Source organism: Neofelis nebulosa, chromosome X, assembly GCF_028018385.1.
Source record: "Neofelis nebulosa isolate mNeoNeb1 chromosome X, mNeoNeb1.pri, whole genome shotgun sequence".
Classification (NCBI taxonomy): Eukaryota; Metazoa; Chordata; class Mammalia; order Carnivora; family Felidae; genus Neofelis; species Neofelis nebulosa.
In genome coordinates, this window is record NC_080800.1 from 20,092,277 (window position 1) to 20,227,060 (window position 134,784).

The 134,784-nt window shown below is 41.4% G+C and overlaps 2 protein-coding genes across 2 annotated transcripts; one reads left to right on the forward strand and one right to left on the reverse strand.

Moving 5' to 3' along the window:
* Window positions 1-14,335: 14,335 nt before the first annotated feature.
* Window positions 14,336-71,468, reverse strand: APOO (apolipoprotein O). Its single transcript, XM_058712566.1, has 9 exons — window positions 71,269-71,468; window positions 49,493-49,600; window positions 47,972-48,091; window positions 44,697-44,751; window positions 41,640-41,735; window positions 34,728-34,819; window positions 30,553-30,633; window positions 19,299-19,365; window positions 14,336-14,595 (listed from the first exon to the last, which is right to left on the reverse strand). Exons 1-8 carry the CDS (start codon window positions 71,275-71,277, stop codon window positions 19,330-19,332), a joined length of 597 nt encoding a protein of 198 aa, XP_058568549.1. The 5' UTR covers window positions 71,278-71,468; the 3' UTR covers window positions 14,336-14,595; window positions 19,299-19,329.
* Window positions 71,469-71,532: 64 nt separating this feature from the next.
* On the forward strand, window positions 71,533-97,000 carry CXHXorf58 (chromosome X CXorf58 homolog). The gene is made up of 9 exons (XM_058712565.1): window positions 71,533-71,797; window positions 74,704-74,845; window positions 75,888-75,987; window positions 77,785-77,879; window positions 78,240-78,351; window positions 84,978-85,109; window positions 93,623-93,852; window positions 95,995-96,157; window positions 96,691-97,000. Exons 2-9 carry the CDS (start codon window positions 74,721-74,723, stop codon window positions 96,877-96,879), a joined length of 1,146 nt encoding a protein of 381 aa, XP_058568548.1. The 5' UTR covers window positions 71,533-71,797; window positions 74,704-74,720; the 3' UTR covers window positions 96,880-97,000.
* The last annotated feature ends 37,784 nt before the right edge of the window (window positions 97,001-134,784 follow it).

Here is a 134,784-nt window from a genome sequence, read left to right on the forward strand (position 1 = left end):
CCCTCTCGAGGGCAGGACTCTTTTTTTTTTTAATATATTTTTTTAATGTTTATTTATTTTTGAGACAGACAGAGACAGCATGAGAGGGGAGGACAGACAGAGAGAAGACAGAGAATCCGAAGCGGGCTACAGGCTCTGAGCTGTCAACACAGAGCCTGACGTGGGGCTTGAACCCACAAACCGCGAGATTATGACCTGAGCCGAAGTCGGACGCTCAACTGACCGAGCCACCCAGGTGCCCAAGGACAGGACTCTTCTTATCTGGTCTCACCAAAAGACTCAACAAGAAGCTTGGCCTTTGGAATCGCACCTTTGATTTAAATCTCAACTCGGCCACTTCCTAGTTGTGTGGCCTAAAATGTTATTTGATTGTGCGGGACTTGAGTGTCCTCATCTCAGAATTATTAAAAGGATTAAATAAGATTACTATGCCCTGCACCTAGAAGGCATTCAATACACTTCCTTTCTTTTCCACTAAAAATGGTGAATGGCCAGGTACGCTGGGACACCCGACACCCCCCACCCCCGCCCCGCCCCACCCCGCCTGCCCTTCCCCATTCAGCTTTTTAAGTTTCCAGAAGTCCTTCCTCTCTACCCACTCCTCCGATGCCAAAGGTTCCAGGGACTTTCCCTGAGCCCTGCAGGTCTGCTTTTCCCAGGGGCCAGCCCCAGGAGTTTCACTCCTTGCCTGTTCCCACCACAGTAGGAGGAGTTGGGGAGGCAGGAAGGGGTCAGAGACTTCAGGACAAAGACAGAAAGAGGAGTTGGCAAGCCCTGGGGGGCAGGGAGGAGGCCCAGTTACTAGAGCAAATTAAATCCTTTTCCGTCTTTGATGAAATAAATACTGGCTGCATCTCACTAGGACCCACAACTTATGTGAGACTCTCGGGCCAGAGCAGTGAGGAGGAAGGAGGTCTCTAATCTTTGCAGACTTCTGGAATTTGTATTAGTCATTAGTATATTGCACCTGCTGGGCGGGGGGGGGGGGGGGGCGGGAGATGGTGCAGACAAAAGACAGACAAACAAAACATAATATAGTGAGAATGTAACATACAAAAGAAAACTACGCTGGCAGATCAAAACCCACCCGAGCAAAGATGGATTTCCATCGAGACCCGGGTGACGGCTAGTCTTGCAAAGGTCCAAGGTTGCTTGCCTCCAGCACTACTGGATCATTCTGTGGGGGGGGGGGGGGGGGCTGTTCTGTGCTTTGGAGGAAGTTTAGCAGCATTACTGGCCTCTCCCCAGAAGATGCCTCCAGCACTCATGCTCCCAAGTTGAGACAACCAAAAATGCCTCCAGACTTCATCGCTAAGTGTTGCCTGGGGGCAGAACCGCTTGATTTGAGAACCTCTGGGCTAAGGCCTGGGCCTTCCTGGCAGAAGCAACAAGGCCCCCAGGCTGCCTGCCTTTGCCAGTTCTACCTGTCCCTCCCCCTGGGGAGTCTGTCAACTGCAACAAGAGGCAGTATATCTCAGAGGGGAAAGAGATAAACCAAGAAGCGAGGATGCTTTCCGGTCCAACACTTGGGCCGTTGGCTGCTCGCTTCCCCACTCACAGCCTGAACAGGCCAGACAGCCCCAGAATTCAGTTGGGTGGGCACCACTCCACTTCCCTGAAGATCACCCTGCTGTGCACCAAACTTAGACAAGAGCCGGGCAGCCACATTCCTATCATTCAAGACCTGATTTTCAGTTGCTTTTAGTTGTTGCAGTTAATGAGAAAAAATACACGTGAACAGTTCTACCTCAAATTTTTATCCTCTAAACTCACCATCTCTAAATATCATCAGCTTCCTAGAACTAGGTTAATGAGATTAAAATCAGCCACAAAGAGGGGCACATGGGTGGCTTGGTCAGTTGAGCATCCGACTCTTGACTTTGGCTCAGGTCATGATCTCACGGGTTCGTGGGTTCGAGCCCCGGGTCGGGCTCCACCCTGACAGTGTGAAGCCTGGTTGGGATTCTCTCTCTGCCCTCATCTCTCTCTCTCTCTCTCTCTCTCTCTCTCTCTCTCTCTCTCTCTCTCTCTCTCAAAATAAACTTAAAATAAGCCACAAAGAGAAACAACTGTGCCAATATCACGTGAACTCCCTAAGTATATTTTAAAGGCATTTTGAGAAATTCCCTCATCTTTGCAGAGACCATACAGCCCTGTATGGGACAGAACAGGACGTCAGGGCAGACAGAGTTGAGGTAATGGGTGCTGCTCTGCAACACAGGACACAAAGTCTTTTTTTTCCCCAATTTTTAAATTATGACAAATAACATGTAAAATTTACCCTCTTAACCATTTCCAACTGTACAGTTCAGTAGTGTTAAATATATTTACATTGCCATGCAAGAGATCTCCAGGACTTTTTCATTTTGCAAATCTGAAACTATACCCATGAAACAAGAACTCCCTTCCCTCCAGCTCCTGCCAACCATGCTTTCTATTTCGATGAATTTGACTACTTTACATAACCTGGTATCCATGGAAGCACACAGCACTTGTCTTTTCGTGACTGGCTTATTTCCCTGAGCATAATGTCCTCAAGGGGTTCATCCACGTCTCAGCGTGTGATGGGTTTCCTAACTTTTTTTTTTTTTTAAGTTTTGTTTGTTTTGGGTTTCCTTCCTTTCTCAAGCTGACTAATCCACTGTATGGAGATCTCACATTTAGTTTATCCTTTCATCTGTCAATGGACGTTTGGGTTGCTTCTACTTCCTGGCTGCTACGAGCATGGATGTTCCAGTACACATACAGTATTTATACCTTATTTGTTATACTAACATCCTCACTGAGATATAATTCACAAACCAATTCACCCATTTAAAGCATGTAATTCAATTGTTTTCCCTATATTCACAGAGCTGTGCAACCATCACAAGTTTAGAACATTTTCATCAGCCCAAGGAGAAAACCATTAGCAGTCACACTCCCTCCAGGCTCGGCCCCCCGACGGCCGGTGTTATGTATCAACTTGGTTCTGCTGCGAAGATATTTCGTAGATCTGATTCAAGTCCATAATCAGTTGACTTTGATCGAAGTGGGCTCGGTCCAATTCGTTGAAAGGGGTGAGGGCAAGAACTGAGGCTTCCCCTAAGAAATTCCACGTGTGGACTGTGGCTCCAGCTCATGCCCGAGTCCCACCATGCCCTTCCTGATGACTCACCCTATGGATGTGGGACTTGTCTAGCTAACTCGGACAATCCCCTAAGCCAGTTCCTCGCAGGAAACTTTTCAGTATCTATCTCCTACGTGTTCTGCTTCCCTAGGTGAACCCTGATGGATACACTCCACTCCACTCCACTCCTACCCTCCAGAATGCTCAGCAACCACTGATCTACTTGCTCTATGTATTCACCTTTTCTGGACATTTCAAATGTACGGAATCATACAATTTGTGGTCTTACCATACAGTCTGTGACTGGCTTCTTCCACTTCGCATCATGTTTTCAGATGTAGCATATACTAGTACTTCATACCTTTTTATGGCTGAGTAATATTCCACTGTATGAAAATACATTTTGTTTATCCATTCATCTCTTGATAAGACGTTTAGTTGTTTCTCCTGTTGGGCAGATATAAATCATGATGTTATGAACATTTGTGTACAAGTTTTTATGTGGACCGTATTTTCATTTCTCTTGGGTATATACTGAGGAGTGGAATTTCTGAGTCATAGGAGAACTCTATGTTTAACATTGTGAAGAACCGCGGGACCATTTCCTCCACATCCTCATCAACACTTGTTATTGTCTTTCCTATTATCGCCATCCCAGTAGACGTGAAGCGGTATCTCATTGTGGTTTTCGTTTGTACTGCTGTAATGCTAATGACATTGAAAATCTTTTCACGTTCTTTTATTGGCCACTTGCACATCTTCTTTGGGAAAATGTCTGTTCAAATCCTTTGCCTACTTTTAATTGGGGTGGCTTTGTATTGTTGAGTTGTAAAGGTTCTTTCTATATATGTCTGGATAGAGTCTCTTATCAGATATATGACTTGCAATTATTTCCTGCACTCAAAGGGTTGTCTCTTAATTTTCTTGATATTACTATTTATATATAGCACAAGAGTTTTTAAATTTTGAGGTAGTCTAATTGATCTGTTCTGCCCCTTTGTGCTTTTGGTGTTGTAACTAACAAACCATTGCCAAACTCAACGTCACGATTTACTCTTTTACCGAGATTTGCTGCTCTGTCGTCTTCTGAGAGTTCCAGTTTTAGTTCTTACATTCAGGTCCGTGATCCCACACAGTTTCCTAAAAGTCTTACCTATTTGGTAGTGCTTTCCCAGGAAAATATTTATGGCACCGTCAAAAGACAATTACACTGTTGTGTTTAAAACCAAATGTGCAATGTGTACTCCTCAGCATTCTAATCTAGGCTGAGAACAATATTTGAGATGAGCCAGTACTCTCTCTGTAGGACAAAGAAATGCTTTCATAAGTACGTCACTTTTCACTGGAGTGCAGTTTATGACCTATTTACTTATGAACCAGCCCAAACAGCCTGCCTCCATAGCGTGAGCGAAGGAAGAAAGACTCTATTGTAAGAATCAGAAAAAATCCAATCACTAATTTGGTCTAAACAAGGGAGCTTAGAGCTTTCTGTGGCTTTCAAAAGCTACTTTCTCTTTGCTTGAAAAAGATGAATAAAAACTGTTTTTTAATGTCTTGTGACCTGGAAATATTTAATATAAATATAATAGTCCTTTTATTTATATTTTTCCTCTAAAGCTGAGGGGAAGATAGCATAACAGAGATGAAACAAATACCATCTCAACATGCTGTTTCAGGGGGTACCCAAGATTACCTTTGGAGGTAATCACTACATTTGGAGTATGTACAAATTACTACATTTGGAGGTTCACTAAAATGACTCACGGGACTCAGCATATAGTTGGGATTAGGCTTACGTTTATTACAGCAAAGAGTACACGACAAGACCGGCAAGGGAAAAAGACACAGGCAGAGGTGGAGGACACCCATGCACAGGCTTCACGGGCTCTCTCCTTCCCTGCCTGGGAGGGGATACATTGAACATGTTCCTTTTCCCAGCAGAAAAAATGCAGCCACACCTGTGTAAGTAATGCTTCTACCTAAGGAAGCCCATTAGACTCAGGACCCAACCTTTTTATTGGGGGCTGGTCATACAGACAGCCCTGGCCCAGCAACTACCAAAATTCCCAAGTCCTAGAAGGACATCAGGTGTTTGTCATAAATCACATCATTTGCACAAACAATGTATGTGTCAGGTCTGGTGCCCAGCTTTTTACCAGCCTTGGGAACTTATGAGAAACTGAGTTTCCTAAGTGCTAAGCATGTAAGCAGGCCTTTCTAAAGATGGCAGTCTTGTGCTTGCTATGTTAACTCTCTTCTTCACAGAGGCCGGGGCACTCATTCAAGCTCTAATTTAAAGTTTACTTAAGGAACATTCGAATTGGTGTCTACTAATATTCAGGATTTATTATCATTTCAGTGAGTTGAAGTTTATCCTAAACATGAATTTTATTAAAAAAAATTTTTTTAATGTTTATTTATTTTTTGAGAGAGAGAGAGAGGCAGATTGTAAGTGGGGGAGGGGCAGAGAGAGAGGGAGAGACAGAATCGGAAGCAGGCTCCAGGCTTTAAGCTGTCAGCACAGAGTCTGACACGGGGCTTGAACTCACGAACTGTGAGATTTTGACCTGAGCCGAAGTCGGACGCTCAGCTGATTGAGCCACCCAGGTGCTCCCTTTGTTTTTTTTAATTTTTTTATCTTATCCATGAATTAAAAAAAAAAAAAAAAAAGTAAGGATATGACTATAGTAAATACTGTATAGTGGCATGTTTAAGCTACTAACAGATTTTTAAAGGTCAGTAGCACACCTTATTATGCAGATAGGTATTAATTTTAAATAAAACATATCTATTCATTAAAGCAGGGCCTGAAGGATCTCATCTGGTACTACTCTAAGGCAGATGTTTAAATTCCTATTTTTACTTTAAAGTAATAGGATATTAAATCTGCAAAAACATTAAGAATGAGCTGGGGGGAGGTGCCTGGGTGGCTCAGGCCATGATCTCACCACGGTTCACATACTTCTGCATGGAGCCTGCTTGGGATTCTCTCTCTCTCTCTCTCTCTCTCTCTCTCTCTCTCAATCTGCTCCCTGCCTCTCTGTCAAAATAAATAAACTTAAAAAAAAATAAAAGTAAAACCATCCATCCAAAACCAATGTCCCGTTTTAAGAAGCTTGTTTCCTCTGATTACTCTTCTTCCTTCTCTAAAAATGTTCGTGTACACAAAAAATGTAAAACCACTGCCTAGGTACAGTATGTTCACATTTTAGACAAAAATCCTTGGGTGCTTTTTTGCATAAGATCAATATACGGAATTACTATCAGATAATCTGTACTTTATTGTTTTTTAATTTTTTTTTAACATTTATTTATTTTTGAGACAGAGAGAGACAGAGCATGAACGGGGGAGGGTCAGAGAGAGGGAGACACAGAATCCGAAACAGGCTCCAGGCTCTGAGCTGTCAGCACAGAGCCCGATGCGGGGCTCGAACCCATGGACTGTGAGATCATGACCTGAGCCGAAGTCGGCCGCCTAACCGACTGAGCCACCCAGGAGCCCCAGTTAATCTGTACTTTAAAATGAGGCTGCCCTGGGGCACCTGGGTGGCTCAGTCGGTTGAGCATCTGATTTTGGCTCTGGTCATGATCTCGCAGTTTATGAGGGTTTGTGAGTTCGAGCCCCGTGTCGGGCTCTGTGCTGATAGCTCGGAGCCTGGAGCCTGCTTCGGATTCTGTGTCTCCTTCTTTCTCTGCCCCTCCTCCGCTTGTGCTGTCTCTCAAAAATGAATAATTGTAAAAAAAAAAATTTTTTTTTAATGAGGCTGCCCTATAATTATTCTGATTGTTTAGTGTGCTTGTTTTGTCTTCGTAAACTGTATTACTTCTCCCTACACACTATAACACAATACCTAGACCATGCACTCAATGGCTGCTTAATTTATCCAAAAGGGAAGAGTCACAGAGACTGAAGCCTTTAGAGAGTACAGAGCTCAACCTCCTCTGTTTTTAGATCTGGAAGTCAGAAACAGAGGGACACACACTCTCGGACAAATCCAGTGCTTATGGGTTCCCTCAAAGGCTTAAATAAAACCAAATCATAATGCAATTTTGAACTTTAAAGAATACACTCAGCACACATTTTGCTATGATATGTCAGTACCTTAGGTCAGCACTGTGGGAACATGAAGAAAAGATACTTGTCTTGACCTCAGGGAGAGTAGTCTACTAGAGATCTAGTAGAACTGGTGTGAACTAACAAGGGCACAACATGCACGAGGACATATGAAATCTAGAAGGCGATCTGGGAGTTCAGAGAGAAAAGGTTTTCATGTCTGGGAATTTAGTTCTTTAGAAATGTAAGAGTGACGGTGAATTCAATAGGAATAGAAACAACTTCAAAAGGTTTTGTCAATCTCAGAGCCTGCCTAGAAAGGAGTAACAAAACCAGAAGGTGTCCCAAAGGAAACACAGCAATCACACAAAGCCATCTATTACTAGTAGGTTAAGCATCTTTAGGTCAGTGGGGTCCACAGAGAGCCAGGAACACAAAGTGAGGAGCAGACATCACATTTGCCTGATAGGATAGAAAGGGGATGTAGAAAGGAGGACACATCCGTCACCACCCTCACCAACATGAGGCAAGCGGGGTACACAAAACAGGGAAGGCCCCGGAGGCACTATGACCACCTCTGGTTCGAAAGAGCAGGAGGAAGTTTCACAGTACACTAAGTAGTCTGCTTTTCTTCACGGAAACAACATGACTTTGAATCCCAGGGAATATGCCCCCAAACATTCTTGAGTAGTGTTGTAATGGAGGGTTGCATGCCTGAAGAAGGATTCAGAAAATAAATCAGAGAGATATGACCCACAAAATGCCATAGATGAAAGTGACACCATAACCTTCTAAAAATTTTGAAAATGGAGAGAAGTGTATCATACTGCGTTCATTACAGGAAGGGCCCCACTGAACACGCAGAACCAAAGTTTACAAAGTAAATATGAGATCCTAATGTTAACTTCCTTGCTTTTCTTGGAATTCTTTTTAAAATATTTTTGTTGGGGTGCCTGGATGGCTCAGTTGGTTAAGCGTCCAACTTCAGCTCAGGTCATGATCTCACAGTTTGTGAGTTCAAGCCCCACGTCGGGCTCTGTGCTGACAGCTCAGAGCCTGGAGCCTGCTTCGGAATCTGCGACTCCCTCTCTCTCTGCCCCTCTCCTGCTCATGCTCATGCTCTGTCTCTCAAAAAATATATAAACGTCAAAAAATTTTTTAAAAAATATTTGTTACTTCTATTTGGGTCAATATTATATGGGCACAGAGTTTCAGGAGTCAAACGGTTCCACTAAGCATGTTGCAAAAACCAGGAGTCCCATTGTCTCTCTCTCCCTATCCCTTCCCTGTGTGCTAATGCCAACTTATAAATCCCTCTGTTCCAGCGAATAAAAATTAAAAATAAAATGAAATCCCTCTCTTACTGTCTTTCTGTGGTCTCAGGAGAAAGTCACATGTGGATTCAGACATTCATTAACTGAGGGCCATTTTCTCCTAATTTAGAAGAGATAGGGAAAATAAACCAGACAGCTGATACTGAAAAGCTGGTATTTTCCCTGTAGCGAACAAGGTGTTGAAAATCCGAGCGTTGCATCATCTAAACATTTGAAGGACTTGCTACGACTTCCCTTTCCAGTGTGGAGAGCCATCTCTGGATCCTTTCTCTTTCTCCATCTTTGCCTTTACTCTGTTGTCCACCTGTCCCCTACACTCCCAAGACAAGCCAGCACTGAAGGGAGAGTCTTCCAACGTGTACCTGAGAAGAGAGAGCTCCCAGCTCCGCAGATGCTGAGTCTGCAGACTATTTCACAGGTTGGGGGCTGCCAGGAGAAGAGTCACTTCCTTAGCTCTTCTTTTGCTTTCCAGAGTCAGAGCTAAAGTGTAACAACAAAGCTCTAGAATTGATTAACAAAACAAAGGCCCTTAAATGTGAGCTACAGGTCACTCATTCAGCGCTGCCAAAAGAACAAGACGTAAGCCGATGAAACACTTGCTCCACAGAGAAATTTCTTTAAAAAAATTTTTTTTTAACATTTATTTATTTTTGAGAGACAGAGAAGGAGTGGGAGAGGGGCAGAGAGAGAGGGAGACACAGAATCCAAGGCAGGTTCCAGGCTCTGGGCTGTCAGCACAGAGACCGACATGAGGCTTGAACTCAGGAACTGTGAGATCAAGACCTGAGCTAAAGTCAGCCACTTAACTGACTGAGCCACCCAGGTGCCCCCGCCCAGAAATTTCTTTGGCTATCATTTGCTAAACATAAATAAGGCTGAACTTTGGTCATGTCTAGAGTCTGCCCTAACTGTACCTTTAGAACTATGTGCTTAGCTGATTGTGGACTTGAAATTTGAACCTATCAAAAGGGAAACAAAACATCAGACAGGAGGTGTCCAAGGTGAAAACCAAAACTGCAAGCAAGTTACTTTCAGCTGGTGGTGAATGAAACCATTATTTCTCTTTTTAAAAATCATTTTATATTTTTTCCATCATGATAGGTGTATTCTTTAATCTCCATCTTCTGTTTCACCCATCCCTCCACACCCCCTCCCCTCTGGTAACTATCAGTTTGTTCTCTAGAGTTAAGAGTCTGTTTCTTGGTTTGTCTCTTTTTTCTGGCTCGTTTGTTTTGTTTCTTAAATTCCACATGTGAGTGAAATCATATGGTATTTGTCTTTCTTTCTCTGACTGACTTATTTCGCTTACCATAATACTCTTTAGCTCCATCCATGTTGTTGCAAATGGCAAGATTTCATTCTTTTTTGTGGCTGAATAATATTCCACTGAATATATATACCACATATTCTTTATTCGTTCATCTACTGATGGACACTTAGGCTGCTTCCATACTGTGGCTATTGTAAATAATGCTGCTATAAACACAGGGGTGCATGTATCCCTCTGAATTAGTGTTTTTGTATTTTGGGGGTATACCCAGCAGTGTGATTACTGGATTGTAGGGTAGTTCTATTTTTATTTTTTTTGAAGACACTCCATACTGTTTTCCACAGTAGGTGCACCAGTTTGCATTCCCCCCAGCAGTGCATGAGGGTTCCCCTTTCTCAACATCCTCACCAAGACTTGTTGTTTCTTGTGTTGTCGTTGGTTTTAGCCATCCTGACAGGTACGAGGTGATATCTCACTGTGGTTTTGATTTGTATTCCCCTGATGATGAACATCTTTTCTTGTGTCTGTTAGCCATCTCTATGTTTCTTTGGGAAAATGTCTGTTCATTTCTTCTGCCCATTTTTAAATTGGATTATTTCTTTTTGGGGTGTTGAGTTGTATCAGTTCTTTATATGTTTTGGATACTGACCCTTTATAGGGTATGTCATTTGCAAATATCTTCTCCCATTCTGTATGTTGCCTTTTAGTTTTGTTGACTGCTTCCTTTGCTGTGCAGAAGCTTTTTATTCTTTTTTTAAAATATTTTTTAATCTTCACTTATTTTTGAGAGAGAAAGACAGAGAGAGAGCGAGCAGGGGAGGAACAGAGAGAGAGGGAGACACAGAATCCGAAGCAGGCTCCAGGCTCCGAGCTGTCAGCGCAGAGCTGGACATGGGGCCCGAACTCAGGAATGACAAGATCATGACCTAGGCCAAAGACAGATGCTTAACCGACTGAGCCACCCAGGCGCCCCTTGTTTTTCTTTTTCAAGACTGCTTTGGCCATTTGGGGTCTTTTGTGGCTCCATATAAATTTTAGGATTATTTGTTCTAACTCTGTGAAAAATGCTGTCAGTATTTTGGTAGAGATTGCATTAAATGTGTAGATAGCTTTGGGTAGTGTAGACATGTTAACAATGTTTGTTCTTCTAACCCATGAGCATGGAATGTCTTTCCATTTCCTTGTGTCATCTTGAGTTTCTTTCATCGGTGTTTTATAGTTTTCAGAGTATAGGTCTTTGACCTGTTTTAAGTTTATTCCTAGATATTTTATTGTTTTTGGTGCAACTGTAAATGTTTTCTTAATTTCACTTTCTGCTGCTTCATTATTAGTGTACAGGAATGCAACAGATTTCTGTACGCTGATTTTGTACCTTGCGACTTTACCGAATTCATTTATCAGTTCCAGTAGTTTTTCGGTGGAGTCTTAAAGGTTTTCTATATATAGTATCATGTCTTCTGCAAAGAGTGAGAGTTTTACTTCTTCCTTACCAGTTTAGATTCCTCTTATTTCAAAGATTTACCTTTAATTAAAATTAAGCTTTGGATGAGAATTTAGTCCCCCAAATATATTGCTAGTCCCTCTGACAGAGGTTTTTGCATTAGACTGGATGGGTGCGTTGGATTAAAAAGTGAAAACTTTTACACTCACATTAAATCATTCAGCTTATATAATACGCATGAATACTGTTGGTCGCAAGGAAAAGCGTTTCTCTACACATCAAACCTTTCCCAGAAAATGAGTGCAAAGTGCATTAATGTAGGACAAGGAGGAAAACATAATCTGTCTCTTTTGGGCTGAAATTAAGGATTCTGAACTTTATCTTTAAACGAATAAAAATCAGTAGTACTCACTACATGGCCTAATTTTAACTGTCGGTTTGCTATTTAACCACAAGCAAGGCACACTATTCCATCCGTATATGTGAACACAAACATTTTACCTACAGTTTGAATTTCCTTTAGGCCATGTGAATATAATGTCAATGATCAATTAGGCAAGTACTTCACATTACACAGGCCCCCTCTGGGCTGGGATCTGGCAGTGCACTTAACAATGAAAGCTGTTAACCCAGTGGCCCAGGCACCTGCTACTGCACTGCCAAGGTGGGTGGTCCCTCAGCTGGCCTTGGTTCTTCTATCTACTACTGTTTTGATTTTGTCCAAAGGGGTACCACAGGTGGTAAGACTGATGAAGGCATTCTTTACCACCTCTGCTCCCTTTCCCCCCATTGAAACAATTGCTTTGCAATCTTGATTTATGACAAAGCAACCTCTGTTAGGACTCCAGCTACCACATCCTCACAGAACAGACCACACCACATTTGTCTCTTCAGGGGAACTTAAATCACGCTGTATGGTAGAGAACATTCCCTCTAAAGTCTCTAACGCTATTCAAATAGAATTGTGCCGATTAAGTTGCAGCTAAACTGGATTGAGATTCATAGTGTTTTTTAAAAATTTGTTTATTTATTTTGAGAGCGAGACAGACAGACAGACAGCGTGAGTCAGAGAAGGGCAGAGAGAGAGGGAGATGAGAGAATCCCAAGCAGGCTCCACACTGTCAGCTTGGAGCGCTATGTGGGGCTCGACCTCAAGAAAACGTGAGACCATGACCTGAGCTGAGACCGATGTAGCCACCCAGGCGCCCCTTGAGATTCATAGTTTTATCATAAGGGGAACCAGTCATAAGAAACAGAATGAAAAGTGTAAATGCAAGTAGAAAGCATTACCTCAGGACAGAGAAAACCAGAGTATAAACGTACTGAGATCAGGAATAAGCCAAGAAGACACAAACACACACTTTGAAAAGTATAAAGAGCTAGAGAAATGCAAGATCTTACAATATGCAAATTTTTTCTTCCCTACAGTTCAGGGTTCGTGGAAGGCATGAAAATATAAAATGCAGATGGCACTGGATACAAATAACCCTGGAAGGAAAAGATCATAGCATAAAGGGCAACTGAGTCAGCCTGGTTGGAAAGTCATGAGCTTGCTGTCGTAAATGCAGGCTACAAACTACTCGGAGCCAGCGCTGTGACCCCCCCACGTCCGTCTCCCATCTTGCAAGAATTAAGAGGTTTCAAAGCAGTGTTTCAATATCAACTAAAGTGTTCAAAATCGGAAGTAATACCTTACAGTTAGGAGGCACTCAAATACCTTTTGATTAATGATCTGTAGAGCATGCTGTGGTGTGAGCCATTTCTTCATCTTCTCTAGATCAAGCAATCCTAAGAATGAGGAAACTTGTGGAGTCTCTGCTTTCTGGGGGTGATATAAGAAGCCAAGCCAATGGGAAAAGCCTGAAATAATAATGGTATATTTATGAGTTATTAAATTTAGGCACAGCTTTAATATATTTGGATGACTGGCACAGTAACACAAAAGTATTTCGGCAAAAAAAGGAAATAAAGATTTCTGGGTCACTACAGGGATTATTCTAGGGACAAATATGCTTCAGCTCATTAGTCCGGTAACAATGCTGGCAACATTCCTGCCATTTTGGCTCCATCAAATGTATTTAATATTAACATGAGCACGTTTTGTTTCTGTATTGCTATCTTACCAAATGCTGTCAAATTTGGACGGTCACCAATTAGGAATTAAATTGACACTACAAGAATACAAAGACAACTTTTCATTTCCAATCTGACTGAAATTTGGAAATTGTCAATTCTCTTTCACATGCTCTTCCCCTGCTGTCCCATCAGCACTGAAAATACAGTTCAGTGAGCTGCACAGGCAGGGGCTCCAAAAGTGAGTACAAGGCCTATATACACAGAACCCACACACGCAACCACATACCATTCCTCCACTGACAGAGGACAGAGCCCACTTCGTTACGCCTCTTGCGCTGACATTCAAGAAGTGGAAGATCTGGATAAGCTGGGAGGCAAAGGAACACAACAAGGGGTCACGGTTACTGTTTCCTTTGTATGTGTTCTAATTACTGTCATGCCAACTATTACTTACAGGTTGTGTTCTCATACTGGCCATCGGAGCATCGTCTCTCAGCTCTAGAGCCACCCTGCTCGACTCGACAGTTGCGGGGCTTGGACTGTGAAGATTGCCAGCTGGTACTGCTCTGAGAGGAGTTAATGGTTTCCTTTTTTTTTTTTTAATTAAAAAAATTTTTTTTAATGTTTATTTATTTTTGAGAGAGAGAGAGAGAGAGAGAGAGAGAGAGAGAGAGAGAGAGAGTGTATGAGTTGGGGAGGGGCTGAGAGACAGGGAGACACAGAATCTGAAGCAGGCTCCAGGCTCTGAACTGTCAGGACAGGGCCCAATGCAGGGCTTGAACTCGGGAACGGTGAGATCATGACCTAGGCCAAAGTCAGACCCTTAACTGACTGAGCCACCCAGGCACCCAAGTTAATGGTTTTCTTAAACACACACACACACACACACACACACACACACACACACACACCCATGTGCACACACACGTATACTCAGAGAGACACGACACAACATGCATATACACCAATATACACCACGCATACCACACACATGGGCACCAGATACGCTTGAACTGTCAATCAATAATATAAAAAAAAAAAACGCAGAACAATTTTTTTAACTTGGAATTTTAATTATGTATATAAATAGCAACATGAGAATGACGAGCTCTAAGGCTGGACATTATCTCTAGGTGAAAAGATTTCCAATTAGTCCACTTGGAGTATGGTATCACCCAAGATAACAAAGAAGTCTCGTTTAGTTTTTCCTGAAGAAGAAAGCCAATTTACTACATTCAGTACTGACTTCTCTGCCATTTTTTCTGTAGAAATACTGGTTTACCACATGGAGTTTCCAATGTTTACCTATAACTAAAAGAGAAAGAAAACCATAAGTAAACTGCTAAAAAAAAAAAAGAGAGAAACTCTAAAACTTTGCTTTTTGAAAATTCATTAGGTTTAAATTGAGAAGCCATATCAAATATTTACATTACTCATTACCATCATATGACCGTGAGGATCATAATGAGCCAGAGAAAACTATAATTATTTCCATTTTACAGATGCATAAGCTACAAATCAGAAAGGTTTTGTGTTTCTTCCAAACTACATTCAGATTCTCCACTGGCTGTGTACCTGAGCACAATGAAACAGATGGATGGATAAATGAATAAAGATTAAGTGCCTAAGTGGTACAGCACACACATCTCTCCCCTTCTGAAAAACCAAACGATTACATTTCCGCCCACGTGATGAAGGAGAGCATGATTCTATCACTGTTGTTCTGACGTGTACCTTTCTTTACATCACCCCATTGTTCTCTTCTGGAGTGGAAGATACATCCTCCAAAGACACACCAAAGACCAAGCCAATTCTTCTCCAGATTGCTTCTTTTCCTAATATGTAATGAATCTACTTAGCAATTTTGGGTTTATAAATATTTTAGAGATATAAATATATCTTTTAGATATAAATATATCTTTTAATATAAAACCAAAAATTCTTAAGTTAAACATGTAACCCTCTAGCTTACCTTTTCTATCTCAGTTTATTCATGTGTTTTGGACTTGTCTAAGAATTCAATACATTTACTGCACTGTCAGAACTACAAACTGAGGTGCCTGGATGGCTCAGTCGGTTAAGCATCCGACTTTGACTCAGGTCATGATCTCACAGTTTGTGAGTTTGAGAGCCCTGCATCAGGCTCGGACTCTGGAGTAGGCTTTGGATTCTGTGTCTCCCTCTCTCTCAGCCCCTCCCCTGCTCGTGCTCTGTCTGTCTGTCTCTCTCTCTCTCAAAATTAGATAAACATTTTAAAAAATTAAAAAAAAAAGAACTACAAACTGGGAACAACCTATATTGATAAGGATTCAATAGGCCATGGTAGTCCATACTAGGAAATTAGTAAGCAGCTAAGAGGAGGAATGAGAAAGAAAGATCTCTAAGTACTAAGAGAAAAATATGTACATAATATATTAAGCGAAACAAGGCAAGTTATCTCATTTGTTCAACACAGCTAAACACAGCACTGTCTATGAAGTATTCTTACCAAAAGTGAATGTAAATCTGATTAAGCCTTCAGATTTATCGTTTTATGGGAAATGCAGAGAAGAGCAGAACCAACAGATAAACAGAACGACACTAAATGGATGCACTCAGCCACAGCCAGGATGTGGGATCCTCTAAAGGATAAATAGGTCTGTTTCTCAAAAAATGAATGGCAAGGGGAAAATGAAGGAGAAGGCACTATTATAGTTTAAAGGGGACTTCAGGGACCTATCAGTCAAATGTAATGGGGAAATGTTGTTTGGATCCTGATTCAAACCAAACAAATGCAAAAAGATAATCGGAGAGATCTGCATACTACCTGAATATGAGATGATATTAACAAATTAGTGTTAATTTCTTTAGGTGTGATGATAAAAGTGTGATGTTTTCCCTCATGGAGGTTTCAGTGTATTCGCAAAACAGTACGAGGAATATAAGCGCATTGTGTCAAAAAACCAAAAGCAGGTATGGATGTGCACACATCTACACACAGAGAAAAAAGTCTGGAACGGTATGCCAAACTATTAACAGAAATTATCTCTGGGAAAGGAACAGAGGTCAAGACAAAGTTTAAAAATATTTATCTAATTTCTTTACAACAAATAGGCACCACTTTTATAATTGAAAAAAACATCTCCAATAGAGATGTAAAAAAATAAAGAATGAAATCAAGGTTGTATGTACAGTAAGCTGAACTATGGCCCAGAATATTTGGGAAAGATGAAATAGATATTTAGGTAGTTCCCCGGTATTTCAAGTCTCATTGTCCCTGCAGAGAAACATAATTGTATTCAATGTAAAGTCTCTGGAGGGCATAGGTGGCTTCCTGGCCATTCACACTCCAGTCTCTCTTCCAACGGCAGGTCCATCCGATGCACCTTCAGGGCCGCTCCCCAGAGAGGCTGATTCTAGGGTGGGGTGGGGCCTAGGCCTCTGCCTTTTAACAAGCTCCTGCAGTCATTTGTTCGTATAACAAAATTTGAGAAGTACGGCTTGGGGTTACTATATGAAGGACCGAGATGTGAAAGAGGATCTGGGTTTGTTCTTTGTGACCCCTAAGGCAGAATCAGGACCATTGCATAAGAGTTACAAAAGGACATATTTTTGCTTAGTATAACAAACAGCTTCCTAAAAATCAGAACTGTCCAAAGATGGCTGCCCTGAGGGATGAGCTGCCTATCAGTGGAGATGAAAAGTTAGAACACGCAGGGCTACAGGGTATTTATGCTTGAGGCTGGCTGGGGGGCCAGATGACTTCTCTCAAATTCTAAGATCTTATGACTCTCTGTCTCCCCAAAACTATGCAGACAGCCTGAGAAAGAAAAACCTCAGGCTGAGGGCTTTTGTGGATTGTAAATAGCAGCCATGATTTATAATCAATGTAGCAGTGATTTTTTTTTTAAAAGATATAAAAGAAAATTCATATTCACTGCAGCCAGTTTTAAAATACAGAAAGTTAGGGGCACCTGGATGACTCAGTCGGTTAAGTGCCAACTTTGGCTCAGGTCATAATCTTACGGTTTGTGGGTCCTAGCCCAGTGATGGGCTCTGTGCTGACAGCTCAGCACAGATTCTGCTTCAGATTCTGTGTCTCCCTCTCTGCTCCTCCCCAGCTTGTGCTCTGTCTCTCCCTCTCAAAAATAAATAAAAACATTAAAAAATTTTTTAAATATAGAAAGTTATAGGGGCGCCTGGGTGGCGCAGTCGGTTAAGCGTCCGACTTCAGCCAGGTCACGATCTCGCGGTCCGTGAGTTCGAGCCCCGCGTCGGGCTCTGGGCTGATGGCTCGGAGCCTGGAGCCTGTTTCCGATTCTGTGTCTCCCTCTCTCTCTCTGCCCCTCCCCTGTTCATGCTCTGTCTCTCTCTGTCCCAAAAATAAATAAAAAAACGTTGAAAAAAAAATATAGAAAGTTATATAGAAGAAAATCTACAGGGGCGCCTGGGTGGCTCAGTCAGTTGAGAGTCCAATTCTTTTTTTTTTTTTTTTAACGTTTATTTATTTTTGAGACAGAGAGAGACAGAGCATGAACGGGGGAGGGTCAGAGAGAGGGAGACACAGAATCCGAAACAGGCTCCAGGCTCTGAGCTGTCAGCACAGAGCCCGACACGGGGCTCGAACTCCGGACCGCGAGATCGTGACCTGAGCCGAAGTCGGCCGCTTAACCGACTGAGCCACCCAGGTGCCCCAAGAGTCCAATTCTTGATACTGGCTCAGGTTGTGATCACTGATCTCGCAGTTGTGAGATGAAGCCCTGCCTTGGGCACCTTACTGAGCGTGGAGCCTGCTTGGGATTCTCTATTTCCCTCTCTCTCTCTCTGCCCCTTCCCTGCTCACACACTCTCTCAAAATAAATAAACTTAAAAAAAAAAAAGAAGAAAAGGTATAAAAAACATCCATAATTCTACTATCCCAAGATATATACTTAATTTTTTTGTTGTATTTCCTGGTCTTTATCCTTTCTAAAAGTGTATTATGCTATTTTTTTTCCATTTAACAAGTTTCCATGCAATTAAATATTACTGAAACATAACAACATTCCTCTTTATGGATATACCAGAATGAAGTCCCTTTTGTTTTTTAAAAAAAATTTTTAACGTTTATTTATTTTTGAGAGAGAGAGAGACAGAGCGTGAGCAGGGGAGGGGCAGAGAGAGAGGGAGACACAGAATCCAAAGCAGGCTCCAGGCTCTGAGCTGTCAGCACAGAGCCCAACACGGGGCTTGAACTCACAAACTGCGAGATCATGACCTGAGCTTAAGTCGGATGCTTAACTGACTGAGCCACCCAGGCATCCCTGAAGTCACTTTTTATAGCTGAGTATTTAGACTATCTGCAAACTCAGTATGATCTTATCAGGAGATTGCAAGTGCTATCATATAATTTTTAATACATAAAAAAGTAATATTAATATAACTAATGTTTTGTACTTAGCTGGTACTCATGAGTAAATGCTGACCAAATGAATGAAAATAAACAGCGAATTGAGTATAAGACCAGAAGAAATCACACTGATTTTTCTGGCTTCATTTGGCATCCTAATTTTCTCCAGCTTCAGGTTACTCAATCTTTAAAGAAAAAATAATTATACCTATGATTTCCCAATGGCACTTATAATATCTCTATATAATCTTGAGTTTCTCTACAACCATCATGCATTCAACAAATGTTTATATAATGACTATTATATGAATACAAGGGTGCCTAGCATAGTAAAGTGTTATTTGAGAAAACATAAAGCTAAGAAATAATGGCACTTTTCAACTGTTTGAAATAGTTTTGTAGTTTTCTAGCCAAATACCAATTGTCAAGTTCTAGCTTGCCCAAAAACCCAGATACTTCTCAGGAATGAACACATAAGTGAAGGCACCAAAGCCCACAATTAAAGACAGAAGAAAACAACACCCTGACCTCTATGTACCTACATGAAGTTGAAACCGCTATAATTGATTACATTAAATTATGGACAAGTCATTTCAGCTGGTGCTAACAATGGTGAAAAGAACTACAGAGTTCCCTTGTTCTTTACCTGATTAAAATGGGCAGAGCCATGGAGCAGTCTACTTATTCCCAGGTGAATTCTTCACATTTCCTGGCTTATGAAACAAAAAGTAAGAATATTAATACAGTTTAAAAAGAAACAATAAAACGTTTAAAACAAGAGTGGAATGTCTCAAAGTGCTCATCTTCAGTATCTGGCTGAATACAACATGAAATATTATTATAAGGCAACATGACCCATTTCTGAGTTAACTGAAGGAATTGCTAGGGCTCCCTGAGGGCCCTGCTGTAATAAATCGCTATTAATCCTCAGCACAGAGAGTCAGCCAAACGGCTGATTCTATAAAATATCAAATCAAGAGTGAAACGAGTTCTTTACTACTTCATGCCACCATCATTGTTAAAGAATAAAATAAAATAAAATAAAATAAAATAAAATAAAATAAAATAAAGAATAAGGCTATTCTTCTCTGTGTATCATCCACCATAGGGGTCAAATCACACAACATGTTTACTGAGAAAGAGGTTATAATTGGACCACACCCATTCTGCCTGGCCACCATCTGGGAACGTATAATTAGGTCACGTCAACCACCAGAAGTGATGGAGGAAAGTTTCTAGTAGGAAATGTTCATGTGCTAAATGTTTAAGGCTTTCCTTTCTTTCCTATATGTTTTCAACACTTTAACTGTGAAAACATGTTAATAAGAACTGATGTCCATCAAGGAGCAGAGCTCTCTTGAGATGGCAACCTGAAGACAGCAGGCTACAGGTGAGGAGGTGATGGGGCTGGGGTTCTGTGGTCTAGACTTGGTGCAGATTCTGATGGTAGCCTTCTTGTAGTTAGCCAGGAGAAAGGAGGAACACAGACCTAACCCCGTTATTTCAGAGCATGGCTTCTAGGCAACTCCAGGCTTACTGGAGTGGTTGAAAACTGGTCTCTAAGCACGGTGATCATACATCCTGGCTTGCCCAAGTCATACTAGTTTATATCCACTGTCCCAGCATAATTAACGACCCCTTTCACTCTCAAGTGTATGATCCTGACTTGGATGATAAATTATACAGTTACCCTATATACAAATCACATCCACTTGACAATGGAGTTGTGGGAAACAAGGCCCTATGTATTGCTTGGTGGATCATCATACAAAAACCATGTCTACTTGTTGCTCCAAACAGAGCTCTATAGGACTCAGTACTGTGTACCTTACTCTATTCCTCAAGAGGCACGCTAACACACACACACACACACACACACACACACACACACACCCAGAGGCCTTCTTGCTGTTGCTCTTCCAATCTGCCAAGCTCTTTCCCAGGATGAGAACTTCATAAATGTATCCCTTGACCTAGACTGGTCTATCCCAATTTCTGCCTGGCTAAATGCTATTCATCCTTCAGATCAAGGCTTTCCCTTGTCACCTGCCCTTCCATTTAGATGAGAACCTTTTATTCACATTCATAGCACCCATGTGCTTCCTAATTTGTATAATTCTTTCATTCATGTTTGAATCATTCACTAATATATAAGCTTCGTGGGGTCACAATATCCCTAGGACCTCCTAGCACACAGTATTCAAACATTTGTTGAATAAACAAATGAAATGCAGTAGAACCTAGCGATCTGATGAGGGTAAAAAAAAAAGTTGGGGTATGTAATTAATGAAGAACAAAAAGAGACTTTAAAAAAAGAGGCTTATGAAGCTAAGTATGATAACCATGTCCAGCAATTGGGTCTGTCATAAAAACCAAAGAGTTCTCTACCTAGTTAAATATATTTTAGGTCTGAATTACCTTAACCTAATGCTTGCCAAGTACTTGTAGTGATAGTCTTATACATTCTACTATCTATATTCACCAACATCTCAATCTCAAAAATCTAAGATGCTAAATACATAAGCTTTTTTATCTTTTGGACATTAAGAAAAGGAGCACATAAAATATTCTTCTAGTTGAGGAAAACAACTCTGTTGCTAGGAAATTTTTCTTGTTTGGTTACGTATCACTTACAGTGTAACAAAACATGACTAAAGAAATATTGAGGCCTTCCACCCTATCACAAATCAGACCTCTCTTGGCAGTAACTGCCATGATCTCAGAAAAAAACAACATGCTGACTTCAAAAGACAGATTGTGATTTAGCAGAAGCCAGAAATTAAATTTGTTTTTGCATTTTCAGACAGCTGTATTTGAAATATTTTATAACTCATTCTCCTTATGAGTTAATTTTAATACCTATCAGGTTTCAATATTTTTTAAAGTAATTAATACATTTTATTTAAGACAACATATCTAAAATACTATCATTTCATCATATAATCAACACAAAAATGAGATAGTTTACGATCTTTTTATTTGTACCATGTCTTCTAAATTTGCTGTGAATTTCTATTCACAGCACACGCCTCAATTCAGACCAGCTATATTTCAAGTACTCAATAGCTAGTGGCTGCCATATTGGACAATATAGGGCTAGAGGAATAAACTAAATAGCACTGTGATGGTTAGTTTTATGTGTCAACTTGGCTAGGCTACAGAAGAAAATTTTCTTACCACATCCATGAACATGGATGTTAATTTCTATTACCAAAATCAAAACATTTATTTTAATCAAAACATGCATTGCTAATTACTATGCACTGCCATGTGAAAAGAGATTTCCAGATAAACCTCGAAGGTACAGCAGCCCACTGAAATGTCTGAGCCCCTCGTCAGTTGATTATTTTGATCAATTACTTAACTTCCCCAAATGCGGTTTCCTCATTTGTAAAATGGGGATAATAATAGAACCTGCCTCACAGACTCTTTGTGCATAAAGAGTTTAGTACCCAGGGCCAAGCTCACAGCAAGTGCTCAATAATCATTACCTATCCTATGTAAAAGGTCACTTAGAGGAAATAAAAGGTAAGGATAAATGACCTGTTAAAGACTCCAGTGACATTCCAGTTCATTGGATATGGTATAGGCAAAATCATGCCTCCCCCAAACATGTCTGCATCCTAATCCTAGAAACTGTGACTGCTACTTTCCACAGCAAAGGAGAATTAACATGGCATTGGGATTCAGGCTGCTAATCAGCTGACCTTTCTTTTTTTTTTTTTTTTTTTAAATTTTTTTTTTTAACGTTTATTTATTTTTGAGACAGAGACACAGCATGAATGGGGGAGGGGCAGAGAGAGAGGGAGACACAGAATCGGAAGCAGGCTCCAGGCTCTGAGCCATCAGCCCAGAGCCCGATGCGGGGCTCGAACTCACGGACCGTGAGATCGTGACCTGAGCTGAAGTCGGACGCTCCACCGACTGAGCCACCCAGGCGCCCCTCAGCTGACCTTTCAATGGGGAGATTATTTTGGATTATCACATGGGTTCCTATAGTCAAAGAAGGAGGCAGGAGACAGGGTCAGAGAAATGGAACGTGAAAAGGACTCAACTTGCAATTGGTTGGCTTTGAAAATGGAGGAGGAGGGCTGTGAGCCACAGAAAGCTGCAGCCTCTAGAAGCTAGGAACAGCCCTCAGCTGGCAGCCAGCAAAACAGATCTTGATCCTGCAACCCCAAGGAACTGAAGTGAATTCTGTCAACAACCTGAATGAAGGAGGAGATGGATTCTCCCCTGGAGCCGCCAGACTTCTGACCTATGGAGTCTAAGATAATGTAAATCTGTATTACTTTGAGCCAATTTGTGGTCATTGGTTGTGGCAGGAATAGGAAACCAAAACACTGGTGGGGGGGGGGGTCTCTTGGCTAATGCACATAAGCCCAATGGTTCCATTTTCCATCAAGAGATACTATCTTCTCAAGCAGAAGCAAAAATGTGCAGTGTCACATGACATCATGGCTAGCATGTGCTAGAGTTATTTGATGGGTTTCTGACATGGATAAATTCATTTAGTCCTCAAAATGGTACCATGAAATACTACTCCCATTTCCCAGAGTGCCACAGCTATTTCCCAAGGTTCCAAGGTAACCTTGTAAGAGGCAGGGAAGGGCGGGGTGGGGCGGGGCAGGGCGGAGCCTGGAGTGCCTACTCCAGAGTCCACTTTCTTGGTCATCAGGCTATGCTGCATTCTGCCTTGTCCACCTTTCTGATACCAAAGTGTTACGCCTTTCAATAAAAGGAGATGCTCCCCACCACCGAGTATTTCCAACTTTTTATTTTGCTAAGTAATGAAGCTTAAAAAAAAAAAGAAAAATCAGTTCCTGGTACTTTTATTTCTTAGAATTTTTAATAGCAAAAGCTAAAGAAGGCACAAAATCAGAACAAATTTAGCTTTATGGAAAACCCACCATATTGCCCTTATTTTTATTTTTATTTTATTGTGTTGAGGACACTTAACATGAGATTTACTCCCCTGACAAATTTTTAAGTGTCTGATACGGTACTGTTGACTATAAGCACTATGTTGTAGAGCAGATCCCTAGAACATATTCATCGTGGGTGACTGAGACGTTATAGCCGTTGAAGAGTGACCCCCCCATTTCCCTTCCCCCCCCCCCCGGCCCCTGGCAACCACCATTCTGCTCTCTGGTCCTACGAGTCTATTTTAGATACTTCATATAAGTTGAATCACGCAGTATTTCTCCGTTAGTGATAGAAATATCCAAGAGGATCATTTTGAAACCACGTAACTTACTCAGAGCAAGACTTGAGTGTGCTTAGCAAGCTGAGGAATTTGGAATGGAGGAAGAGAAAGCAGGGCATATTTACTCAGGGTGGTGGTTGCTGTTTCCCTTTCATTTTCCTGCTAAGCCAGCAGGGGACTGAACACAACTATTAAAAGCCCAGTTCAGAAGTTCTGCTCAGTTTTCACATTAGTAACAGGTTTATATTTCTTCATGTATTTTCCTGCCCTTTAACGAATTATGAAGATTTTACTTTTTAGTTATTGTTGGCCTTTAACAGTCATTCTACAATTCCTTCATAGTAACTTGTTACATCTTTTTAGAAACCCAGTGAAAACTAAACATGCCATTTGCCGAGACACACTGCTGTGTTTGGCTAATTAGAGAAGAACTCCAAAAGGGCCATCTGTGGGCCTGGGGCCTCGCACCCACAACTGGCTTCCATCTCGGACACTCAGACGTTGGGCTGATACTAATCTGAAAGGGTTTCATATTAGCAATGGACAATCAGCAAATAGTTGCAGGCTTTTATTAAGCTCCTAGATTCAAAGAGTGAAAACCACAATGGGAAAAAAAAGTCAATAAAACCAACTATATTAAGAACTTCTGATGCTCAAAAGACACCTGAACTGAAAGGACAAGCCTCAAACTAGGAGAAGACATCTGCAAACATGTGACCAAAAACATGAGCATCTAGGAAAAAAATAAAGAACCCTTATAAATCATTAAGAAAGGAACAAATCAGTCATACAATAAATGGCCAAAAGACATGAGTAGGTGTTTCAAGAAGAAGAAACCAATAAACGTGAAAAGATGCTCAACCTCATTAGTGATCAAGGAAATGTACATTAAAACTACAACCAGAAATTCTGAGGAGCGCCTGGGTGGCTCAGTCAGCTAAGCGTCTGACTCCTGATTTCAGGTCAAGTCATGATCTCACGGTTTGGTTCATGAGTTCTAGGCCTGCGCCAGGCTCTGTGCTGACAGTGCAGCCTGTTTGGGATTCTCGGTCTCACGGTCTCTCTGCCCCTCCTGCACTCACTCTCTCTCAAAAATAAACAAACAATGGGCTAAATGGGAGATGGGCATCAAGAAGGGCACTTGTTGGGATGAACACTGGGTGTTATATGTAAGTGATGAATCACTAAATTCTATCCCTGAAATCATTATTATGCTATACGTTAACGAACTTGGATTTAAATTTAAAAAAGGAAAAAAGAAATAAAATAAACAAACATTAAAAAAAAAGAAATTCTGAGATGATTCTGACATGCCAGATATCAAGGAAACTATCACAGACTACTTGGGGCTCATGTCAAAAGCGCTCAAAGCCAACTTCTACTAGCCAGAGGGACGATTTGAATTTTAATAAGGAATAAGAATTACAAAACATTCAAATCAAAAATGTATAAAGCAATAAATTTATAATGATATTAAAAAAATTAACTGGTCACTGTATGTTAGCCAACTTGACAATACATTATATTTAAAAAAAACCCCAACTAACTGGTGACCTTCTGAGGATGAGTGGGAACCAATTCATTATTTTGAAAATTGGAAACATAACAAAAAATGAAGCATTTGTCCTGTCTTTCCTATAACTGGGTAACTAAATGGTAGATGAGGGAAGTGGTTCTTCATTTAAGTATTCCAGCTAATATGTGAAAAATGACATGGCAGAGGTAGAATATAGCCATTTTCTAACCCCCAGTGAATCAAAGGGTCTCGGCATTGCTAACACCAAAACAGCAAAGCAAAAACTAGACTTATGTGCCTACACAGACCCACAGCCTTGCCAACAGGTTCAAACACGAACCTCATCAAGCAATCATCTGGATCCAGCTGCCAATCTGCAGGAAGTGCAGAGAAGACAGGAACATGGTCAACTGCACCTTATGTGTGACATCAGCAAAGCTTAAACCAATGGAAACTCTCTAGGTCCAATATGCCAAGTTCTTTTAAGTTTACTTATTTGAGAGAGAGAGAGAGAGAGAACAAGTGGGGGAGGGACACAGAGAGAGAGGGAGAGAGAATCCCAAGCAGGCTCTCAACTGTTAACGCAGAGCCCGATGTGGGGCTCAAACCCATGAACCGTGAGATCAAGACCTAAGCCAAAGTCATATGCTTAACCAACTAAGCCACTCAGGCACCCCCTGCCAGGTTCTTTGAATAGATATGTTGTTAGGAAAATAAAAAGGTGGAAGGGGAACCTGTAGATTTAAAGTGATTTAAAAAGGGGGGGGGAATATATAAAGTCAGAAACACTAACAGGCAAAACTAAAGTGACAAGGTGATAAAACCACAAAGGAAGATAAGGAAGTTATTACTCTAAAAGGGTACTAGGTAATTTTGGATGGAGGGAGAGGACCGTAACTGGAGTGGGCTACATGGAGGGGGTTCTGGGGTGGTTGGTGAAGTTCTTTTTTTTTCTTTTTGTTCTTACATGATGGTCACAAGGGTGTTTGCCTTATACTAACTCACTAAGCTGTAAGAAATGAATTGAGCACCTTGAATCTGGCGCCTTAGACCACTCGGCCATCCTGACACCCTATAAAAAATGAACTGAAAAGTTGTTGCAAGAACACACATTATTGGGGCAACCAGGGAAACCTGAATATGGACTGCATAACTAGGTAGTATTTATGTAAGTATTTATGTACCTTTCCTCAGTGTGATAATGATATTGTGATTATATTAGTAAATGCTCATGTTATTTGGAAATACATGCTGAATTAGGTATGAGTGGCAAGGGCAATGATAACTACAAGCAAATCTCAAATAGTTCAGAAAAAGAAAATATAGGCATGTGTGAGTGCCTACACACATGCAAAGTAAGAGGCAAAGCAAATGTAGCAAAATGCTAATTGCTAAATCTAAACCAAGGGTAGAGTCATTGTATACTATTTCTGCAACTGTTCTGTAGTTTTGAAATTTTTTTAAAGAAAATTGGAGAATAAAGCAACACACACACACACACACACACACACACACACACACCCCAGAGTGAAGAACTATTTTAAAGCTACCACAGTGGCAACCGCTTTGTAAGACTACTTGGTATCATCTAGTAAAATGGATGTGCAGACCCTATGAACCAAGAAAGCTCTGAATAAACCGTGACACATGTACAAAAATGTTCAGAGCTGTGTGTGAAACGATATACTGAAAACCACCAAACTAGTCATCAACATAGGTATTTTCCCCCAAAGGAATATTCTACAGCAGTGAAAATGAATAAACTATAGCTATATATGGCCCGTAATAAGGGGACAAAACAAGTTACAAAAGAGTACATATAGTTAAGACTCCATCTAGATATACTCTTTATATTTATTTGTATGTATATTTGATATCTTTATATTTTAAAGGCAAAAAACAGACAAGTTCAACTACAGTGTTTTATGAAAAACAGGGAATGTGGGGCGCCTGGGTGGCTCAGTCGGTTAAGCGTCCGACTTCGGCTCAGGTCACGATCTCGCGGTCCGTGAGTTCGAGCCCCGCGTCAGGCTCTGGGCTGATGGCTCAGAGCCTGGAGCCTGTTTCCGATTCTGTGTCTCCCTCTCTCTCTGCCCCTCCCCCATTCATGCTCTGTCTCTCTCTGTCTCAAAAATAAATAAATGTTAAAAAAAAATTAAAAAGAAAAAACAGGGAATGAAAAACAAAATTCTGGAGAGTAGTTCCCTCTGGGGAGACAGGGCAGGACATGGAGGGCATGGAGAACTTGGAAGACATGGGCAATTTCCTATCTTTTAAAAGGTAGATGGATGGTTGGTATATATGTGGTCATTATACTGTTGGATTTTAAACTCTGTGTGCATGTCTGTAAACAGAGTTTATTTATTTTTCCAAAGATTTTTTTTAAGGTAATCTCTATACCCAATGTGGTGCTCGAACTCACCACCCCGAGATCAAGAGTTGCATGCTCAAATGAGCCAGCCAGGTGTCCCTGTAAAGAGAGTTTAAAATCCAACAGATACTGTCTATCTCAAAACAAACAAACAAACAAACAAAAAACCCAAAACAAAAAACAACACCCTAGACCACACTAGGATGATAATATTATTTCTGGACACACCCGTCGTTTCTGCACAGTTCTGACAGAGTTTATTTTAGCTGAAGCAGATAAATTTCTCTTAACTGACCAAAGACAATGACAAAACTGAAAGACCACCTGATCTAAACTTTACTGGTCGAAGACTCAGTGCAAACACTTAGTATTAATTCCTAAAAGGCAAAAGGGATGTAGGAGAGCAGAAAAATACCACAGACTTATTTAGGGTCTTTGAGAGTAAGACAGCTCCATGGCAAATAATATAATGGAGAACTGGGCCATCCATCATTAATACCACTGAAGATTGCAGGACCCTGTTTGAAATACAAAGTCCACAAATTTCTTTGACTAGTTGAGTATCACAAGCACATCAGATTCTGTCTCTATCTCTCTCTGCCCCTCCCCTGCTCTCACTGTGTCTCTCTCTCTCAAAAATAAAATAAAAACATAAAAAAAAAAACAAAAAGAATCACAAGCACGTACATTTGTGAGATCACTACAGGGATAACTAAGCACAACCATGCATAAGACTACATCTAATTGAGACTGCTAATTTCAAGCCTGACTTGAAAACCAATTTCCAAATAAGCTAAGGAATAAACAAACAAAAAACTCAATCATAAAGTGTGCCCCAGGTCCCTTCAAAGAGACAGTCCCTGAGCCCCAAAGGATTCCTCTTCCAGAGTAGCTTAAATCTTTGCTCTCAGCAATAAAACAAAAACGACCAAAAGCCACAAAATCCAAGAAGGAGGGTGAAGAGCAATCAATGAAAAACAATGGCATTTCACTATCAAACAGTTCCCGAAATCTAAGTATATCAAATTTTGATTAGAGCCTTCTGTTCTTCATCTACAATTGGTGTTAAATGTCGAGTCAACATCAATTTTATTACCTTCTACTGAGAAAAGACAACCATCAGGAAAATTAGGCTTTCAGAGTAAACAAATGCAAGAACATTACATTCTCAAGGACTCTGGAGAGGGCAAGGGCACAGAAGACCAGAGGTAAAAAGGCAGACCAGCCATGAGCTAATTACACATCTTTACTATCTCACTCCCCAAAGACTCGCATATAAATGTGAGTAGTGTTAACATCTAACGTTTTCAAATTACCATAAAATGCTGGCCTGTTTGACTTGCATTCCAGCCACAGTCCCGTTGTTTCTGCCCTGGGCTGGATTCTAGAACAGAAAAAGCTCTTTCCAAGCTAGCGGCTCTGTGGGGATCCCCTCCTTGGCTTTCATCTGCAGTGAGTCTGGGCTGCCAACGGGCACCTGAAGTGAGCACTCAGAGGCTCCCAGGAGACACCCCACCCCCCCAATGGCTTCAGTTCACGTGTATCTGTGCTAACACCACAGTGACCACTTGGAACGGAGGATGAGTTTCATTTTCCACCTTTCTTTCTAGGGCTGTGTATAGCTTACCTGACATTCTATTTCCTTTCCCATATAAAACTCAGTGTGGACTTAAGGAATTCTTTAAACAGGAAAGCAAGCTTCCAAAAAAAATATCAGAGGAATGAAAACAAAACTAAGAGTGTTTATTCTTTAAAGGGAATTGCCAAAAGGCACTTGATATTAATACAGAACTTCCTCGCCAAAGCTAGCTTGAACAGGCTCAATAGAGACTAATTCCTGTAGATACCACTAATACAAAAATAAGTCTTAAGATTTCATTGGAAGATGATTTATGTAAACAACGAGAAGGGCTTATAATTTATTCTATAATGTTACATCCAAGTTCCAGTTCAAAATTCTGGATTTCAATTTGGAGATAGTTCTTCATATTTTCAAAGAGTTTTTTTATTTGAGATGAGAGAAGTCAAAAAGAACTTTCTTCAATCTATAATGTAGAAGGTATATTAACGTAAAAACCCTAGTTCTTCCTTCTTGCGCAATGCCTCCAAGTGCTTGGAGGAAACACCATGCCTTGTTCTATACCCGTTCTTCATTATCAGAGTAGAGTGTTCCAGCAAACATGGGCAACATTCAGTCAGCTATGTAGCTGCAAGAAGAGACGAAAGACGACACCTTACAATTACACAACCTCCTTCCTCTTCCGCTTATCCACCCATGAGTCAGCACAGAGAATTTGGTCTGTAGCTGGAGGCTGATCCCCACTACGCCACAGCTCATGCCCTGAACTGGGCCAAGAAGGCTAGGGGATGAAGGGATACAGTCCTGCTCAGGGAATGGAGGGGGCCTATAACAAGTGAAATAGCAAGAGGAGGAGCCTTGTTTGGTTAGTTGTTTTTTGCCTGGGAGCACAGTATGTTCCCTTTGAATGCAGTTTTGATAAAACTTTCAGATAATACGCTACACTTTGAGCACATTATAAATATGATAGAGTGGAAATTATGATCTAAGACTGCAGTGGAATGCATTTTATGGTCACCACTTATTCAGCCCTGCTGATAATAGCCGGATGCACGGAGATTTTTATTGCTCTCCGACAAAGGCCACCAAAAGAGAATCTGAGCTAGAAGCAAAATGAAAACAAACAGTAGAAGCAAGAGCAGGCACCAAGGTTATCAAGAATTTTACAAAACCCTAGAAAACCATATATTTACACCAAAAGGAAGAGAATGAAAAAGATCTTTCTCACCTTTTGAAAGTTCTCCTTCCACAAATCTTCTACGACTATGTATCCTCGTAAACCCCAGTCATATAATTTCTCCCCGCTGACCTTGAAACAAAATATAAAAGATCCATTGCTATTCCATACATGACTGGTTAGAACCAGAATCTTCCATTTTCCTTTTTACTCTTTTCAAAAGAGCTGTATTTAAGCATATGACGACCCCAGAAGTCTTTGGACATACACATTAAAACTGTGCAACATAAGCAAATAAAACGAGTAAGAATTGTAGCATAAGAAGAAAACATAGTTTGGTTGTGCAGTTATTGTTTAAAATAATTTGCCATAAATTACAGGCGTATAAGGACAAAAATGTAGGAGGTCAGCTGCTGGTATATGAAATTCCTGAAAGTGAGACACAGAAAGAAGGCTTCTGCCTATCTCATCTAGTGCATCATGGCCAACCAAGTCACATTGGCCCAGCTGAAAATCACTCATTCATTGTAGGGGCTGAGGTAAAAAATAGGTGAGCCCAATGAAAGATGTTCGTAGTTCTTCCAGGTCGCCCAAAACAAAAGGCTTCAAGTTTCTATAGGGATTTTGCCTCTTGATCCAAGATCCCTTCTACAACATCCTGAGAGGTAGGTCCCAGGGTCAGAAAATACTTTGGGGCCAAGGAACTCACTACTTAATATGATATTGTAATAGCATGGCACCACACTATCAGCGTGGAGTTCGATGTGGGGTTTGAACTCATGAACTGTGAGATCATGACCTGGGCCGAAACCGAGAGTCAGACACTCAAATGACTGAGACACTCAGATGCCCCTAGTATTGAGTTTTCTTTTTTGTTTTTAAATGTTTTTATTTATTTTTGAGAGACAGAGAGAGACAGAGCGTGAGCAGGGGAGGGACAGAGAGAGAGAGGGAGACACAGAATCCGAAGCAGGCTCCAGGCTCTGGGCTGTCAGCACAGAGCCCGATGCGGGGCTCAAACCCACAAACCGTGAGATCATGACCTGAGCCTAAGTCAGAGGCTTAACCAACTGAGCCACCCAGGCGCCCTTAGTATTGAGTTTTCTTTAAAAAATGCTTCTAGTGGGGCACCTGGCTGGCTCAGTCAGTAGAGGGTATGACTCTTGACCTCAGGGTTGTGAGTTCGAGCCCTTTGTGGGGTGTGGAGCCTACTTAAAAAATATGCTTCTAGGAATTTGCATTCATTGGTCCTATACATGACATATGATGTTGATTACTCTTCCACGTGAAATTTCTTCTTCAAATTTCTGAAAGCAGTTATTATTCCCTTTCTAATTGTTATAATCATTGATCTACGTATAGCATTTTAGTTTACAAAGTACTTTCACATGAATTATCTCTATTCTAAATAATAGCCCTGTGCAGTAAATAGGCAAAGATTTTAAGGAAATATTCAGAGGCCAAGTGACTTGTCTAACTAAGGTCACAGTGTTAGGAAATCCAGTGGTTTTACTAGCTGGTTTCTTATAACTTAGAGTCTTCTAGTTCTTCTAATTGTTCTTAAAATATATGATACTCTCAGACCCATCGAGCATTTACCATGTATATAACACAATTCTTGGTGTTTTAAATTTCTGAGAGGAAAACAAGATTTGCCATCTAAAAAGGGTTTTATTACAGTACTTCTACCCAAATGCTACTGAACAAAAAACGTGAGCAATTAAGTGGCTGGTCCAAGGTCAGGGTATTCATACACAAACTTTAAACTGTGAAAGCGGAATTAAATGACATTAAAACAGTTACAGAAGATCTCTTTCAATCACTGGTGTCTCTTTTTGTTTTATTATAGCCAAATATATGTACAATTTACCATTTTAACCATTAAAAACCATCACCATTATCCATTTCCAGAACTTTCTCATCACCTCAAACAGATCACTAATGTTTTATATCTAGTGAAAATAAAGTCAATGGTTTTGTTCTGGCTTACTCTAAGCACAAAATAAAAGACAAAACTCCTTCCCACTGACTTTAAAAATAAATTAGAATACAACTCATATTTTCATTCCACTATCTTGGCTGTGTATACAAAAGATCTTTTGCAACATATGCTGTGGCACCTAAGATAAAAAAGGCCTCTACTCAGGGGGAAGCCACATATGCTTCTCAACCAGCAGCCAAGCCTACTGTCCAGACCCTATCCATTTACTGTTGAAACCACAAGAGACTGAGATGATGTGTGATTGTTTTTGTGACACAGGGCAGGCAGACATAATTCACTGTTCCTGAGCTGGAGCTGAAGCAGGCAGAGGGATGTTAACTGTCTGCCTCCAGGACTGCTATAAACAATGTCAAGCCCATGCTGTAACGATCTTACTGGGGGCACTTGGGTGGCGCAGGTCATGATCTCACAGTTCATGAGTTCAAGCCCTACATCGAGCTTGTTGCTGTCAGCACAGAGCCTGCTTTGGATCCTCTGTACCCCTCTCTCTGCCCCTCCCCGACATGCACTCTCTCAAAAATAAAAACATTTAAAAAAAGAGAGATCTTATTGGCATCTGCTCCTAAAGCCACCAATTTCTCATAGCCGGAGGCACTGGCCTCCCACCTACAACTGCAACACAATCCAGGAATCCAGACTCAGTCCTGTCATGAAGACTACTCCAGGACCTCAACGTCAGATCAGTCTGGCTCAGAGCCCCGAGAGCCCAAATGTAATGACCGTACTGCTGCTCCTCCTGGGACTAAGTCTCCACGTGATAGGGCACCTCTAGCAACTGGGTCCCCATCTCCATATGCTGTCGAGGAGTTGAAAACCTACAGCCTGTCTTGTTCTTTCCAGTTTTCCAAGAGACTCTATGTCTAGAGTTCCACTAAGTCCAGACACTACCACCCTGAGGAAGTCCAGTCTACATCGGTGGTTCTCAAACATCTCGGACACTCAAATCCCCTGGAAGGCTTGCTAAAACACAGGTGGCTGGCCCTAACACTCAGAGTGTCTGAGTCAGTCTGTCAGGGTTGGGGCCAAGAATGTACATTTCTTTTTTTAAGTTTATTTTGGAGAGAGAGAGAGAGCCAGTGTGGAAGGTGCAGAGAGAGAGGGAGACCGAGGATCTGAAGCAGGCACCATGCTGATAGCACAGAGCCCGATGCAGGGCCTGAACTCACAAACCATGAGATCATGACCTGACCCAAAGATGGATGTTTAACCGACTGGGCCACCCAGGCGCCCCGGGAATGTGTATTTCTAACGAGCCAGGTGATTCTGATGCTGATGGTCTAGGAATCACACTTTGCAAGTGGCTAGTCTAGCTGTTATAGACTGAATTGTGTCCCTGAAAATTCATGCTGAAGTCCTAACCCACAATGTGACTGTATGTGGAGACAGGGCCTGTAATTAAGGTTAAATGAGGTAATAAGAGTAGGGCTCTAATCCAATATGAACGGTGTTATTATAAGACACATTATAAGACACACTGTGAAATGGTGGCCATCTGCAAGCCAAGGAGAGAGGATCTAGGAGAAGCCAATCCTACCAACACCTTGATCTTGGACTTCCAGCCTCCAGAACAGTGAGAAAATAAGTTTCTGTTGTTCAAGCCCTCCAGTCTATGGTATGTTGTTATGGGACCTTGAGAAGACTAAAACGTAGCTTTACCCATCTCGCCTGCCACTCTGTTCTCCTACTTGACAGGATGTCACCAAGCTGAGGCCTGAAGGGAAAGAAAGAAGCAGCCAACTGAGAGCCCCGGGAAGGGCATTCCCAGCAGAAGGGACTGCCTTGCTTGAAGCCTCCAGCAAGGCAAGGGAGGATGGCACCAGGACCAGGAAGAGGGTGCGGGGGGCCAGAGCACAGGCTTATGCCTGCAGCTCCAAGGAGGACAGGCTGTGACCAGACACATCCAAATGGAGAATGACCCATAACTATCAGCTTTGGAGTCTGAGTCTTTAGACTTCCATGTAACTATGCCAAGAAAAGTTATCCTCATTTTCTTTGACTAATATTCAAATGAGTGTGCATTCTCTGAACACTGACGTGATTGGAAGGAGGGCCAGAACTGAGGCATGTAGTGGAGAAAAACATTTAAATTGGTGGTAGTTCATCTATGTGTGCAAAGAAATTTTAGCCTACTGCTATAAAAGCTGCAAAATAAGAAAATTAAGCAATAAACCTAAACACACATAAGCAAGAATAAAGCACACCCCAGCTTACTGGGCCTACTTACCTGGACAAACACGATGGCTTGTTGTGGATAATAAAGAGAGGCAGCTAATCCCATGAACCCAGGGGGATACACCAACTTCTTTATTTTTGAACCTATTAAATAAAAAGTTGTAGATACCATCAGATGAGTCATTATCCTTACCATCACAATTTGCCCTGGATATCTAACACTGAATATGACTTCTTTTCTTTGGTCCTACATTAACGGAGAATGTGCCCCAAAATGTCATATGCACTGGAGAGAACCACACATTTTCATAGTTCTACTGAGATATAATTCACACAACTCACCCATTTAAAGTGTATATTCAATGGCTTCTGATGTATTCACAGAGATGTGCAGCCCATCACTACAATCAATTCTAGAATATTTTCATCACCCCCAAAATAAACCCCATATCCATTAGCAGTCACTCTCCATATTCCCCCATTATCCCCATCCCTAGGAAAGCACTAATGTACTTTCTGTCTCTACATGTTTGCTTACTCTGGACATTTCACATAAATGCAGCTATAATATGTGGTCCTCTGTGACTGGCTTCTTTCATCTGCACAATGTTTTCAAGAAAACCACCGCTTCTAAGGAAGCAGAAACAAAGACTGATCTGAAAAGCAGCACACAGCACTTTGGTTTCTAAGGTTTATGTTCTTTTACAGTAAACTGGCTTCTTATTAAGTACCGAACACAAGTACTGCCTTCCTCTTCTTTCTAATGCTCCATGAAAATAACAGTAAAAGAATAAAATACAGATAATAAATCCACAACAAAAAGGAAATGTGTGGAGGGGCCACTGGGAGATAAGAAGTGTCATCTAATTTTCCAGAAATGGTGGGCGAACAGAAGCAAGAGGACACACGGCTGTGAAGTCCTGAGGAGGCGCTGCAGTGAAGGGAGCAGAGTGTCCCCTGCAGCCCAGACATGGCAGGTCCTGTGAAGGATGGAGAAGGCAGCCAAGCATCAAGATGCGGGGGTGGGGGGTCGGGAGAGATGGGGCAGGGAGATGGGGGGATTTCGGATGGACACAAAGGCGAGTCCTGTGCACAGCCTAGGTGACTCTCTCCTTCCTCCGTGCCATCTTAGTGCAAAACTGCCTGTGGCCAGTCTAACCAGGCAGACTTTCACAAAGGTGGAGAAGTATCTCTAAAGGAATGCCATGAGTTTCCTGCTGAGAACCAAGATAGCTCGTCACAGTTTGTGCCCAAGAGTAGAGCCCTCCTCAGGTGGGCCCTGGGTGGAGGCACCCTCCATAGAGAGGCAGTTCCCTTCCAGCTCACCCTGAGGTAGAACTTGCTGGCCAGCAAGCCTCATCTATACACTAAAAGTTCTTGTTTTTATTTTTTACATTTTAAAAAATTTATTTTTGAGAGAGAGAGAGCGAGCGAGCGAGCACAAGTTGGGGAGGGGCAGACAGAGAGGAAGACACAGAATCCAAAGCAGGCTCCAGGCTCCGAGCTGTCAGCACAGAGCCCGATGTGGGGCTTGAACTCACAAACCGCGAGATCATGACCTGAGCTGAAGTTGGACACTTAACCAACTGAGCCACCCAGGTACCCCTACCCTAAAAGTTCTTAATAGCATTTCAATCACCTTGCTCTTAAACATGACTGTACAACCAAGGACCACCAGTCATTTGAGGAAAGCCTGCAACATAAAAGAGGAGATCAAGACAAGCAAGAAGGGGGAAAAAAATGACCTGGTAGGAAACAAAAGAACTTAAAAACCAAGCTAAACGTGTTATTAAGTATCACTGAATGAATTTGATAAATTCAACAAGCTACCCCAATTAAAAGAAAAAAGAGTTCTATGAAAAAGAAACATTCAGAGAACAAGAAAGAGGTACTTGGAAATGACAAAAGTAAAAAAAAAATCAAAAGGAGTAAAATAAAATAATAAGATAATAAAAGAGATATTTAGGGTTGTTTAAACAGCTCCACTGCTAATTAATGAGTTCAGGGAGGAAAAAGAATAAGAGTAAAGAGAAAGTAATTTTCAGACTTGGAAGAATTTGGAAAGTTTCCCTGCAACAAGGGCTTTTTTGAAAGTGACTTGACCACGTAGTTCAACAACATGGCAAAGAAAACCAAGGAGAAGATGGCATGGAACCCAAAAAAAGGGGGTCAAATCCAAGAAAGCAGGAAGCCATGTCCCAAGACCACAGCTGTGTTGAGCTTCAGTCCAGACTGCAAGACGATGTATGAGAGAGGCCTTCAACTACCTCCATTTTGACCTCAGTCTGCACTTGCCTTTTTTTTTTTTTTTTTAAGATTTTGCTTTTAAGTTATCTCTACACCCAACTTGGGGCTTGAACTACAACCCTGAGATTAAGAGTCACATGCTCTACCAATGGAGCCAGCCAGGTGACCCTCAGCCTGCACTTTTTAATTGATTAAATTCCTCTTTCCAGCTTATCTCTTAATTCAGGCAAAAGACTCTGAGCAAAGCATCCTCTGATGGGAATATGGAAGCTACCCCCTTAAGCAATACGGACCCCCCTGAGCCAGCAAGACCCCATGTGACTGACCGCAAGACACCGCCTTGACCCTTACTGACTACCTGCACTTACCACCGACCTTTGCTCCACATTTCCCTTACGTAAACCTGGAAGCATTTTCAGCACTTTGGAGACAGTCTCTGAGATGCTAGTCTGCTATCTTTCCGGTGTCAGCCTCACTTAAATAAATTCCTTTGTTTCACCACCGCTCATCTCTCTTCCTATGGATTTTGTCAGTGGAGAGTAACTGAACCTGGTGTGTTTATGACCCCCGAAGACAGGCACTCTTGCACCCTTGCGTCCCGGCTACGCGTAGAGCCCTGGGAAAAGGGGAATGGGCAGAATAGAAGCAGCATGCAGAACCGGGAGAAACCTGAGAATGAGGTTAAGAAAACTAGTGGAGAGTGAAACAGGAGAATTCTCTAGAAATGAACTTGGACCTAGAAAGTCTCTGCTGAGAGGCACAGGGTTTTTGACATGGGCCACAGATAGATGCAAGCACAATGTATGTTACTGACACTTATGCAGTAAGAATAACCTAAGTGTTGCTTATTGGTTTGAAACTTTAATTTTTTTTTTATGTTTATTTATTACTGAGAGACACAGAGCGTGAGCAGGGGAGGGACAGAGAGAGGGGGGAGACATAGAATCCAAAGCAGGCTCCAGGCTCTGAGCTGTCAGCACAGAGCCCCCAACGTGGGGCTCGAACTCACAAACTGCCAGATCGTAACCTGAGCTGAAGTTGGTTGCCCAACCAACTAAGCCACCCAGGCGCCCCTATTGATTTGAAACTTTAAAAAGACATGTCTCCAAAGATGGAACTAGGGTCACAGGAGACAAATGTTATTAATATAGACTCTTCTTGGATTGAAAGGACATAATAACTCTAGAAGAGAAAATGCTGTTATATCCCCGGTGTCCCACCTGTAAGCTCGAAGCTTTAAGTTCCCGAGCAGCTCACACAAATGGGGACCAGGTGAAGGGCAGCAAACCCGACATCCAGCCATTTTTCAGTCATCTAGGGAAAACTGGCACGCGGCAGCTCTTGAACCTCTAGCTCCTGATGGGAACCCACAATGAGCTGAGGGCCCCAGAAGTTCATGAAGGAAGCACGATCCCCTGCCTCCGCCCTTGTCTCCGTGCCCAGAGCTCCCAGGAGGCCAGTGGTGTGGGCTGTAACTATCAGCACTGCCAGGGGAAAAGCAATGGCTGCCAAAGCTGAGGATGCAGGGAGGAGCCACAGAAGGCAATGACAGTGGGCAATGACTGCCTGCCACCCGTGAGTGACCAGGCCAAGTCCACTTCCTCTGAACGATCAACCACTCACCTCTCTTCCGAGAGAGGTGCCTCTTGTCGCCACCAGCCATGGCCATCCTCATCAGCTGAGGCGGACTATCTTAGCAGTTATGCTCAAGAAACCCTATGATATGACCCAGCAGTCCCTCTTCTGGGTATATACCTGAAGGAAATGAAATCGGGAGCCCAAAGAGGTATCTGGGCTCCCATGTTCACTGCAGCATTAGTCACAACAGCCAAGATGTGGAAACAATGTGTCAATGGAGGAGTGGGTAAAGAAACTGTGGTAACCATATGAATGGAATATTATTCAGCTTTAAAAAAAAGAGACCCTGTCATTTGCAACAACATGGATGAACATGGATGACATTATACTATGTGAAATAAACCAAAAAGAGAAAGAACAAAAACTGCATGATCTCACTGATATATGGAATCTTAAAATGTCAAATGCAGGGGCGCCTGGGTGGCTCAGTTGGTTGAGCGTCCGACATCAGCTCAGGTCATGATCTCACAGTTTGTGAGCTCGAGCCCCACATGGGGCTTGCCGCTGTCAGCAAAAAGCCTGCTTCAGATCCTACGTTCCCCTCTCTCCTTGTCCCTCCCCGGTTCACACCCTCACTCTCAAAAATACATAAAACATTAAAAAAATTTTTTTTAAGTCAAATGCATCGAAGCAGACAGCAGAAGGGTGGTTACTAGGAGCAGAAAGGTGGAGGAAATGGGGAGATGTTGGTCACAGGGTACAAAGTTGCAGTTACGTAGAAAGAGTAAGTCTAAAGAGTAATGTACGGCATAATGACTATAGTTAATAATATTGAACCTTGGAAATTAACTAACAGAGATTACAGGTGCTTTCATCTCAAGAAAAGGTAATTATGACAGAAGATATATTAATTAGCCTGAATGGAGTAATCATTTCACCATGTAAATCTATCAAAATGTCATGTTGTACACCTTGAATGTATATAATTTTTATTAAAAAATAAAATTTTTAAAAAGACAAAAAAAGAAAAGAAAAGAAAAGAAAAGAAAAGAAAAGAAATCCCACCCAGGAGGGCTCTTCTGGGCCCACCCTGCTGCTGCCAGAATAGGGGACCATCTACCCAAGGGGCCCCAAACCACCGACCATCCACTAAACATACCTACCATCCCGCTCATCTTACTGAGTGACCACCTGATGCTGCTCACGTCAGGCCCTTCTACCCCAGCACCCTGAGGAAAAGGCCCATTGTCGAGTACATGTGTGGGAATGTGTACGTGCACATGTACTTTTCTGAAAACGAATTAGGGTGTCACATTATGTTAAACCTACTGAGCCCTCCCAGGAGAAGGAAAAGGAGAGAAGAACAAACAAACCAGCAAGCAAAAACAAAGGAATAGAACCCGCAGCAGTGGGTGTCCTTATGCTGCTGTTGTGCCCAGGAGAGCGTAGTCCGCAGTTCTCCTCGGGATGGTCATCCCAGTGGATGTGCAGGGGGATAAACGCTAGGGAGCACAGCAACACGCCCGGCGGAGGAGGCTTTATTTAGGGCCATGCTCTAACCATGTGGGGGGCGGGGGGCTAATCTCACTTGATTCCACATTCCTGACTCCCTAACAGTAGCCAAGATTCCAGAACCCTGGCCTTGGGATCTTCATAATTTCCAAACACTGTCTAAATAAGACAGGAATGCTTTTTTGGACAGCTTTACAAAAAGGAGGGGAAAGAAGTTTGGGGGAAAAAAATTGGTTCAACTCTTTTTCAAGTCGATTAGTAAAAATGAACTCTAACTTTAGTTCTTACATATTCTGCACAAGATGGGAGGAAGGCATGGAAACTACAACAGGACTTCATTCCACAGGTTGTCTCTAGATTCTAAAATGACAGTCAAGGCATGTACAGAAAAACTTTTTAAATGGTTCTTTTTTCTTTAAGTGAGCTTCATGCCCAGCGCAGACCCAACATGGGGCTTGAACTCAGGACCGTGAGATCAAGACCTGAGTTGAGATCAAGATTTGGACACTTAACCGACTGAGCCACCCAGACACCCCCAGAAAAGCTTTTTAAAATAGGAGGAATGGGTACCAAAGCAGTCACTGTAGTTAATCTTTTATGAGGGTCTGATCATAGGGTTCATAAACTCTTTATTTTGGAAATTCTGTAAAGTCTGAATTTTATAGTCAGTGAAAACTTCAGTAGTTTGTAACACATTCATCTCATTATAGTGAAGTATCTTATCATCCTTTATTTCCTATAATAAATGTTTTGCAATCCAGCAGTATGGTGTAGTGATATATTTCAGTTGACATTCGTTAGCTTTTAAATGTTTTTAAAGTTTTAAAAGTTTTAATAGCATCACTGATAACCAAAACTATGATACATCAAGAAATTAACAAAATCACTGTTCTATTTATACTGTGATTAATACCCACACCCAATAGTGAAATAAACAGAAACAGTTACTCAGGTGTGACAGACTTCGGTTAACAAAAATTCACTCTTTGTGTAGCAAAGAAAGACAGTAATCTGATCAAGAAAATGTGCCTATAGGGGCGCCTGGGCGGCTCAGTCAGTTGAGCAGCTGACTTCGGCTCGGGTCATAATCTCACAGTTCGTGGGTTCCAGCCCCAGGTTGGGCTCTGTGCTGACAGCTCAGAACCTGGAGCCTGCTTCCGATTCTGTGTCTCCCTCTCTCTCTGCCCCTCTCCTGCTCACATTCTCTCTCTCTCTCTCTCTCTCTCTCTCTCAAAATTAAACATTAAAAAAAATAAAAAGAATAAAAAGAAAATGTGCCTATAAAGGATAATGATATTCTTTTTTTAACCAAGAGTATATAATTTCTTCCATTTCATATTTTTATAATTTCCATATATGCTTAAAATCAAATATAGTGGAGAAAATAACCATATCAATTATATATATATATTAATTATATTATATTATATTATATTATATTATATTATATTATATTATATATTCAGGAACCAACTGAATTTTAAATTTACATATATATATATTTATTTATTTATTTCAGGAACCAACTCATTATTCTGACAACTGGCAAATGAAAAGAAAGAACCAAATACCTCTTATCTATCCCTTATGAGCTGTTTAAAAAACACACACACAAAATTGCACCTACCTCTAGCCAAAAGAAGTCCAAGAATGCCAGCAAAACCAATAACACCAAGTCTTGGAAAAAATCCAGGAGGTGCATTTTGGAGATATTCATAGTTGTCTACAATAGAATCAGACCAGGAAACAGTTCCATAAATTGCCCATTAAAAAACAAAAAAATCTTACATATAACTAGTATACATAGTATCAAATGCTTCTCAGATAATGTGTTCTTTGCTTTATTTTAATATGCTTTTTTTTCCCAACACATTCTTTTTATGCGATACATAAATGTGATTTACTATTCACATGGCAAGTATTCAATTTTCAAACACTTCTGGTCTGATGACCTACTGACAATAAAGAAATGTCCAATTACCTTCATATCCCTGGATGTAACAGATTTGAATCAACTATTCACAAGGGAAGAAATACCAATACAGGGATTCCTTGTTGTCCAAACACAGAAACAGAATAGACTTGGACAGATCTGTCGCTATCTTGAAGCTTTGCTTCAAGTTCTCTAAAAGTCAGGAACCAAACACATGAAACTCTCAGGGACTAATGTGTCCTTTGCTATGTGAATTCATTATCTGAACTCAAGTATAGAATACATTTGGACAATGAAGGACACTTGTAGTGCAAGTATACGTGGGAAATAGTCAATGGTGATAGAAGAAACGAACACAAATAAATGCAATATGTGAGCCTGTGTGTCAGGCCTCAACACGCCTTATGGCTTCATTTGAAATGATGCTTCCTCTCCTGTCCACTGAGCCAGTCTCACCAAATAAGAGCCATCTGTATTCCTAACCTCCTCAGAAAAGCCTTTCCTATTATACTTATCAGACCACGCCTCTCTCTCTCCTCTGATATCCCATCATAGTTTTTCTCTGTACCATCATCATTTGGTACGTAATCCTACGGCACCTTGTGTTTAATTATTCAGGGGTGTGTTTTATGTCTCCTCAAGGAGAACATATGCTCCTGAATGGTGGATCGCTTAGACTTCTATGTTATATTCCCTCAGTGCTAATAGTGGATGTTCATCCCACAGATATTTACTAAAAGCACTGCTACGTGTTGATGGATACTGAATGAATTAGCAAATGGGTTTCAGAGAGGCTGTAACTTAAAAAGCCTTCACGTCTCTCTCTCAACCCCATCTAGAGCATTCCCTATCTGCTTCCAGTTTCCGGGACATGGAACACTGAGTCACTCCTCCAAGCCTTGATCATGCTGTGCCCTCTGTGCGGAATGCTACCCAAGTTCCACCCGCACATCTTGGTGTGGCTAACTCTATTCCAAGATTCATCTCAGAAATTCTTCCCTGACTCTTCCCATCCCTCCAATCTCCACCAAACTAGTCTCCTTCCTCTGCCCCTTCAACAGTGCTCTGTGACGGTCTCTGTATTTGTGCCAGTGGTGAGTAATTGATGATATGTGCCTCAGTGGCTGTGACCACTGTCTTAATTGGCCGTGATCTTCAATGCCTGCTGTGATGGTGACTTAGTAAATGTACACGGAACTGAACTAACCAGAATACTTGGTAATTTTCTCCCCCGAAAAAGAGCAGATACATGTCAGTTTTCCATTTCCTAGGTTATTTGGGAAATGCAGTGATCATTTTAAATACTACTCTACGGCTTGGGCTATTTGCATGGATTCCTGTCTGGCCTTTTATTTATTTTGCCTTTAACCTAGTTTTCACTTTCCATCTTTTTGTCTGGGTCATCTGAAGCAATGTTCTACTCCCCCTCCCTTTTTTTTTTTTTTTTTTTTTTTGCCTACCAGCACGGAGTTTTCAATTTGAGATGTGCACACGGAGCAGTTGATAGAAGGGCACCCAGATGGCCTTGGTGAGCTGAGGTGAAGTGGGTAAATCACAAAGAAACGGAAAAGGAGATAAGCTAAGAGACTGCAGTGAAGCCACAGCCCAGCTTCTGGTAACATGTCTTGGCTGCGACTGCCGGGAAATGGACAGATCGCCTTGGCAGACGACAACACAACTCATAATGGAATGTTTCTTCTGAAGAGCTTTTGTAGTAACCAGTCCAAGAGAAGGAAAACAAGACTTACACTGCCAATAATGCCTACTGCTATGAGTCACTGGGAAGTGACAGGTAACAATGGAAAGATCTCCTCAATCACAGGAGTTCTTTAGTTTCTTCAGATTAAAAATGAAGATAAGAAAAGCACACAACTGTTAGGGTTATGAGGATTATACATTAATTAATATTTTAAAGCACTTAGACTAGTTCCTGGCATGTAATAAAAACTAAATAAGTGTTTATAAAATTAATAAAATTAAGATGTCACTCATACATGATATTATTCATGGATGTTAGTAATCACATATCAGCACATCAACACTCTACAATGATCCTCTCAAGGAAATAAACCATATTCGTGCTTGTTTTATTTAGTCATAGAAACAAACACTTGCAAAAACACGAGTTTTTCTTTGCTGAGATGCCCAGTAAGGAGAATGAAATAAGATCAATGTCTATTAATTCACTGGTTTCTGATGGACACTAGTCAGAATATAGACTATGAACCTAGTTTATAAGTGTATGGCATAAGCTGATGTGAAAAACAATCAAGGACAATAAAAACCCAATGAAAAAATATAAGAACACTACTTATGCAATAAGGCCTTCCCTAGGCACACCAGTCTAGTTCCTTCTTGCCTCTAAAGTTCTGTAACATGTATTAACAGCCATACACATGAGCTAACCTGATTCTGAAAACCTACTGATGAGTCAGTATGGGTTAGTGTGAGTTAGGGCATTGCACTTGGAAACAGATGTAAAGAAAAAGTAAAATCCAGTGTATCTGAACTTGTTAGCCCAACGATCCTTGAAGAGATCCTGAAGAGACTTCCCAAATGTTTACGGGACACTAGTTCTCTGAAATCTGATGAAAACAATAGATCTTCTTTCCAGAAAAATCCACATAGCTCTAATATTCTGCATACAACTTTAAGGAATTCCAGATCTCTTGGAGCCCATCCATGGGATCCCAGTTAAAAAGTCCAATATTAATGAAGAAACTGATTATGCCTAATTAAAAATCAACTTACCTAACCCCCACTGAACCAAGTTCTGCATCTTGGGTTTAGTTTGTGAGTACATTTCCTAAAGAGGTGAAAAGAAAATGAGTGAGAAGGATATGCTGATTACAGAGAAGCAACAAATATAATCGTCTTTACTGAATAAATTCTCATGTTAATAACACTTTTTTTTTAAAGAGAAGCTTTCTTTTTTTAAAAAAAAAAAAGGTTATTTATTTATTTTGAGAGAGAAAGAGAGAGAGCGAGCACAAGTAGGGGAGGAACAGAGAAAGAGGGTGAGAAAGAGAATCCCAAGCAGACTCCGCACTGTCAACATAGAGCCTGATGTGGGGCTTGAACCTACAAACTGCAAGATCATGACCTGAGCTGAAATTAAGAGTCAGACACTTATCTGACTGAGCCACCCTGCTGCCCCAATAACACTTTTTGAACAAAGGGATATAGTGTCCATCTGGGTATTTTTATGTTCTTTTTTTCTTTTGTAATTTCCCCTTCACCACAAATTGTTCAGGAGAACAGTTTATTATTACCACAGGAAGGAAATTTCACGTAGAGTGATTTCAACAAACCCAGCCTTTTTATTCTTCTATTACATTCTGAGAGAACAGGCAAAAATCAATCCCCTTGATAATCAAAGTGGCAATTTTTTCCTGTGAGATTAAATTTGTCTTTCATATTAAGTCCATTTCCTGATACGCTATGATTTTAGAGTCTGTATGTGAAAACTGCCCATCTGGAGCAGGAATGACCAGTTTGAAAAGGACAAGGGAGTCTGTATCCATGTTTTGAGAGACACCCCAATCCTGGAGTAAATGAAGTATTAACATTCTCTTAATAACAATGACAACAACAACAACAACATGGCTTTGTACATGAACATCATATATCCTAAAGAAAACAAGGGACTAGCTAGAAGGTACCCCACCTTTAAGAAGTCTACAGTAAAGACAGGAAAAGAGACACAGGGGTATCAGAAGGTATCAGAACCAGCTGCCACCTGGAAAAGGATTTGCTTTATTTAATTTGGTCCAAGTCAGAACAAGTTAACCTAATACTATTAAATGCCCTTAAACAGTAAGTGATGAACTACTGAATTCTACTCCTGAAACCAATATTGCACTGTATGTTAACTAGCTGGAATTTATTTATTTATTTATTTATTTATTTATTTATTTATTTTAATGTTTATTTATTTTTGAGACAGAGAGAGACAGAGCATGAACAGGGGAGGGTCAGAGAGAGAGGGAGACACAGAATCTGAAACAGGCTCCGGGCTCCGAGCTGTCAGCACAGAGCCCGATGCGGGGCTTGAACCCACGGACTGCGAGATCATGACCTGGGCCGAAGTCGGACGCTCAACCGACTGAGCCACCCAGGCGCCCCTAACTAGTTGGAATTTAAATAAAAATTTGAAGAAAAATAAATAAAATATACTTACAGATTAGTAGGAAAATTAACAAAAAACAATAAATACTGAATTCAGAGGAGGACATAAAGAACATGAAAAAGTTGAATACTGCTTCATTAAAATCAATTATTGGTATTTTATGCCCATAAAAAGAAAGAACAGCTATAGATAAATATCCAGAGTGATGACCTATTTCTTTTGTTCACATAATCTTTTCACCATTAAGGAAAATTAAATTCGTTCTTAAATAAAGGGACTAGAAATTGTTGGGCTGAAAAAGGAGCCAGGAATTAGAAATATATTTATTGAATAAGGCTTCATTCTGTATAAAAATAAAGCTACTGTAATCACAAAACAGTCTTTTTATATAGAAGTCATGCAAACAAACATGTTGATAACTATTCTATCATCTAGAGAGGTATTTTGCTGCACTGAGCATCATGCACAGGTGAAAAAGTAAAAAACAAAAGGCAATCTTAAGTTGAAAGGTTAAGAGACAAAGTACTTTTATAACCAAAAAAAAAAAAAAAAAGAGCACGAAATAAGAGTAGTCATGTGGGGCGCCTGGGTGGCTCAGTCGGTTGAGCGTCGAACCTCGGCTCAGGTCATGATCTCACAGTGTGAGTTCGAGCCCCGCATCGGGCTCTGTGCTGACAGCTCAGAGACTGGAGCCTGCTTCTGATTCTGTGTCTCCCTCTCTCTCTGCCTCTCCCCTGTTCATGTTCTGTCTGTCTGTCTGTCTGTCTCTCTCTCTCTCTGTCAAAAATAAACATTAAAAAAAAAGCTTTAAAAAAAGAGTAGTCATGTCTACATGATACAAAAATATTTGCACAAATTTGCTGACCTTATCTTAACCAGATGGTTTAAAAATCTTCTAGAACAAGAGAATAAAGTCTAAGCTTTTTACAACATGTTATGTAAAAGTCTTCGGATATTCATAACTCAATAATATGGTTATGATACTTAAGTATACTGGCTTAATTTACATTGGTGATAGAGTCTATGCTTACTATTTTCTTCTAAATTGGTGAAAAGAATTCAGCACTGGCACAGACAGTGGAGTTAAAAATTTTAAAACACGTTCTAGATGAAACTTCAGTTTGTAAATCTCAAGCAAAGTAAACCTAGACCAAGTCACACACATCTAACACACTTTCTACTAATCTATTATCAATTTTTGAAATCCAGATCACGTATGACAAATACTTTAAGTATCAAAGCCCACAAAAGTGTTCTGTAGAGTGTAAACTTCCATCTCAGATGTTAAAAACTGCAAAAGTGCTTCCACGAACATAATAACAAGGGCCTGATCTAAAACCTGAGCAGTGACGGAAGCCAATCTGCATATGTAGCTCTTCGGTGGCTGGGGCAAACAGTTCAGTACTCAAATATGTAATCCCACACATTTTTGGTTATCTACCCTCTGATTATAGCATTCAAGATGTTGTGTAACCATTCCTGTAAATGGTACTCACTTGTAGAATCTCGAGGGGGAGAAAAACTTTCTAATTCTGATATAAATGTTTACACTATATCCTTTTCCTTCTACTCGAGTTCCAGCCCCAAATCTCCCTCTGGGAGACAATGATGTTTTCATAGCTGCGACCAAGAAGATAGTTGCCAGCCCACTCTCTAGCCAAGGTCCTACACCCTGCCCGGTAGGAGGGAAATCCTCTCTGCAGCTATGGCAACAGCTGCCACCAGGAAGCTAGGGCTCTCTGTCCCCCTCAGAGATGGCACTGGTGAACGCTGTCAGTGAGGCATCCTAAGTTAGAGTCCTCTATTGTGCCTTTTTCTGAAAACACGCAGACAATCTAGAGATTTCACTACTGACTCTAAACAATAAAGTGTCACTCCACTTTCAGAACAGCTGTACCTGACACCAACTTGTGTATGGCTCGCAATAATGTCGGATATGTGAGATGCTTTCTTCAAGTTGGGTCCTTGGCTCATCCACATATTTAGATGGACTCTCAGGAACGGAGTAGAGTGAAAGCTGCATATATTAAAAAACAAAACAAATAGAAACAAAAAGGTACATACAGCCATGAGAGAATGTAATCAGTTGGCAAATCGGTAACCATCATATTCCCTTTTTTCTTTTTAAAAACATTTTTCTTAAGTTTATTTATTTATTTTGAGAGAGAGAGAGAGAGAGAGAGAGAGAGAGAGAGAGAGAGAGAATGAGCACAAGCGGGGTAGAAGCAGAGAAGGAGAGACAGAGAATCTCAAGCAGGCTCTTCACTGTCAGCACAGAACCCAACGTGGGGCTTGAACCCACAAACCTTGAGATCATGACCTGAGCTGAAATCAAGAGTCAGACACTTAACCAAATGAGCCACCCAGGTGCCCTGGTAAACATCATGTTTCTAATAATTCAGACTGCAGTGGCTCTAAGAGTTACATGCGCCCAGAAACTTCCTTCAGAGGATCTTTGCACGTATGAGTAAGGACAAGGCCAAGAAGACAGGACTATGAGGTATCCCTACCTTCCTCCCATTCTAGCGGTGGCAGACAAAGCAACCCCCTTCATCCATTTTACATACTGGCATTTGGGATTTCACCTTAGGTTCAGTTTGGAAAAACAGTTCTATTACTCTAACGTGGGGGGCGGGGCGCTTAAAAATTGAGTTCAAGTGATCAGTCTGGTGCTAATCTAAGCAGGACAGTAAGTTTCTTCCCCACCCAATGGGGTTGCCCCACACAATGGTTGCCTTCTTCACCCTCAAAAAATGCCAATGTTGCCAATGTCCCAAGGTCTGAGAAGAAGAGTGTAAAGGGCAAAAGATAAACTAATTAGCTTTAGGTAAATACCGTTCAAGTAACCTGGCCCATGATTAGAGGTATATCTTTATGTGACTATACACTAAGTCAACAGAAACCAAATACCCAAAATAATCAGTGGGAAGTAAAGACAAAAAAGAATATAAACAATGGAGAGAAGATTTCTTGTTTTATTTATCCAATAGTTATTAAGCATTTATTTATGAGCCACTAATCTGGCCACGAAGAAGAATGAACCCAGGTCTTTAATTTGTTAGAAAGGGAAAAATGCAAATGTTTTCTTGGCTTGTAAAGCAGTCTAGGATGAGGCAGATCACTTAGAGCCGAGTTGTGCTTACAATCTACTGGGACATAGCAGATTCCCCACACACACACACAAAAAAATTAGGCAATATTCTTTAATTATGCCCTTAGCTAAGTACCGTTAATTAAAGTTTATTTTTTGAAAAAGCTATACTTTAGTAGCTTCCCATGAAGAAAAGCTGTAAGGAAATATATTTCCTCCTTTTACATGTCCTCTGAACTGTCATATCTCCTGACAGACCATTTGCATACTTCCTATGGTAACTAAAGCAGATGTTCAAAATATATCACAACACGAATGGCATGTTACCTCATTAACCTTCACGGAAGTTTTGTGAGGTGAATCCTTTTTAGGTGATGCATAGACTTTGAAGGTGAGCAGACTCAGGCTGGCTGGCCCCACAGACCTCTGAATTACCTGAAACACAGAAGCAGTCTTAAGCCTTCTATCAATGCAACAAACTGAATGTGCATAACATGAGCATTTTTGTAAACTCAGCAACTTCTGCCCCCGGAAGGCTTATTGTGCTTTATGAGAAATAGACGTATTCCTGAAGTTTGATGGAAGTCAGAAACTAAAAATGCGCACTCATGGACTTCAAATTTTAGCTCACCTTTACCTTAATTTCCAAGACAGTAGTTCCTAAGTTTTTCTACTTAGCCTGTCAAGTAAAATAAAAGACACACACACACACACACGTGTGCACTTTAAAAAATAACAGAGAGGGGCACCTGGGTAGCTTAGCCAATTAAGTGTCCGACTTTGGCTCAGGTCATGGCTCACGGTTTGTGGGTTCAAGCCCCACATCGGGCTCTGTGCTGACAGCTTGGAGCCTGGAGCCTGCTTTGGATTCTGTGTCCCCCTCCCTCTCTGCCCCTCCCCACCTCTCAAAAAAAAAAAAAAAAAAAGAAACATAAAACATAAAAAAATAACAGAGAAATGCTATGGAATGAATTTAAAATTATAAAATAGTCTCTCTCTCTATTTCTCTCACATACATGTACCCTCCACCAACAACAATGGAAGAGGTTTCTAGATTTCTTTATTTGAGAGGCAGACAGAGAGAGAGAGAGAGAGAGAGAGAAAGAGAGTGAGCTGGGGGAGAGGGGCAGAGGGAGAGAGACAGAATCCCAAGCAGGTTCCATGCTCTGCATACAGCCGGACGTGGGGCTCCATCCCATGACCCTAGGGTCATGGCCTGAACTGAAATCAAGAGTTGGACACTCAACTGAGTGAGACACCCAGGCGTCCGAACAATGGAAGAGGTTTCTAATGATCTTACCTAGTGATTCATTGAGCACAGCAAAGATTATTTCTGTAATTCTAATAAGTAAACTTTGACAAGCTTTCCCTTTCCATTCCCATTCAGATTCTCCCCTGATCTCAGTTCCCCAACTCAGTATCTTTTTGCACCTTGCTCTCCCTCACTGGGTCACTCACACCCGGGGCTTCAACATGAAGCCAGTGACTCCCAGATTTGCAGTCCCAGCCCAGAGCTCCTTCCTGAGCTCCCAACCAGTTTATCCGATTATTCCCAGACATCTCTACTTTTTCACAAGCAGGTCCAAAATGGACTCGTCAGGATCGTGTCTGTGTCTCCAACTCCACACTTGGCCTGACGGGTGTCTGCTGTGGAATGAAGTCAGAAGGCTTTTTCCCCCAGTAATAAACCCCTACATTTACACAGCACTTGACTATCTAGCATCTTTACCCCAGACTTGCCCCCTTCTTCCCCTACTTCCTCTCAGGCATGGTGTCACCACCTAACCCGACCACCCGATTGGAAACTATGAGGTCATCTTCACTACCACCAGCCCATCCAATTGGTCATTAAGTCCTGTTCATTCTGACTATTAAATGATCTCAATTCACTCTCTCCACTTTATCCCCTCCGGTACAATCTTCCCTTGGGCCCTCATTTTTTTTCTTGGATGGTTTTAGCTGCATTCTAACTACTCACCTAGCCCTCTGACGACTCAAACCACTACAATACACAAGGATGATCTTTGTAAACTACAAACTGATTATCTTCTACTCTTATTTGAGATCCTTTGTTATTTATTATCTAGGACTTCTATGGGGCCAAACCAGGCCCATTATGATCCGATCCTAACGACCTTCTGTCACTTCATCTCTCTGCCACTCTGCCTTCTCCCGCAGCATACAAACTCCCTAGATTTCTCCCATGCTGTTACCCAGCTTCCTGGGTTTAAACACGCTGGTTGCTCTACCTGGAATGTCTTATATTTGCTTTGTCTTTCTGCACAACTGCCTAACAGCAGGGAGATACATAGCTTTTTTTCTTTCTTTTCCCCTTATTTATCCATTTATTTATGTCTACCAAGTTCTCCCTACTAGATTAGAAGCCCTTTCACTGTGGTGCCGTGTCTTACTCTGTCTCCCTAGTGCCCGTGACTGTGCCTAGGACATAAGAAATGCTCAGTAACTGTTTACTGCCTGCATGAAAAGATGGAAGAGAGGTGGGAAAAAAAAGAGTGATTGACTTGTTCTCACTACATAGGCATGATTTAGCCACATGGAAATCATATTACTGAGATTTGCAGTGCCTGCAATGTGAAAGACTAGGCTATTCCATAATATTCACAAAACATATGATGCTAAAAAAGTAACAAAAATATCTGTTGAAATGTATGCCTGGAGTTATACACAAAAAGGGAAATTCTCACATTTCAGAAGCAAATAAAGAGCTAAGCGCTACTGAAAAGAGTGACTATGGGGCGACTGAGTGGCTCAGTTGGTCGAGCACCCTACTCTTGATTTCAGCTGAGGTCATGATCCCAGGGTGGTGGGATCAAGCCCTGTGTCCGTGCTGAGTGTGGAGCCTGCTTGAGATTCATTCTCTGTCTCTCTCTCTCCCCCTCTGACCCCTCCCCTGCTCGCACTCTCACTCTCTCCAAAATGATATTTAAAAAAAAATAAATAAATAAAGAATGGTTGTGACTTTAACTGGTTTAAAAATAGTTAACATACCCTGAAGTAGTTAAGTATTCACCTTGAAAGGGCTTAATTTCAAGGCAATATTGCCACAAATTTCTTTTGCTTCCAGGGTAAAAGTCAGTGTGGTTGTTCCTGGCACCCCAGCAGAGTGACTGTTAGGCTGCTGATATCTGGAGGTGCCAACTCAGTGCTCTCTGCCCCCTGGGTCTGACAATGCTACTTTGAACTGGGGACTTTCCACTGAGCCAGCCAGCCCCACCCTGGACTTTGATTCCCTTCCTATCGGCAAGAGCTGGTGCCTCGCCCTTTCCCACTGCCCATCCAGCATTGGGGCCTCCAAGCATTTGGGGTTCATACTGTCCTCTACCTTCATCTTTGTTTGATGTAATGCCTCACGTTGACCTTTTTAATTCTAAATTCCAGCTTTCAGTCCTTAATCCTATCTACCTCTCACATATTTCATTTTTCACCCCTTGGCCTTCTGTTGTTTTAATTCGGGTCTCCACCTTTACGTTCTCAGTGATTATTATCACTCCCTTTCATCTTTTCAATCTCATCGTGTTTACTTTTTAACATTTTATTGGACTCTTGATTACTCTGACTTTATTTATTTTTCTCTCTCATCCACTTTTCTAGTTTTAATATTAAGCAAAGACTGGCTCTTTATTGCTCAAGTTGCTTTCTTCCTCTTCTCCCATCAGTCTTCCGCCCCCTCCATAACCACCTTCACTCCCACCCATCCCACAGCAAGCACTGTGGACACAAGGGTGGAGCAACCAAGCAAGGCCCCTCCAGCAGCTGCTCTTTCAGTTTCCCCCAGGGTCTCAACAAATAAAACAAAGAAAAAACAAACCTCACCCCAGGAGACTTGGGAGATCTACAGATTAACACTCCCTAGGGCCACAATTCTCTTAGCAGAGAGCACATAATTTACTTCAGGGTTTCTCAATTTCAGCATTATTAACACTGGGGGCTAGATCGTTCTTTGATGTGAGGGCTGTCCTGTGCACTATGGGCTTCTCAACATCCCTGGCCTTTACCTACTGGATGCCAATAGCACCCCTCCCAGTCATGACTCAAAACGGTCTCCAGACACTGCGAGAGACACCTGGGGGGCATCCCACCTCACAGCCCCCACCACCACATTGAGAAGCACTGATTTGCTGGAACAAATATTATTTTCTGACATCTCTCACCAACCAGACTTCAAGAAAATCCGTATGTTAAAAATCCAGGGCCTCGGGGGCACCTGGGTGGCTCAGTCAGTTAAGCGTCTGACTTCGGCTCAGGTCATGATCTCACCATTTGTGGGTTCAAGCCTCCGTCGGGCTCTGTGCTCTCAGCTCAGAGCCTGGAGCCTGCTTCGGATTTCTGTGTCTCCCTCTCTCTGCCCCTCCCCCACTCACACTCTCTCAAAAATAAATAAACATTAAAAAAACATTTTTTTTAAGCCAAGGCCTCAGATATAATACACAGTGATAGATATCAGAATAGTCTTGCCTGGGAGGTGAAGCATGGGGAGGGGATGGACTTACTGAGAAGGGGTACAAAGGAACATTCCGAGATGAAAGAAATGATCCATACCTTGACTGTGGTTTGGGTCACAAAAGGTATATATGCATTTGTTAAAACTCAAATTACTGTAAGATCCGTACAACTTAACATCTGTGCATCTCACCATATGTAAACTATATCTCAAAAAACCCACGTGCACCCAAACCGCACCACGTTTGTGCCAAAATGAGTGGGAACTGCGGGCCAAGGGCGATTCCTAAGGATATCTGACCATGGTAAGGAACCAGGTGCTAGTGACCTTTGTGACACAAATCCACCTAAGGAGCCTTGATAACAGGTGCACAGGCAGACGAGCCTGATGCTCCTGTTAGTGAGAGACTACCCCATCTTGCCTTGTCCAGACCAGATGTTATCACATATGGGGATTCTGGAGGGGGGGGCTGCCAGGTGGCTGTCATAACTTGTTAGAGCTCATATTGAGTATTCAGGCCAACCCATTTGATGTAAGAATTTGAGAAGGGAAAGGCTGTTTAAGTGGGCAGAGATCACTCCAGGAAAGTATAAGAGCGAAAGAGGAGTCAAAGAAGAATCTTTTGTTCCCCAAGGGAGAAAAAGAACACTAATCTGGAAGTTAGGTGTCTTGAAGAAAGGTGTAATCAACTTCCAAGGTCTGGGTCATAATCACTAAAGCTCTGACTTTATCACCTTTTCTCCCACAGACACTACTGTTGGGTTGCCTCGTGTGAGACAGGAACACAAACGTATTCTCTCTCCATGACGGGTCTGGACCCATTATGGTACAACCAGACTGAAAATACCTCCTGAGAAGTGAGATCCTCCGTGGATCTTTTCTGACGAGGAGCTGGAACCTCTAGGCTGTACCTACACCTGGCCTAAGCACCACTGTCCCAAGTGAGAGTCCTCGAGAATTTTGTTTGCAAGGTTCACTCTCTACCCAGGGCAGACAGCTTAGCTCAGAAAATGGGTACATATGCCCCTTCCAAGAGATCAGACATGCTCTAATTCAGATTAGATGACTTTGGCTTGATAAACTGAAGTCAAGCCCACTCTGTTAGAGCTGCTTCTTCAATGAGTACTAAGCTAGAGCTACAGACTAACTAGATGCAATAGCTTCACTGCTTTAGATCCAACCTATCCTGTTAGATGGGGGTCTCAAAGTAAGGACTGCAATGTGTTGGCTTGTCTGAGGTTCTGAATACAGCTGTAAGAGACCCTCAGTCTTAGAGAAAACTAAAATTTGACTCAGATAAAGGTGAGCTAGTGACCCCTAGCTTTGCAAACCTCAGGGGGGTTTGGAGTTCCCTGGCTCGTGCGGCTAAACCTTCTTTCTGATTCTATTCCCCAGCAAGATATCTTTTTAAATTTTATTTATTTATTTATTTATTTATTTATTTATTTATTTAAAAAGTTTATTTATTTATTTTGAGAGAGGGAGAGCACATGAGGTAGGGGATGGGAGAGGGGGTAGGGAGAGAATCCCAAGCAGGCTCTGCACTGTCAGCACAAAGCCCCGATGGAGGACTCAAACCCACAAACTTCCGACTGTCAAGAGTCGGACACTGAGCCACCCAGGTGCCCCTCCCCAGCAAGAGACCTTAAACTCTCCCTCATTAAGGTATATTCTCCAACTTAGACATTTGCGTTGTCTTTCAACATTTGGTTTTCCATAGCCCAGAGAGGGTTACTCATCAATGTAAACTGACCACTAGGATTGGCAGTTGGTTGGATGGGGCCCTAACAAAGAAGTGTTGTAAATGGGGTAGGGCCACCATTGCCTTACAGCCTTTCTGCTTCTTCCTCTTTCCACTGAAGGTCATCAAAAACAGAGGAGAGCAAAACAAATCTGGTTGAGGAAGCAGGGGTACATGAGCTCTAACGATTAGAGGAGCTCAATGACGATCTTATTTCAAAAACAAGTATTTATTGCATACCTACTCCACGTAGGCACAGTGCTAAATATGCCACAACACTTAAGCAGTCACGGTCCTTGCCTTACAGAGTTTCCGGGAAGGTAATGAGTTTACTCAAAAAGACTAGGGTCACAATTTTAAAAATAAATTACAAAACAAAAACAAAACCCCTCAGGCCTAAGATTGAGTTTATCCTTCAGCTACAGCAGCAAAGGAGATTCTTGGACACAGTCAACCAAAATATGAAACTGGTGAGGTCATAAACACTCAGCTCATAATGGGTGCCCAGAAAGCTAAACTGTCCTTGTTTTGCAAATAAAAGTGGACTACCCTGGACTTTGTAGCTCCAGGACCACTTTCTGATTGCGTCCCAGTAAAACTGCCTTAAATTATTTTTTAACATTTTTAAATTTATTATTTTTGAGAAACAGAGAGAGATAGAGTGTGAGCGGGGAAGGGCAGAGAGAGAGGGAGACACAGAACCTGAAGTAGGCTCCAGGCTCTGAGCTGTCAGCACAGAGCCTGACGCGGGACTTGAACCCACAAACTGTGAGATCATGACCTGAGCCGAAGTCAGACACTTAACCGACCGAGCCACCCAGACGCCCCTAAAACTGCTTTAAAGACAAATAAAAACCTCAAGCTAAATAAGCCACTTTGAGAATTACTCAAGCGTGCTCATGAATGGTAGGGCTCACACCCTGACAACTTACTTTCTTTTTAAACTTTATGGAGAATCCAGTATATAGTCTCTCCCATTTTTGAGAAGGGTGATCTTCCCTTCTTCCCAAATTACAGATCTATTATTTTATTAGGCTCTTCATTTAAAATATATACCAGTTTCCTTTTTTGATAAAATGTAAGCCTCGTTTTGCAGGCCTGTGTACACAAGAGACTTCAGAATCACTTGGGGAGTCTTTTTTTAGGAGTATAGATTCCAACACATTCCCTCCCTGCCCTGCCCCCCACCCAGTGTCTGATTCAGTAAACCTCTGGGGGGCTGAAGAATCTATTCCCACAATCAGCCAAGTTTAGGAAATCAGTATTTCACAAGCAGATGCTTGGGGAACAGTTATTAAACTTAAGTTTGTATAAACACTCAAATATACTTACCTTTAAAAACATTTGAAAGAATTAAATGAAAACTGTCCTAAACATAAAAAGAAACAGTGACTGGCCACCTACTGGAGAAGTTATGGAATTTCTTTACATTGAAGAAAATGTTTCCCATCTTAAACACCACACAACCAATACCCTCCACCCCTAATTCTCATTCTACCACCCATCCTTCTCTTTCTTCATTGACAAATTTACTTTAAAAACAAGTCTATGGTTAGGAGGCAAAATAGTGGATACTACTGGGGTGCCTGGCTGGCCCAGTCAGAAGGGCATGCGACTCGATCTCAGGGTCATGAGTTCGAGCCCCATGTTGGATATAGAGATTACTTAAATAAATAACTATTTTCAAAAAAAGAACAGTGGATACCCATAGCAAGATGGGGAGTGACCAGAAGGGCCATGAGGGCTTCTAGAGTACTAGGTATGCTAGTATGGTCAATTTGTAGAAATTCACTTGTGATCTGTGCACTTTTCTGTATGTAAGATTTCAATACAAAGTTAGAAAAATAGACTCTTACTTGCTTCCTCTACTCCATTCCCTCCTCCCTTTACTACGCAAGGTACCTGAAATTGTCCTTCCCAAGCCCACCAGTGGCCTCCCAGTTACGAAACTCCAATGGACATCTGGCATCCTGGATGCACCCCGAAACTGGTGACCCCTCCATCATCTTCATACTGTCTTCCTTCAGTTGCCAGGATTCTAATGTAGCTCCATTGTACATGCTTTGTAGGGCACTCCTTCCCTCTCCTTTTGGACCTTCTCTTCCTCTGCCCATTTCAAGGTTGGTCAGTCAGAGTAAAACCTTAACCCTCTCTCCTTCTCGCTCTAGAGCAATTTCATTTAAATCTAAGTATTTAACTTCCACCCTACAGCTACTGATGCCCAAATCTGTATTCCCAATCCCAGCCCCTCACTAAGCCTCAGGCATGTGTGGGACTCCCCAAGAACATCTTCAGCAAGTGTTTCATTGCTACCTCATAATGAACTTCCTTTCTCCAAAACCCTGTTTTTCTCCGAGTTTCCCCACCTCATTTAATGGTCCTACAAGCCACACGAAGGATAACATCAAAGCAACTCTTTAATGAAACAATGAAAACAGACTTCAAAGACGGTAAGATGTGGTTTCTGCCTCCACAATCTAAAACAGTGGACAAATAATTATACCACTTGTGATGAGCATACTAACCGACAAAGGACAGGAGGAACACAGAGAAAAGAATAATGTACCACAACTGGAAATTCTGGAAAACCACTGCAGAGAGAAGGCAGCCTAAATAATCAGAAAGTTTACACATTTCTTTCCTTCAGCAGCCACCCAACAGACTTAAGACTTACTGTGATTAGGACCAGCCTCTGTAAAAAGTAGTAACAAAAGAAATCAAAAGTTTGGAACGTGCGGATGATTTGACACACCACTATCTTTCCAGCTATACACATGAGTAGATATTGATCTCTAAACAGAGCAAATACAGAACCATAAACCATGGCTGCTGCTTTAATAATATAAAAAATGTTCTATATCAAGAAGTTCCCTTTTAATATCAAAGTCAGATGTGGTTTTGATAATATACTCAAAATAATTTGGCATCAAAAACTGCATAAATAGGGGTGACTGGAGTTCAGTCAGGTAAGCATCTGACTCTGGGTTTCGGCTCAGGTCATGATCTCACGGTTTGGGAGTTGGAGCCCCATGTCGGGCTCTGCGCTGGTGGCACAGAGCCTGCTTGGGATTCTCTCTCCTTCCCTCTCTGCCCCTCCCCTGCTCATGCTCTTTCTCTCTCTCAAAAATAAGTAAACTTTTTAAAAACTGCATAAATAAACCCAGTGTTTTAATTATTACATTTTAGCTATTATATAACTCAGGGGTCATACAACCTGTACACCAACATGTGCAGCTGCTTTCAAAGTTATTACACAAGACCATTTTTATACCAGTCACTGTGGAAAATAAGTGCACGTGGGGACATTTTTACAGTAAATGTCATTTAAAATTAGATATTCTCCTATTTATAGGAAATGAGGTATAATTATGTATTTTTCCTCCAAAAGTTACACCAGCTCTTTGATCTTCGATCAACCTTTTCTGCAAGAATTTCCATCTGAAAATATTTTTCATTAAAAACAAAATGCTTTTAATCTGATTCTTTTCAGTTGTTTCAGAGATAAAAATGTGAAGTGGATTTTTTAAAAAAGGCCTATGAAAACTAACAATACTTTTGAGGAAATTCTTGTTTCAAAAAAAAAAAAGAACATAAAATGAAAAATAAACTATGTGAAAGAATTTAGGGTAAAACAAAATGATGAAAACAATCAACAATTTTGCCCAAATCAGGCTACATTGCTGCCCTTAGTAATGTGTTGTAAACTGAATTACAAATAAAGAGAAATTAAATGAGTCTTTATTCGTGAAATTAAAAAAAAATGCCTTCTTGCCGTAATGAGCATTCTATAGTACCTGCTTTTATATAGCAATCCTTTCTCATCTGAAAGGCCACACACAAACTGATAATAGAGGCTTTCTTTCTCTGAGAAGGGGCTAGAAGAATACAGACAATGGGATCCTGAAATTTATCTTTACTGTTTTGACTTGAAAAAGAACAGTTGGGGCGCCTGGATGGCTCAGTCCAGTTGAGTGTCTGACTCTCGATTTCAGCTCAGGTCATGATCTCACGGGTTTGTGGTATCGATCCCTGTTTGTGCTCTGCACTGACAGCACGGAGCCTGCTTGGGATTCTCACTATTCCTCTCTTTCTGCCCTCCTCTGCTCATGCTCTCTCTCTTTCTCTCAAAAATAAATAAATAAACTTTAGAAAACTGCATAAATAAACCTGATGTTTTAATTATTACATTTTTAGCTATTATAAATTAGCAGTCATATAACCTATCCATTAAAATGTACAACTGCTTCCAAAGTTATTACACAAGACCATTTTTATACCTGTCACCGTGGAAAATAAATGCATGTGGGGACATTTCCCATGCTGTCTCTCAAAATAAATAAACATCTTATTTAAAAAAAAATTTTAAGTTTATTTTGAGAAACAGAGTGCGCACACACAGGGTAGGCACAGAGAGAGAGAGAGACAGAGAGAGACAGAGACAGAGAGAGACTTCCAAGCAGGCTCCTCACTGACACAGTGCAGAGCCAGATGTGGTGCTCGAACTCACGAACAGTGAGATCATGAACTGAGCCAAAATCAAGCGTCAGATGCTTAAACAACTGAGGCACCCAGGCACTCCTAAATAAACATTTAAAAAAATAAATAAAAGGAACAGTTATTCAGTATTAACTTATACACTATTTTTAAAAAATAGGTATTTTCTCACCCCCTATCCCTTAGGATGGCCACTATCAAAAAACAAGAAAGCAGCAAATGTTGGCAAGGACATAGAGTCAATGGATCCCTTGTGCCCTCTGGGTGTGACTGTAAAATGGTACAACCACTCAGGAAAACAGTGTGGAGGTTCCTCACAAAAATTAAAAATAGAGTTACCATATGATCCAGCATTCCATGTCTGGATATTTAACCCAAAAAAGTGAAAGCAGGGTCTCGAGGGTATACTTGCACACTCGGCGTTCACAGCAGCATTATTCACAATAGCCAAAAAGTAGAAGCAACCCAACTGTCAAGGACATTATGCTAGATAAAATAAACCTGTTACCAAAGACAAATATTGTATGATTTCATTTATACGAGGTATCTAGAGTAGTCAAATTCACAGAAACAAAAAGTAAAATGGTGGTTACCAGGGGCTCAGGGAAGAGGAAATGGGGAATGGTTTAATGGATATAGACTTCCAGTTTCCCAAGATAAAAAAGCTCCGGAGATTATTATGTATCCATGTGAATATATTTAGCCCTGCTGAACTGTACAGTTAAAAATGGTTAGGATGGTAGGGTTTTTGTTATGTGTGGGGTTTCTTTTTTACCACAATACCAAAAAATGAAAATAAAAAAACTGGTTAAGATGGTAAAAAATAAATAAATAAATAAATCAGGAGCGCCTGGGTGGCTCAGTTTGGTTAAGGGTCCAACTTTGGCTCAGGTCATGACGTCACAGTTTGTAAGTTCGAGCCCCGCGTCGGGCTCTGTGCTGACAGTTCAGAGCCTGGAGCCTGCTTCAGATTCTGTGCCTCCCTCTCTCACTACCCCTCCCCCACTCTCTCTCTCTCTCTCTCTCTCTCTCTCTCTCTTTCAAAAATAAATACACATTAAAATTTTTTTTTTTAATTACAGAAAATCAACGCAGCCAGAAAGAAAAATAAACAGTATGCCTCCTCAAAAATGTTTTCTCTTCAAAGTAGTAACTCTGACAGGTCAAATAGTGAGTGAGAATTTAGTGCAACTATTTATATAAGAAATCAATAAAGGGAATTTACTTTTGATATATGATCATACGGCTTACACTTCTAAATGCTTTCAGATCAAATTGTGAGCCTGAAGGAAAAGCAGCCTCTGTATATTTGAAATAAAAGCGAGAGAAGGAGATTAGAAAATGGCACTGTTTAAAGGGGAAGAGGGATTTGTCAGTGTTTTGAAAATGTGAAACTGAGGGAATGTGTAAGTATGCCCAGAAACAGATCTGAAAAGATGTGAACAGTGGTTAGCTGTACAAGTGGTGGGATTAAGGGTGATTCTTCAGTATTTTCTGTATTTCCTATCATTTTCACAACATACATTGATTTATTTGGTATTATGCAAAGAACAAAAGTGGCTGTTCCTGAGTATATTCTAAAGAATTTGCCACAAAGGATGAAGGTAACTCCAAATGAAGAGGGACAAAAATATTTTGATCCGTGAAGACATTTTTTTTAATAAATCTATCGATCAGTGATGCCACGTTTTGGAAGAAATATATTGACAGGAGAAATGAATCTGTCCTTCCAAAATGGCCACGTGGATGGGCATTTATTTGCATGTATAAATTTGGGAGCGTTTACACTTTGCCAACAACAGAAACCGCAATCATTTCAGTCTGTTTCATAGTAAACGGGTTAGGAAGCTAGTATTTTAAGAGTTCAGACTTGAACCTACAAAGAGAAAAACGGTTTTCCAACCATGACAAACACAGAACTATTTTATGAGAAACTCATTTCTGTAATTCTGTAGTAGAGTAACTGGTATCTCCCAGTTCTTCCTCATCCACTATAAACAAACTGTGATCCAAGGAGATAAGGCTGTCTTCTTCAAGATTAACATTATCTTTGCCTAACATAAAACCAACTTCTATTTTATCTTTGGAGGGTAGAGTTCACCACAAAATTAGGTCAGCAAAGCAACTATGTTTCATTGGCAACTGTTTCATATTCTACTCTTTAAAAATAGTTACCGGTTTTTGTTAAATTCATGCAAAAATAATAAACTTGTCTGATAAATAGGAAGGAAACCTCAAGGCCAATGAGTGAGATCACTGTTCCTTCAGGCAGGTTTTGAGTCTTAGAACACACATGACATGTAATCTACCACGTTTCAAATTTATCTTGAACGTCCTCATTCAGACAGAAATTTACCACTGCTTACCTAAACCCCCATAGATATTTTCTCTCTCTCTCTCTCTCTCTCTCTCTCTCTCTCTCGGAAGGCACCCCAAGATGAATCTTTTCAATCCCAAGTTAAAGGGATACAGGTAAGAAAAAAATCAGAGGGAACAATTTATTTCAAGAATTGTCTTTCAAACGCTTCTGTTTTAAAGTAACTAAAAAAAAAAATCTACACTTTCTAAGAGGAAGGGCTATTCTGTCAAAGCAAAGTCTATCTAAACCCAGGTTTCATTTCCTCAGAAACCACTGTGCGCACGGGGGACACCAGAACCCACTGACGACAACTGCCTTCAAGCTCATCTCATTTATTCACGGCATTTTCGTCCTTAAGAGAAAAACTGCAAAACTGTTTTATGGGGAAAAAAAAAAGCTGCTGTGTTAGGCTCTATTCAGCTGATGATAATCCAGATTCATAATGAAAATCTCTGCAAAAACACGGAACAAAAACAAGAAAAGTCAATATTTGGACTATACACAGCAACTTGTAACAGTGCTCCCCAACGAGGCAAGTCCACAAACAGGCTCAGGGTCAATATTTGCCAAGTGAGGTAAGCCATCAACAGAGGATTCAAGAAGCTTGTTGGAGTCCTCGTATCATTTGGTGCTTACTTACTTGCCAGTTTAACCCGTGTCATAATACGACACATGAATCAGCACCTCTAAGGGGAGAGAAGATTCATTTCAGCAAGCACAAAGAAAAACATTCTGTTATTTCACAAGGACTGACATCTGTGGGATGGGGGAGAAAAGAAAAAGAAACCTTTACTATTTTCATTTATCCTATTTAAAAAGACCGCTAAACGAATGAACAGACATATCTGAAAAAAGAAACCGATGGATATCCCTTCCCAACCGGAGCTATTAATACACACTTGTGAATCTATCTCTGGCTCCTCATTGTCACCCAGCCAAACAAAGACATCCTTAAGTCGGAGCCAGTGTGGGCTTTGAATAAAACACACGGAGTTGCTTCAAAGAGTCAGAAAGAAGTAGGAAGACAAAGGGTGACTATTTAAAGTGCCGGTAAAACAATATTCAAAATACAACTGTATTATAATGCTATTATCATAAAAACTCAGCTTAATATTCAAAGTTAGAGTCTCTTAGCATGTCAAAAACTCTCCAACCCTCGCTCTAAATTCTTGCTTCTACAACTATTTTAGTATACAATGAACACAAGTTTTAAAACCCGCTACGTTAAGAAGTTGGCACTGTTTTCTAATAGAACTGGCATGGAGCCACGCACAAATTAGGAAAAACTCAAAGTAAAAAAACAAGTAACTTCCAAATTCTAAGTCTGACTGAACTTCAGACTGAAATGTCTTTCCCCCGAAAATACCTACATAAACCTTCATGTTGCATGCATGAACCATAAAATTCCACTTAAGCATTATTGGGGAAAATCAACTCTTTAATTTTTTCATTTCAAAAATCTTTTGGCACTTTCCTGTCATATTATAAACAAGTCAAGTGCCAAGTTTTGGAAACAGATACGTTTCTTTGCTATAGAGATGTCTTATGCATCTAATTACTTGCAGTAATTTTAAACGTACCATATAAACAAATGTCAAAGTTCATTTCTTAGCTTCTAAAAAGTTCCAGTGTAGCCTAGAAAAGACATAGGTCTTGAGCAGGTATACATAGAGATCCTCTAATCATAAATGTCTACAAATCTGCATAGGCCTCACAGGGTAATAAATTCATTTATCATAAATGTCTAGTCCATTATCTACTGTTCTCTGTCTCTGCTCCCCATTCTTTTAAGGTACAATTCATCTACTTCTTCCTTCTCCTCTTCCAGTGTTAGCTGCATACAGGGGGCCATTAGCATTTTAGAAGGAAGAGTGTTATAGTGTCCTGAGCAGAATTCAGTTCTAAATGAGAAGTGAATTTATCCAAGTTTCATCTACTTGTGACAGTCCTAAGTTCAGGACGCTAATCTGAAACTCTAGATCACTTCAGTAGACAGATGTGATACAGGAGGGGCGGAAAACAGCTTACGTTCATACAGCGCTTCATTTACCATTCTTGTCACATGTGATCTTATTTGAAGCCCCCAACAATCATGTGCAAAATGGAGGGGCATATTACTGTCCCTACAGTACCATGATAAGGGGACTCAGAAACTAAGAAACCTCATTCAAATTGATTAGCCAGAAACCAGAAACAACGATAAATTAGAACCCGAGCCCGTGCTTTCTGGCTGCATCAAGGGCTGGGTAGTTTTTCTTCTGTGTGATCTACCATGCGACATCTTTGAAGGGTAACAAACGGGAAAGAATCCAATTAATCTTGCACATAAATATGTATTCACATGAGTAAATATGTATGCATTATATATATATACATATGTACACAGTAAATATATATGCGTGTATGTATAAATATATGTATTCACTATAATTTCTCAAGAAGACCTTTGGAGATGCTTAAATTGTAGGAGGGAATCTTTATTATCTTTCAAAATATGTGCCATTTAAAATAATATTCAAGTAAAAGAAAGTTGCGGCCTTTCTTTTATAATCTACAGGTGATTTTCCTTTTCCATTTAGTAGTAGTATTCTCCCCTCAGTTTTTTTTTTAAATTTACTTATTTTTGAGAGAGTGGGGAGAGGGGCAGTGAGAGAAAGAGGGAAAGAATCCCAAGCAGACTCCGCACTGTGAGTGCAAAGCCCACTGTGTGGGCTGGGGACTCGATCTCACAAAACATGAGATCCTGACCTGAGTGGAAATCAAGTCAGATGCTTAACCGAATGAACCACCCAGGTGCCCACTCCCCTCATTTTGTACTACTGATATACTATTCATGATAAGAAAACTAATTTCAGAAAATAAGATGGGCAATAGAGGCATTACATCAAGACCAAACAGTCACAAAGAGTATGTGAGGTAATAATGCCCTACAACTAAGGACACAGTCACCTCAGGCTGTTCTAAGCAGGGAGCTCTGAGGGCAGGTCACATTTTTGCCCTTCGGGAAGAAACTGCCACAGTTTTCAGGAGGCCAAATTCTCTCCCTCAAGGCGTCTGATGATTCCATCTCCAACCCTCGTCTCTCAACCAATGTCCATACCCTTGGATTCCATGTCAACTGGTCACTGCATAATAATGTCTAGACACTTCAACGAGTCCAATCTCTTCAAAATCAAATGATCACCTCCCTCCCCCAAATCCACATCAGCCTTCTTCTACGTTCCCATCTCCCTGAGTAGTTCTAACAGCCACTCAATTTTCCAAGCTAAAAGCCTGGGCAGCACCCTTAGATTCTCCTTTTCCCTCCTGTGCCACATCTAATCAACAACCAAAATTTGAAATTAAAAAATACTTTTGGAAAGCCCCAAGACTGTGCACCACCATAACACTACTGCAGCAGCCTCCTACAAGAAGCCAACTGAAAGTAACAGCTCACATTTATCAAGCCCTTACTTTATGCCAAGCACTGTGCCTGGGTCTGAGTTAACTTAATCCGCACAAAAATGTGAGGCTGGTACTAGTCTTAGCCTTGTTTTTTACAGATGAGGAGACAGCTACAGAGAACTTGAGTATCTTTCTTGCCCATAGTTAACACGGGGAAACCTGTCTTAACACGATGCGGAACTTTTACTTCTGTGTCCTTGGTTTTCTGCTCTGCTGGGAAGGCCCTTCCAGTTGTGTCCCTCTGCCCAGCTCCAGAGGTCAGAACAAGCATGTACTCCTCTACAAAGTCTCCTGATGCCCCCTGCTGGTGCTCATTCCTCTAAGTTAGTAGCTGTCAAGGTTGGCTACTTACCCTACAAAGTAGGTACCCACATCCCAGTCCTAGAGATCCTGATGGCATTGGTCTGGCTGCAGCCCAGGCAGCAGGACTTGCCCTCTAGATGATTCTAATGTGGAGCCAAAGTTGTGATCTACTGCTCTCTATCTCCCCCAACCCTTTTACATCAGAGCACTTACCACAAGACATCAGAATGGGCAGTTTCTGAGCCACTAACCTTAAGTTTCACTCACCTGGTGGGGTTGGGGTGGGGATGGAGCTTTTTCAACCAGAGGTTCCAGGACCTCACTTAAAAAGTAAATCAGACCCTTGGCGCGCCTGGGTGGCTCAGTCAGTTAAGTGTCCGACTTCGGCTCAGGTCATGATCTCCCAGTTCTTGTGTTCAAGCGCTGCATCAGGGTCTGTGCTGACAGCTCAGAGCCTGGAGCCTGCTTCTGATTCTGTTCTCCCCTTTTCTCTGCCCCTCTCCCGCTCACACGCTCTCTCTCAAAAATAAATAAACATTAAAAAAATTTTTTAAAAAAAGGTAAATCAGACCCATGGAAACAGGGCCCTGGAAAATGTCTCTCAAATAATTCTTGTGTGCAGCCAAATCTGCAAATTGTCTCCTAGGTAAGAACTGGGAGTTTTCATTTGTACCCACCAGGGTGTAGCACGGTGCTCACCATAGCTGGACTATGATAAACATTTGGGTAATGAATGAAATCTAGTAACACGAATCTGGGGATGGGGTGTATATATTCAATTCCAGCAGCAGCACCCAGAAAAAGTACTTCCTCGAACAGAATGAAAATACGCACTGGGCAGCTTTTCAAACGTGTTTTTTAATCCACCAGTGCCCCCTACTGACCTGAAGATGGATAACTAAATCAAAACAATGGTTACAGTTCAAATATTTTAATTGTATGTGCGCACAACTAGTCTCTCACAAACACGCGCGCACACACACACACACACACAGTACTTTTTCCACCAACACCTATACTATCAATCCCTATTCCCTTCAGTCCTGGCTGACCCAAGCTGGTAACTCTCAAACCCAGATCAATCCTACCAGTTGCTAGTCTCCACTTCCCAGGAAGCAATCATGATAGAGCTCACGAAAGCAGCTCTCAGCAGAGCAATCAAAGCCTCTTACTGATCTTTTTTGTTCCTTGGTCACTGCCTCTTCCAAATCCCACCACATTCATAAAACCACTCACCTTTGGAAAACACAAGAAACCATTCATCTACCAACCTGCCTCACTTTATGCTATTCAAAGTATGATGGGGGAGCAGCAGCATCTATACCATCCAGAAGTGTGTTAAAAAAGGGAGACTCTGAGGCCCCACCCCAGATCTACCGAATCAGAGTTGCACATACATTAAATTTTGAGAGGCACTGGTTCTCACCTTCCTCAACTACTAAACCTGACATCGCCATTTTATGACAACTATTTTTCTAGGTGACTGCTTTGCTATCTTGAAATAAAATTCATCACCCACTACACGCATAAGTCGAAAAAAAGAGAGGCCAGTATCCTGATTTGATGGTAACATAATGGAGAACAAAAGGAAAAGATTTATAATAGGAATTATATTTCAGTATATAAATGCTCAACACAACTAAATTAAACATGTACAGCACAATCCGAGTTCCCAAAATGTATCCCAATTGGGTGGTCCTGTCCAGCTGAGAACCACTGGTCTACCATCACTCCCACCCTTTTCCTTCTACCTCACAGGAGGAAGGCAACATCTTTCCTCCTTTTTGAAGCTGAGGGATTCTCTCTTAGAAAAGCCTCCTCCCTGGGGCGCCTGGGTGGCTCAGTCAGTTAAGCGGTTAAGCGTCCAACTTCGGCTCAGGTCATGATCTTGCAGTTCATGAATTCAAGCCCCCGTGTCAGGCTCTGTGCTGACAGCTCAGAGTCTGGAGCCCACTTCAGATTCTGTGTCTCCCTCTCTCTCTGTCCTTCCCCCGCTCATGTTCTCTCTCTCTCTCTCTCTCTTTCAAAAATAAATAAACATTAAAAAATTTTTTTTAGTTTATATATATAGAAAAAAAAGAAAAGGCTCCTCCCTACATTCCTCCCTAAGGCCATAAACACTGTCAAATCTTGAATAGTGGAACAACCACAAAAACAACTCTATAATCTTGACCTAACAGGCCTCTCCAGTTACCTACCATATTCCTCTCTCCTTCCCTTAAAGGAGAAAATCAAACTTATCAACCCCACCAACAATGTGTCCATTTACTCATGTCTCAGTAACCAGCCCACGTTAATATAGCGTTCACTTCTATCAGTAAACCCACATGTATAAAGGTCATGGAAGCTTTCCAAATTGCCCAAATTAATGAGCACTTCTCCAAATTCATCGAACTTATCTCTCTGTAATGGACATTGTTGACTGCACATCTGAATTCCATTCCCCGCTGTGTTCATAAATTCATTTTTCTCCCCGGTGATTGAGATAAATTGACCCCATCCCCAGTTGATTTTGTTAGTCTCGGCCAATCAGAGCATGGCATTGCCCTGGCAATGGTTATCAGCTGAGGGGCAGACATGTGACTGAAGTTGGTCCAATCAGACTGAAGGAAGAGGGTGACCCAAGCGTGGGAGTTCTGTCCTCTCCCTTGCTCTAGTGAATGAGAAAACGTGTTACTACTGCCTGTTACGCTGCAACCATAAGGGAAATCAATCTTACTATGAAAAGCCAAGAAAAGGACCAGGTCCTTGATGACATTGTTGACCCACTGGAGTCCACCCATCCTCTAGACTTTGTTCGAGAATTCTCCTTACTATTTAACCAAGTGGGTTTTCCCAGCTGAAAGCATCCTAACATAGCCTGTCCATGAAACTTTTTTCCCTTGATTTTCTAAACGTCACCCTTTTGTACACCTACTTACCAGATTTCTAGCCTCCCCTCTTCCTCTGCCTATTCCTTACACTTAGGTGTCTGCCAAGGTTTGTTGTGATCTTTTCTACTCAAACTACGTATTTGACTAATTTAACCTGAGATATACTAGTACTTCCTACTTGGCTTTCAAACCTAAATGTAAATGTCTCTTCTGTGAAGCTTCCCCTGAAGTCCCCAGGGGTTCTATGCCCTTTTGTTGTGCCATACATCTCCTTGGCAGTCTGGTGAGCCCTATGGACCACTACTCAAAATAATGCTTCTAACTGTATAAAATGCCAACTATACTTCAATAGTTAGAAAAACATTTTTAAAACTCAAAATCAGATATAGGAATATAGGCTTATTAGCTCATTAAATAAAAAGACTTAACAGTGAGTCTTATAACTACCGTAATATTGAAGTCGTGATGATCACAAATGATTGATACCTTGAGATCTGCAATAACTGTGCTACGAAAATGTCTATGATATGTATTGGTCCTGTGACTTCCACTGATGATGAGTATTGCTAATACTAGTGTGCTTTATTGCTGTACTAGCTTATTAAATTAATCGCTCCCAATGAACCACATCTCCTCATAGCCAGACTCTTGAGTAATGTTCCCATATTGACTCTGGGCTTGGCCATGTGACTTGTTTTGACATCAGCACATGTGATGCAAGCAGGTAAGTGTTTGCACAATCAGACTTGCCCTCTTAGGACCTAGTGACCATGTGAGGAAGCCCAAGGTAGGCACAATGGAGGCACCAAGCCCTCACACATGACAATAAGGCCACCTTACAGTCTAGCCACCAGCTGAATTCAGCCAATGGGGGAGGCCAGCAGAACCGCCCAGGCAGACCCACTGACCGTGAGACATAACAAATCATTATACTTTTAAGGCACTGGTTTGCATTGGCTTGTTACCTAACAAAAGCTAACTGATACAGTTACATACACTTGTAACTGAAGGAAATGCTACATTTCAGTTGGCAATTGGTGAAAATGAAGTTTTTTCACATCAGCGTTTAGGGACTTCCTGAATTCTATCTACAGACCCTCGGAGGGGCTGAAGACCACAGGTTAAGAACACTTGGTGCAGAGGGGAACCCCCGAGGCAGAGGAGATCCTGCTCTCCTTTCTACTACCACAGTAGATTGGTGATACCCATATAAACGGATCACAGCACATCTTTTGTTGTTGCAACACTAAAACTGAGCTGAACTCCTTGCACACAATAGGTGTTCAACACAAATTTATCAAATGAATGTAAACTGCTTATGGGATCTGTCCCGTAACTAAACTGTGAGCTGCCTGAAAACAAACTAAAAGCAAACACTTAGATGGCACTTCTTTATGCCAAAGGCTCTTCCAAGTGCTTTAAACATACTTATTTACTCCTTATAACAACCCTAAGAAGTATATGCTATTCCCCCAACTTTACAGACAGGAAAACAGGCACAGAAAGGTTAAGGGATGTGCCCAAGGTCACCCAGCTGGAAAGTGGCAATGCCAAGACTGGAAGGCTGAATCCATGTTCTGATTTTATAGCGTGTCCTAATGTGCCCTAAGCACATTGCAGGAGCACAATAAAACTTCTAAATGAGTAGTACAATTTTGAGATTTCATTAGCACTATTTTACAGGTGCTGTGCTTCTTGAAGACTCAATGTTGTACACTAACTTCTGGGAGCTTATGATTTGTTTTTCACGATAGAAAACATCATTTATTTATTTTTTTAAATAGAATGATGGCTTCAAGTTTAAAATGCAGATTTTTGAAACAAAGTCTTCACTCTGAAAGGCGATCTCTTTCAAAGGAAATGAACTTGTAAAATGTAAAACAATGGGGTCGACTTGTCTGTACCAAATAATGTTCACTTGAGAGGGGAACAAAGTTGCAGCTTACCACCCTTCCAGCCATTCCCACATTGCCATACCAGCTTCCCCAAATCCTGCAGCAGCTTCTCCGAAGGTGACCCTCCCCCATTCACACGTCAGGTTCTGAAACCTGATCCTGCCAGGCAACCAAAGCCGAACTCTGCAGTGCCCTGAGCTGGCCTCTCCTTACACACGAACCCGAGGGCACCATCGGGGGTGTGTGTGATTATTTTGGGGGTGACTTTAACTTTTCAAAGTGTTTTATTCCCGAGAGCAAGACCCACAGGGCCCACCCATTCATCCCGGGATCTCACGCCTCCGCCCAGCAACCTTTCGCTCCTAGGTGACCGGTGAAAGAACCGCTGGGTCGGGACGCAGCTGGCCCAGAGGCGAGAAAAGCCTCAGGGCGAGCCGGGCCTGGCCCCCGGAGAGGCCCACGAGAGCGCGGGCAGGGCTCCACAAGGCCGGGAGGGGGCGGTGACAGTTGTGACCCGGCTCCACGCTCTCACCTTGAACATGTTGCTGGCAGAGGTGGCTCCCGCGGGGTCACCCCGGCCTCTGCCCCGCCCACTACAGAGAGGTCGCTACGGCGGCCGGGTAGGGCCCTGATTCCTCTGACCGCAAGCGGGCCGCGGTTCGGGTGACTGCCGTACAGCCAATTCGATCCCGCGAAGGCTTAGTTCGGAAGCCTGGTCTGGTAGCGGCGTCGCCGAGCTGCAGCGCGTCGCTCCTCAGACTGCCTGGGAACGCAAGCCCCGCCTCCAGGAGGCTCCGCCCCTGCGCCAGCCGTTGCTAGGCGGCAGGAAAGCGCGAGCTCCGTGTGGGCGACACGCGGGGGCGCGAGGAGGGAGGTGCCGGGCACCGCGCCGCGCTGGGAATCGGCCTTCGCTGCCGCGATTGGGCGCCCAGCGACTTGGGCTGGGAATCCTCTGCTCCGAGGACGCCGGGCGGGGGCGCTCGACGGGTATCGAGCGGCTTCGAGAAAGTCTCATGGCCGGAAGTCGCCGACCTCTGGGGCCTGGATTTATCTCACAAAAGGTTTTCAGATTTTTTTTTTTTTACCGTGGGGTGGAAGTTCCTAAGGTTTTAAATTTAATATAATTTGCCATGTCCTTTAGGCCCTCGAAAGGCCCTGACTTTTTTCCCTTTAAAATACTTAAGCGTATACCCGTCCCTGGGAATCACATGTCCCTTCATACTACTAGAAATAGGTAATAATGAGAATACTTATCTTATTAACAAGAATAGCAGAAACTAACGTAGTGTTTACTATGTGCTCAGCTCTAATCTAAGCTCCTTACACATATTCATCTAATCTTTCCAACAACCCAGGTAGATGAGTATGATTATTAGTCCCAGTTTAGATTAGGAAACCGAGGCACAGAGAAGTAATTTGTACAAGGCCACACCGAAAAAGTGGGAACCCGGGATCCAAACCTAGGTAGTCTGCCTTTAAAACCTGTGATCTCGCCTAATAATTGTTATAGTGTCTCATAATGAGGGTTTCATATTTCAATCTGTATTATGCTTCCTCACCCCATAGAAAGTGTAAATTCATCCAGGCAGGCATCTGGAAGATTTTTGTGGTTTGTGTGGTGGCATGTCGCTGCCTTCCAGCCCAAGACCAAAGACAAGTGTTCAACCAATTGTAGTTGTACAAGTTGAGTATATCTCTGATTACTGCGAGGAAAACTCACAACTTGGCACAATGGGGCATCTCACTAAGGGGGTGCTAGAAAGATGTATAATAAGATTTGGGCTTTGGTTGGGTCATGTGGGAGCGAATTCAAGGAAGCCCGGCTTTGCTCTGGTTTGGGTGTTGTTAGGAAGCCAGGGTAACACCAAAGCCCAGCTGTGAGTGTCAGGCCAACTCCCAGATGTTATGGGCTGATTTTCTCTTGATCCAGACATTTGTATATTCCAAGCCATCCCCATCCATATCCCCAAGGACAAATATTGAAAAGCCTCTGAAGGCTCTGTATCAGTAATGGAATGTCACGTGTATATAAAAGTGTGAAGTATAGTGATAAATTAGGGTAAGAGTTCTTAATTCAGGGGGTGTATGAACTTAGATGGGGAAAAAATTACAACTTTATTTTCACTCATCTGTAGCTGAACTTTAGCATTTCTTTCAATTATAGTGTAGGCAGTAAAGCACAGTAGTATCAGCAGTACTGGCAACTTTCTCCCCAGTAGAAAATACAGATATTTTTATATAATGGTACAGTCGTAGCAGACATCTTGACATAGCATTTCTGCTCATTACCTCTTGACGAGTACAGTAGTTTTGAGAACTCTCATTTTATTTAATGCATAAAGAGGACAAATTCCTATAGTTTTGATTTTGAAAATGTGTTGACAGTGATTTCAATATAATTGTGGAGTCCTTTGTGATCGTACGTGTTTTATGTTATAAATTTATAAAACATAATTCTTAGGGGTGCCTGGGTGGCTTAGTCAGTTAAGCAACTGACTCTTGATTTCAGCTCAGGTCATAATTTCATGGCTCGTGAGTTCGAGCCCCACGCACAGAGACTGCTAGGGATTCTCTCCTCTCTCTCTCTCTCTCTCTCTCTCTTTCTGCTCTTCCACATGTGCACACACTCTCTCTCTCTCAAAACAAATAAACTTAAAAAAAATAACATAATTCTTAGAAGGAGTCTGTCCAGGGACGATTGGTTGGCACAGTCAGTTAAGCATCTGACTCTTGATTTTGACTCAGGTCATGATATCAGAGTCATGGGATGGAGCCTGCTTGAAATTCTCTCTCTCTCCCTCTGCCCCTCTCCCCAACTCATGCTCTGTCTCTCTCTCTACAAAAAAAAAAAAAAAAAAAAAAAAAAAAAAAAGAGTCTGTCCATACGGGTCCATGGCACCAGAAGAAAGGATAAAGAGTCCCTGCTTTAGTAGAAGAGACTAAGCAGTGACTTCAAATTTCAGAACTACATTCAAATTGGAGTAATGTGTCAAAGGATGGAAAACCTTTGACAATGATTCCAAAGGTGGAATCATTTAGTATACACCCTCTCACTTTACCATGGAGGGAGCTCAGCTATGGAGAGGTTAAGGAACTTGCCCAAAGTCTCACTGCTATTTCATGATAAAACCAGGACAGAAAGTTCTCAGGCAAGCATGTAAAAACCCTGCACTCTCGGTAGGCATGGAAGATTCCATAGTTAGCAAGATGCCTCCGGCCCTCAACAAACTTATTGGGGTGACCGCCAAGAAAACAAATTATGATGCAATATGAGAAGTACTGTAAAAGAAAAACGTGTATGGTATTATGGGACCTTGGAAACAGGGTGAGCAGTTGTATGAAAAAGAGAGGGTGGAAAACTTCAGAGAAGAGGCATCAATTAGCTGGCGTCTTGGAGCCTGAGCTGATGTTTGCTGGTGGTGGAGACGTCACTGCAGGGAGAGGAAATGGCATGATCAGTGGTACAGGTGTGTAAGACATTGACTAATTTTGGGGACAAGTTCTTGTTCTCACAGTCTAGAGAGGAATGCTGATGAAAGTTGGTATTTTGATGTTTGAGAGATTGGACACTAGACAGAAAAGTCTGGAACACCATTCTAAGGAGTGTGGACTTCAATGTGGAGGAAATGAAGTGTCCCTGAAAGATTTTAAGTTAGGGAGTGAGAAGGCTAGATTATTGCTCTACGGGATTAACTCAGCTGCAGTGTGGAGGAACCCAGAAGGACACACAGACTGGAGACTGAAGGCCAGTTAGAAGGCTATGGATAGATCCACTTGTCTTTTCCATATATCTCAGAATATTTTCAGTACATAAAGCATGCAAACTGTAAGCAACATTAAGATCCATGTTGCCTTCCTTTGTAAAGTGTTCTGTTATTAGCCCAACAACCATATGGCAGTTCAGTTTTGTCCAAACAGTGCAATAATATAGATTATGACCTCAAATGCCAAATCTGTGTACTTTCAGAGTACTTCGTCAGGAAAATGAAGCACTGGAAGTGCTTCTCAAAGGCATCAGTTACTGATGTTCTGAAACCAGATAAGCCATGCTCAGGAAAAGACCACAAAGTGCATTTGTCAAATACTGTAAAGGGAACGGCAGCACAACAGTAAGTAGCTGTCTTTCGTCCTTTATCATTTTCCACCACGGGTCAGTTTCCATACGGTATTTACCCAGCTAACATCAAACACTTCTTGTTTTATAAATTAGAGGGGTTTTTTGTCTGTTTTAAAATTACTTTTGAATTGAATAGTAATTATAATAATTATGGTATTTCATAATTTGCAAAGCATGCTAACACACATTTCTTTGATCCTGACAACTGTGAAGCAGTTTTATTATTACATTTTATAAGTGAGGAAGCAGCCACTGGGAGAAGGTAAGTGATTTGCATAAGGTTAACTAGCTAATGAATGGCATCAGCTAGGATTTAAAGCTTTGTTTCCATACTCCAGGCCTTTTCAACTCTGCGTCTTGTAGTCTGCATTCGCCAGCTAATGGTGACTTTATATAAGAGTACCTACTTCTCTTTACATGAAGCCTTGTGAGGGGTAATGATGGGATGGGGGGTGGGGGTTGGGAAAGGGTGGTCCCTACAATTCGCTAGTACTGACACGTGATCAAAAGTAAAATAATTCTTTTACCTGACCTGACGGGATGAGCCTGGTTCAAGCAAAGATCAAAGAAGGGAGTTTCTCTTTTTGGGGCATGGTTGTCTTTTCCCAGAAGAAAATTGGACCTACCGTAACTTTGAGTATTCTGCATGCTATTTTCATTGACTTGGACTAGTCGGACAGTGTTTTAAAGAACTAACTGTAATGGAATCATTTTAGGTCATGGATGTTTCAAGAAAGCAGATTTGTCCCTTCACACGTTTTTATTTATAATATATATGTTTTTGCTGATACAGTTTTAGCTGGGACTTTTTTTTGATCTCAAGGGAAATATTCTCAAATATTTTATATCCTCATTCTGACTAGATTCTGCAAATGACCAGTTCCAATTACCACATCGAAATGTTCCTCATAGGTCAGTCTTAAGGTGGGGGATGGGATGGTACAGGGGGAAGAAGCAGAAATTCAGAGTTCCCCAAGATTTTAGGAAAATGGAAACTACTTCACTCATCTTAACCTCTTTTTGTTCCCTCTCAGAACTAATAAAGATATTTCAGCCCAAAGGATACAGAGAGCTTGGTTATCTCATATGGATAAAACAATATTTCAACTCCTAAAGCACACGATTCGTGCAGCAGTATGTATTTTGCTTTTTGTTTTCTCTGGAAGATTTAATTACTTACAAGCTAAAAGGTGTGTGAAGTAAAGATAGAACATGTAACCTTTTTTTGATGTCCTATTTGAACCTAATAATAACGCATGCGGTTCTAGGATTGCCCTAAATGAATATTTCTGGATTTATTTGTAAATGACGTGCCTATCATTTCCTTTTCTGAAACCAAAATAAGATCTTTTAAAAATTTTGATTTCTTATTTGAAGTTGTGGGCCAGTGATCATCAACAAGAAAAATCTCTGAATTAAAAGTGCCCTTACCTTCCAGCCAGCAATCTCACTTCTAGGAATGCATTCTACAACACATGTACAGTTTCATCGCAAAGAAACTGCAAAGAAAGTAAACCATAGAGTGTTCACCTGTGGGATGCTAGTTAAATAAGCCTTGGTGCTTTCGTAGTGTTAAACCTCGCAACCTCGCATGTGGTTCTGCAATACAAACAAAGGCAGCTAAGATAGCTCATTAGTGAAAAAAGGCAAGTGCAGGGCAGTGTGAGTAATATGGTCCTATTTAAGTACAAAACAGAAACGAAAGCAAAAACAAAAACACCCCAAAGGTGGGCATGCCCCACCTCCACTCTCCAAAAGAACAACTCTGGCAACGCCAGCAGAGTATTAAGCTTTCCTTCATGCAGTACCAAGTATTCTAAGCATATCACCCCTGATTACAGTAGTCTGTAATTAGTGATAGTCACATTAAGGGAGTTTTAGCAGCTCTGAGCAGCTTGTACACTTCTTCACCATCTGAGCCACAGACCCATTTCTGATGCCAGTAAGCAGAATACCTCAGGGAAAACCCACTCAGGTAAGTGGGTGCCGGTTCAGGTCCATTACCCGTTCATTGTCTTCATGTATGGCACTGGCATTTAATTATCATAATACTGGTTTTGGTATAACTGTAGATGCTTAGGGTAACAGAAAAAAGGAAATTAATTCTTTTTTAAAAAAATCTGTTGTCCTGACACTTCAAGATCCTACCTTACATTAATAATGATTTGTCATTATAAAAGGCCTTTGGTGTACTTTTTTATATGATTGTCATAGGCATAAAGGTTGGCCGGGTCATATGGGGGAAGGGGGTGGGGGCTTTAGAGCCAAAGAGATCTATGTTTGCATCCTGGCTTGTCCATTTATTACCCGCGTGACTTTGAATAAATTACAGACACTCCCAGAGTTTCAGCCTGCTCATTGGAAAGCTGAGAACAATAATGTTTGAATAATATTGCTGAGGTGTAAAGATTAAATGAGGTTATGTATATAAGGCGTTAACAGAGCATGTGGTATATAAAAGGTGCTTAAAAGCTAGTGACATTGCAGTTATTTTCCTCATTTTACAGTGATTCATTCAATATCAAATATTTGTTAACCACCTGCTGTATTCCAAGGACTGTATTAAATGCTAAGAACACATGATAGAGTAAAAAGACAGTATCCCGTACCTTCACACCCCTTACAGTCTAGTGGAAGACACAGATTAGTTTATAGTTAATTAGAGTACATTGTGAAAAGTGTTGTCAGAGGGAAAGAACAGTGCCTGGGATCTCAAGGAGGGACACCTACTCAAACTTGGAGGCTAAAAGGATGAAGTAACTGACTCAAGGCTACACAGGTAATAAACGGAGGAGCCAAGACTAGAACCTGGGTCTTTAGAACATCAAGTCTGGTGTGCTGTTCACTTCACCATGCCACCTCTGTTATTTTCAGTAAATTACGTCTGGGCAGGGTACCATTTTTCATTGATAGCATCATCATCTATTTCAGGAACTTCGTGTGACACATCATATACTGAAGGAAGTGAGCCCCTTAGAGGCTGAGCTTGTGAAAGATCCTAGCATGAAGTGTAAAGTTAGATTCAGGTAATATTTCTATACTGATTTATTTCAAGAAGTACTTAGTTAAAATGAAGAAACCTTAGAAATTTATTTTCTTAAGTCCTCATAAGTTCTCAGGGTATAATTACAGAGTAAATGTGTTGTTCTTATTTTCATTTATTATGTGGAGAAACAGAGACATGACTCTTGGGCCACAAGTTGCCTTGAGAGTGGCTCCTTTTCCATGATGTGTCCAATCTGACACACGAATGAGAATAGTTGTGAGCCCACACACCAAAGTGTGACTCTTTCACCTCTGTAATCCATTTTGTTACCTGTTACGGAGGAGAAGTAACTCAGCCCCAAGCCTGATGCCAGATGACTAATGTTGGGTCTTTATTTCAGATTTAGTGGTGAAACATTTCCGCCTGTCATCGTATTTAAAATTTTTCTTCATACCGAAGGACATGGTTACAACTATTTCAGTGGGAAAAAATTCTTAAAGCCATCGAGTGAGGTGATGTTTCTTTCACAATATACATTTCATGTTGCTTTAGCTTCTTAACATCTATGTAGTATCTAAATTGCACTTGAAATGTACAGACTAAGTTATTTCACCATTAAACAGCCCAGCAGGCGGGTAATATTTTTTTAAGCATTATGTTTCAAGAGGGTCTCTGTTTATCAGCTAAAAAATATTTGGAATGAATTCCTTATATAAGGCTCTAAAAATACTCATCACTTTTCTTTGTATTAAAATTTTGGGGGCGCCTACGTGGCTCAGTCACTTAAGCGTCTGACTTCAGCTCAGGTCGTGATCTCACGGTTCATGGGTTCGAGCCCTGCAATGCCCTGAGTTCTGGGTATATATACCAGTATATATACAGTAGTTCTATCTACAGCATAGGAATCATCTGAGAATCTTGTTAAAATGTAGTTTCTGAGGTGCCTGGGTGGCTCAGTTGGTTAAGCGTCTGACTTCAGCTCAGGTCATGATCTCACAGTTTGTGAGTTTGAGCCCCGCATCAGGCTCTCTGCTGTCAGCACAGAGCCTGCTTTGAGTCCCCTGTTCCCCTCGTTCTCCACCTCTCCCCCACTTCTTCTCTCCCCCCCCCAAATAAATAAATAAACTTCAAAAATGTAATTTCTGATTCATTAGCTCTGGGACAGGATGTGTGATTCTGCATTTCTAACCAGTTCCTAGGTGCTGCCACTACTGCTGGCCCACGGACCCTACTTTTAATAACAAGGATCTACAGTGTAGGTTTTGCTCCTTTGGCCTTTATACACGACAATGATTGAGAAAAACATGTGTGTTCTTATATTTAGCCTTTTATAAACCATACATCAAAGGTTATTTTCCTGTAGCCTTCTGGAAATAGTTTACATGAAAAGTATGGTCCATCTGAAATCGTCAGTAATGGAATGTGTTCAGGATAGAAGACCATACAGCCTGGGAGTTTTCTTTTTTTTTTTTTAATATATTTATGCATTTATTTTGAGGAAGGGGGGAGTAGAGAGGGAGAGAGAGAATCCCAAGCAGGCTCTGCACTGTCAACATAGAGCCGTATGCGGGCCTCAAACCCACAAACTGTGAGATCATGACCTGAGCCGAAATCAAGAGTCAGACGCTCAACCAACTGAGCCACCCAGGTGCCCCTGGGAGTTTCTGATCAGATTCAGGATGTACGGCATTTATTCTCTGAAGAATATTAGAAAATAAAAAGAGACTGCTTTTCTCTGTGTTCTCAGGCAATATCAGAGAAAATTTAATTCAGTTTCAGAATGTATCAAATGGACTGTGTGTTTTCATATGGAATATGGTGTTCCGGAAACAATATTTGTTCATTTATATAGAATAACTTCAAATGCAAAAGTTGATATTTATCCTACATCTTGAGGAATAAAGTCGTGCTACATTTATGTACAGAATGAGCTTGTCGTTGTTCCTATAAAATATCATCAATTCTTGGTTTTCTGAGGTTACATAATGAGACTTTTCCAGGAACCGAAATTCTCTTGGATCTGCCCTTGGTGGCCCCTACTGTCCACAAGCTGGAGCAAATGAAAAACTTAGAGTTCGTGACTGGAAAGCACTGTGTGTATATTAAAACTCATTAAAATGCTGTATAATAAATTCAATTTTTATTTAAATTACAAAGTAACTGTTGGGAAAAAAAGGAAATAGCACAGAGATTTTTTAAAAATTTTTTTTAATGTTTATTTATTTATTTATTTATTTTTAATTTTTTTTTTCAACGTTTTTTATTTATTTTTGGGACAGAGAGAGACAGAGCATGAACGGGGGAGGGGCAGAGAGAGAGGGAGACACAGAATCGGAAACAGGCTCCAGGCTCCGAGCCATCAGCCCAGAGCCTGATGCGGGGCTCGAACTCACGGACCGCGAGATCGTGACCTGGCTGAAGTCGGACGCTTAACCGACTGCGCCACCCAGGCGCCCCAATGTTTATTTATTTTTGAGACAGAGAGAGACAGAGCATGAATGGGGGAGGGGCAGAGAGAGAGAGAGACACAGAATCGGAAGCAGGCTCCAGGCTCTGAGCCATCAGCCCAGAGCCTGACGCGGGGCTCGAACTCACGAACCGTGAGATCGTGACCTGAGCTGAAATCGGACGCTTAACCGACTGAGCCACCCAGGCGCCCCATAGCACAGAGATTTTTTTAAAAAGAAAACCACCTCATGCCTTTTCTCTCTGTGCTGTGACTTTCACTTTCCTGGGGTGATCACTGTTGATAGTTTACTGTGTCTCCTTTTTTTCCATAAAAAATACTCGCACAAATATATTTTTAAAAATTTTTGATCTTATTATAAAAATGTGATAGCACTATTTAGTTTGAGTTTTTCACTAAATATTCTAAGGGGATTTAAATGATCAGAACACAAGAGAACAGTTTAGAATTCCTTTTTCCCTTTAGTTCAACTTTGTAACAAACTCTGCTAACACTTGGATACATGGTTGATAGAAAACCTGTAGGAGTAGAATTTTTCTCACTATAAGTCTACTCAGGTCCTTTGAATGTAGAAATTGTGTGTTTAGCAAACTGATCCAACTTTTCTAAGTTCACTTTCTCTTGTTTTAAAGATTTTATTATTATTATTTTTTAAATGTTTATTTATTTTTGAGAGAGAGGGAGAGAGTGGGGGAGGGGCAGAGAGAGAGGGAGGCACAGAATCCAAAGCAGGCTCTGGGCTCTGAGCTCTCAGCACAGAGCCTGATGCAGGGCTTGAACTCACTCACCGTGAGATCATGACCTGAGCCCAAGTCAGATACTCGAATGACTGAGCCACCCAGGTGCTCCTTAAGATTTTATTTTGGAGTAATCTCTATACCCAACATGGGGTTCGAACCCACGACCCGAAGATCAAGAGTCACATGCTCTACCAACTCAGCCAGCCAGGTGCCCCCACTTACTTCTTAATATGAAATAAACAAGTCAGTTTTAGTCCAGACGTGTAATCTAAGTTCACTTATGAAGAAGGGGAGTTTCACAGAGTTTTGTTATTGTTCTGTCTTTTCCCTAGTTGTTATTTCCATTTCTAGTTTCATTTCCTTACCATTTCTCAATGGTATTTCTCACGTATTCTCACACACACATACACACACACACACACACACACACACAAGTAAAAACAAGTGAAAGGATGTAGAATAGCCTAAACCACTTTAGAGATGGACAAAGATTTACATTAGCTGATTTCAAGATTTAAAAAGCTAAAATGATCCTGACAGTGTCATGATGGCATAAAGAGATGCACAGATCAATGAGATAGGATAGAGAATTCAGAAATACACCCGCTCATAGATGATCAATTGATTTTCATCAAAGGTACCAAGTCAGTTCAAATGGTGCTAGAATAATCAGATAGCCACGTGTACCAAAAAGAGATCTCATTTCAGTTACCTACTTCGATGATCTATTTTCAGAGCAATGCTTATTTTCAGAGGGTTGTCACTATTGTTCATCCTCCCAACTATATTTAGAATATTCTAAAGCTTTGCTACTCAGAGTGTGATCTACAGACCCGCAGCACCGGCATCCCCTGGAACTTACTAGCAATGCAGAATGTTAGCCCCCACCCCAGACCCACTGAATCAACACCTGGATTTTAACAAGACCCCCCCCCCCCAGATGACCCTACGTACAATGGAGTCTGACAAGCACTAAAGTTGCCCGCTGCACACACCATGGCCTGGAGTGCCTCTGAGTAATTGCCCGTTCTCACACATTAATATCCAGCAACCATTAGTTTCAACTGAAGATCCCTGTTCTTTTTGAGGATTGGGCATTTAGATAAAAAGGAAAAACATTATTATTAATATTAGCTGCCCTTATTGAGCACTATCAAGTACTATGTTAAACATTTCGTGTGCATTATCATTGCATTCTCATAAACTCTAGAATGTACAGCCTGTTGTTATCCTCAGTTTTAAAAGACTAAGTAACTTGCCAAAGGTCCCACATCTAGAAAGCGAAGGAACCGTTATCAAGACCCAGTAATCCTGACTCCAGAGCCTGTGTTCTTAACCAATCTTGAGTCAGGAGGCCTGCTAAATGTGTTCTCTTCCACGGCCCCCCGATAACTCTGGTGAGGTGCATGTTACTCCCATTCTGACTGCAAGGAAGCTGGAACTTGGAGGGGCTTGTCAGGGGCAGAGCTGAGGCTTGCATACTCTCAGTCTGTCCGCTGCCCTGTGCGCACTTTGAGGTTGAAACAACACCAGCGGTTGTGGTGGTTTTATCAATTCTGAGCCTGTATATCACTGTACTGCTCCAAACCAGAAACACGGTTTCCGTGCAGGGATGCCAGCTTTTGCTAGTTTCGAGAGTGTCAATTTCCAGGCGGCCGGGGAAGTGACTTCAGACAGCAGAGTAACTTGACAAGCGCAGGTGTGGATCTGGGCCAGCGGCAGGGCTGTGGGGGCTTCTGAGCCACAGTTATGCCAGGTATCAGGGGAGGTGTCACATTTAGAGATGCCCCTCTTGGGCCTTTTGAGTCACCCACTAAGAATGGAACCTGCCTCTTGAATTCTAGTCTGATTGGCTGCTGTCCTGGGCTTCTTGCCCAGTTTCCACCCTTCCCCTTCACCTGGGTCTGGGCTCTTCTCTCCCATCCCTTCCTACCCAGAAGTACTTTCCCGAATCTGGCCTTACGCGGCAGATGCCTGAGAAAGAACATCCTGGCCGTCGGAGGGCAAACTTTTTTCAACCCCCTGTCGCAAGTGGGCAGCGAGCCTGCCCTGCGCTGCCAGGCATAGGGTTTTTTTGGCTGGATACTGGGCTGGGCCCGACACAGCTGAGCCACACAGCTGAGGCGCTGTGCAAATAAGGAAACCAAGGCTGGGAGGGATTGTGGGTGGTGGCTGAGTGGAGTAGAGTGGGGAAGAACTGACAAGAAATACCCTTACTAAGTAACTTGAGCTAAAGTAAAATATAGTTGTGTCTAAAGAAATCCTCAGAGCAGAAATTATATGGCTTTCAGACTTGTTCACTGTACAATTTATTTGCTTTTACCTCTAGTATCACTGTGAGGATGGTTAATGAGAACCCACAGGAAATTAATTGCAAGAAAGCATAATGGAGATACGTGCCAATACTGCCTTCTCTTTAGAGGCATAGTGTATAAAGAAACTAATGAAATGGAAAACAAAGATGATCTGCCTAAAGGAAGGTTCCATCACATAAGCTGTTTCTGTCCCTTGCAGGTAGTGCATTAGGAATAAAACTACAACCATTTGAATATTCTTTCCTTTTCCATACATGTCTGTGTTTTAAGCTTTGGAATTAGAAAAACTTAAAAAGGAATATTCTCAATACCAAAAGTAAAAATTGAAATGGGAAATACATTCAGGCTCATTGTTACATTGTATGTTAAGTAAAAAAGAACAGAGATTCCAAATTTCGATCTCGTCTCAGCCACCCTCCTATCAGCCTTATAACACGGAGTTCCCATGCTTTCACAAATACACATCCCGAGATACAAAGGAAAAGAGAGACTAATCTGGAATCTAAAGATATTTGGATTTTCATCTACACCAGTCTCCCTTCTCATAAGCATATGCTTTGTGGCCAGAAGCACAGATATGTAATATAAATATGTGTTAGAAGAGTCAGCACATACTTATGGGGGGTGGGAACAAGGGTGGGGAGTACTTAAGTCTCTACTCACAGTCTATGTATAGCGCTTAGCAAAGGATGGGTGTATGTGGAAGGGTACGGTGCAAATAGGGCCGGATGGGATCTGGTCCTCTGCACTTACTGTCATTGCTGTACCTCTGCCCTCTCAGATGCTTTCCTTGAGTATAAAATGCTGACAGTTCGGACTGAAAAAAACTGCTTTGCTACTCTCTGGCCCCTGAGAATGAAGTGTGAATTAGAGGGAAGTCTAAGCAATCTGAAACGTCCGTGTTTCCATTTGGGGGTGAGGGATTAGCTAACACATGAAAGAGAGGCACCCGGTGACACCTTTCAGAGCAGTTCCCAGGGCGACCTATGTAACAACCAAGGACGTTTTCTTTGCCTTGACAGCATGAGTGACGTTAGAGATTTGTTTTGTTGTGTTTTTTTAAGGGAAAAGAATGGGGTTTTTTTGAGGGGGAAAAACAGATTAAAAAAAAAACGTGTTTCTCTGAGAACTGTAAACTCATTACTGCTCCACCTATGTTTTAAAACTATGTAGACATGGTTATGGAAACAAATTTTAAGTGGTTTAAAAATTCCTATACAGTCTTTTCTTTATAAATACAGTATTTTTATTGACCAGCAAGCTGCCAGAAGGAAGGAACAACATTTGATGTGTTTGTCAGAAGCAATATGTGAATCGTGCACTGGTAATTACTGCTATTATACTACTGTTTTAAAAGTCTATTTTCTATTCTCTTTAATTTTTTTTTTTTTCAACGTTTTTTTTAATTTATTTTTGGGACAGAGAGAGACAGAGCATGAACGGGGGAGGGGCAGAGAGAGAGGGAGACACAGAATTGGAAACAGGCTCCAGGCTCCGAGCCATCAGCCCAGAGCCTGACGCAGGGCTCGAACTCACGGACCGCGAGATCGTGACCTGGCTGAAGTCGGACGCTTAACCGACTGCGCCACCCAGGCGCCCCTCTATTCTCTTTATAGGCAGTGGCCGATGCTTGCAAAATAATGGGGAAAAGGAGATTTTGTCATCAAGTTATGGAAGAGGAACGTTTTTTCCAGAAGTTCAAAATAACTGATGAAATTGATATTGTCACCCTGCAAGATTACATGCAAGTAAGGAATTGAGATTTAGATATTAGAAACAACAATTAAAAAAAGGCTCTGGCCTTGTACTCCAAGAAGAAAGGATCATACATGTTTTTCACTGTAACAAGATACACACAATATAAAATTTACCATTTTATCATTTTATTGTTGATTTATTTTGAAAGAGAGAGCGAGCGCGTGTGAGTGAGCGAGGGCGGTTGGGGCAGGGAGAGAGGGAGAGAGAGAGAATTGCAAGCAGGTTCCACACTGTCATTGCAGAGCCCGACATGGGGCTTGAACTCACAAACTGTGAGATCATGACCTGAGCCAAAATCAAGAGTTGAATGCTTAACCAACTGAGCCACCCAGGCACCCCCAAAATTTACCATTTTAAATGGTACAATTCACTGGCATTAAGTGCATTCATGATGTTGTGCAAACACCACCCCCATCTAGTTCCAGAACCTTTTTGTCACCCCAAAGGGGAAGTTCGTATCTATTAAGCTGTCACTCCCCATTCTTCCATCATTCCAGCCCTTATCAACCACGGATCTGCTTTCTGTCTCCCTGTCTCTGCTTTACCTATTCTGGGTAGTTTCTATTAATGGAATCGTATAATATTTGGCTTTTTACATTTGGGGAGTGATAGCTACTGAATGTGGCCTTTCTTTTGGGGGTGATGGAAAGGTTTTGTGGTTAGATAGTAGTGATACAATGTTTATTTAGACTGAATTGTATACTTTAAAATGGTTAAAATGGTGAATTTTAGATTACGTGAATTTTATCTCAGTAAAAAAGTCAAAAACTCAAATACATGGTGCTAAAATAGTGCAAGATGGAGATTTGGCCTGGTAATGAAGGGTCCGATTATTGTTTGGATGCTGTGTGCTGCTAGTAACAGAATGTTCCCAGCCACAAGAGGCTTAGACAACAAAGGACGTTTATTGTCCCATGTCTGAAGTGCACAGGTAGGTGGGTCCTGGGCTAGCTAATGCAGCAGCCCCAGGACGTCAGGGCTCTGGGTCAGCTCATTCCAGTGCTCTTCTCTTCCTTCACATGGTAACAAGATGCCTATCACGTTCTCAACCTCCTTCAAAGGCAGGAACAAGGGGACTCCTAAGCGTAATTCTCCTTTTTATCTCAAGAAGAAAAATCTTTGCCAGAAGCCCCCAGCAGACTTCCCCTCGGGTTCCTTTGGTCAGAACTGGATCACATGCTCCCCCTAAACTAATCACTGATAAAGGGACGTGGGACCGTTTTCCATGATTGACTTAGAACAATCATGGTTCATATGCTGGGGCCCTCCTTCCTGGAACATATTACTGTTCCATACTTGGAAAAACAAAACAAAACAAAACAAAACAGGGCTCTGGAGGCAAGGGAGAAGTGGGAAATGCTTGACGGGCAGGCAATCAACAATGTGTCACAGCCTCAGTCTGGGGCTGAGCAGGTGCTGCGCCCCAGGCAGAGACTCTGTGGCAGGAAGAAATGCAGGGCCTGAAAGCAGGTCTGTGGGGCTGGAGAAGAGAGAGCAGAGGGTTTGGTATGTCGGTGGCCCGGAGGGCTGGTAAGAGAGCTTCAGGCAGGCCTTTGGACCATAGTGAGGTGTTTTTCTTTTCTTTCATCCTGTGTCCAACTAGAAGCTGGTACAGTGTGTTAAGAAATGAGGTAATCGAATCTAGTAAGTGAAGAGACCCATGCGGCTGCAGTGTACAGGATGGATTTGAGGACAGACAGCAAGAGCTTTCTCCTAGTTTGGATGCTTCTGCTGTACTTCAGGAGAGATGGTGGTCTCTTGGTTGAGGGCCGTGAGGCTAGAGACACAAGAGATAGTTAGAGAATAAAATGAGTGGAGTCTTGGTGACAGGGAGGCAAGCTAAGGGAAGGTGCCCGGCATGGCTTCTCGGTTTCTGGTCTGCATAACAAGTTGGACAGCAGTGCTAAATCAGTGAACGTAAACTAGATACCTAAATAATAATAATAGCAAACGCTACTGTAATACCAACTCCTTTTGTTCTCATAACAATCCTAAGAGGTAGGTACTATTATTACCGCCATTTTACAAGTCCTAAAGAAACAAGGGATCCCAAAATTCTGGCTCATAATAATAACTTAACTATTCACTCACTTGTGTGACACATGAAATTACTGCCGTGCCTTAGAGACTCCCAGTTGTGTTTTCTTTCCTTTAGAGCCTTAACCTGGAAAATGAGAGAATTGAACCGGGAAATAAGTAGTGCTTGGGGATGCCGACTGTCTTTGCTAAGGACATGGGTCACGTACTTGCAGACTGTGGCTAAGCCAAGGATTGGTGTCATAGAAAGAAGTCCCCAGATAGACATATTGGGAGAGAGAGACATGATGATTGCTGACATTTTTTGAGCCCTTTATGGACACAGCACTGTTTTTAGCTCTTCATTTGCTTATTATCTCCTTCAATCTTCAAATTTGTGAATTATGTGACCCTTTAACAGATGAGAAACATGGAGTTTAACAAGATTTTTAAAAACTTGCCCAAGGTCACATAGCTAAGTTTAGAGCAGGTCATTGATGGTTCTGAGGTGTCTACCCATTTTACTGCTGCACTCTCAGCAAGTAAAACAGTGCTCACTTCACACCGTAGTGCGGGGCCCTAAAAATGACCATGCACGGGTGCCTGGCTGGTTGGTTGGTGGAGCATGCAACTCTTAATCTCGGGGTTGTATGTTCGAGCCCCACATCGGGTGTAGAAATTTCTTAATGATAAAATCTTTTTAAAAAAAATAGATCGTGCAAGCTGAAACTGTGCAAAGCAAATTTAATAATCAATGGGAAAAATCATGATTGTGCCATGCCTTTAAAAAAAATCTTCTCAATGGGCCACCTGGGTGGCTCAGTTGGTTAAGCGTCTGACTTCGGCTCAGGTCATGATCTCACAGTATGTGGGTTCGAGCCCCTCGTCGGGCTCTGTTGACAGCTCGGAGCCTGGAGCCTGCTTCAGATTCTGTGTCTCCCTCTCTCTCTGCCCCTCCCCTGCTGTTGCTCTCTCTCTCTCTCTCTCTCTCTCAAAAATAAACATTAAAAAATTTTTTTTTAAATCTTATCAAAACATTAAAAACTCTCTTGCTATCTGTTATATAGGAAAATGGAAAAAAAGCAAAACATTTATCACCCTATAATTTAAAACATTAGGAACATTGAGGATCAAGAGTGTTTCATTTCTTTGTAAAAAACATATAAACTGTAAATATACTAAAAACCATTGCATTATATACTTTAAATAGGTGAATTGTATGGGATGTGAATCCCAATAAAGCTTTAAAAAACAGTTTATCAGGAGTAGTTTCAACTGCACTTGCCTCTTCTTCTTCTCGTGTAACTTACAATACGGAGTGAGCATCTTTTCTATGCCTTGGTGAATTGTCCTACTCCTTCCTAAGTTTAGATTACCTACCAACATTTTATCCTTTGCACTTTATTTTTAAAATTTTTTATGTTTGTTTCTTTATTTTGAGAAAGAGAGAGAGCGGGGTAGGGATAGAGAGAGAGAATCCCAAGCAGGCTCCACACTGTTAGCGCAGAACCTGGCATGGGGCTCGATCACGACCTGAGCTGCAATCAAGAGTCAGACGCTCAACCGACTGAGCCACCCAGGTGCCCCTGTCCTTTGCACTTTAAAAAAATTTTTTTAACATTTATTCATTTTTGAGAGACACAGAGAGACAGAGCATGAATGGGGGAAGGGCAGAGAGAGAGGGAGACACAGAATCTGAAGCAGGCTCCAGGCTCTGAGCTGTCAGCACAGAGCCCGGCATGGGGCACGAACCCATGAACCATGAGATCATGACCTGAGCTGAAGTCGGACGCCTAACCGACTGAGCCACCCGGGCACCCCTACGCTTTAAATGTTGTGAAATCTCAGAGTTCTTGTAATGTGAAGTATCTTTTTTTCAGTGTCACTTCCTCTGGGCCAGCTTCATCCTTGTTGTCACAACCACTTTCCTCATTTATGCTGGTAAATTCACCTTCACCAAGTTCCTCTAGCTGCCCAGCCACAAGCTCTTGAATGATGGCAATGTCAGTATCCCCTTGGTCACCTATTTCTTGTAGAACTCCATTTACATTTCCAACATTATCACTTTGTGTTTCTCTGTTGGCCTGTTCTTTTGAGTATCTTTTATTTTTGTTTTATTATATATATATTTTTTGGTAAATGTCACATGGGTTTATCACCGGGAGACAAAGAGGTGATACAACTACATACTTTGCTGTCTCTGTGTGAACTGAACAAAACAGATCCTCGGTGACCAATCAGTGACACATTTTGGAAGAAGCAACCTGATTTTGGAAGAAGCAACCTGATTTGTCACTAATCACTACACACATCTGTTATTTATGTAGTGACCTATGGACTGAAGAGCTCTCAGCAAAGTTTGCATTTTATACAATTACTAACTTACACTATGGAAACTGAAAATGAAAGTGTTGTTGGAGGACTGAGCTTATTCAATCAAATGGTAGTAATTAAAATTTGTACCTGCCTAAATAATCAAAAGAAAGACTGCTTGTGTGTGTGTGTGTGTGTGTGTGTGTGTGTGTGTGTGTGAGAGAGAGAGAGAGAGAGAGAGAGAGAGATACCCTAAATGCCTAGCTGATATTCTGTTTCCCAGCATTGTAGATCCTTTGGCCCTATTCCATTTATTTACTTATTTATTTGTTTGTTTAAAGTTTTTTTTTAAGTTTTAAATTTATTTTTGAGAAGAGTGTGGGTACACAAGTTGGGGAGGGACAGAGAGAGAGGGGGACAGAGGATCTGAAGCAGGCTCCACTGACAGCAGAGAGTCTGATGCAGGGCTCGAACCCACGAACCGCGAGATCATGACTTGAGCCAAAGTTGGACACCTAACCAACTGAGCCACCTGGGCTCCCCTGGCCCTATTTTTCTTTCTTTCTTTCTTTCTTTCTTTCTTTCTTTCTTTCTTTCTTTCTTTCTTTCTTTCTTTTCTTTCTTTCTTTCTTTCTTTCTTTCTTTGACAGAAAAGTACCCTTTTATTGAGAGGTAAGACTAGTGTATTTACAATATTCCATTGTTAGATCATATAAAATGACTCTGAGACTTTTTAAAGCAGCACTATTCCAGGAATTACAATTTATAAGGGGAAAAGAAAAACATTGCAAGAATGTTTGTGTTACAGAAAATACATTTGAACAGTGCCAGGTACACTTAAGGCTAGGTAGTATTAGACCTTTTCCTCCATCTGTATAGCAATAATCAAAGTACATTTTTGTCACAAAGAAGGCTCATTTTGGAAAGAAAGAAACAATACAATTTACAGTGATTTCTGTCAGAAGACTAATATGTTTAAAAATAGAGCCTCATCAGTGGTTCTGAATAAGAAATAGCGCTGCCAAGCAGTCCCAAACTCAAATTTGAGATTAACTGTTGGCTCTTTGAAAACTGAAAACTGCTCCAGCCCCTCAATCTTACTAAGGACTGGGAAATTATCAAATCCTTTACACAACTTCTAATAATGCTTATGAAATAAGATTTTGAAAAAGTTATCTGTTACGGTGCAAAGAACATTTTGGTAGAAATTCATGTCTACAAAGGAGCTAAATAATACAAATGTTCATTACATTAACAGATACTGTTCTTGTTCTAAAAAGGTAGAATTATCTAGCCACTGAAAATAATATGGATCAGTCAAAAATATGTAGAAGAGTCCTACAGGGCAACTTCTTTAAGTCGATCCCCAAAATATGTATATATCTGACACTCTCCAAATGAGGATATTACTTTTTTGAAGAACATTAGACACAACACTAGGTCTTTTATTATTCCATGAACTATTGAGGTAGGAGTCTCATTTTGTCAATATCATCTAGTTTCACTGATTATGTCATAAGTCAAATGCCAGTACCAAAAGACAGTAATCCACAAGACTGAACTATTAAACTGTGGACCAAGTCTTTCCTTCTTTTGACAAGCAAAAATGGGAGTTCTTTGTGCATTGTGCATACAAAAATAATGCAATCTATGATGTATTTTTTAGACATGTTTGTAAATAAAAATCACAGATTTAAATTATAATTTTGCGCATTAAAAAGCTTTGCAACTGTTAAAAAAAAAAAAGGTAAATAGTGCAGTCATTAGTGGTAAAACAAACAGTACTATGGCTGTTGAAATGTGTTCTTACATCTACCAGAAAAGCTGCCAGCTTGGAAAACTACCAAGAAACAACTACTGTTTCTTACTGCCAGTCAAGCATCAATAGTAGAAAAAACAACACATTTTTTTAGTGTCATGTTTTTAAGAAACTATAGCCCATTTAATTACTGTAAACTAACTTTAGCATGTGAATTCAGATATTTTCTCCATGAACCCAAGACGAAGCATCTTATGAAGCATTCATCATGTGTATTGATTTTTATGTTATGAAAAGGCTAAAAATAAAGGAAAACTCGGCCTTACATGAAAAGCCCTTAACAAATACCTATAAGTTTAACCTTTTAACATATTACATCTTAAAGTAAACATTACCAATAGTTATTCGATTTATGAAAAGCAAAATAGTAAAACCACTGCTAAAATAAAAAAAGAAAGAAAGAAAGAAAGAAAGAAAGAAAGAAAGAAAGAAAAAGAAAGAAAGAAAGAAAGAAAAAGAAAGAAAGAAAGAAAGGAAAACACCATGACATGGAAAAATCCATTAGGTTTGCATCATTTAGTATCTTAAATAAAAGACTATTCAATGTAACAGACTACTTCATGGTCAAGAACTCTTTTTGTTAGATGCTTACATATAATGTAGGATACACATATTCAAGTCAGACTCTCAAGACACATGAGTAGTTCTGAGTGTTCCTTTATAAAGAATAAATGACCTTTGTGTATTCCAACAGTGAATATCTAGTTCAGATTTTCATCTGGCTTTAAAATATTAGGGATCAGAAGAATCACCAATGTTTTATTTTAGCCATATGTTTATATATTAAAAAAAGGTGATTCATCCATCAGAACTGGGTTTTCCTCGGGTTTAATACATTAAAATGACATAATCCAAGCTAACTCATGCATCACTTTCAGAGACACAGTGCAACTAGAAATATTTTTGCCATTCCAGTGGATATTTCTAAAAAGCAAATGCCTGTGCGTGTTCCTGCACCCTCAAAATAAAAAGGAAAGAAACAGGCACTGCAGTTCTCCAAGGACAGCTGTGTTTCACACATTGTGGATAAACAATAAAAATCGCCTTCAAGAGTTTCAATAAGTATTGTAACATAGATTTCATCTCCTTTAGTTTGCTCGCTGACTTCTCAAATCACTTGATTAGAAGCCTGTTCTCAGTTCTTCTTTGTTAACTGCTGTTGGTACTTTGTAGACTGTACGTTTTAAACTTCTGTAAAGAACATTACAAGCTATTTCATGTCATTTCATTTTGTGCTGAATATTCCTCAAAGGATTTATATATAATACAATATTTTAAATGAGTCTTCAGTTCACTTGTTGTTATACCATATTGTTGCTACCAACTTTATCTACAAATGATCTAATTCCAGGTAAATTCAAAAGGGATCCAAGGATTGGCACTCTTCTAATAAAGCCAGTGACCACAGGAAAGAAGCCCATTTACAATAGCCAGTAGTGCTTTGTCAAAAAAGAGAATCATGGGGCGCCTGGGTGGCTCCGTCGGTTGGGCGTCCGACTTCGGCTCAGGTCATGATCTCGAGGTCTGTGAGTTCAAGCCCCGCGTCGGGCTCTGTGCTGACAGCTCAGAGCCTGGAGCCTGCTTCTGCTTCTGTGTCTCCCTCTCTCTCTGCCCCTAACCCATTCACATTCTGTCTCTCTCTCAAAAATAAATAAACATTAAAAAAAATTAAAAAAAAAAAAAAGAGAATCATTCCAAAGAACAGGAAAAACACTCCAAATCTTGTTAATCCCATTCCAACGTTCTGGGTGTCCGTTAGGGAGATCATGGCTGCCGTGGTAAGGGCAGTTGCTAGAGCATCTCCCCTATTTTTATTTCTTAAATGAACATTTTATAAGGTTGAATTGATTATATATATTTGAATTTTAACCTTCCTAATTTGATATTTTAAATTCAAAAAATAAATAGCAGTGGGATTTCTACGAATACTATAAATGAAAATAGTGAAATTCGCCCCTTAGTACCAGAGATGAACTCATTATTTCTGAAAAGGCTTATGCAAATGTCCTCTCAACCTAAGCATGTTAGGAACAAGTACCACCAGGTATGCAGATCATATATTTGCCATTAAAATGTTTATGCGTTAAATAAAGATTTAGTGAGTGTGGTACTGTGTACATGATGCTGCGTGACAAGGACCCTGCGCACTTCCGGTGGGGAGCTAAGTACACAGATAACTAAAACATCAAGTAGTCGGTAAGAAGCCATAGAAGAACGTTGCTGATAAGGTTCAGAGATGGGATCAGGGAATGCTTTTTGATGAAGTGACATTGGACACGTGATCCTTGAGAAATGTGTCTAAAAACATTCTAGAGTACCCACAACCAATCATTCTTACCTGTTGTTTCCATATAGTACTCCAGTCTTCTGGATGAGACTCCTGCATCCTATGGTGGCAGAAATAACTACTGGCGAAAATTAAACCTCAAAAACATCCCCAGGACGATGATAATATATGACATAGTTCATTATGCAGAGTCTGGAATAATCTCACACCGTCTACAAAAAGAAATGAAGTATCTGTTACAGAAGCCACAAACGGAAGAGATGCGTAAGCACCAGCTACGGATTGTTTCTGAAGTTAGGTAAAAGTGACATTTTACCTGGGTTGCGATACTAGGGGCATTTCTGAAAATGTTCACTTTCTGCCAAATAGCTCATGAAAGATCATAATAGGGCATATGGGAAAAACAGGGTTGGGGCAGGTTGCTCCAAACTTCTGCATCTTTGTAAACAGAACACTAACAAAAAGGACAATTGGAACCTGGGGAGATAACTTGCACCAGCAGACAGGCAGCTCAGGATGGCTGGAGGCCAGCACAGAAAATATGAAACATGTAGAACGATCGAGTGGAAATGCTGGCATCTCTTTAATTAGAGCGGGTAGTGGGCACGGTGCTAGCGCAGATGGAAGTGTGGCCCTGGGCTAGTGTGGTTGCCTTGTAAGCGGACACGAGAGGCCGGGCAACCTGCCAATAACCGAAACCCCCTCAAGGTGGGGAGTATGGTGGAGTGCCGTAAGGGTGGATCGTGGGCTGAGGGGTGCCACTCTGGGGAGAGGCCCTAGATGCAGGTGCTAATTCTCGTTTTCATAAATACAGCCAAAAGGGCTCCCGTTGCCTGTGGCACACAGGGCTGAGGACCTTCTTTCCTTTTCTGCCGAAGGTTATAATTCTCTTGCTATCCCGGCTCTCCTTGCTGAGGACAAATTGCATATAAATTACAGTGACATTATTCTCTTCTTTAGCAATAACATGTGAGCCAATTCACATTATAGAAACTCATGTTGTAGCAAAATAGACTGTATTATGATCTGAAACAGTATGGACAGAATACGACCGCTCTCATTATATTCCTTTTTTCTTTCCAAGTTTCACCTAGCCCATCTTATTTACAAGTGAAGAGCTTTCTTTCTTAAGAAAAAGAAAGAGGTAATCAGATTGAAGAGGATGTATTGGTAGTCAATTTCCACAGAGTCATACTTGAAAGGAAAAAAATACTCAGTACATGAAGAAGACACTGGTGACCCAGTATCAGGCAAATGCGCTGGATTTTTTCAGGGCTAGAGATGAGTGGTGCTGCCCCAATAATATAATTTAGCCCATATATTTTATGATCAAGGGTATACATTTGCCAGACAGATGGCCTGGTGTAGGGGGCAGTCTGTCATCATGAAATAGACTTTCTCTAACTCATCCATATAAGCACTGAATATAGAACTTAACCCTATTACCACCAAGGCCAAATAAATGATGTATACCCTCGGCTCCTTGCTATTTGAACCCTTGCCATTGATTGGCTAAGATGAGTCACTGGAAGAGCCAAATTAAGTAGCCAAATTCTAAATCAATTAAAGAGGTAAAAGTATTTTCTTACAGGTTTCTATGAATGCAGTATTAGTTTGGGATCTCCTGGGAGATCAAAGATTTGAATATGAGTAGTTTATCTGGGAGGTGACCCCAGAACCATCCATGGAAGGGAAACAGGGAGGGGCAGGCTGCCGAAACAGTGTGTGTCAGCAAACAGGTTATCTCTGCGGGTAAGTGGAGTTTAATCCCTCCCGGGAATGTCCAAGCCATTGTAGAACACGTGACTCAACTTATCCTGCGGGGGCAAGGGAGCTGGGATATGTATACGCCAATGTGCAGCAGTCATTGGCTAAGGACTGCTTAGGATGTGAGGTAGTAATTTTCGGGCACTTTCTCCACACATGGGCTCTTGTTTTCGCAAGCAAGCCCTCGGGCTGAGTGAGGCCAATGCTGTCAGTTGGAAGCTGGGCCTATGTGCTTTGCAGTGGTAAGGCGTAGGGCGTGGCACCACCTGTATCTGATCCCAGCACTGATAAAAACAGCTTGTTTTCGGCCATTATGAAATTTACTCGTTTTTTGGTGTTAGTATATGGTATGTTAAAAAAGATTCAAGTGGCTACTACATGGTATATTCCAGGAAAACGGATTTTAGATTGATACCATGTTTTATCATTTTCACCATCATTGTGGTCCACGTCCTCATTTATACACCTTCATAGGTGACAGATAAGGAACTGTGCTGTGGAATTTAAGCAGAAATGATAACTTTGGCCTAAAAAGTTACATGCAGTACTGCTCCAAAAACTGAGGTCTATGATACATTTGCTGGAAGATGCTTTAAAAAAAATAGGGAACTTGCTTTACATTTAAATGTTATTTTGTGCATTTTTTTCTGTCTATAATACAAATCTTTTCTAGATGCCCTTCATCCTTTCCAACTATCCAACCTTTGTATGGGCCCTACCAACAGCAGAGTCAAATTCAACATCTGGGTCGTCGATCTAAGCAAGCTCAAATGAAGGTTGAAAAAATGAAAAAAGCTTACAAGATGGCTAAAGAAAAAAATGCTTCTGTGGGGACTGTAAGTTGAACTTGTACTGAATTCATTGTTTTGTACACTATTCAAACTGTAAGTAATTCTACTTCTATAAGTAGAATTTTCCTTATCTCCAAGGTGAAGGTTGAAATGCCTTTGGTATCTACTTAGATAGTCTAAAGCTATGTTCCTCTTGGTGCCCCATGTTTTAAAAATTCTTCGACAATAGAGCTAACCTGATAAATATTGGCTGTTTGGGCTCCGCATAAGTATGAGGTGGTGAACGACAACAGCAGCAATGAAAAACTGTCGTCTCTGTACGTTGACGCTGTCGATTTAGCACGATGCTAATGGGGATTTTGTCAAAACAAAATCCATTTCTATCTAAACTTACAAAAGCGATATGTGTAAAGTCGCCCTCAGTATATTCCTTCCAGCACGTATTGATGTGTTACTTTGTAATTCTTAAAGAATCTGCTCTAAGTTTTTTACCAGGAGGCTAAGTATAAACAGTCACTATAAAAACAAAGTAGTAAAAACCAGTTTTTTTTCCGTCTTTTATTTATAATTCTTCCTAGGAACCACAGACAGATACATCACGTACAAAGCAAAAAAAGACAGTCATCTTCTCCTCCCCATCTTCTGACATCATGAAAGTTGAACCCATGTCAGATGAGGAATTGGAAAAGGAAGAAAAGGAATTATTTGCCTGGTGTCAAGGCTTGTGTATTAATAGTTCTCCATCATATCAATGCACAGCTAACTGATAGAAACCCAAATCATTTAACAATGTGCTTGTCTTGCTAATATGAGTATTAAAGGACAATGAAATGTCCACAAGCCCTCGGGATGCTCTCTTAACCAAATAAATGTGTGACCGATTCTTAAGCCCTTTTTTATTACTAGAAGTACAAATATTTTTTACTGACAAAATTTTAATCTGAATAAATTATTTCTAGTAGATGCCCTCGAACTAGCTGTATACAGTTTGAGTCAAGAAATGATGTGCAAATTAGTCCCTGGAATTTTTATTCAATTTTGATTTTCCTTCATTTTTGAAAAGCATCTGAACAGGTCATGCTTAGCATAAATATCAGAATTCACAGAAGAAAAGGTTGCTCTTGAGTCAGCTTCCAGTTCCTTTTTTTTTTTTAAACTGGCATGTTGTCTTCACAGAGCACCTTGTGATAGACCTATTCTAAATTATAATAAAAATAATAATGAATTTTTTGCTACAGTAGGCATGACATAGCATACCTAATCATTATCCAGGATCCTAAGGACCTGGGGCAGAACGTTGTGCATGCTTTCAAGTTGTATGTGAATATTTTTCAAATATTAAAATTGTTTTGAGGAATATTCATCAATTTCCTTTTGAATTGATAATTTTATTCCTGATATAGTATAAATTATTGATACTTCTTGTGATCTAGGCTATTGGATTATATCAAACCTTACCAGCAGCTATGATAATTAAACAAAGTGTATTCTTTATTGAACTATAAAAATACAATTTTTTATTTGGTTTAAAATTTAAAATGTGAAGATCGACTGCTGATTTAACTCAGGCAAAGCAGCCTATAAATGGATCTCATTTGCTTTTATTTTTTTTTTTTTTTTTTTTTTTTTTTTTTTTTTTTTTTTTAATTTTTTTTTTTTCAACGTTTTTTATTTATTTTTGGGACAGAGAGAGACATAGCATGAACGGGGGAGGGGCAGAGAGAGAGGGAGACACAGAACCGGAAACAGGCTCCAGGCTCCGAGCCATCAGCCCAGAGCCCGACGCGGGGCTCGAACTCACAGACCGCGAGATCGTGACCTGGCTGAAGTCGGACGCTTAACCGACTGCGCCACCCAGGCGCCCCTCATTTGCTTTTAAAACATCCTCTCTTTTTAAAAAAAATTTTAAATGTTTATTCTTGAGACAGAGACAGAGCATGAGCGTGGGAGGGACAGAGAGAGAGGGAGACACAGAATCCAAAGCAGGCTCCAGGCTCCGAGCTGTCAGCACAGAGCCCGACGGGGAGCTCGAACTCACAAACTGCGAGATCATGACCTGAGCCGAAGTCAGATGCTTAACAGAATGAACCACTCAGGTGCCTCATAAACATTCTCTCTCTCTTTTTTTAAATGTTCATTTACTTATTTTGAGAGAGCACGAGATGAGGATCGGCAGAGAGAGAGAATACCAAGCAGGCTCCGTGCTGTCGGCACAAAGCCTGATGTGGGGCTCGAAGTCACAAACCGTAAGATCATGATCTGAGCCAAAATCAAGAGTCGGACGCCTAACGGACTAAGCCATGCAGGTACCCCTGTTAAAACGTTCTCTTAAATGATAAGGAATATTGGAGTAAATGCATATGATTCCCACTAGAATATATTTAATATAAACATGTACTCTTCACTATAATATATTATCATTTGATATCCAAAATTAGAATGGACAATCCTCTTGTTTTCAGACCTTGTACTGGACACTGGTTGAATAGAAAACACATATTTGTCCTCATGAGTCATATGTACTGTCATTCATTAAATTGGGAGGCAGTCCCTCATTCAATCAAATGTATATCCGGTTCAGTCTATCCATAGTATGTGTAACAACAAAACTAAGGAAGATTTGAGATAACAAGATGAAAGAAGAAGACAAAGGAAGGACAGAGTCTTTACATTTCAGGGCACCCACTTCTCCTATTTCATTGGCTCTGACTTTGTCCCACTGCAATGCCTCGCTACAAGGGAGACTGGGAAATGTACACTTGTTTGGGGCAGATATGTACCCAACTAAAATTCTATTGTTATAAAAGAAAAGGATAATGGATGTTAAGGCATAAGTAGCATCAGCTGCCAGACAGAGATCATGTCTTCTATTGATTATCTTAACTCACATTAAACGGTGTAACCACATCACAGAAAATCTTTTTAAAGGTAGAATTACACATGATCTCATCACTATAACAACTGTTTTCATTTGCTTTTATCTTTCTAATCTAAATACACACATATTTGGGGGCACCTGGGTGGCTCAGTAGATTAAGTGTGTGACTCTTGGTTTCAGCTCAGGTCATGATCTCACAGTTTGTGAGTTCAAGCTACACATAGGGCTCTGTGCTGGTGGTGAGGAGCCTGCTTGGGACTCTCTCTCACTCTCTCTCTCTTTCTCAAAATAAATGAATAACTTACAAAATAAATACACACATATGTTCACATGGTGGTAATCATAAGTAACTTACAGATTTAAAATTTTTACTTAATATTATATCTAAACATGGTGCATTTAAAAAATAATTGTTAATGGCCACATGGTAGCCCATTGGGTTGATGTGGCATAATGTACTTAACCATACCCATATCATTGGATATTTCAGTGATTCTCATTTTTCACTGTTGTTGGTGATTAACACTAGAGTGAACATGTTCATACAATCTTTTTACTTTTGGTTATCTTTCTGTTACTTATTTTTAACCTAATTGCCCTGTAATCAGAGAACATAATTTGATACCAATTCTGGGAAACTTACTGACTTTATAGCCAAGTACATAGTCAGTTTTCATTCATGTTTCTTGCACTCTTAAGAAAAAAGTGCAGGGGCTCCTGGGTGGCTCCGTTGGTTGAGCATCTGACTTCGGCTCAGGTCATGATCTCGCGGTTTGTGAGTTTGAGCCCCGCGTCGGGCTCTGTGCTGACAGCTCAGAGCTGGAGCCTGCTTCAGATTTTGTGTCTCCCCGTCTCTCAGCCCCTCCGCTGCTCATGCTCTGTCTCTCTGTGTCTCTCAATAATAAATATATGTTAAAAAAAGAAAAAAAAAAGAAAAAAGTACACATTTTCTGTAGTTGGATACAAGTTTCTATTTGTGTCCTTTTGATTGAGCATGTTAATTGTATTATTTACATTTTCTATATACTACTAATTTTTGGTCTGCATGACAACAATTAGTGAGCAAGGTATATATCAGTGTTTTCTCCTCATAATTCTGTCAATTTCTGCTTTATGTTACTTAAAGATATCATCGGATACATCTATAATTTCAGAATGAGTGTCTCTTCCTGGCAAGTTGAACGTTATCTTTATGTAGTTACTATCTTTATTCTTAATAACACATTTGCTTTGAGGACAATTTTGCCCAATATGGACAGTCACTCCAGCTTTCTTCTGCTTAGTGTCTACCTGGAATATCATTTTCCATCTTTTTGTATTTTCAACCTTTTTATGTGTCAGGGCCTGGCTAGACGCTCACCCATTCCATTTCTTCTTCCTGGGAAAACACAGGACCACATTGCCCAGCTCTCTGCAGTTATGTTGGGACCACTGAGGCATGTGGGCAGAAGAGATCTATGCCACTTCTAGGCTTGGCCCCTAAAATGTCATGCATAGACTTATATGTGCTCTCTCATATAAGGCAAGGCAAAGGCAAAGAACTCCAAGATGGCAGAACTAGGATCAACAGATCCCAGATTCCTATGTCACTGATGGAAGGAATGACAGCCAGAGCAGCAACCTGGCCTAATGAACTATGATGTGAGCAAAACTTAAACCTTGTTGTGTTAAACCCCAGTGATCTTAGGGGTTGTTTATTCCAGCAGGTAATATTAATTAAAAAAAATGTTTTTAGGGGCCCCTGGGTGGCTCAGTTGGTTAAGCGTCCGACTTCACCTCCGGTCGTGATTTCACAGTTCGTGGGTTTGAGCCCCGCGTCAGGCTGTGTGTTGACAGTTCAGAGCCTGGAGCCTGCTTCAGATTCTGCGTCTCCCTCTCTCTCTGCCCCTCCCCTGCTCATGCTCTCTCTTTCTTTCTCTCTCTCAAAAAAAAATAAAGACACATTAAAAACATTTTAATTTTTTAAGAGTTTATTTATGTATTTTGAGAGAGACAGAGACAGTGTGAGCTGGGGAAGGGCAGAGAAAAAAATCCCAAGCAGGCTCTGCACTGCTGGTGCAGAGCCCGATGCAGGGCTTGATCTCACAATCTGTGAGGTCATGACCTGAGCCGAAACCAAGAGTAGGACACTTACCCGACTGGGCCACCCAGGTGCCCCATTAATTATTTCTGATATACCAATGTCTTTGTATTTTAAGTTCTCTAGGATATAGCAGATATCTGGATTGTTTTGTTTTGTTTCATTTTAGTCCAATCTGAGGCTATCTTTCTTTTCACTGGTGAGTTTAGATCATTTACACTTTTTTTGTGGTTTTAATTAATTGTCGGTATGTGGAATTCTGTTTGCCAATTTACTTTGTAATCTCTATCCTGCTTTTTCTATATCTTCCCCCCTTCTTATTTTCTCTTAGATTATTGTTTTCATTCCACATTTCTCCTCTATTGTTTTGGAAGTAAGACACTCTTTTTCTCTTGTTAGTGATTATTGTTAAATTTCAGCATGTGTACTGAAAATCTAAGTCAACAGCTCCGCCCTCCGTCCCAAACTATCCAGGGGCCTTAGGATGGCTAATCACCATCCTTTTGTCTTAAAAGTTATTGTTACTCAATATTTTAGCACCATCTTATTAACTTCCAAATCAGACATTATTGTTGTTGTACAAATCTCAGACTGTCCTCCTGGGATCGTGTTTTTCTTTATCCTAATGTATACTTTTAAAAGTTCCCTTAATGAGCCTCTTTTGGTGATAACTCTCAGGTTTGGGTTTTCTGAAAAATGCCTTCATTTCACCCTATTCTTAAATACATAATTTAAGTAGGTATCAAATTCTACCTAGACAATGGTTTTCTCTCAGCAAACCAGTCTAGTTGTTGCTGCCAGACTAGTTATTGTTCCTTTTAGATGATCTCTCCTTTCTCTCTGACAAGCTTAAAAATTTTCTGTTTGTACCTTGTGCTCTTCAGTTATGCTACAGATTGATTCTTCTGCATTCTCTCTTCTACCTCCATTTTGTCTTACTTTACTGTCCTTTGAGACAGAGGTCCTTTATGCAGAAGTCTCCATCCCAATTCACTACCTTCCCTGAGTCCAGCATCTTGTCTCCCACACACTCTTTAATGAGGTCATTAAAACCCAAGACTTGGGGCGCCTGGGTGGCGCAGTCGGTTAAGCGTCCGACTTCAGCCAGGTCACGATCTCACGGCCTGTGAGTTCGAGCCCCGCGTCAGGCCCTGGGCCGATGGCTCGGAGCCTGGAGCCTGTTTCCGATTCTGTGTCTCCCTCTCTCTGCCCCTCCCCCGTTCATGCTCTGTCTCTCTCTGTCCCAAAAAATAAATAAAAAGCGTTGAAAAAAAAAAAAAATTAAAAAAAAAAAAAAAAAAAAAAACCCAAGACTTTAGGTTCCTGAGAGTGGCGAATGTGTTTGTAGTCATCAGTCATGACCACAGTTAGTTTGGAGCTCCCTCTGTTTTTTTCACTCCTGAGGATTTTCCTTCTTACAAGCCCAACAATACATGTTAAAAGATGCTTTTTCTGGGGGCGCCTGGGTAGCTCGGTCGGTTAAGCATCTGACTTTGGCTCAAGTCCTCATCTCACAGTTCAGGAGTTCGAGCCCCGTGTCGGGCTCTGTGCTGGCAGCTTGGAGCCTGGAGACTGCTTTGGATTCTGTGTCTCCGTCTCTCTCTACCCCTCCTCTGCTCGTGCTCTGTCTCTCAAAAATAAATAAACGTTAAAAAAGAAAAGTTGACCTTTAAAAAAAAAGATGGGGTTTTTTTTCTGTATTTTTTTTGACTTTCTATGGTTTTTGCGGTGGAATGGTTCAGAATATTTAGCCCACCATTTTCTCATTAGTGAAAGTCCACATCGTCGCTTCATTCTATTGAATTCTATCCTCAGGATAAAATCTTGAGAGTGGCACTACTTACCACATCAGAGATTTTAAACATTCTTATAGCTGTTCATACGCATTGTCGGATGGCTTTCCAGCCATTCTCTTTGTGAGTGGTGACCACTATATTTGTTTGTTTATCCACTTCACGGAGGCAGAGTGGTATCAAAGAAGATGGGCTTTAAATCAACCAAATTTGGCTCTCCCTCTCCTCATCCCATCTTTATCTATCCATCCGCTAGTCACACGTATAGAGATTAGAGAAATTCTTTCCTAAAAAGTTTGGTTGTGCTTTGAGATGCGAGAGAATTACGAAAGAAGGCATCATTTGAGAAGGAGAGAATGAAGATGCATATAGAAGAACTTCTGGTTAATAATGCTGGCTTTACTATCTATCTTAGTTTCAGCTCCACCCTCAAGCCCCAATAAAATAACAGTAAAGAGATTTTTTAAGGCGTAAACCTTCAATAATAATAGCAGAGAGAAGAGCGACAAAATTTTGTCGGTTGGAAAACTTACAAGTGGTAGTTGACATGGCAGGCCTGAGAAACTGTATCTTAAACTGACCTTGAGGAAAGCTAAGAAACAAAGCACTTTATACCATGGGACCCCCCGCAAGACTCAGGAATTGGCAGTAACAAACTAGTTACCTTTGGAAGTGAAGGGTGAAGGAAAAGGACTTGGCTGAAAATCTGTGTAAGCAATTAGAACTCCAAGTCCCTGTTATGGGTTGAAATGTGTCCCGTCCTCTCCCCCAGAAAAGATATTTTGAAGTCCTAACCCTCATTACCTCAGAATGTGACCTTACTTGGAAAGAGAGGTGTGGCAGATGTCATTAGTTAAGATGAGGTCATACTACAGTAGGGTGGGCCCCTCATCCATTAGGACTGGTATCTTCAACAGAATCAGTTAAAGTAGGAATTGAAATGGTTGCCTCTAAGGATCAGGAAATGGTGGAAAGAGAGGCAGAGTCTAGTAGATTTTACACTTATCATTGTAGAGCTGTTTGACATTTAAAACTCTCTGCAAGTATGCATTTGATTTTAAAAACCAAAAAAAAAAAAAAATTTAACACAAGAGAGCAGAATTGTTGGGACGAAGACATGAGTGTGCCAGAGTAGGTCATGCTCAGCTGGCTCAAGCTGGTTGTGAAAGTTCTGGAAATTTCATAAGCCACTTGTTAAATACAGCCATTATTAAAAATGACATTGTATAAACTTACAATGAAGTAAACTATCATATTAAATAACAGTTAGTTATTCAAAACTCATCACTTGCTAATTATTTTACTACATTTTACTATGACCCTCTAATCTCAATGTCGTTTATATGTATCGCATCTGTCTGGTAGAAATGCTAAAACAGCGTGCTATTGGACATCTCTTCTCCCTTCTGTGTTGTGCTCTCATGTTGGCTGCTGATTTCTTAAACTTTTTAGTTAAGTATAACACATTTGTAGAAAACCGTGTAAAACAAATACACAGTTTAATGAATTACTGTAGGGCAACAGAACTTTGTAAGTGCCACCCATGTCGGCAAAAGCACCATGGCTGACCACCCCGGCAGCTCCCCACTTGCTCCCCATCTCCTGCGAGTAGTCACAATTCTGACTTTGATGGTAATCATGTCATTGCTTTATAGTTTCGTCACGTAAACATGCATCCACAAATGACAAACACTACGCTTTTGTTTCGCCTATTATTTTTATATGGCTTTTACCTCTTCTTAATCTGTGGGTCCCCCGTCCACCTCTTTTCCCCCCTTACAGTTTATTGACAAACTGGATTGTTTATCTGTAGCATCTCCCATGATCTGAATTTTGCTGATTGAATTCTTCTGGGATAGGTTAACATGTTCTTCTGCCCTCTGTGTTTCCGGTGACTTGGTAGGTGTTTCTAGACACTTGCTCTTTATTATTAACAACAATGACAACCAAAATACTAATTCAGCAACTATGTACTGAACATTTACTAAATGTCTGAATGGGGCACTATGAAAATCTTTTTAATTTTTAACTAATTTTTTAAAGACTTTCATTATTTCAGGCAACTGACAGAATCTTCTTGAGGGACAAATTGTTACAGTTCACGCTGTAACGTTAGCTTGGTTGCCAAATCAGAAGGCATCTCCAAAAGCGGTAGTCCTTATGTGCAAAACATATATTAACTAACAAAGGGAATCTTGGTAATAGTATAGAATTCGTGCAGCAATGCCTCCCCGAAGAAATTATTAACTGTTGAACCGCTTGTACAGAAACCTCTGTTTTCAAGGCTGATTTTAGCGCTAGTACATTTGCCAGGCACTGCTGCCGATGATTGCAAATTTCATAGGAACTATTTGTAGGGACTCAGCAATAAAGGATTTTTAAAAAGAAAAGGAGGAGGGGCACCTGGGTGGCTCAGTTGGTTGAGTGTCCGACTTCGGCTCAGATCATGATCTCACAGTTCGTGGGTTCAAGCCCCGCGTCAGGCTCTGTGCTGACAGCCTGGAGCCTGCTTCAGATTCTGTGTCTCCTTCTCCCTCTGTTCCTCCCCCGCTCACACTCTGTCTCTCTCTCAAAAATAAATAAAGATTTTTTTTTAATTACAAAAAAAGAAGAGGAGGAAATTTCATTATATATTTCTAAATAATCAGAATCTTAAGTTTAAAAAAGGACACCGAATAATAAGGTTTTATAACTTGCTGCTCTCTACAACTTTTTCCTATGATAAAGCAATAGTAGTCTCTTTAACTAATGCTAATTACTTCTAGAATAATACAACTTGAAGAAACGTTGATTTGCTTAAAATCAAACATCAAGGCTTCCTGCTTATGAACAGTACTTGAGTAAAGTATTTTAACTGTAGTTTAATTTAAAATAGATTTCTGGCTTATTTTCGTAGTTTCCTAGTGAGTATCTTATATATACATATACATATACATATACGTATACGTATACATATACATATATAATGTTTATAAAATTAATGAGGCTTTAGGAACACAAGCTTATTTCACTTGTACTATTAAATCTTTGCTTGCAAGTAAGGTAAGATGTTCAGATTTGTGGACCGAGAAGATAGGAAAGAGTGAAGATTGCCCAAAACCTCAAATGTTTCAACCCTACTCTATCATTTTACAGTATTATCTTCAGCTATGATTCATAGAAATGACATTAAGTTTAAAATATTCATGTGTATCATTTTTTAAAGTTCTCCAAGAGGAAGTCATTTCCTTCTGTATTTTTGGAAAAGTGAATATTCATTTCTGCCTCATAATATTAAATTATGACAATCCTTGGCATGCAAATTAACCTGTCAAATTATATTCTCCAAAATTCTCTAACACGTGCAGAGATATGCAAACTTCTGAAAGTGAAAATATTGAGATATGATAGTTATGGACCAGACTGAAAAAATAAATGGCACAAATTACACCATTCCATCATGGAATATTAAGAAAGAATCAAACACAACCTGAGCTTATTTGGGATCAATAATTATTACGGGTTTCTATAAATAAAAGGCCTCCAGTGTTCAAAGATGTTGGATCAGCATTTCCGGAAGTCCATGACTAGTGCCATGATACTATCTGTCCCGGTGAGGTTTATTATGACATCATCTCTGGAGAAACTTTAAATATTAATCCTTAGGTTATTCTCAGCATGCAATCCATTACTTTTTTTTTCTCATTGAGAATACTTTCTCATTTAGCACAAGTAAGTTAATGTAATTCTTGTAACATACTAAAGACAGTAGGATCAGAGCATGATAATCAGGTTATATCAGTTTCAAGTAAGAAAAAATGCTGTATGCAGAGACCATGCATCGCCAGTCTCTTTTTGCCTTGCCCAATTATTTCTGAAAGCATGGCATCAAATGAATATTATTTTTGACAAAAATGTTAGGGTGTCACTCCTAGGAATATATCTCTACAGCTTCAACAGTTTCGGAATAAATGAAATCATGGTGCTCATATTTTCCTCCTAAAAAAATACAACTCTTCCCCTGGAAGGTAATTTTTCTCTCTGTCTCCAAAATGCGATTCCCCTACCCAGCTGGGGCAGGTGCTGTAGACATGCTGCCCATGTCCCTCTGCCTTTACTACTTTGGTACACACAGCCTAACTGCCAGCTTACCAGCCCTGGCTGCCTTTCTTTCCTTATTCATAAAATTCTGTATACATATTTAATGGCCTCGCTCTTAAGTTTAAACCTGGGAAATTGTGATTTTGTAAATTGTCAGCATAGACAGCCACAAAAAGTAGACAAGAGTGGATTGAAAGACAAATGCAAAACCTGGAAAAGAAATAAATATTGGGAGCAACGGTAAAACTGGTGTGGTTGGTGGTAAGCAGACCAACGTTTGTTCAGGGCATTTTCCCACTGGAGCCCACTGCTTCTGGTTTTTATGCAGCAAGCCACAAAGTGCCAATTTATACCCCTCCGGAGGGGCTCTCCCTCAGTGCTTGAAATGAGTCGGTGTGTAAATATCCCAGCTCTTTCTGTCTTCGGTGGAGTAACTGAGGGGTGTGTGTGTTTGTGTGTGTGTGTGTGTGTGTGTGTGTGTGTGTGTGTGTGAGATACTGGCTCTTAGAACCTCCCCAGCACATTAAATTCTAGTCACCCTTAGTGGTAACAAACTTAACGCATACTATTGGCTGTCTTGTCTTCCTTGTCTTACTTCTCTAGTAACTTCCTCATTCTCCTACTGAGATTTTCGTTTGTGTGTTTTTGTACCTTCCAAATAAACTACTTGCACTGGAATCCTTAGAGTCAGCTTCTGGGGAAAACGGACCTAAGGCTCACCAGCCGTTACTGCTTTGGCTCATTCTTTCCTCAGTATTTGAATTCAGTTGTCATTTCCTGAGTTTATAAGGCAGTGAAGAGAGCAAATGTCAACTTAGTTAGGAAATGACTCTTCAGCTCCTTCTGACCATCCTATCTTCTTTTTACTCTGTGTCAGAAATAGTCACTTTAATTCCTTTGCTAATCCTCCAAGGTATAGATATCTACAATTGGATTTGGCTACCTAGAGAGAAAAAAAATGGAGTCTCTGGTGTCTCTATAGTCATATCAAGGTCGCAATCAGCACTTGGTGGTTTCACAAGTGTCCTCCAGATTTAAAATTCTATGAGTCTTAGCACCAATTCTGTAGCAACCATTCTTGAAAATTGAAAAGGAGGGAATACTTCCCAACTCATTTCGAGGACAATAGAGTAGCCAAACCACACAAAAGCAGTACAAAAAAGAAAACTACAGAACAGTATCGCTCATGAACTTAGACACAAAAATCTTCAAAAAAAAAGTAGCAAATCAAATCCAGCCATGTATAAAAAGAAGAATACACCATGACCAAGTAGAGTTTATGTAAAGGTTCAGTGTTCACAAATCAATTAGTGTGATCTATCATATCAACATGCTAAAGTAGAATAATTACATGATGACATAATTGAAGCAGAGAAAGCATTTAACAAAATCAAACACTCATTCATAATAAACACTCTGAGCAGATTAGGAAATAGGGGAACTTCCTCAATTTCATAAAGAGCATTCTAAAAAAAACCCAATTCTATAGCTAACCTCATACTTAATGGTAAAAGACTTTCCTCTTAAGATCAGGAATACGGCAAGAATGTCTACTCTCACCATTTTTAAAAATGTTTATTCACTTTGGAGAGACGGGGGAGTGGAGGGGCAGCGAGAGAGGGGGAGACACAGAATCCAAAGCAGGCTCCAGGCTCTGAGCTGGTCAGCACAGAGCTGATGTGGGGCTGGAACTCATGAACCATGAGATGGTGACCTGAGCTGAAGTCAGACGCTCAACCGACTGAGTCACCCAGGTGCCCCTAACCACTCTTTTTTTTTTTAAAAAACAGTTTTTATTTATATTCCGGTTAGTTAACATACAGTGTAATGTTAGTTTCAGGTGTACAATACAGTGATTCAACATTTCCAGACATTCAAGCGCCCTCCTTAATGCCCATCAGCCATTTATCCCATCCCCTGACCTGTCTTCCCTTGGTAACCATCAGTTTGTTCTCTATAGCTAAGAGCCTGTTTCTTGGTTTGCTTCTCTTTCTGTTTTTTTCCCCTTTGCTCATTTGTTTCTTTTTTTAACTTTATTTATTTTGAGAGAGAGAGAACAAGAGCAGGGGAAGGGCAGAGAGAGAGGGAGAGACAGAGAATCCCAAGCAAGCTCCACACTGTCAACACAGAGCCCGATGCAAGACTGAAACTCATGGACTGTGAGATTGTGACCTGAGTCAAAGTCAGATGCTTAAATGACTGAGCCACCCTGGTGCCTCCGTTTGTTTTGTTTCTTAAATTCCACATATGAGTGAAATCATATGATATTCATCTTTCTCTGAATGACTTATTTCACTTAGCAATATACTCTGTAGCTCCATCCATGTCATTGCAAATGGCAAGATTTCGTTCTTTTCTATGGCTGAATAATATTTCATTGTGTGTGTATGTGTGTGCATATATATATATGTATATATACCACATCTTCCTTATCCACTTATCAATTAATGGACACTTAAGTTGCTTCCATATCTTGGCTATTGTAAATAATGCTGCTATAAACATAGGGGTGCGTGTGTCCCTTTAAATTAGTGTTTTTGTATTCTTTGGGTTAATACCCAGCATTGCAATTGCTAGATCATAGGATAGTTCTATTTTTAACTTTTTAGGAGCCTCCATACTGTTTTCCACAGTGGCTGCACCAGTTTGCATTTACTCAAGCGTTCCTTTTTCTCCACATCTTTGCCATCACCTGGTGTTTCTTGTGTTATTGATTTTAGCCATTCTGGCAGGTGTAAGTGATTCTCATTGTGGTTTTGATATGCACTTCCCTGATGGTAAGTGAGGTTGAGCATCTTTTCATGCATCTGTTAGCCATCTGTGTGTCTTTTTGGGAAAAACGCCTATTCATGTCTTGTGCCCATTTTTTAAATTGGATTATTTGTTTTTTGGGTGTCGAGTTGTATAAGTTCTCTATACATTTGGGATACTAACCACTCATCAGACACATCATTTGCAAATAATCTTCTCCCATTCCATAGATGCCTTTAGGTTTGTTGATTGTTTCCTTTGCTGTGCAGAAGCTTTTTACTTTGATGTAGTCCCAATGGTTTATTTTTGCTTTTGTTTCCCTTGCCTCAGGAGACATATCTAGAAAAATGTTGCTACAGCTGATGTCAGAGAAGTTGCTGCCTGTGTTCTCCTCCAGGATTTTTGTAGTTTCAGGTCTCATATTTAGGTCTTTCATCTATTTTGAATCTATTTTTGTGAATGGTGTAAAAAAGTGGTCCAGTTTCATTCTTTTGCATGTTGCTGTTCAGTTTTCCCAACACCATTTGTTGAATAGACTGTCCTTTTTCCATTGGATACTCTTTCTTCCTTTGTCAAAGATTAATTGACTATATAATTGTGGGTTTTCCATTCTGTCCTTTTGATCTTTGTGTCTATGTTTGTGCCAGTACCATGCTGGGTTTTTTTAGTTTGTTTGTTTGTTTGTTTATTTATTTATTTTTGAGAGAGAGAGAGAGAGAGAGAATGGGGGAGGGACAGAGAGAGAGAGAGAGAAAGAATCCCAAGCAGGCTCCATGCTGTCAGCATGGAGCACATGTGGGGCTTGATCCCATGGACCATGAGATCACGACTTGAGCTGAAATCAAGAGTCAGACGTTTCACTGACTGGGCCTCCCAGGCCCCCCAGTACCATACTGTTTTGATAATTACAGCTTTGTAATATGACTTGAAGTTCAGAATTGTGACGCCTCTAGCTTTGCTTTTCTTTTGCAAGATTGTTATGTCTGTTTGGAGTCTTTTGGTTCCATACACATTTTAGAATTATTTGTTCTACTTCTGTGAAAAATGCTGTTGTTATTTTGACAGAGATTGCATTAAATGCGTCAATTGCTTTGGGTAGTATAGACATTTTAACAATATTTGTTCTTCCAACCCATGAACGTGAAATATTTTACCATTTCTTTGTGTCCTCTTCAATTTCTTTCATCAGTGTTTTATGTTTTTCAGAGTCCAGGTCTCTCATCCCTTTGGTTAGGCTTATTCCCAAGTATCTTAGTATTGTTGGTGAAATTGTACATGGGATTGTTTTTCTTAATTTCTCTTGCCGCTGCTTCATTACTGGTGTACAGAAATGCAACAGATTTCGGTACAGTGATTTTATATCCTGCGACTTGACTGAACTTATCAGTTCTAGCAGTTGTTTTTATGCACTCTTTAGGGTTTTCTATATATAGTATGTCATCTACAAATAGCGAAAGTTTTACTTCTTCCTTACTGATTTGGATGCCTTTTGTTTCTTTTTGTTGTCTGATTGCTGTGGCTGGGACTTCCAGCACTATGTGGAATAGAAGTAGTGAGAGTAGACATCCTTGTCTTATTCCTGACCTTAGGGGAAAAGCTCTCAGTTTTCCCCATTAAGGATGGGTTCGTTGTGGGTTTTTCATGGATGGCCTTTATTATGTTGAGGTATGTTCCCTCTAAACCTACTTTGCTGAGGGTTTTTATCATGAATGGATCACTTTCACTACTCTTATTAAGCACAGTACTGGGAGTCCCAGCCAGTGCTTTACTGAAAAAAAAGAAAAGGAAAGAAATAAGATCAAAAAGAAAGATTGGAACTGGGCTGTTTGAGATGGCATTATTGTCTACATATACAATCCGAAGGACTCTTACACAACACTTGTACTAATGAGTTCAGCGAGGCTGCAGAGTACGAGACAGACAAAAATCCATCTATTCTTTTTTAAAAAAAAATCCATCTATTCCTGTAAACTAGCAATAAACATGTGCAAACTGAGAATTAAAACAGGGGCACCTGAGTGGCTCAGTCAGTTGGGTGTCTGACTCTTGATTTCGGCTTGGATCGTGATCTCAAGGTTCATGGGTTCGAGGCCTGCATCAGGTCCCTTGCTGATGGTGCAGAGCCTGCTGGGGATTTTCTCTCTCTCCTTCTCTCTGTCCCTTCCCCACTCGTTTTCTCTCTCTCTCTCTCTCTTTGTCTCAAAATAAATATGTATTGCTTAAAATCACTACCCCTTCAAAAAAAAAAACAAACCCCAAACTAGGTAGGAATCTAAAAAAAAAAAACAAAAAAAAAACAAACAAAAAACATGTAAAGGATCTGTATGCTGAAAGGTTTTTTTAAAAATTTTTTTTCAACGTTTTTTTATTTATTTTTGGACAGAGAGAGACAGAGCATGAACGGGGGAGGGGCAGAGAGAGAGGGAGACACAGAATCGGAAGCAGGCTCCAGGCTCCGAGCCATCGGCCCAGAGCCTGACGCGGGGCTCGAACTCACGGACCGCGAGATCGTGACCTGGCTGAAGTCGGACGCTTAACCGACTGCGCCACCCAGGCGCCCCTGTATGCTGAAAGGTTTTAAATGTTGCTGAAACCAAAGATTTAAATAAATGGAGTGACATACCGTATTCATGAATTGGCAGACAATATAGTAAAGATGTCGGTTCTCTCCCAACTGATACACAAGTCTAACACAATTCCTATCAAAATCCCAGCAAGACTTTTTAATAGATATAGACCAGCTCACTCTAAAAGTTATGCGGAAAGGCAAAGGAACTCGAATAGCTAAAACAATTTTGAAAAAGAGAAATAAAGTGGGAACAATGGCTGTATCAGATGTTGATACGCTCTATAGCCACAGTACTCACGACAGTGTGATGTTGGTGGAGGAGAGACACATAGATCCGTGGAACAGAATAGAACCCAGAAATAGACCGAAAAAATCCACCAAATTGGTTTTTGACAAACAGGAATAAGCAATTCAATGGAGGAAGAATAGTCTTTTCAACAAATGGTGCTTAAACAACTGGACATCCGTAACGGGGGTGGGGAAGAACATTAACTTGGACCTCACACCAGTGTTTCTCTTATTTGGAGCTTGTCTCATTCTCGTTAATTTTTCATATGCCATTAATAGTGCTTCCAGTAATCTTTTAAGAAGGGACATGACTGCTTAAATGTCCAAAAATGTTTGCCTTTGCCCATGAAGAATAGCTGGAACAGGGGCTGACTTACAGAGTCACATTACTTTTTTGACAAAACTCCATGTTTTCTCTCCTTTGGTTTCAGACTTGAAGGTCCATCCTGGTGAAATTAATAATACTTAATAGTATTTTGGTCAGACTGAGATGAGAGATCAACGATGATAACGGACAAAGCAGTATTGAAAGGGCTTTTTAAATTTAAGTTTTATGTTTTCTCACCTTTTATTTATTTCCTCCCTGACTTTACTAAAACGGTACACATCTTAGCCAAAAGTTGAAGGGCAGTGACTGAAGAAATTTAATTCTGTGAGTAAAAGGTGAATAGTTTTCAAAGAGAAGAAACATAACAGCCTTTTAATCCCTATTTTTCTGCTTCTGATAACTGATAAATGGTGGGTGCCTAGTCAAGCATGACTGTGATTACAATCTTCACATAGAAAATTGGGCCAGGGGGGGCGCCTGGGTGGCGCAGTCGGTTAAGCGCCGACTTCAGCCAGGTCACGATCTCGCGGTCCGTGAGTTCGAGCCCCGCGTCGGGCTCTGGGCTGATGGCTCGGAGCCTGGAGCCTGTTTCTGATTCTGTGTCTCCCTCTCTCTCTGCCCCTCCCCCGTTCATGCTCTGTCTCTCTCTGTCCCAAAAATAAATAAAAAACGTTGAAAAAAAAAAAAAAAAAAAAGAAAATTGGGCCAGGGAAAAATATTCTCAATACATAATACACAATATACAAATTTTAATTTAAAAAATTCAACTGCGTTGTTGAAGTGTAATGGACATACAGTAAATTGCATGTAGTGAAAGGACACAATTCGGTAAGTTTCAAACATATGTGCATAGCCATAAAACGATCACCACAATCAAAATAGTGAACATATCCTCCAGCATCCACGTAAGTGTCCTTGTGCTCCTTTAGTCCCTCCCTTCTGCCTTTCCCCGCCCCCACCTCCAAGCAGCCTCTCATGTGCTTTCTGTCAGTATAAATGAATTTGCATTTTCTAGAGTTCTGTATAAATGGAATCAAATAGCAAGTGCTCTTTTTTGGTCTGGCTTCTTTCGCTCAACAGAACTTTGAGATTCATCTTGTCATTGCACATATCAATGGTTCATCTGAGTAGTATTCCATTGTTTGGATAGACCACATTTTATTTATCTGTTCATCAGCTGATGGACATTTGGATAGTTTTTACTTTTTGACTCTAAGGAGTAATGCTGCTATGAATATTTGTGTCTAACCTTAACTCCCTACCTCTGGAAACCACTGATCTCTCTTGTCTTTATAGTTTTGCCTTTTTCCAGAATGCCATGTAAATAGAATCACACAGTCTGCAGCTTTCTGAGCCTTGCTTCTTTCACTTACCATAACGTATTTGACGTTCTTCCACATTGTTGCATGCTTCAGTAACTCATTCCTTTTTAATGATAAATATTATTCCCTCTTACTGATGTACCACAGTGTGTGTACCCACTCACTAGTTGAAGGATATCTGGGTTGTATCCAGTTTTTTACTATTCTGAATAAAGCTCCCATACACATTAGCGTGCGGCCTTTTGTCTAAACACGTTTTCATTTCTCTTGGATAAATGGGAGTGGGATTGCTGAGTGGTGTGGCAAGTTGTATTAGTTTCCTATTGCTGCTACAACAAATTACCACAAACTTAGTGGCTTCGAGCAACACAAATTTATTCTCTTACAGTTCTGGATGTCAGAAGTCCAGCATGGAATCTTAAGTGGCTAAAATCAAGGTGTCATTAGGGCCGATTCCTTCAGGGCTCTGCGTAAAGACTCCTTTCCCTTGCCTTTTCCAGCTTCTAGTGGTCACTTGCATTTCTTTTTTAGGTGGAATACAGGAGGATGAATGGAGACCCTTCCATCTTCACAGCTTATCACTCCAATCTCTGCTTCCGTCATCACGTCACTTCCTCTTACTCTGACTCCTTGTATCCCTCTTATAAGAACCATTGTGATTACATCAGTCCCACCAGATGATCCAAGATAATCTCCTCGGTTCAGTATCCTTGACTGAATGACACCCGCAGCTTGTTCTTTTTACCATATAAAGGGACTTTAACAAAGGCCAGGGATTAGATGTGGGTATATCTGGGGGGCTATGATTTAGCCTATGTGTGTTTAACTTTGTAAGAAATTGCCCAGCTGGTTTCCAAAGGGGCTGTAACATTTTGCATTTCCCATCAGCAACATATGAAAGTTCTAGTTGCCCTACATCCTTGCTTTGCCCTTGATATTATCAGTTTTTTAATCTTAGCCATTATAGAGGGAATGGGGTGGTGTTTCATTATAGTTTTAATTTCCATTTCCCTAATGACTAATGATGTCAAGCAACTTTCCTGGTATTTTTTGTCATCCATACATCTTATTTAGTGAAGTTATCTCTTACAACTTTTTAAATGTTTATTTATTTTGAGAGAGAGGGAGAGAGCTTGTGTGCATACGGAAGAGCGCAAGTGGGGGAGGGGAACAGAGAAAGGGAGAGAGAGAGAATCCCAAGGAGGCTCTGCACTGACAGTGAAGAGCCCCACTCAGGGCTCGATCCCACAAACCCGTGAGATCATGACCTGAGCCAAAATCCAGAGTCCGATGCTTAACTGACTGAGCCACCCAGGCGCCCCTGTTACAATTTGTTTTTTTACTGTTTTTCAGTTGGGTTGTTTGGGTTCATATTATTGAGTTTTGAGAGTTCATCATGTATTCTGCTTACAATATTTTTATCAGATATGTGTTTTGCAAAGATTTTTCTCAGGCTGTGATTTGCCTTTTACCTTTTCTTATTTTTTCTTTTCCTTTTCTTAATAACTGTTTTTGCAAGAGCAAAATTTTGATGAAGCCCTATTTATCAGTTTTTCATGGACTGTCCTTATAGTGTCAGAGATGACATCTTTGTCCAACCCAAGTCACAAAGATTTTCTTCTGTGTTTTCTTGTAAAAGTTTTATTGTCTTACATATCACATAAAGGGTTAGTATCCAAAATTTATAAAGAACTTACCACACTCAACACCCAAAAAACATATCATCCAGTGAAGAAATGGGCAAAAGACATGAATAGACACTTCTCCAAAGAAGACATCCAGATGGCCAAAAGACACATGAAAAAATGCTCAACATCACTCACTATCAGAGAAATACAAATTAAAACCACAATGAGAATACCACCTCCCACCTGTCAGAATGGCTAACATGAACAACTCAGGCAACAACAGATATTGGTGAGGATGCGGAGAAAGAAGATCTCTTTTGCATTGTTGGTGGCAATGAAAGCTGGTGCAGCCACTCTGGAAAACAGTATGGAGGTTCCTCAAAAAATTAAAAATAGAACTACCCTACGACCAATTGCTCTACTACGTATTTGTCCAAAGGATACAGGAGTGCCGTTTTGAAGGGGCACATGCACCTTGATGTTTATAGCAGCACTATCAACAATAGCCAAAGTATGGAAAGAGCCCAAATGTCCATCAGTGGATGAATGGGTATAGAAGATGTGACATATATACACAGTGGACTATTACTCAGCAATCCAAAAAATAAAAATAAAATCTTGCCATTTGCAACGACATGGATGGAACTAGAGGGTATTAAGCTAAGTGAAATTAGAGAAAGACAAAAATCATATGACTTCACTCATATGAGGACTTTAAGATACAAAACAGATGAACATAAGGGAAGAGAAGCAAGAATAATGTAAAAACAGGGAGGGGGACAAAACAGAAGAGACTCTTAAATACAGAGAACAAACAGGGTTGCTGGAGGGGTTGTGGGAGGGGGGTGGGCTAAATGGGTAAGGGACATTAAGGAATCTACTCCTGAAATCATTGTTGCACCATATGCTAACCAACTTGGATGTAAATAAATAAATAATAAATACAATAAGTAAATAAATAAATAAGTACGTAAATAAAAGTTTTATCATCTTGGGTTTTACACGTACGTCTGTGATCTATACTTAGTTCATCTGTGCACGTGATGTGAGGTGCCAAGTGAAGTTCTCGTTTGTTTGTTTTGCATATGAAAGTCCAGTGGTTCCAACAACATCTGTTGAAGACATTATCTTTCTAGAAATTGCACCTTCACATTGGTCAAAAATCAGTTTGGCCATATATGTGTGTGTTTATTTCTGGACTCTCTGTTTTATTCCACATACCCATGGGTCTACCTTTGCCACACTGTCTTGATTACTCCCGCTTTATATCACAGCTTGAAATCAGGCACTGTGAGTCTTCCAACTTTGTTCTTTTCCAAAACTGTTCTCACTCTTCTAGTTCCTTTGCTTTACCATATAAAGCTTAGAGGCAGCTTCACAATTTCTACAAAAAATCTTTCTGGGATGGAATCTACCTATCAATTTGGGAAGAATTGACAGTGTGTTATCTGTTATTGCATAACAAACGAGCCCCAAAGTAAGCAGTCTACAACAGAAAATATTTATGATCTCCCAGATTCTGTGGGTCAGGAATCTGGAAGTAGCTTAGCTGGGTGCCTCTGCCTTAAGGCCTTTCACAGCGTTGTGATCAAGTTGTCAGCCAGGGCCGAGGTGAAGGCTCAACTAGGGGAAGTTTTGCTTCCAAACTCACTCACATGGTTGTTGGTAAGATTCAGTTCCTTGAAGGCTATTGACTGGAATTCTACCTCAGTTCCTCGACCTGTGGGCCTCTCTGTAGAGCAGAGCAGCTGACGACATGGCACCTAGCCTTCTTGAGAGCAAGAGAGTGAGAGAGTGCTCAAGACCAAAGCCATAGACCCTTTACAATCTCATTTAGGAAGCAACATCATTTTTGCCAACTTTTTTTTAGTAGAAGTGCATGACTAGATATAGCTTACCTTCCAGGGAAGGGAGTTATGCAAGGGCATGAATGCCAGAAGGTAGGGACCTTTACGGGCCATCTTTTAAAAAGAATTTTTTTAATGTTTATTTTTGAGAGAGAGAGAGAGCGCACCAGCGGGGTGGGGGGGGGGGCAGTGGTGGGTACAGAGAGAGAGGGAGACACAGAATCCAAGCAGGCTCCAGGCTCTGAGCTGTCAGCACAGAGCCCGACATGGGGCTCAAACCCATGAACCGTGAGATCATGACCTGATCCAAAGTCAGACGCTTAACCGACCGAGCCACCCAGGGACCCCCCCATTATGGGCCATCTCAAAGGCTGCCTACCACAGACGTTCTAACAATGAGTCTTACAATGTATGAAGACATTATTTGTCTAGGTCTTCTTTGATTTTTTTCATTGATGTTTTGAAATTTCAGCATACATATCTTGCACGTATTTTGTAAGAATCTGACCTGAGGGGGCACCTGGGTAGCTGTGTAGGTTAAGCGTCCAGCTCTTGATTTCTGCTCAGGTCATGATCTCACAGTTTGTGTGATTGAGCCCCGGATTGGGCTCTATGCTGACAGCGTGGAGCCTGGTTGGGATTCTCTCCCTCCCTCTCTCTGTCCCTCCCCCGCTCATGTGCTCTCTCTCTTTTTCTCTCAAAATAAATAAACATTAAAAAGAATCATACCTAAGGATTTCATGTTTCTGGTACTTTTGTAAATAGCACTATTTAAAATTTTTATGTTATGTTATGTTATGTTATGTTATTTTTGAGAGAGAGAGAGAGAGAGAGAGAGAGAGTGCTCGAGTGGGGAGGGGCAGAGAGATAGTGGGACTGAGGATTTAAAATGGGCTCTATGCAGACAGCAGAGAGCCTGACGCAGGGCTTGAACTCATGAACCCTGAGATCAGGGCCCAAGCCAAAAGCAGACACTTAACTGACTGAGCCACCCAGGTGCCCCACACTATTTAAAATTTTGAATTTCAAAGAATTTCAAATTGTTAATTGCTAGCATACAGAAATGCAGTTGATTTTTGTATACAAAAATGACCTCATGTCCTATGGCCTGGGTAAAGCCACTTTTTAGTTCTAGTAGTTTTTTGGTAAACTCCTTGGATTTTTCTACATAGGCAAGTTGTTTGTCAATAGAAAGTTTCATTTATTTTCTGATATGTGTGCCTTTTCTTTTTCTTGCCTTTTTTTAGTAGCTAGGACTCCCGGTCCAATGTCGAATATTGTTCACTGTTCCTTCTTATGTCTCAGGTGTTCTTCCCAGAATCATTTTTAGCCTTCTGGAAGATGGGGCGCCTGGGTGGCTCAGTTGCTTGAGCGTCTGACTCTTAGTTTTGGCTCAGGTCATGATCTCACAGTCGTGGAATTGAGCCCTGCGACGGGCTCAGAGCTGCGATTGGAGCCTGCTTAAGATTCTCTCTCTCACTCTCTCTGTCCCCCATCCCGGTACGTGCTCTTTCTAAAATAAAAAGTTCTTTTAATGACATCTTTTTGTGTCCGAAAATACCTTTAGTTCACCCTCACTCATAAGAGTTTATTTGCTGGGTTTAGCATTCTAGCTTGATACTCGTCTTGCCACTTCAAAGATACCATTCCTTTGTCTCCCGGCTACTGTTACTGGAAAGTCTTCTGCTTGTCTTTGTTATCCTGCAGGTTTATGTACTTAAATATGGGTTTATTTTAATTAACCTCCTTGGAATTCTTGGGTTTCTACATCTGAAGATTGGTGTCTTTCATAATTTTTGAAACCTTACCTCTTTGTATGTTGCCTTTTCCTCGATTGTTTTTCTCTCCTTCTAGAGCTCTACTTGGAACATACATTGAACCTTATCTATACTCTATTTCTCTTCACTCCTAATACCGTTTTCTATCATTCTGACTTTTTGCCCTGTATTGGTAATTTATTTAGATCGATCTTCTAATTCTTTAATTTTCCTTTTAGTCCTGTCTGCTACTTATAGCATCCTTTGAGTTTCTACCTTAAATTATTACTTTTTATCGTATAAACTCCTATTAGATGTTCTTTCAAATCTGTCCAATGTTCATACTCCCTGCATCCTTATTCTAGCAACCCTATCTTGAATCCCTTATACACAATTAACGTCGTTGTTTTATACTCTGTATTTGAATATCCCACTGTCTATGGTTTGGTGTTTGTGTCTGCGTGCCTGATTCTGTTTGATGTTTGATGCTGATGTTTGATGTTTATGCGGACCCTTGGAGGTTTAGTGATTTTTTTTTTAAATTCTGAGTTTGTAACTTTATGGTAATTCTTTGAAGTCTGTAAATGTATTCCTCCAAAGAAAAATTTCTGTTTTCTTCTGGCAGTTTTCTATGGGTACTACCAAGGTCCACTTTGAACTCTGCTTTTGACACAGGGTTCATTTTGGGTCACAGAGATTCCGGTTTGGACCTGGCCCACACCTGTGTCAATTTGCTTGTATTTGGATGTTCCCGTAGACTTTGCTTCTTACGGCTCTGTCTGCAGGGTGGGCTTTTTCCAGTTGAACTTCTTGAGGCTGGTGCTCTTGGGCTCTCCTGCCTTTGTGAGAGGGTCTCCAAGCTGACCTCTCACACTGCTTGGGCTCTGTGATTTGTCGACTGTCCCCCACAGTGATAGCTTGTCAGAACCTGGCTCTAGACTACCACGAATCAGCAGATGCTTCCAGAGAAAATATGATCTGTAGGTCTTGTGGATTTGTGCTTTCCTATCATTTCTGCCCCACCCCCCTCCCAGGAATTCCTTTACTTTCCCACCACTACTCTACAGACTGAAATATTAAAACTCCTTTCTTTGGCATTTACTGTTTTCTGAACTAGAAGGAAGTTTCTCCAAACATCTAGCCAGCATATTGTTGCAAACACAAGTCCTACTGTTAAAATATTAGTGTTTTCCTTTGCAGAAAATTTTCCTATGCAGATGTATGATTTGTATAATAAGAAAACACCATGCATAGTGCTTTCTAACCTGTTGTCATTTAGCAACATATTTTGAACAACTGTTTATGTAAATAAATGTGTCACTGATGCTCTGGGTGCAGGAAACAGACTCTGAGACAGAGACTTGAGTGCAGGAAGTTTATTAAGGAGTATTTTTAAGATCAACGCCACCAGGGAAGGAGTTAAGTCGGTTTAAGGGGACGTTAGGCAGTGATGCAGTTATCAGTCCCAAGGCTTCAGCTCTGAATCTGGAAGGGGCCCTGCAGCCTTATCCCAAACTGAAGAAAGAAGGCTGGGCCTTCTTACTCCTGTGGAATTTGATGTGGGCTGTCCCTGGGAAGGCAAGGCAGCCAACTTCTACTGCATGCAATTCCTGGAGACACCAGACAGATGACGATTGTCAGCCTGCAGCACTCTCAGAATCTGGAAGTCCCCAAGGGGGATCTGGGGAAGAACGTCATAATGTCCACCCCAGCGAGGGACACTTGGGGCTCCAAATAACAGAAAATCCAACCAACTCTTGCTTAACAAATAGCTACTTATTCTCACTTAATATAAGGTCTGCAGTAGATGATTTTTGGCATCAACATCATCTTTCTCTTTCATTAGGAAAGCAAAAAAAAAAAAACTTTCTCAAAGCCCGTAGTAGACTTCTCCTTACATTTCATTGACCAGAAATGTATCACATGGTCACTGCCAGGTAAGAGGGAAGCTGGGAAGGTGGGGACTGAATTTTCATGATTTTGTGCCTGGAGCAGTGAACATTGCTCCCATGAATAATATCTGGGTTCTGTTAGTATAGAAAAGATACAAAGGAATTTACACATGCATCTAACATAGCCTGCCACAAATAGACCTCTACAAAATTATTTTGAATGATATATGGATATAACTTACTGAAGCAGGCCCATTTTTCTGGAGGTTTTGATCGTTGCCAATATTCTGCTATTATCCACTGCGCTGTGATAAACATCCAAGTGTGCCCATATCCTCAATTATTTGCTCAGGATGAAATGCCAAATATGTGACTTCTGGGTCAAGAGAATGTACCTTTTTAAGATACAGATTACCATGACGTACCAGGGAAAGTTCTACTAATGTATGTTTCCAGGAGCAGTGATTGAAGAGGCCTAGTTCCCCTAGATCCTTGCTGACCCTCGATATTAACATTCTTATTAATTTCCATCAGACTTGCATTCTTTGAAAAGTACCTGGTTTTAATCAGCATTTTGATTACTTTGTGTTCATCACATTTATTCATTTTTTGAATTATGGCCCAAAAATAGGGTTTGTATGGTTTCAGCATGTTGCAAATTATTGAGATACATTTAGTGTTTTGCTACTGTGCTGTAAAGGTTAATCACAGCAGTTCTGTAATTAACCTGAGCTGTTTGCTTAAATTAAAGCTCCTGCTTGACACGACTCCTGGTCAAAGCACGAAACAATGATGTAGAGTGTCTCTGTAACCATGAGTCCAAAGAGTTTCAGAGCAGTCTGACACAGCTCGTAGGCATTGTTTATTAATAACAATGAGATTGAAGGCTTGCACCTGGTCTTGGAGTGATCCTCCCCAGCCCCCACCCCAGGGCTCTGCTGGTTCTGCAGCCAGAATGTGCCTCGGTGACCAGCATAGAATACACAACGTCAGCAGATACTTCATTTTAGTCTGCCTGGGTCTGAAGGGTTCTGTGCACACGTCAGTGGTTCCCAATCCAGGAGACATCTGGCCTGGCTATTACAGAAAGGGGACGTTAGGAACCTGCACCTGGCTGCGGCAGACCCCTACTGTGAGCCATAGGCTGTGAAGTATATTCTGACGTTCAGGCTTTTGCCATAGCATGTCTTTTCCCTGTAATAAACTGTACCTTTGTAGGCTTTGTCATTTTGGGACCTGCGTGTATTCTTCAGCAGTTGAACCCCGGTTAAGTGCCACTGTTAGTGCACATATATATTCAAGTTTTGTAAGTGTCCCATGGGCACTAGGAAAAAAGTCATATTGTCTAGTACATATACATGTCTTTTTTCCAGGAAGCTTTTATTTTTTTTTTTTTAATTTTTTTTTAATGTTTTTTATTTATTTTTGGGACAGAGAGAGACAGAGCATGAACGGGGGAGGGGCAGAGAGAGAGGGAGACACAGAATCAGAAACAGGCTCCAGGCTCCGAGCCATCGGCCCAGAGACTGACGCGGGGCTCGAACTCACGGACCGCGAGATCATGACCTGGCTGAAGTCGGATGCTTAACCGACTGCGCCACCCAGGCGCCCCCAGGAAGCTTTTAAATAAGACATTGATTTTATCAGTAAGTGAGTGAATCTCTGTCCTTCATATTTTGATTGTATACATTTCATGCCATTTTGCTTAGTTTTTTGTCTCAAATTCTACTAATTTAAGTATTTTGATCCTTTGTTTTCCTTTGTGTCTGCTTCTCGTATTTTTTCCCATTCTCTTACACTGATCTTTTTTGTGCAGTTGTGTGATTTTTTATTTTATTTTTTATTTTTTTAATATTATTTTTTTTTAATATATGAAATTTATTGTCAAATTGGTCTCCATACGACACCCAGTGCTCATCCCAGTTGTGTGATTTTTTTAATTAACATAGAACTGATTTTTAAAAATCCAGTGTGGGAAATTTTATTTTTAAATATAAAAGTAGGTTCCATTGATATTTATCATTATAATGAATATATTTAGTATATTACGTTTCATCTTCTTCTATGCTGTTTTTAAATGCTTCTTTGCCATTTCCTTTGTTTTATGATTTGTTTCTCTCTCATGAGTATTTTCTTTGTTTTTATCTACTTCACTGCTTTGGAAGGCACATACACTCCTTTTAGGACTGGTAGGTATGGGCTTTAAGCTTTCTGTGGGTCTGGGGAAGAACACATACAAGATGTTTTGATGGCAATAAATCTATCAGAGACACGAAGACATGGCAAAAGGACTCAAAGTACCCCCTGCCCAGTTGGGATAATTAGAGCATCAGTAAACATAATTGCAGTGGTTTGAAACACATGACATAAGGGTAAATCTGTGAGTCCATATTACCAAAAAACAAAACAAAACAAAACAAAACAAACCCTTACCATCTACCCTTAAAAAAAGACAAAAAGTTTATTGTTTTCCTTTAGAGGAGTTTATGGCACCAGCTGTATTTGGAAAACTGCTAAATAAAATATTGACATGGGACAACAGTTTGAAAAAGCGTTCTGTGGCCTATATTTCTTAAATTATCAGTATGTAAAAAAAATTTTTTTAATGTTTATTTATTTTTGAGACAGAGAGAGACAGAGCATGAATGGGGGAGGGTCAGAGAGAGGGAGACACAGAATCTGAAACAGGCTCCGGGCTCTGAGCTGTCAGCACAGAGCCCGATGCGGAGCTCGAACTCACGGACCGCGAGATCGTGACCTGAGCCGAAGTCGGGGCTCAACCGACTGAGCCACCCAGGCGCCCCAAATTATCAGTATTTTTTAAGTGAAATGGCAGTGTGTGCTCAGGGGATGAGTAGTGGAGGAGGAAGAGGGAAAGAGAATCTTAAGCAGGCTCTGCACCCAGCACAAAGGTCCACATCACCCCCATGACATCACAACCTGAACTGAAATGAAGACTTGGACGTTTAACTAACTGAGCCCTCCAGGTGCCCCAAAATGGTCATCTTTTCATTCCTCCTGATTTGGCCAAGTTGAGCGCACTCTTACTCTCCTCCCTCTTGTCTTTGTTACTAAAATGTTAGATTTTGATACAGAGTAAGCATTTAGACTTTTAAAAACTGTCATTTTCACACAATTTTCTCAGTTTTGAACTATTTTTTAATCTCTTGTTATTATGGTGTGTATTAAATTTTTTCAGGAAGTGGGTGTTGATGATACACCCTGGCAGTATTGAACCCTGGCAGTAGGGAAGAGCAGTTCATAGCAGGGGCGCAGACACCCTGACTGCCTGGGCCCCATCCTGGCTCTTAGATAAGTTACCTAAACTCTCAGCTCTCTTCTCTGTAAAATGACGGGGGTTGGTGGAGTGAATGAGTCAATATATACAAAGCACTTAGAAGAGGGCCTGCCAGCGTGTGCTTAGTATTTGCCAGCCATTACTGCGAAAGACCATTTGGCCGCGAGTAGGAATCCTCCGGTATAACCCTGTTCTCTAAAAACCCTAGCTGTTGGTCCATTTTCTGCCGAAGACTGATGTTGCAGAGAAGCCTGACATCAAACTGACTTTGTTGCCTTCTAGCCTAGGCGGTGGAGAGCTCTGGATGTGTGACTCTGGGCAAGTTACTTGACCTCTGCAGTCCTTGCCCGCATCGTGTGTAAAGCGGGGCAAGTCCTAGGCCTCCCCGCCTTGGGCCCTTTGCACATGCTGGCCAAGCCATCCTTCCTCCCTTCCATCGGCTCGTTTTCCCTCACTCCGACCTTTTCATTCTGCCAGGGCTTCTAACCGTAGCGGCCTCAGCCTCTGGCCAGTCATCTCACTCCGGCCTCTCGGCCTCCGCCACCGACCCGAGGGCACGCACGCGGCAGAGAGACAACCGAGCGAGCGGTTCCGCGGCGAGACCGGAAGACACACTCTCTTTCGTCCAGGGTGACTGGGCCGCGGGGAGCCCAGAGGCGCCCGTCTGCTCCGGCAAGGGCTGGAGGACAGCGGAGGCGGCTGGAGCGCACAGGGCTCCCGCCAGACTCGCTCAGGGTTCCCGAGGCCAGTCGACGTCAAGGCGGGCGCCGCGCGCGGCTTGGTTGGAAGCCGTGAGGTTTAGGGGAGAGAATTCAGTAGAGCCGCGAGTAGCGTGCAGAACACGGGCTGAGCCCTCAGCGAACGACGGTTTCCTCCCGCCTCAGTGGTTGCGGGGCTTTTTGTAGTTCCAAGTTGTGGTTACAGATTGTTGCCAACTGTGTCTGTGCGTGGGTAGGTGATTTTCCCCGAAGTGCGGGGAGCTCTTTCAGCCTGCACAGAGAGAGAGAGAGAGAGAGAGAGAGATCTTCCCCAAGCTTAGGAAAACCTTGGTTCCCCGACGAGCTTTCGTTATTGCGCCTCTTGGCTAGGAGCGGCGAGCACCTGCCTGTGGGCGACGGTCTGTGTTCCCCGTCTCTACCATCCCTCCCCACCTCCGAACGTTGAGTTCCCGGGGGCGGGGACGTGGGTGCCGGTATTGATCTCCGGAGGGCTTCCTCCCAGCCTCCTGGGCCCTGAGGCCCTGGAAGGGCCTACAAGGCACCGGCTGCCCCCGGCCCGGCCGCTTAGGGAATGAGTTTCTGCCCCTCGCCCGGCCCACTGTCCTTCTGGCAGCGGCACACGACTTCTCAGCGACACACTTGAGCGGTCAGCGCGAGGAGCCACCGACCGCGCGGGCGATCCCAGGAACCCCCGCTGCTCAGCCCAGAGGCCCGGCCTAGGGGCTTGCTGGAAATGCAGAGCCTCCGGGAGGTCCTGGCCCCGCTGCTGCAGCGGAACAGCACGTTCACGACGCCCCCGGTGGTGGGGGCTGGGGGGGGGGGTGCGGGGTGGGGGTTGTGTGCGCCTTAAAGTTGCAGAGGCTGTGCTCCAGAGCACGGGACTCGGTAACCCTTTGATTCATAATCCGTTTGTTTTCTGGCTACTCACGGGGTCTTTCTTTACCGGGAAAACCTTCCCAACTCCTCACCAGACCAGATCATGTCAGGCTCTGACTACTTCTTACTGCATTTTCATGTGAAGTTTCATGACCATAAACTGGGGACTCCGTTGCCCATCGCCTGAGTCTTACGTGCACAATTCACACTTCATTGCAACCTTAATTTTACTCCGTCACATTCCTGCCGTGTCCTCGGCTCCCTTCACCCCTCAGAGAACCCCAAACTTGCCAGAGTTGTGTCCGCAGCTTCTGTTTTGTTCGTTCTTCTCTCCGTAAGAGCTCCCTGATCTCAATACTCTCCCCTGAGCTTCCACTCACGAACTTTGATGTACTTTGGATCAATATTGCCCACTCAACAATAACAATATTAATGGGTTTTTTTTTTTACAATATTAATGTTTAACATTGGTTACCACACACCGTTGACATCATTCCTCTCTTTTATTGTCACCAGAACTCCCTGAGGTGGGCTGAAATATTCTCATTTTTCAGACGAGGAAGCTCAGGTTGGAGCAGTCGGTGGGAATTGGAATCTTTCTCATTCTCTTCAGGACACTTAGCACTCTCATGGCAAAATATTATTTGTACTATGATGGGTAAAGATTCAGCGTACTATTTTGTCTACTTCTTTGAATATTTCCATAAGGGAAAGGGACACGGAGTCAAAACGATTAAGTACTATCTGTCATGGCAGATGGCTGGCCAATGTATCTCTCCAGTTCTGGACTTCCTTCTCCGTTTCATCTAGATTGGCATATCTGGTGACATTTTTGACTTCTTCACTCTTGAACACCTCACAAATTTCTGAGACCTGATGGGCCGGGACCTGCACTCCTGCTACCCCTTCCCCAACCGCTCTCCTGTCTTTCCCACCAGAGCTAAGAGCATCATCACACTCCCTGTGTTCAAGAGGGACCCAGGAGTCGTTTGGGCGCCATCTCTTCTCTGTTACCTCGTACAACCAATTCACTGCCAGGTTCTGCCAGCTGTAATCTCCAGAGCGTGTCCGAATGCCATTCTCTTCTCTGCCTGCAGTGTCAGCCATCACCCTTTACACGGCCCTGCCTGCTTCGGTGAGCTTTCCGACTTTATGCTGCCCCCTTTCAGGGACCAGAGGACCTCTGAAAACATAAATCACATCCGCCACCTACTTAGAGCCCTTCGATGACTTCCCTTTTCCCTTGGAGTAAAATACAGACTTCTCACCCAGCCTCGGTGGCCTTGTGTGATGTGGCCCTCGTATTTGTCCGCCACACCTTGCACCACATTCCCCGCCTTCCTCTCCTCAGCCAGGTGCCCCAGTCCCCTTTCAGTCTCTCTGCTGCCCCACATGCTTTTCTGCTGCAAGGCTACACACCCTTGCCCATTTTCTATTGTTTTGTCCTCTCTTACTCATCCTTTGTATCTCCAGCTATCTACTCCTTCTTTTTTTTTTTCTACTCCTTCTTTAGAGAGACACTCCCTAACCCCCCCATCAGAACTAGCTTCTCCCAGGCAATCTTCATAGTGCCAGTTTTTAGTTGTGGCAACCACCGTAATTTGCAGTTATATGTTAATTTGTGTTCAAATGCTGCCTCTCCCACTCTGATGACAAAGAACGTGAGGGTCTTTGGGTCCAGTACCTGGATGTAACTGGCACCTAGTAGGTGCTCACGAAGCGTGTGGTGAAGAACGGAACGTCTCTGTCATTTTCACCTGCATTCTGGGAAAGTATCTCAAGGATGTTTTTCACGTCAGCCTTTCTATTCCTTACTGACTGTATATGGCTTTTAATTTTGTTGATGCCTTACGAATTTTCTTCCAGTCTTCTTTGAGTCAACTACCTTGTCAACTTTTGCTCTTCGTCTACCTATAACCTTTTGCTTCTCATGCACAGAAGTTATGGTTATTTGCAATCTTTTGAAGAGGCCAAATAGTTTGATTTTTCCTTCTGTCTCTGAAAGCCAATAATTTTCCACAAGTATTTCCTTTCTTTGAGTCTTCCTACTGTTTCTTTTATCCCATTGTCTTTGGTTGTAGATCTAAGACCCTTCCAGACTTAGTGTGTCAATAGAATGTGCGGGTTGCCTTTAGTCCCAGCTTGTATGTGTTTGGGTAGGGCTTCCAACCCTTTGATATCTGCAGCTGCAAAGTGGGTTAGTTGATGGGCATGGCCTCCTGTCCACGTTCCAGCTTCTAACAGGCCTTCCCTTTTTGTACCTCCTTGTTCTCCTGTGGTTATCACCTTCCTCTTATTGTCTCCATCTGTGGTACTGGAACCCAATGACAGTAAGCGAAACGGTTCTTCCTATGTCTGTGGTCACCTACAGTGAGTGAGTAATGGGGGAGGATACGTTTTATGCCACAGCCAGTCTGCCCTTACTTCCTACCTAGTTGATTAACCAGGTTGTTCTGTTTCGGGGTGACTGGCTCAGTCGGTGGGGCGTCCAACTTTGGCTCAGGTCATGATCTCGAGGTTCCTGAGTTCAAGCCCCACGTTGAGCTCTGTGCTGACAGATCGGAGCCCAGAACCTGCTTCAGATTCTGTGTGTGTGTGTGTGTGTGTGTCTTCCCCTCCCCCGCTCACACTCTGACTCTTTCAAAAACAGATGAACGTTAAAAAAATAAATAACAAAAGAATTCCCCAAGGTCGTTCTGTTTCAATGTAAAAATGTAAAAATGCAGTGGGTAGACTGGAGGTTGTGGGGGACTGGGGGACAAGAGGGGACAGAGAGGATGGGGACTCGAGGTGGGCAGAGGACACAGAGGGGTTTCCAGACAAGGGGCAAAACTCAGGAACAAGACTTCCTGCATGACAGTATAGTTCCTTGGGATCAAGAGCTATGAATGCGCAGTCTTCTGGTGAGTAAAGGCCCCAATTTCTGAGTCAGGACACAATAGGTGTAGCAAGAACAATGTACCTTTTTGTTTGTTTTAATCTATCCCCAGTTGCTCTCTTTCATGAAAAGAAGCCCGAGTGCTCCATTCGATGAAGTATGTGTCCCTTTTTCTCAAACTCTATTTGCCTTACAATTATTTTCAAGGCCGTTCACAATTTTATATTATGTTGTCTGTCAAACTCTCATTATTTTAATGGATTTTTATTATTTTTCTATGAGGACATGGGATGTTTTAATGGAAAGCTGTGAGGAGTTTACTGGTGGACTGTAGATCCAATTTTTCTCTTCTCCTCCTTCAACAAAGAAATCTGCAGATCTACAGAATATTCATGAATATAATTTTTTTTTTTTTGCTTCACATCTGCTCCCATAGCTCTGTCAGTAAGGAATTCATCATTCCCAAAGCATTCCATATGCTTTTCCACTCTGCATTTACCCGTGCAATTTCCCCTGGCACAAATCCTCTTCAGTTTTTGGCCTCTAGCAACTCAAGAACAGGATGTTTCGATCCTCCGCTTGTTTTGAGCCCGAGGACACCGTGACTCCATGTTTGTTAGTACAAACATTCTAATCAGAATCGCACCAACATTGAAGAAATTTTATGAAGAACATATTTTCCCAATCTCAAATCACTTTAATTCCTTAATATCAATTTTCTACCTAATGCAGATAAAGCATTTCTAGTGTTTTTTATTTGCTTTTATGTTAATGAAATTATTTTCATCTGGAAAATTCTTATTCATAAAAATGTCACTGTGATTTGTTTGAAAACTTGTCTAAATCAAAATTTTTACATTTTAACCTCTTTCGAGTGAGTTTACTTCTGTGGCAATTAGGTCTGCCAGTTTCCCATGTTGTGAATTTTGTAGGCCTAAATTTTGTCAAGAAAATGTGAGTTTGGGGGCGCCTGGGTGGCTCAGTCGGTTGAGCGTCCCACTTCGGCTCAGGTCATGATCTCACGGTGTGTGGGTTCGAGGCTCACGTCGGGCTCTGTGCTGACAGCTCGGAACCTGCAGCCTGCTTCGGATTCTGTGTCTCCCTCTCTCTCTGCCCCTCCCCCACTCTCACACACACACTCTCTCTCTCTCTCTCTCCCTCCCTCTCAAAAATAAACATTAAAAATTTTTTTTAAGAAAATGTGAGTTTTTTAAGTTTCTGTATTTATTTTGAGAGACAGAGAGAGAGAGAGAGAGAGAATGGGTGCAAGCTGGGGAAGGACAGAGAGGGAGAGAGAGAATCCCAAGCAGGCTGTGAGTGCGGAGACCTAAGAGGGGCTCCCAACTCTCCTCCCGGAGATCATGACCTGAGCCAAAGTCAAGAGTCGGGATGCTTCACCCACTGAGCTACCCGGGCGCCCCAAGAAAATGTGGTTCTTCCAAGTGTTGTGAATCGCTAACAAATGTAGCAGGTAGTAGTGACCCCCCCAGGCCCCCTTGGCACCCACCCTTCAGTACACAGGAACGGTGGTTGGCTTCTGAGTGCAAACACCTGCGACCCCCCACCTGCGGGCGTTCTCGGAGCCCGACACCCCAGCCAGGCCAGAAGTGCTGGGGAGCTGATGTGCCCCAGGGACAATCCTCAGCCAATGACAGAGGCAAGTTGGAGGGTAAACACCCCAGCTTCCATGTCCTGGGGCGGGGGGATGACTCTTAGCTATGTTCTACATGGTTTTTCCTAGTTCCCTGGGGTGTGGGGGCGGGGCGGGGCGGGGGGGGGGGGCGGTATAGAAGCCAGTTACCTCTGGTCGAAAGCTGCTTGATGATGTACCCTTTACTGGCTCATCCTCATCTGTCTTAATTCCCCCACCCTACTGATGCTTTCTGAAATGACCTCTTAATTACTTATACTCTGATTCTCCTCTAGAAGTCAGCTTCCAGGGACCCCAACTTAAGGCTACAAATGTAATTGTATAAATTTTTGCTATTGACAGTTTTATTGTGTTATTTTTATGGGGTCTAAATCTTCCATGGTCGGTGTTGTAAAAAAAACGTTTTTAACATGTATTTATTTTCTTTTTTTTTTTAAATTTTTTTTTTCAACGTTTTTTATTTATTTTTGGGACAGAGAGAGACAGAGCATGAACGGGGGAGGGGCAGAGAGAGAGGGAGACACAGAATCGGAAACAGGCTCCAGGCTCCGAGCCGTCAGCCCAGAGCCTGACGCGGGGCTCGAACTCACGGACCGCGAGATCGTGACCTGGCTGAAGTCGGACGCCTAACCGACTGCGCCACCCAGGCGCCCCAACATGTATTTATTTTCAAGAGACAGAGTGCAAGCGGGGGAGGGGCAGAGAGAGGCGCAGAGAGAGAGGGAGACACGGCATGGCATCGGAAGCAGGCTCTAGGCTCCAGGCTCTGAGCTGTCGGCGGCGCAGGGCTCGAACCCACTAACTGTGAGAGCGTGACCTAAGATGAAGTCAGACGCTTAACCCACTGAGCCAGCCAGGCACCCAGTCAGGGTTTTTTAAATTCTCAGAGTCAAACATTTCGTTAATGAGTTAAAATGAGTCTTCAGCCATTTTTTTGTTCATTCACAGCAACTATTGTAGGCGCTGTTTTATGTTTATTCCTACCAGTACTAGAATCCACTTGAAGACTGATAGATTTGATTTGGGTGCATGCCTGCGTCAGAACCTCCTGCCTCATGTGACCTCCTGTACTTCTTTTTGCACACCCTTTCTTGAGAACCCTTTTTTATATTCCCCACGTAGAGAAATCTTAATCTCCATAATGGAGTAGAAATGCCAGTTCCTCCATAAACCTTTTCCTGATTCTCATCAATAGTAATTGTAATTTTGAGCTCTGATAGCAGCCTGCTTTTTCCTCTATTTAGCACCTTTTCTTGCCTTAAGTGATTTTTAATTATTTCCCCATCAGACTGAGAGCAGAGTGGATCTTGTTTTCACTCCCACCTAACTCTGCTCCTACCAGCACACACTGCAGGTATTCAGTACAAGTCTGAATGTATGTTTCCATAACAGAGAAACCTCTCATACTCCAGATCCAAGAATGCTATGTGTTAACTTTTGAATGGGTTTTTAAAAATCTGTAATGTACACCATGCCTCTCACTATCTTTATCAGCTGCTCTCTCTCAGATACATTCGATTCTTAATCATTTTGCTCCATCAGTGCAACTTCCATCTCTTTTCTCTAAATTCTGTTTTGCTTTTCACATTTAATGAAATTTGATTGTACGGTTTTTTAAATTGCCCCAGTAATTTTTTTTTTAATTTTTTTTAACGTTTATTTATTTTTGAGACAGAGAGAGACAGAGCATGAACGGGGGAGGGGCAGAGAGAGAGGGAGACACAGAATCGGAAACAGGCTCCAGGCTCTGAGCTGTCAGCACAGAGCCCGACGCGGGGCTCGAACTCACGGACCGCGAGATCGTGACCTGAGCCGAAGTCGGACGCTTAACCGACGGAGCCACCCAGGCGCCCCAAATGCCCCAGTAATTAAAGATACCTAGTCATCATTTGGAATAATATGCTCAAGTGTGGCAAGGCATAGTTGATGAGGAATTCTTCCAAATCCATAATCAAATATCAAAATGCCAGTGAAAAAAATGACATTGAAAAAGGTCATAGGACATACATAGCAAATAGGTGTGAAAAATTACTCAACAATCACAATAATCAAAGCTGAAATTAAACTACAGTGTTCACCTATTACATTGCTTATTCCTCTTTATTAAAGTACAAGGTGTCAAGGTGTAATAAAGAAACTCACATTCACTGCTGATGTGGGTATAATATTGTACAACTTTCCTGGAGCTTATTCTAGTAATATTTGCCAGGGACTTTAAATGGTTCATTTTAAAACTTCATCTTTAGGAAATTATATTAAGGAAATAATCCTAAATTTGGACAGTGTGTGCATGTGTGTGTGTGTAAAGAAGTTTAAAAATGTAGTTACGTCTCACAACAGAGGCATGTTTAGATCAATTATGGTATAACTATATTATGGAACACTAAACAATCACTAAAAATATTAATTTCAAAGAAATTTCAATGACTGGTGAAATTATTTCTAATACAATTTTACGTGAAATACGGGATACAAAATTATAATTATACTGATTTCCATTAACACTCTGATCCCTTAGGGATAGTTTTCCATTGGCTCCTTATCTTCCTGGGTCACACTTTCCTGTTTCTTTGCATGTCCCATAATTTTTTGTTGGAAACTTGACATTTTAGATAATGTATCGTAGCAACTCTGGATTGTGTGTGGTGTTTTTGCTATTTTTTGGTTTGTAGTGTGTTTTGTGATTTGCCTCGACGAATTCTGTGGTCTTTTCCCCACCCTTTCCCCTCCCCTACGGTGTATGGCCATTGATTTATGTCTGCTCAGTTTGGGTTTTTTAATTTTTTATTTTTAAGCCTGGATTCCCACGCACCGCCCGAGTTTGCATAGCTTAGTGGTCAGCCAGCGGTTAAGCAGAAGCTACACTTCAACACCTTGAGCCAGTAAGGCTCCCATCTTTTGCTAATGCATTTGTGTGTGGCCTGGGGAATGCACTCAAACTCTGAGTAGTTTCCAACCCTATTCCAGCCTTTGTTTTGGGTTTGCAAGGTTTCACATCCATTCGCGGACCAGTAGCTCGCTAGGGCCCTCTTCAGTCTCCCGTTAGGTGCACACAGCCTTGTCCGTGAACACAGCCTTCTCTGGACCACCAGGGATAAAGTAGGCTGTCTCATTCCCAAGGTCTGTTAAATTTCTGGCTGGTCTCTCTGCCACTCTTCAAAACCAATCCCTACTGAGACCCCAGGCTAGCTGCAGAGTTGGCAACAATGACATGGGATTGTCCATACCAAATAAAGGCAGGCCCCTCTGAGGGCCTGGTAGAACCTCTGTGCCACATGGCTGGGGGAAGGGGAGCGGAGATGGGAACAGCCCCTGGCTGAAACATCCCAGACTCCCACTGTTCTTAGAGGTTCAGCACATCTTGAATAAATGCTTCTCTGATTTGTTGTATGCCTTTGGTCAATTTCCAGAGTCTACATTTTTTGGACAAGTTTGCTTAACTTTACCATTGCTTTTAAGGGAGAGGATTGGCTGAGCTCCTTAACTGGCCACTCTGGAAGTCCTGCTCTGTAAACCACCCAAGTTGTACAAATTATACAAATTCATCCTTTTTCTTGAGGGAGAAAGTGGGACCTTCCTTGGGACATGAAATCCCCAGGGTAATGTCACCTTGGCAAAGTGTCTTCAGCCTGGAAACTAACGGGATCTGCAGGAGAAAGTCCAACTGTGCAGACCAGAGCACCTGGATTAGTGGTCCTCCGTACTTGTTTTCTTCCACTTATTCCTTAGCATTCAAGGATCATCTACATTCCAAGAAAAGAAAAAAAGCTCTATGGTCAACATTTGATTTACATTAAGCTAAACAAAATCAAAAGGAGTCAACATCAGGACTTCTCAGAGCCTTTTAATATGCTGTTTGTTGAGATTCTCTAGGAAAGAAAATAGGTAGTGCTTTCTCAACACTGCGACCAATGAACTTTCTTCCCCCCACACTTCAAGGGATTGCCGATCTTCAAAATACCCTTCGGTGTGTTTTACTTGAAATTTGCTGCCTGGATAAGAAATACGGAGATGTTAGGGGAAGAAGTATGTTCACA

Coding starts and splice junctions, on each gene's coding strand:
- APOO (XM_058712566.1), bottom strand. Junction 41,736..44,696: donor CTTGGTTCAGTGGGGGTTAG/GTAAGTTGATTT, acceptor ATTCTATTGTAG/ACAACTATGAATATCTCCAA. Junction 19,366..30,552: donor GGAAGGAGAACTTTCAAAAG/GTGAGAAAGATC, acceptor TTGTTTCATAAG/CCAGGAAATGTGAAGAATTC.
- CXHXorf58 (XM_058712565.1), top strand. CDS start 74,721: ATGAAGCACTGGAAGTGCTTCTCAAAGGCATCAGTTACTGATGTTCTG. Junction 77,880..78,239: donor AAGTGTAAAGTTAGATTCAG/GTAATATTTCTA, acceptor TCTTTATTTCAG/ATTTAGTGGTGAAACATTTC. Junction 93,853..95,994: donor CGGATTGTTTCTGAAGTTAG/GTAAAAGTGACA, acceptor AATCTTTTCTAG/ATGCCCTTCATCCTTTCCAA.